A 144,179-nucleotide genomic window follows, 5' to 3' on the forward strand; every position below is an offset into this window, starting at 1 on the left:
ATGATTAAAATCAAAAATATTTGAAAGGCTGTTTGGGAGCCGAGAAGGCTTTTTAGTAAGCTAGGCCAAAAGAGCCGGTTGTCTAAAAAGAGCCGCAAAATCACATCGCTATCACTCAGGCGAGAAGAACAATTCCAGGGGAGAAGCTTCAGATTCACATTTCTAAAGTTAACAAAATAAGAGCTTAAATTAAAACAGTTTAGTTGACCAAATGAAGTATTAAAGAAATCAATACAACGGATCGCCTAGAAAATAAATGAAATGATCTGCATTTATATAGCGCTTTTCAAGTCAATGACTTCCCAAAGCGCTTTACAATGTGCTCCACATTTCCCAATAGCGGCTTTGCAGCCATGTAAGGCGCTAACCTGCTAATTGGGGGTATTAGGGGTTCAGTGTCTTACCCAAGGACACTTCGACATGTAACACGGACGAGCCAGGATTCGAACTGGGATCCCTTGATCTCAAGACGAGCGCTCTACCTCCTGAGCTACTGCCGCCCCTAAGTAAAGACAAACCTGTAGAAAACTCTACACCCATAAAATCCATTTTTCAAAAAAATAAACGCGCAAAAATATTTGAACGAATATATGAGAAAAAAATGCAATTCAAAGAATTTCAGAATGCTGCAAAATTATTATTTCCACAAAAGGTGAGGGTTTTCTATTACTTTAATCAGGCAAAACCATACCAAAACATTAAGAGTAACTTTATGGCTACGGAACATTTATTGTGAAGGTGTTTTGTAGACTTCCTGTTGCTTGAAACCATCATAACGCCACATCCAGTGCGCTTTTCTGGCCTCTCCAAATTCTTTACTCATTGGTACTTAAGTTTTAAGCAGGTGCGTCAAACATGCGGCACGCAGGCCGGACTAAGCCCGACAAAATATTGAATCCGGTCTGCAACACTACGCTGAGAAGCGCAAGAGAAAAACCAGTAGCAGATTTGAATATGTCCACTTGATGTCGCCACTCCGAAAGACACTGTAGCGCTCTCTCTCTCTCCCTCACACTCTCTAGACATTGCATTTTTTAAATACTTCCAGGTTGAAACACTTTTTTTAACATAACACGAAGATCACCTAGACCATCTTGCTGCTACAGGTACCCCCAAAAACCTTGTACAAGAAAATTGGTACAGCTTGGTCACTTCACGTCTCAGGACTGAAGTTTGTATACTTCCTTGTGCTTTTTAGCACATGTTTTTGGCTGCCCTACATACTACAGTGACACCCAATAGTCAAATATTACATGGTGACCCTTTAAGAGTGCCATATTTGAGTCAAAAGTGGTTCTTAGAGAAAAATTAACTGAACATAAAACCTGTTGTTACTCCCAGTGTCCAGCAGATGACAATGATGCACCATAAATAATCAGTTAATGGTCAACATTGTAAATACAAAAATGAGCATTGCTTGAATATGTTTTCTAGTTTCATAATTTTTATAGAATAAGCGTATTGTATTTCGTAATTTTCTATGAACTGGCATACTAAACAACAAAATACTTGGAGTATTTGATAGCACTGTAATACCTACTAGGCTTATGTTCGTATCAAAGTATTTAAAATGTGATTCAACCGTTAAAATAAAATGAAAGTGTATTTTAATTATTTTAATTATTAAAATCAATTTTAATTGAACATTTCACTAAACGTGTAAATTACACCATCTGACAGAAAAAAATATAAAAATAGATTTCAACGTCAAAACTGAATCGAAATAGAGAAGTTCAATTGTAAAATGAATTCACCAAACTCAAACATGGTTAATTGTATGATGTTTTCCTTTATTTCTATATTGCGGTACTATAAAACAGTACATCTTTAATTAATAAAGACTAAGATAGAAAACTAGAAAAAATATTAAAACCACCATTTCTGGCAACATTAAAAAACAAATTATATACAAGCTGTAAATTCACCTTTTCCTTTTTGTGTCTCCTTTTGAGTTAAAATGTTAGCGAGATATAAAATGTCGATAAAAATCATTTTTCAAGAAACATTAAGAATTCCTCGGAAATGACACTTCAAGGGTGGGAAAAAGTGCGCCTGTGCCAAATAGCAGAAATATGATCAGTGGATATGTCGACGTCCTCTTGGTATGGAAGAATTTCCGGAAGAGGGAAACATTTCCATTAGTTCGCAGGCACCACAAAATTGTGAAAACAAATTTAAAAAATTCCCAGTGTGCCGTAATTCCAAATGTGTTGTCCATCTTTCTGAGGTTACAATGTACAAAAGTGGGCTAGAGCGAGGCCACTGGTTCCATCCCCACGTTTCTCTCCAACTGGTGCAGTTCAGCTTTACACACCATGGGGGCGCTGCAGGCTAAGGATGTGACCACCGGGGGCTCCTCATCTCCTGCACAAGACAAAAAGGATGTGTGACTCAGTGTTGGGCACGTTACTTAAAAAAAGGAATTAGTCTAGTTACTCACTACTTCCTCCAAAAAGTAACCGAGTTACTACTCTCTAGTAAAAGTAACTAGTAACCAGGGAAAATATCTATTTTTGTTACTTTAAAAAGTTGTTGTATGTCAAAGAATCAATTGAATAGATAAAAAGAGACAGGTAATTATTTTATATAACCTTCTAATATTTTTTGCACCTAACCAGCAACCGATTTATCCTCCAAATAAAGTGCAACAAAAACAGTAAACTATGTAATAAAATAAGCATGTACGTAAAAATGCACAACATACGTTACCACCCACAAAATTGTTGGAAAACACATAAACGGGCACAGAAACATACGTAAACAAACACAATCAAACAACATAAACACGCACAGAAAAACCTACGTAAACACGCGAAAGATTGTAGGGAAAACACACAAAACGTACGTAAACACTCACATAAAAACGCAAGTTAACATGCACAAAAAAATTACGTAAACACGCTCAGAAACAAACACACACAACAACGTACGTAAACACACACAATGTACCAAAACACATAAAACGTACGTAAATACACACAAAAATGTATGTTATCGCAATCAGGAAAACATACGTTAAACACAAAATAACGTATGTAAAAACGCACAAATAAGTATGCAACAAACTGCTTTTGACCGACAGTAACGATAACGGCATTGTAGCGGCAAAAGAAATAGCTAGTTAGATTACACCATTACTGAAAGATTAACGCCATGACGTAACGGCTAACACTGGTTCAGCCCTTGAACACAATTCCTGGAACACAATTACCATATTATATAGAATATAAGGCGCAACCAAAAACCCTAAATTGGCCAGAAATTCTAAAGTGCAACATACATACCGCACAATATGGCGTATAAGATTGGGAAAGCATACAGTATTTAGAGGTAAGCGTTACTACACAAAGTTTTATGGTAATGATACTTCCATTTTCAAACAATGATTGGTCACTTCATCGTTGGCCCCAATTGCAGTACATTGTACGCAGCAGGATTCTAAACCAGGCCCTAGGGGTGAGAGCGCTGACATTTTACCACTAAACCTTCAGTGGTACAGATGAAATACAAAAGGCTTATCTCATTATCACATTATTTATACTCACGGTCCCAGAAACACATCGTGCACAGTCTCACCACCTCTTCAGTACCAGTAATTAATATATGATTCAATATATATACATACGAAAAAGAAGCTGTATAGTATTTTGTGGACTTTATGTGTTCCGTTCCTGTCTTTTGCAACATTACAAATGAACAGGTGAAGTAAATGTAAATTATGTAAATGGTCTGCATTTGTATAGCTTTATAATACCCATCCACACAAACTCACACCCCGATAGCATTAGGAGATGTTTTGCCCAAGGCCACTTCAACATATAACACAGAGGAGCCGGGAATCTAACCTGCGACCACTTAATCCCAAGACGAGCGCTTTACCTCCTGAGCTACTGCCGCCCTGTAGTCTCTATATCAGGCATCTTTATAGTCCGGTGTGCCTGATGTTTGAAAAACATACTGTATGAAAAGACAATTTTTTGGGGTGTGCGCCTTATAGTGCCAATGCAGATCATTAAAGTGTCCTCCGATTATGGAGCACTCTTGCCTCACCTACGTTGTCACGTACATTCCGTGACCCAGTAAAAACTTCTTGAAAGGTGTTTATATTCATCTACAAAGTGAAACTGAGTAGAGTTTGAGGGCGCGGAAATTCTCCTCATCAAGATATTCTCCCTACTGTATATAATTTAATCAAAGCCATATTTATAGCATCAAGCAAAATACTGCTTATATGTGCATATTTGGTTGTATGCAATGCTGGGACTAATATGTTACAAAGGATTTACATTTCTCAATACTCTAACCTTTTTTCCCCTCAACAGTCGTTACAACACGGTATATTCCTAAGCTACTTATTAAAAGCAGACCATGAATTACAGAGTCCAATAATTACCAAATGTTCCTCCTTCGCTTACAATTTAATTTACAAAGCCCAGTCTGCCAGTAACAAATACATATAGGGTGGCGCCGTCTCAAACACCGTGTATGTGGCTGCTTAATTTTTCGTTATGGAGCTATTCTCCTTTTTGTATATCCTCACATCTAAATCGTATTTGCAACTATAAAATAAAATACTGAAATCAGAGTCAAGATATCTGCGCATAATTTGTTGTGTGTCATCATTCGCAAATGGTAGACAGCGCATAGGTAGGGGTGTGGCTTATACAGGAATAATAAAATTAATAGGGCAAACGTAATCACAGAATTTGTGGTAAAAGTGTGCTGAATTCTTATCTCTTTAATTGTAAAATTATCTTTGCAATACGCCATGCTTGGGAAAGAAAATGTCTTGCACAGTACCCAGAAATGGAGAAGGAGATCTTCAAGTAGTTTGAAACCCAGAGACAAAACGGATATTGAGTGTGTCAACTAAGTGTTCATTTCCAATCTCTCAAGAAAGCCAAATCCAAGAAAAATTAAGGTTCAAGTTTTCTTTCATTTTTTATATTACGTGGCTATTTCAAAGCAGTTTAAGGGGGTCAGCTCTATGCGAGCGTATAAGATAATTGGTAACTCAAGTTCCCTTCAGAGTAATGCGCTATTTTTCGTGTAAGTAATCCGAGGGGTAACTGAAAATTCTAAATGAAGTAACTAGTAACTAACAATTCTTTTCAGCCCAATATTTTAGCGGCACACAAGCAGGGGGGTGACTTTACCCAAACCGGACGAGGACGACTCGCTCTCCGCCAAGGACAAAGAGTCGACATGCTCATGAGACAAGCCGTCCATCAGAGGAATGGACAGCTCAGAAGACGGCACAGAGGACTCGTAGATGCCGGAGTCGCGAGGGGGCGGTAATGGGGGCCCGGGGGAGGCGGGGCAATCCGTCGCTTCAGTGAATGGGGCGTCATCTTCATCTTCAGCCTGGAGGACATCTGGCGAGCTGGACGGTTGCTCCGGGAAAGTTACGGAAGAGGACCTAAAATTGAAACGGCAACATTTACCATTTGACCTTCCTGATGCAAAGTCGCATACTCAAATTCAGGAATGGAACTTAACTGCAGGCTGCTTTCGGATTTATAGTCGCAGGTAAAAACAGCCGTAAAAATGAACTTATTCAGGCCCATTTCTGACTTTTTAAGACCGACGCACACCTGCTGCCAAGCAGGTGCTGAATTTGGCGTCCGCGCCTTTGGCTGCAGTTCACCAACAGCGCCATGCTCCTGCACACCTGGCGCCGTTTTTAGCTGCATCATGTTCTGATCTGCTCTGAGGTTGTTTAAGTCATGTGTTTTGGGATCATGCGACTAGTCAAAATGGTGATTACAAAAATGAGCACATATTTACTACCGCACAGAAAGAAAACCCGAATGAGGGCCGCTTTGCGTAAAATATGAGCCCTAAGTTTTTAGACGACAGCGCCCGGGCAACCGTACTGAGGATGAAAGTGCCAGATTGCAACACAGACGTGTTCTTTTTCGTTGATGTCAATGGCAGTTGATCAAATTGCGTTATTGTTTCTTGAGGATTAAAGGAAACTTCAGCGACCTGACATTGACGACGGTATGGCTGTCACGATTAGGAATTTCTGGAGACGAATATATTGTCCATTTTCCCCCCTGTGCATGTTATGCTACTATGATAATATAACCTTAAGAAGGTAAGTATGAAAAAAAAGACAGTAATCGCTAATATGATATTCGTGATTAGAAGAATAAGTCATATTTGCGACAGCCCTAGGTTTGGGTTGGCATTTAGATTGTATTTGAAACAACCATTTTCTTAATGTTTAAATCTAAGCTTAAAAGACACTTCTATTCTATAACATATTAATAACCTATATTTTATATTGACAATATCTGTGTATTATTTGCCCTCATGTAGGTTTTAGATCAGAGGATGGTGTCATAATAGTCTGTGGTTTGCAATAATCTGTGGTCTGTGCAGCCCTTGTAGACTCTTTGTGATTAAGGCCATACAAAAAACATGACTTGACCTGACTTGACTTAATTTGACCATTTTCATCCTAGAATAAAAAAAACAAACATCGAACTGGAGCCTGTAATCACTCTCCAACCCCCCTCCTCCGTCTCATTCCTTCCACCCAAATGCGTAGGTGGCTGGAACACCTCTGATAAAAGTAAGACAACAGCAGATAGGCGCGGTGGAAACAAATATAAAGGCTCTTTGAACACAGTTGGCCATTTTTAACACATACTTAATAGAACATATTTATTTTTAACCTTTAAGGGACCCCTCAAACCACGAAACCCACTTTTAATGTCCTTCAAAGTCAGATACACTCAAGAGCTTTTTCCCTAGTTGTGATTTTTTGCGTTATATTCTTATAAAAGGATTTATATCTTTTAGGATGACCTTTGTTTTCGCCATTCTCTAACATTAGTCTCTGGTACCATTACTAAAAATAGTGTGATAATTAAATAAAACCTAATGCCTTTTCATATGTCTACCGTAACACTGGTGGTCCAGTGGGTAGGATTCGGCTCTCTCACCACCACGACCCAGGTTTGGTTCCTGGTGCATCCAATATTTTGCAATTGTGGTCAGCGAAATTTTTCAAACATTGCACCAATATGGTAACTACTTGTGTATATCATGCACCCAAACTTTGAATCATTTTTAAGGTAAAAAAAAAACATGAAGAAATATGTTAATGTCATCAACATTTGCTTTTGTGGCATGTATGTAGCGTAATTTGTTTGCAAAATGCTGATTATCTGAAAATAAAAAACAGTTGGTTGCTCAAACTGGACTCAAGAATGTTTTGTGACTTCTGGTTTTCATTGTATTTTTTAAAACCTCAATCAGATCCAGGGGTTGCAAGTATAATATCTACACACCTTGATGACTGCTCCAGCATGGATGGAGATCCCTGCACAAGGACAGGAGCAGGACTGGGAAGGGGACTGGGTAGAGAACCACAAACAGGACCAGGAGTCAGACTGGGGCTGAGGCTGAGCTTGTAGCTGACAGCGGCCGCAGGAGCAAGTGAGAGGGTGTTCTCTTTGGGCGATCCTTCGCCACTTTCAGGTGTCTTTACCATCACCTCGTTCAGAACCAAACTCCCGTCTGGCTGGGACGACGGGATGGAGGGCGGCAAGCAGGGAGCGGCGGGTTTCTGGAACCAGTCCGGGTTTTGGCTGATGTACTGGTGCATGTTGCAAATGGCCACGTAGAGCGAGCGACCCGACTTGCTGCGGAAGTAGTTCCTGCGTGAGATGTTGAGTGGCTGCGAGTCATGCTCCACCAAACCGGAGTTTCCTGAGTGCAGGCAAGCAAACAGCTGTGGCAATTGATCCATTAGTTTGAACCTAAAACGTCACAAAACAGAAAGTTAGTTGAAAACAAGACTCTACTAGAAAAACAGTTGTCCAAAAATACCCCAAATTGGACAAAAAAATGACCAATTCAGTACAATTTGATAAAAGTACCGTATTTTCCGCACTATATGGCGCACCATGTTATAAGGCGCACCTTCAATGAATGATATATTTTAAAACTTATGCCATACATAAGACGCACCCCATTATAAGGCGCTATAAGTGCATGCTGGTTTAAGATCAGGTAATTGTGCAATTTTGTAATTGTAATCCTGTGCAGTCCTTCGAGACATTTTTGGGATTAAGGGCTATTTACGGTAAATAAATGTGACGACTTGACTACAGTAGAGAATGTAGTTACTTTATGCAACCTCTAGATGTTGCCACGCTCAAGGGAATGTCAACAAAGCATTCAAAAAGGTCAAACTTTATTAACAAACAAGCTTTCCACAACTCCATTCACTCCCAAAATAAATAAACAGCCGTTTTATTATTTTCTCTGAGGTAAAGCATTTTCGTGACACATCTTTAACATCTTTGAACAACATCGGCATAACATTTTATTTTTTGTCCATTTAGTCAACACGCAAAGAAAAAAACGTCTGATACTGTTATTTTAAATGAAACGTTAGTGCAATCGCAATAAAGTGACACTCGTAATGTGCAAAAACAACGAGTGCAAAGCAATAACATAATAACTGTAAAATGTAAAACGTAAACACACAAAAGAAAAACAAAGATCACTCTATAAGCTCCTCATCGACGAATCCCTCGAATTCTTCTTCTGCTGTGTTCGAATTGACCATATCTCAGTGAATGGGCCATCCAACACGTCCGGTGTTTTTGTGTCAGCGCTGTTGCCTTCATACGTATAGTTATCGTACTGACACTTCTGCTTGCCGCTCTTTGTTGAACAACCCACTGTTCAAGTGTCTCCTCTAACTCTGGCCATCTTGCTTTATTGTCACGGAAACTTTGTTGAGTTTTCCTTACTTGGCGGAGCTTATCTTCATCCTTTCTCCACTTCCGTACCATCGATTCATTTAAGTTTAACTCTCTCGCTGCCGCTCTATTGCCGTGTTGTGCTGCGTGACTGATCGCTTTGAGTTTAAACTCGGCGTTGTACGCGTGTCTCTTAACAGGAGCCATTTTCTTATACAAATGCACGTATGAAAGATAATCTCGCTCTCTCTCTCTCTCTCGCTCTCTCTCTCTCTCAAACGTGACATTCTGAATAATTCTGCATTTGTTTAAGGTAAATTGTGCTTTACATCTTCACCAGTCATAACCCTGGATTCAGACAAATACTGTATTTGTTGAATATGAATTAAGCAGTTTAATGGAGTAGCCATTTTGCCACTTAGTAAACAAATACAACACGAGCCCCGGCAACTACCAATCGTTTAATATTTCCCAGTATGCACAGCGCGAAAAATGGAGTCGGCGGCTGTTTCTCGTAGTTGCGAGACCTTGCGAATTTAATATTGAGCCATATATAAGGCGCACTGTGTTATAAGGCGCATGGTCAGCTTTTGAAAAAAAATAAGACTTTTAGGTGCGCCTTATAGTGCGGAAAATACGGTAAGTTGTTTTGGATGACATCGCCTATTTTGGGGTTGTTCTAGACCAGTTCCCAGGGCCTTAGGCTTTTTAATCTGTCCCACCAAACGAAAATGGTAAAAATATAAAGATGACATCTAATAATAAATCAAGTACAGTGGTACCGCTTCTTACGAGCTTAATTTATTCCAAGATCGTGCTCATAGTTCGAATTGCTCATGTAACATGCAAATGTTCCCGATTAGAAATAATTAAAAAAGAATTGGCCGTTCCTGACCTCGCAAAAGCATCCACGTAAACCCTAAATAGCTTTAAAAAACACGTTGCTGATTACACTTGTTTTTTAAGTTTTGAACAAAGTACTGGATATTTTTGGAATACAGTAATCCCTCGTTTTTCACAGGGGTTGCGTCCAAGAAAGGTTCCGCAATAGTCAAAAGCCGCAAAATAGATACCCTTTTTTCATTTAATAATAAATTAGATCAGTATTCTACATGAACACCAAAGAAAAACCCAATTTACAGGCTCAAGCATTTGTTTAACAAATAAAAGTACTGTACTTCATGAACTTTTATTTTTTTTTTCACAAATGACTTCTGCAATGTCGGTAACCCAAAATGTTAAATGAGCCATATTGGAACAAAATACATTAAGAAAATATGTCTGGGGCTGCAAAAACTTAAAAGCCTTACATAAGACCTATAACAAAGGAAACATACTGTAACTATCTATATTCATTGGAAAACAGTGAGAATGATTCCTGTTTGTCCTATGGAAAGCAAATATTTTTCCATTATCCAACATTTTTGAAAAAGCGAGAACCACAAACGGGACCAGGAGTCAGACTGGGTCTGAGGCTAAGGTTTTAGAGTGGCATGCAGCCTCAGGGCAAGTTTAGCGGGTTGAGAAGTCCATGTTTTTGGAGATAGAAACGGCCTTTCTAATTCTTTTGGTGCTTTTTTTGGTCCAGAGTGTTTTGTTGACATGATCGCGTTTAGAGAAACTTAAAATTGAAAAATATTTGTTCATACGTAATGTATGTTAGTCAAGCGATTTTATGTTTGTGTACAACTCAAACCGCAACATGCAGACACAAAGAGAAAAGGGGTGGGGTGGCTGTTAAGACAATCAGAATGCAGAACACAATGCATGATGAAAATCCACAAAGAAGCGAAACTGCAAAAGGAAAACCGCGAGACAGCAAGGGAATACTGTACATAAGGTTTTCAACCATTATTCGTTTTTATATAGTATACCTGGGAGCCAAATTGAGGACAGTCGGGATGTCATTCTCGGTGGAATAGTCAAAGTAGACGGCCATGTAGCAATGGAGCTCACGGGCTTCAGTGTTCTCCTGGCTTTCCTTTAGCGTGGTTTGGCGCAACTTCTCCGCGATCATGGCCACAGCCACCACAAAAAGGTCGTTGCCGGAGCCCCCCGAAGGACAATCGCTTTCGCTGGCGCTACCGTTGCCGCGGCGACCCACCGGCGTTTTTCCTCGGCGGCTCTTTCTCTCCACCAAGTAGCTGCATGGATATAGGGGGGAAATGTGCTCCTATTAACTTACGTAGCAATTATACAGTTGTAATTTAAAAACAGTGTCTCAGTTTGGACACGGGATGGCACACACGAGGAACAAAATGACATGTGACAGGGGTGAGCAATTCATTTGAGTGTCGGACCGCACAGGGTTAAAAAATTCAGCATTGGGACCAGCCAAGGAGGGGGAAAAAAGGTTTACTGAATGAGTCGATTTTTTTTTTAATCTACCAATTGTCTCAAATACAATACCTAATACCTAATAATGTAGGGGTGCTCACACTTCTTCGGCATGCGAGCAACTTACAAAATGACCCATTCAAAGAAAAATTCAAGAGAAGTCTAGCATATAGTCTAACTAAAATACATCAAATATTATGAAATAATAAGAAAAAGAATCCAGATAAAAATATTCAATACAATAATAAACGCCATGACTCAATTCCATTTAGTCTTCTTTCAATTACCAATGTTTTTGTTCTTGAAAGTAATATATAAGTAATAGAGTAATGTTGTTGTACAGTTTAATTAATTGGGAAAAAAATACTCTGTACTCAAACTAGGCAAATGGTCTAAATAGTCTAAATGGTCTGCATCTTATATAGCGCTTTTCAAGTCAATGAAGCGCTTTACAATGTGCAACACACTTTTCGCTTTTACAATATAACTAACCGATAGCAGCGTCAGCCATGCAAGGCAACTACCTGCTATCGGGGGCATTAGGCCCAAGGACACTTCGACATACAACACGGAGGAGCCTGGAATCAAACCTGTGACCTCTTGATCCCAAGACAAGCGCTCTACCTCCTGAGCCAATGCCGTCCCAAATACTTAGATATGTGGTAAATGATCAAAGTTCCAACATATAAGTAAATAGTAATTTCATTAACAGCAGTTTTTCTTTATTTGTATAGCATATAGATAAACTGCAAATACATTTTACGATATATTCATGTAAATGCAAATCCATCCATCCATTATCTGCTTTGCTTATCCTCAGTAGGGTCGCGGGGATGCTGGAGCCCATCCCAGCTATCTTAGGGCAGTGGGCATAGGGCACCCTGAACTGGTTGTCAGCCAGTCACAAGGCACACAGGGACAGACATCTCACTTGCTCATTCACACTTAGGGACAATCTTTATAATTTGCATTTGTGAGAATGTATGCAGAAATACATGTAGAAATCGAATTGTCTTTATTGTTGTCGATAACAACGTAGTGAACATAGTTTACAATGAGATTAAACATGACACACCAGGAAAAACATGTAATAAAATAAGAAAATACGGTACAGGAAAAAATATCTCATCTCATATCATTAGCTACACCGCTTATCCTCAGTAGGGTCGCGGGGGTGCTGGAGCCCATCCCAGGAATCAGTGGGCAGGGGACACCCTGAACTGGTTGCCAGCCAATCACAGGGCACTCAGGGACAGACAACTCGCTCGCTCATTCACACCTAGGGACAATTTGGACCGGCGAATCCACCTGAAATGCATGTCTTTGGAATGTGGGAGGAAACCGGAGTGCCCGGAGGAAACCCACGCAGGCACGGGGAGAACATACAAACTCAGCACAGGAAGTCCGGTAGCTGGATTTGAACCCACACAGGAAGTTCCCAAGACCTTACAACTGTGCCGCACACGCACTAACCACTGCGCCGCCGTGCTGCCCCCAGCAAAAATATTTCCAAGGTAAAAATGTATTAATTCTTTTATATTTGTTCAGAAATAGATTATAAAATTGGTAGTAACTCAGGAGGTAGAGCGCTCGTCTTGGGATCAAGAAATCCCAGTTCGAATCCCGGCTCGTCCGTGTTACATGTCAGCTCGGTGGCCTTGGGGGTATGGCGCCCGCCCCGAGACTGGGAGGTAGTGGTTCAAGCCCCGACCGAGTCATACCTAAGACTTAAACATTGGTACCCATTGCCTCCCTGCTTGGGGTTGGAATTGGGGGGTTTGGTCACCTAATGACTCCCAACACCTCAGTTGGGTTGAGCGAGGGGGCTGGGAATCCCCTCCTCTGAATCAATCTCCCAAAAATATGGCTGTGGTATATATAGTAGCAGCAAAATGGCAAACTATCATGTCAGCTCCCTCTAGGTGAGGCTCATGGGGGAGGCAGTAGCTCAGGAGGTAGAGCGCTTGTCTTGGGATCAAGGGATCCCAGTTCGAATCCCGGCTCGTCTGTGTTACATGTCGAAGTGTCCTTCCCCTAATACCCCCAATAAGCAGGTTAGCGCCTTAAATGGCTGCAAGGCCGCTATTGGGAAATGTGGAGCACATTGTAAAGCGCTTTGGGAAGTCATTGACTTGAAAAGCACTAAATAAATGCAGATCATTTCATTTCATTTTACAATTTTGGATAGGCAGAATGGATTAAAAATCCTGACAGGCTGCATGTTGCCTGCAGGCCGTAGTTTGCCCACCCTTGTCAGGACAAAGGCGGCAAAAAAAAAGTCATTTAAGAATAAATACAAAAATACTGTTGAATGAGAATAAATACTATGAATGTCTGGTACAACACCAGAAGGACACTCCTGGTATAATGTCTCCACACATAGCATTGAAGTTGAGGTAGAATAAGAATAAGAAGAGGGGCAAATAAAAGAGGACATACCGAAGTCCTTTGGAGCAGACGATTATTATAAAGTTTGCTTCATCTAGCTGTCGGCTGAGCCAGGACATCTGACCTTCTTTGCACATTTCCAGATGCTCCCACAAGTCCAGCACAACCTAATAGCAAACTATTTTCAATAGGGCAGATAACCACCTCAATCCCGCCTCCACCCTGTTGTCTTTTTTCACCTCGCAGCAACAGAAGTCCTGCAGGAAGTAGGCGAAGCTCTGGATGACTCCAGAGTGTTTGGCTCCGTCACGGTTTGAGTAGCAGATGAAAACTTTAGGGCGGGGCCACTGCCTTTCGGCAGTTAAAGCCGCGCTTTGATTAGACGATTCGCTGCTCTCCTCGTCGAGTTGGCTGTAGATGTTTTCTAACGGGGTGGCATCAGATGATCAGACAAAATTTCAAATGAACATTACTGTATTTCCTGGAATATAAAGAGCATCAAAAAGCCCAAAATTGGCCCAAAATTTTAAAGTGCACTTTATAATCTGATGTGTCTCATATACCCGGAAACACGGCGGATAAAATTGTAATTGCATAGTTAACATCAAATGATATTGCGTACGGTAATTGTTCTGCCTTTAGAAAAGAACATTTGGCGTGGGCTTTGCGTGCGCTCACCGGTTTCACGTGTTAATTATTTGATTCGAAAAAGAAGCAAAAGAGAAGCGTAGAACCTTGTTGGCATTTCGGACGCCAACTTTCAAACACTCATTGCAAATCCTCTTTTATTGTTGCTTCAGACAAAAAATTGTCCTTAAGTATTGTGTGTGTAATGTATTGCAATTACTTGAATGAAAAGTTTGTTATCTGGTAACGTTTTGTATCAAATTACGTATTGTTATTTAAATTGCTTTTAAGTAAAACGTCATACGATACCTGTTCCGCCTTTGAGAAACGTATAGAGTGGTCTTCCAGGTGCCCTTTTGCGGTTTACATGTTAAGTGTTTGTTGCTAAATGTATTATCAGTGGTGAAACCAGATGCCATGATGTTAATTTATGTTGTATGAAATTAATTATTTTAATTTAAATTTATTTTTTTATTTTTAACTGCAACCCTAGCCATGACAGTAGTTTTCATTCCATTTAGTCCACTGCGCCTAACATATGAAAAATATATCACAAAAAACAAATTTTGAGGGGTGCGCCTTATAATGCAATGCACCTTATAGTGCAAAAAAGACAGTAATCGTTTTTTTTTGTGACGGCATAAATGTAATGAAAAGACATCCTGTTGCCCCGCCATTAAGTATTCCCATGGGGTGATCATTTCGTTAGTTCCCATTTCTGCATAATTTTCATTGTTTGCTTGTTATAATTTATAAAATGGTGTCTCCTTTTTGTGGGCTCAATCTCGACGAAATTTTATCTTAGTTGTGATTAGTAAGAAACAAAAGATGGTCACAAATGTGAAAGTTAGTCTTTTTTTTAACCAAAATCTTGATTTATATTTTCTCCATCACCAATCCCTATTGTGTACCAGTTCTAGCTGTAACTAGCTCTGCCTTGCAATGACTAAACTGCAATAAGAAAAGGTAACGTAATTTTGTTGTAGTCATTTGAATTTAATTTTTCAAAAGGGCAGTGTGCATTATTCAGCACCACTTCGTATTAAAAATACTTTTATTATTACTGATTGAAATAACAAGCAAAAATATATCAACTATGATATAAACATGGATTTTTTTTAAACACTCGTAAGTCAAGGAATTTGTTGTTAAGGTCTGTTAAGGGTACCACAAAAACTAAAAAAGGCTAGGCAAAAAAAAGAAAAGAAAAATGGTGTAGTTTGGTCACAGTGAGGCTCCACAGTTTGTATTATTTCTGTTGCTTATTAGCACTCGTTAGGGTTGCATTGTACCATACAGCAACACCTAGGGGTCAAATAATACACCCTGTCCATGTTATAATTATAAAACGTAAAAGTAAGTAAAGCTTCGTCTCACCTTGCTGTTTCTTACGGCACATGACAGTGAAAAGCGTGGCAAACGCTGACATGATGACAAGCGGCACTGTGATGGCCATGGCGCGGATGGGCCCTGCCCATTGCGAGTGCACTGTACCAAAACAAAAAATAAATGAAATAAAATAGTCTATACATAGTTATAAATGGAGTTGTCAACATGATCAACATGATATCATTGGTCTTAATATAAAGCAGGGGTTGAGAACCTCTGGCAGGCGGGCCAGATATGGCTCTTTTTATGAGTACATATGTCTCAGAGATCAAATAAATCCTTCATTACTTTCCTGAATAATTTAAAATGTGGACGGACCAATGACGACGGTAAACCACGCGAAGCAAAAGCAACACTACTACTAAAAATGGGTTCAGTCCAGTATATATAGGATACAATTTCAACTACAGTTAACAATCACATTGTCGCACCAACATACCCCGTTTTGGTTGTACATCACTACGGAAGCCTTTTTATGAAAGCTCCTTAAACAATCAAAAAATCTGCTGAGTCACTTTATGATAAAAACCCACATAACAAACTAAACCCCTGTACACATAAAAACCAGCAAAGCACCCAGAGCAATTTGATTGGCTGAGAGGTAAAGATGGGCTGAGCTATTCACACATAGCACAAGCACTTGCTTCTCTCTAAATATGTTGGTATCCTTCTCGTTTGCAGTATTATGTGACATTTTTACGACAGAACTTTGCTCGAACTGTGTTTTAAAACTATTACCGTAATTAGGACAAAAATGAGCCTCAACACTCCTAAGTTTTTGCAGAAGGAAGACACTTTTTACATGGTACATTTATATTGATATGTTTTGGTATTATCGCTATTTATTAGATTTGATCATATCATCAAACATCGCGGAGTGAAATAAAATGCACTGAATTAGCTCGACTCTGGAGACCTTGGTTTGGCAGTTTTGTTGAATTTGGTCTCAAAATAAATGGTGTGGCTCTCTCGACAACAAAAAAATCAAATATTTATTTTTTATGGCTCTTTGGATCAAAAATGCCCTTCCCACCATCAGATGCCTGATCCCGCTTTTTTTGTTCATACTATTCAGCAAGTGTGTTTTGATCCTTTTTGTGGCTTTTTGTGACTTTTGTGAAAAAACGAAGCTGGAAATAATAGTTTGAGAAGCAGGAAATAATAGTGTTCGTGCGAGTGACTTAGATAAGGAGTACGACCAGTTAACATCCCCTGTTCCTACGTTATTGAAACAGAAAGATATCAGCAGGGCTATACAACCGACCAGCAGTGTGACTGTTCTTTCAAAATTACGAACAGATATTCATGACGAGATAGAGAAACTTGCGATTATGGATACGCAACAAGGAGCTGTTGGGAGATAGCAACACTGAGAGCAGAAGTCGCTGTCTAAATACAAGGACCAAAAAATGGAGGCAGCATCAATAAATGGGGACTCATCGTCGGGTACAACCAGAATGGCTTAAGAAATTTAAGAAGAGGTCTGGCATACACTCTGCAGAGTGCAGATAAAAAAGCTGCCAAAGAGTTAATGCAGTATCTCGCTTCATTAGAATAAGAGAAAGGAAATTAAAACATTATGCTGTAAAGAATTGACCTCTGTCAGTAGTCAACTTAAAGGGATACCCAAATTCTAAAACATACAAAATATAGGGAGAATTTTTGTACATGTTTTTTTAATAATATCTATATCTATGTCATTGGTATATCCCATTTATTTTCCGAGATAATGCATTTTCTCGTCTTTGACTTCCTCAACTCTGACGTCAGGTGAAGAACACTAGTGCCCTAGCAAGCCGGGCACCTTTTTGGTTTACATGTGAATTATTCGAAAAGGTTTTGAATGTTTTAGGCCAAGTTTTTAGTTTTTGTGGAGAATGCCTAGGCGTTGTGTCGCAGGTGGGTGCAGCAATGGTACAACTAACGGCGAGCAGCCAAAATGGGGCTAACTGGCAAAAATAACATCCAGAGAGCAAACAGGGGCTAAACCAGCCAGGACACGACGGACTAGCCGGTTGCTAAAACAAGGCTAACTGGGACTGATCAGCGGAAAAACTGGACGGTGGCCGACCAAAAGCATGCAGTAGGAAGCCAGGATAACAGTGAACCGTCAACAAAAAACTACCACGGCAACCAATACGAACGCAGCCATTAATATACCAAATAATCACAGCAGGCTAGCCAGGTGCCAAAGAGGACGAACCGGGAACGATCAGCGGAACAAAACGGGAAGATGGCTGAGCGAAAACATGCAGTGAGCAGTCAGGATAACCGCGAACAAACAAAAAAAAAAAAACCCAAGGCAACAAGCACGAACCCAGCCAACAATGAGCCAACAGGCAAGCCAGCTAGCCGACTGCTACCTAACAGGTGAAAGAAAAAGTCACAATCATGTACCTAAAAGTATTGGGCCGTAGGTAAACTTGGCCAAAACAGCTTTATTTGATCAAAGCACGCAACTCGGACGAATCAGTCAGTCCCCTAGCGACACGGTCAGCCAAGTTCCAATTACTCTGAGCTGAAATGAGTGCTATGCATTCGCTGATTACTACAATCGCTGCAAAGTGCCATTATTTTAGATCTCGTTGTCATCCGGTGATGTCACAGCTCTAGGAGATATGATGTCCAACTGTCTACTTTGAAAATTAATTTCTCGAGATCCCTGGCATGTGGAATATTTTGGAACATATCAACATAATTGTGAAGAGAAACACTACATATTCTGTGCCTAATTTAAAAAAAGGGCCGAATCATGCCCACTAAGGGATTGAATCTAATCTACTAGTCCGGCCTCCGGGAGAACATTTGTGTGGCCCCTGAGTTAAAATTAGTTTGACACCTCTGCTTTAGAGGTTTAGTAAACGAATGAGTGTCTCACCTTGGCTGACATAAAACTGCGACTGCTTCCTGGTGGTGTTGCTTTCGTCCCGTAACTGTCACCCCAGAAACAAACTTGTGTTACTAAAGTGACCTGCCACACTCAAGATATGCAGTATTTGTGTGTACCTCAATGGTGTATGTTCCCGGGGTGACGTCCTGCAGGATGCAGGTGGTTTTCAGCTGCTTCGCGTCCTAAAAACACATTTATTCCACATCAAGTCAACATTGTACCTTTAACACAAGTACATCGAGATTCCGCGTGATCGTACGGGCTTGCAGCGCTGCTTTCTGAAGGGTCCATCCTGGCGCAGCTTGTAGTAAACATAGTAGGAGCTGAATGCGAAGGAAGGAGGGGCTTGCTCAAAGCTGATGTGGAGCTTGGAACCCTGCTGGGATACGTTCAGGGTCTTTGGCTTCCAGACTGTAACAAGAACAACAATCAATGCATCATCCCTTAACTAAAAACCTGCGACATTAAATCCTTGCTTTATCGTGGTTTACTACTTCAAGAATATTGTTCACTGTGTTCTGCATTCTGATTGGCTAAACTGTGACTCCGCCTCTTTTCTGCTTGTGTCTGCATGCACGTCACTGACGTTGCGGTCTGACTTGTAGATTTGTAAAACAGCTTAACGAACCTACATTATGTATGTGCAAATCTTTTTCAAATTCAAGTTTTTTCAAAAAAACGTTCTGGACAGACAAAAGCACCAAAATGCAGAGAATGATGCTTTCTATCGACAAAAAAGTTAGATTTCTTGACCAGCTAAATTTGCTCCGGAGCCACATGTGGCTCTTTGATGCCCCCAAGTGGCATCCTGGTGCTTTTTCAAAATGTTTGATAATGGAAAAAATATGGTTTCTGTAAAATGGAAACTGGACACATTCTTAACGTTTTCAAAAGAATATAGATAAATAGATAGAGTATGTGTTTCCTTCCATTTAAGGTTTATACAAGGCCTCTAATTTTTGTTTTGGTCTAATTTGACTAAACATTTTGTGTTGCCAATGAGGAAGTAAATGCTGTTTCACAACGTCCACATTTTGAAGACAGAGTATCATGTAATGTCGATTGTGTCCTGAATCAATACAGTTGTGCAACGGAGCATGAAGATTTTTTTTAAATTACAATTTGACAGTACATAAGTTATTTGTAGGATTTTTTTTTATAAAGTACAGTACTTATATTTGATAAACAAATACTTAAGCTTGAAAATTGTGTTTGTTCTTTGGTTTCAATGTATATTAAAGGATTTCATAAATATACAAATAAATAAATAAAAAAGTGAATACGTAAATAGGTAAATAAATAAATAAACAAGGGGTTCTACTTTTCAGGTTTTGACTATCACAAAACACTTTTGGAACGCAACCCAGCGGAAGACGAGAGATAACTGTATATTTCAGTTAAAGATTCATCAATAATCAGCCTAGGCCGATATTTAAAATATTGGCAGATCTCAGTGTTTGCCTTTATTTGATAATTCAAAGAAGCTGAGCAATCCATTCAAAACACACCGCTCATAGTCTCAAAAATTATGTTAGTTATTTGGACAATGGTCATGAACCGAGATATTTTTAAACATTCAAAACACACACTTAACAATAACACGTGCAGACAAACATTAACAAGCACACATGTTTTTCTTGTTTACAGTTAAGACAAAAACGTCGATGAACTTACATGGTTTACAGACCAGGTTTTCAGAGCCCAGCAAGACTTCACAGGCTGGAACATGACAACACGCACAGTTAACATACACTAACATGCAGCATATTTAATGAGTGCGTTAAACATTAAAACTGCATCACTTACAGTTTGTCCTGAGGAAAGACGGCGGGAAGAAACTGTCATTCATCAGCGTGGGGAAAGGAACAACACGGACCATGTAGTCCGTGTCAAAGCTCAAGCCACCAAAAGGCTGACTGCTCAGCTTCTGCAACAAATATATTGAAAAATATGTAGGCGTTCACTACAATAATCCTCAAAAAGGCTCCACATGATAAATAGGCTGAAATGTCCACGGTGTTAAATGCAGATTTACTGTTTAACTTGATTGGATGATCTTATCAGTCAAACTGAACTATTTTTGCCTTTCCAATTATTTCTTTTTTTATAGAAGCTAGCATTCAGGCAAAAAAGTATGGTAAAGCTTATTGTTTTGAGTTATTTTTTATGACATGATCTAAAGTGCTGATGTTGCCGAGCAGATGAGGAGACATTATTGCCCAGAGTGATTATAAAAAAGCTGTATAGAGGAATACAATTTGTGGCCCCTTTAATTACAACATTTGCTCATGCTTTGCGATGACGGAAGACAGAGCCACTCGTTAACGGTATTTATAAAACTACAGGCTGAATGCCACGGACTCCCGGTGAAAGGGACGATTGCAATATTCAAATTACAGTTGTGATTATGTATAGCTGCTTGATTTAGCACCGTGTATCTATTGCATCTTTTAAAAACTTGGATTTATTAAATATTGCAATTAGACATTAAAAAAGCTTCAAGGTATGACTACTACAATGGCAGATCCAGATCTGCCTACCTCTTGCAAGTTACCCTTGCAGATCCACCAAGGGCTCTTACAAAAGCTAAACTACAAAAAAAACAGAAAAAATGAATTTCACTGAAGCTTAACATAAATTTTGAATTCATTTTTAAATATTTTACATCAAGAATGACTACCTTCACTAAGTTTACGCATGATTTCTTTTGAAGGCATCCGATCGGTAAACCAGTACTAATTAAAAAGACCAGCCCCTACTGTGGTATATTGCCTAATGGATTCACTAAAAGTGTGGCACAATTCTAAATTGAAAAACTTTAACTAGAGTGTCCTAGGTCTATCCAATGATAAAAATGTCAGACGTCAACCTTGATAGCTTTCTGTGACCCTTCAAATCACTCTTGTACCATTTAAAGCTCAATAAAGCTCAATAACCTCAAAAAATAAGTGCATGTTTGTCTTACTGTGCTCTTGAAAGAGAAGTTAAGCTGTCGTGGGTCTTTGAGGATGAGATGTTGACATAGTTTGCCATCTGGATTCTTGTCCTCTAGATACACCCGGAAGCCTTTAATATGTTCGATTCCTGCACGCAAACAACAAGAACATCCAGAATTCTAAGTTTCCATCTACCATCATTTATTGCTCAGCAGAATTTCAATACAGACTAAAACTGACTTTTAAAAAAAATCTTCATATTACTTTTATATATATTTATTTATTTATAACTTTTGTATCACTGGCTGGACATACTACAGTAATCCCTCGCTGTATCACAGTTTCGATATTTTTCAGATTTTCATTGTGCATAGTGTTGTGCAGCAGGCAACACTATGCAAATGCTATCACAGGGCAGGTTGCAGAAGGTTTTTTGGGTGGCTGTGTGCTGTGTGTGTGCGCACAACTGTGATAGGGTAGTGTATGCTGTCAGTCAAACTGCCGGGCGTGTGCACATGTCAATGTGTCCACCCAAAACAAATTACAGGGCACGGGGACAACTAGCATTTTAGCGGCTCATTACATTGAAAAAAATGTATTCTTTAAATTGTACTCTGAGGAAAGTCGGAAGAGCACAACAAAATGCTGATCACCACCAGGTGCTCCGTGGATTGTTATGGGGTCCAGGAGGAGATGGAGGCGGCGGCAGGAGATGAAGTAAAAGCGGGGCTGCTGCAGCTACGTAACAACTCTCACAAGCCACCCCTGCCAAGCCAGTACCTCACACTAGATCCATTACCCATTATACAAATGACCTGGAGCTAAAACTTGTGGGAAACCGCTACATACATGAAGTTTTTATTTTAATCATCACAGACATCTTGTTTGAACTGGGGATTCTTTAAGAGCGTTCATTCAACTGCATTTCTGTGTTCTGTCCGCAAAAACCAGGAGTCACTGTACTGCGTAACCATACAGATTGAAAAGTAAATGGTTGCTCTTCAGTAAGATGTATTATTGTATATGACGATAATAGCTCTTCTCAGGGGATCAAACATAATCGCCTGTGCATTTTTTTTTATCTGTCTACATGTGGTGCCATACTTTTCGTGGACTGTTGTATATAAATGACAATTTTGCAAAATTGAAGGTGTCGTTATCCTGCATTTTTAGGGATTTGGAAGAGGTTGGTTTATATCTTTTATTCACTGTGTTCTAGTGTAAAAGGTGAGAGCTCTAAAGCTGAATTTTGTGAAAATGGCTCACTCCTTGTTTTTGTGATTGACATGCTTTCCTCTCCCTTCTGTCCAACTGGGCTCTACCCCCTCAGCTCCATCTTGTTGTCCACACTAAGCCCACCTGTGTCCTTTCTGCCCTTATCCGCCCCATTCTCTTTCATGATCCCCCCTCAAAGCAACTTTGACTCTTGTAATGAGAGCTTTCCATGCAAGGAGCATGTTGTTCTCATTAGCCTGACAGCAGAACAGGTTTTTCCCGTTTCCGGGCAGATTCCTGAGCACCTTTCCCCAATTTCTTTCTTCCTTTCATCAGTCGTTTCTTCACTCCTTAATGGCTTCGTTTCTCTGGCTTTCACTTGAGCCAAAGTTACTTAACAATTGGGTAAAGATTAAAATATTGATATCAGTTGCGTATCATGTTCTATTCCTGAAGGAAATTGTTGCCGGTAATCCTGACAATAATTAAGTCACATAGTGAGGTTGAACAGATGGAAGTCACATATGAGGGATATCACTGACTCAGTGAATAGTATCACATATAATTGAAATTAAGCCAGCATGATGTATTTTATAGATTGTAAATAGAATTGACAAAATAATTGTTTACTGACATTTTTATGACACATGCAGTGAGGTCTATGTTGCTTTATATGTTTTAACCCCTTTACGTTGATAAACAAATACGTGTCTGTACAATGTCACCAGTCACTGAAATACGTCATGCAACATATCATTGGAAAGCTTAAACTCTTGAGATTCAAGATATGATGACCAAAATGTACTCATCACAGAAACATCACGATCAGTCTGAAACAAGATAGCCGATAAGTATAAAGCAGAGATAGCTAACCCCATGGTAATGGAATCATTGAGATGATTATCTTCAAACATGCAGTCGTTACACTCAAGAACGACCAGTAAATCCAACAATGTAAAAAATTTGCAACAAAACATATGATAATGCCGACAGATTAAAAAAAATGCGCCTGAAAGCATTTCAGCATTGTTGGACGTTCCTTAATGTAATCCATTCGTTTCGCCACATATTTTCCATTTACAAATAAACAGACTCCTACATTTTTTTTCAATATGGCTGTTACCCTCTGACTTTTGAGTGACACCACTCTCGGCTAATGGCTTTGTTTATTTTAACGGTCAACAGCCCCTACTAGCCTATAAGGGCTTGTATTGATAAAACCGAATATGCTCCCAATATGTTTAGGCAGTGGTAAGCAATTCAAATAATGATTGACACATTGGTTAGCCAATAAAATTCTCAAAAGAACGATACGCATATGTTCAGTAGCTATTCAAATAAGACCCCAAAATAAACATATGTAATGCCACTCATGATTCGTTTTCACGCACCATTATTACGCGCAAGTGTTACTTCTGGAAAGAGAAGTCAAACATTGGCTACTATTTCAAAATGTCTAAAAAGATGGCCAAAGTTAAATACACAGTTGCAAAGATTTAAGGGCTATAAACTGGTCGTCCCCAAATGGCCTCTTTCGGTAACGCTTTGACATACCATTAGAAAAATGTGTAAAATACAATGTTTAGTTTTTCAGATTGTGGTCAAATTTGACAAGGTATTAGGTAAGGTTTCAAGCTATTGTCTCAACTGCAGGCATTTGATTAAAAAAAAGAAGAAATTCAGGCGACAATAAAAACATTCTGTTTCTGTGTGTTCCAACTCCGATTCTTCAATGTTAGTAGCACTTGCAGTGATTATTTTAGTTAGGGACTAAAGTTCAGAGTGTTACCTTTAAAAACCAAAACAAAACAGTCCATAGTCTACAGATGGTTGAACAACAGCATTCAATTTACTTTGGGTACGTCTTGGATTGGGATTTTAGGCAAATTTTACATGAAAGTTAGGGGGTTAAGCCCAATTTAAAATACTGTATTTTCCCTGTTCCTGAAAGAATAACGCCTATCGTAATGGCCAACACTGGTTAAGACTAACGCATTATAAAGAATTGAGTTCATGGAACACAATTATTTAAAAGTGCGCCTTATAAGCCTGGCGCACCTTATATACCGCCTTATATAAGCGCACCAGTTTATAAGGCGAACTTTCCCATTTCCGGCAAATTGGGGGATTTTGGGTGCACGTTGTATAGTACAAAGTACAGTGATTAAGATTGGAAATGCATATAGTATTTATAGGTGTGCATTACTACACAAGGTTTTGTGGTATACTTTGGTATTTGAGCATTGATTGCTGGCCCGAATCACATAATATTGTATGCAAGCAAATCCTGGGTCATGTCGATGAGGACGCTGACACTTCACCAACAGACCACCATTAGTACAGAAAACATATGAAATGGCATTGGAACCTATCTCATTATCACAGTATTTTTACTCACGTTGCCAGAAACACTGATGCGCAATTTTTTCTATAGGTTAAATAGTCCCTCCGCTTTTTCTCCTGTGCGTCAATAACGTTGAAAAAGACAGAAAGTCTTTCAACAAAACTCTATAAAATCTCTTTTATTTACGTATACATATTAAACAGAGAGGTTATTGACGCACAGATAAAGAAGTAGAGAGACGCCTTAACCCATTGGAATGCATTATGCAAATCAGTGTTTCTGGCACAGTGTGTAAAATAGTGTGATATGAGATAAGCTATAATGCCTTTTCATAAGTCACATGTACCACTAGTGGTAGAATATTGCAATCTGGGTTTGATCACCGTTGCAAACAATGTTTTGCGATTTTATCATTGCACTGTTATATGCCAGTGTATAATAGGGGTTGGACGATTATCAGGCAGGTTGATTTTTTTTTTTAACTATATCGGTATAGGCATTTTTATTCATTTGACGATTATTTAGGATCTCTGATGCAGTCAAGCTCTCTCTCTGTCGCTGTTACTTGTTTAAGTGAAAGATTACACATGTTAGTTGTGTTGAAATTCTAATTTATTTACCGTAAAAAGTTTCAAGGAGCTATTTAGGTTTTTATGTACCTTGACACAAGATGCTGCTAAGCCTAAATTTTATTTCCTGCATTGTTAATTTTTGGTCCGAGTGAAAGATTAATCATATTTGCTGTGTTGAAATTCTAGTATTTTTACTATAAAAGGTATTAAAATTTCATTCAAATTCATAACAAATATCATTTGTTTCTTTTTCCATGATTACAGAATTCTCACGCTAATTTTAATCTTTAAGAGAAAATAAATATCGGCTCCTAATTTCAGCCTCCTCTTAATAATCTGTATCGACCTTGAAAAACCCATATCAGTCGATCTCTAATGAAAAATATATGACTTTTTGGCAGGGTGCACCTTATAATCCGGTAAGCCTTATAGTGTGGAAAGTATGGTATGCAATATTCACTATTTTCTCCTTTACAACTGGAGTTAGTCAAAATAAAACATTTTTTTTAACCTGAAGAGTTGCTTTTAGCTAGGCGGGATTCCGATATCAGTAAAATACTACTTGAAGATAAATAGGATTTCAACAAATGTTAGTAGGATATTTTTTGCTGGTAAGATTTTAAAACACAAAAATTACAATTTTCCTGGCTTCCTGTTGCTAGGCGTTAGCTCGAGTTAAAATAACAAGAACATTGCACTCTTTTTAGCCTAACCAAAATTCATAACATTTCATCAAGTTCAAATTCAAGTGCTATTTAACATTAGACTTGTTTGGTTTAACTTGCACAGGGATAAAACGCAAACTAAATTCCTGACTCATAATATAAAGCACTCCTTTTTTTAGGGGACTGTCCTCCTTGACCCTTAGGCAAAATCTTTTGAAGTGCCCGTAAAAGTAGAATGATGAGTGAGTTGGAAGACCGAAGCAGGATGAGGAGAGTTGTCCCGTTGTTCAGCCATCGCCAGGACGGCAAATACTTTTGTAGGACTTTTGGGTCTTTACGTGAAAAAACAACAGGCTGCTTTGTCAAAGCGGAGAGATTCAAGTTACACACACGCACACCTTGGCCATCGAATGGAGAGGAGTGCCGATCACAGCATCATATTCGCATTTGATCCATCTTTTGAGCAGAAAAAATAGACCTCAAATGCTCAAAGTTAGCTACAATTTTCGATACATTATCGTTTACTGCAGTAAGTTTTTTTGTGAAATTCAAGAGTTGCCCCTTTAAATTGATTTTATTTTTAACTGGGGTTTCGAAGCATATGTTTGATAATTTAAAGCGCATGTCAAACTAATGGCTCGCTGGCCAAATGTGGCATGCCACATTATTTTATGTGGCCCGTGAGACAATGCAAAGAAGCACAAGGGAAAAATAAGCTGCATCACGTCAAACAATGACTTGAAGCTTTGAAGCACTGGACTTACTGGCTAAAAACAGACATGATTTTCTCATTAGCTCAGCACCATTGTTTGCACATGAGCAGTGGTCTCAAAGTTTAGTTATCATCTGAGTGGTTCCCTGTATGCCGATCAAGTAACGAGGTTGATGACAGGTTGACATATGTACTGCTGCAATTACCGCCATTTTTTGCACTTCATTTGTGAGCTGAACATCAAATTCAGTTGTCATTTAACCATCTGCCCTGTATATCAATCCAGTGAGAGGATGATATTTTTAGTGTCAATCTGCAATTGATGAGTATTACCTCCGAGTAGACTGCGGTTGAAGTAATGACAACCGCTGGTTTAGGTACTTGGGACAAGGGATTAAGAATAAAGGTTTCAAGACAGGCTAGTTTTTGACAGTCATTAAGAGGATTTGCAAGTAACACAAAAACTGTGGCTTAAACAGAAACCCATATAGATAGTGCACCTAGCGGACTGGCAGACCAGTGGACCACAACTCCAGCATGTTGGTCACAGGCAAGGTGTGTGAAGGAGACGTTGGCCACCTCGTGGATTACGTGTTTGCCCAGCGGGGAGTTCAATGAGCAGTCTGAAAAGGCACAAATAAACAATCATTAGTTTACTGTGTGCAACAAGCTATTCCAAATCTTTATTCACTGCTTACTTGACAATTGAAGTGCTGAAACACTTGTGGTGCTTGGGCACAGCAGTCTTATGAAACACTAATTTAGTCCAGAATAAATAAGTCTCTTTCTCAACTACAGGTTACAGGTATCACAGCAACATACCCCCATTTGGCAGTAGGTCGCCAAGAAATCCTTTAAATGTAAGCTCATTAAACTATGTATGCTCACTGTTGAGATACTTTTTGATGAAAACCCAAACAATCAACTGTAAACACCCCAAAACACCAGCAAACTTCTCAGAGCCATTTGATTGGGTGAGCGCTAGAGTTTGTTGGATCTCGGCACACAGCCTTTGCTCTCGTTCAGTGTAATCTGCGCCGAAGGTAAATACGACGATATAGTCATTGTTTGCATTCGTTTGGGACATTTTTACAAGCGAGCTTTCCTTTCACCTTGTTTGCCATAGCCTTGACACAAAACTAGCTTAGGACATGCCCAGACGCCAAAAGTATAACTGTGTATATTATCACGAAAATTAATCAGCCATTTCGGAGCTAATCAGTCAGGCACGCACGGACGCAACAACCAATGGGGTCATTTTTTACCCCACTTTTGCATCTAAGGGTTAAGAGGTTTGTCTGTTCAACCTCGGCCCACAACTTTGTTCAATTTTAAAAAATTGGCCCACGGTGAAATTTATTTTGACACCCCCCCTGCCTTAACCCTGACTTAAAATCTTTTTTCAAATTTCTTGGGGTTTGGGTTGGCATTTGGACTCCACTTGGAGCTTGCCTATTCTTACTTGAACTGCTACACTACCACATAAAAACAAAACAGAAACCTGTGGGGACGAGCATGAGGTCCCCCTCAAGCACCCCTCCCATTCCTGGAACGTAATGTGTTCCGTCCCGAACAGTTGCTAAAAGTAAGATAAAATCAGATAGGCGTAGTAGAAAATAAAGGATAAGGTCTCTTTGAACGCAGTTGGCCACTGATAACACATATTTAATAGCGAAAATATTTAACTTTCAGCTACCTCAAACGACGCACCCCACTATCCCCTTTTGAAAACTATCTTAATCTTGAAACCCTGATTCTCCCAAAATGTTCTAGCCTGATATTTGAATTCCAAATTGTTACTCTAATTAGTAAAACATTCAAATGAACAACACACTTAAACCCTAATTCAAATTTAACAGAAACTGACATTTACCCTGATTTGAAAACCTAACCGTGTCTTCAAATCCTAATTTGAAATACTTTCCACTCACGATGCTTTGAAACCTCAACTTGAGAGCTCACCTTTTTTTTTTAAATCCACATCATGAACAAACGAAGTCTTTGTGTGGTTCAAGACAAAGCATGGCGAGAAGAGAGGAAGAGGAGCAGGAGCTCAGACACGATTCGCTGCTCTTGTTTGACAAGAATGAAGAAGAGGAGGAGGAGATGAAGGCGGAAGAGGGGGAGAAAGGAGAGGGGTGCGCCTCATAGCTTATAAGTAAGATGGGGGAACTCTTTTAGGTAGGCGGATGCGACACGAGTCACTGATCTGCTTCCTAAAAAGAGGGTGAGGGTCATGTTCAGGCTTGAAGGAGAAGGTCAAACAGATGCTAAGCTAGTTAGCGTAACTGTTAGCCAATAGTGGGAAAATAACCAACTACGCAAAATATTTTTTTTACATTTAAAAAAAAAAAACTGACTAAAAGTTTTTAATTTTTTAAAATATTTAACTGCTTTTTTGTTCTTCCTTGCTAACACACACTTCCTCTGAGGGAAGAAAATGCAGTGTGCTGTATACGCACACACCTACACACACATGAGTAGCCTGGCACAAAGAGTTATTGTCATGTAAAATCACCTCTGAGCTGCACGCTGTGGAGTAAACTTCCTTCCTAACAAAGTTTTTCAATCACGTTTGATTCTTTATTTCATAGGTGGCCGACCTTTGAACTCTGACCTTCACTCTATTGACAGTGTGCGATCATGACCTCTTCTAACACTACCTGGAAGCCTCAACAGTAATGTCAAAAGCCCCACATCTTCCTACCTACAAAGATGTTATACAACGAAATTGTGAATACGCTTGATTGCTATTAAGATTTTAGAGAAGGGTTGTTCAAACCTCACATTGTGTTTGCTGTTAAACGTCATATTGAAATATAATATTGTGAATGTGCTTGATTGCTGTTGAGATTGACAAGATTGTTTTCTGTTATTAGTGTCAATGAATTTGTTCAAACCATTAATTGCTGTTAAAAATGTTGAAAAATTTGTTAAAATGTCATATTGTCAGATATAACGAAATTGTGAATATGGTTAATTGCTGCTAAAATTATCGAGAAAAATTGTTCAAACCTCACATTGTTTATTTGCTGTTAATAGTGTCAATAAAATTGTTCAAACCAAAAACTTATTATAAGAGGATTAATTTGTGCTATATGTATTTGATGTTTTTACTGCTTTAAACGTGTACATTATACGTGTATATACATTGCTTGCTAAAAATGTCTTCTTCTGTGACAGGTTTCAATTGACCACAAGTGATAGGGCGCTAGTAGCTCATGAGGTAGAGCGCTCATCTTGGGATCAAGAGATCCCAGTTCGAATCCCGGCTTGTCCGTGTTACATGTCGAAGTGTCCTTGGGTAAGACACTGAACCCCTAACACCCCCAATAAGCAGGTTAGCGCCTTACATGGCTGCAAGGCCGTTATTGGGAAATGTGGAGCACATTGTAAAGCGCTTTGGGAAGTCATTGACTTGAAAAGCGCTATATAAATGCAGATAATTTCATTTCATTTCATTTATCATGCTGTTTCATCAATTATTCCCAAAAGAATCATTGGTAAATCTAATTTGAAATCTCAACCTGAAGTGAATCCCTTTTTCTTTTAAACTATTCTTTAACATATTAAGGAACCACATGTATTCTATTTCTCTACTTTTAGTTTGCAAACATGTTGCTGCTAATGCCATTTCACTGTTTTGGTTATACTATTGTTGTCATGCACTTACCAAACTTAGGCCTGTCTACAAGCACTACTTTGTAAATATTTCCCCATTTTTCTTAACATTATTTATGTTATTTTTATTTTTTAAGTCTTATTACATATTTATCCTGGGGTTTCAGGTCTTATCACTTTTTAAACAGTGTTCAGTATGCTGTTATCAATGACAATCACGGACAATTCTATTCTGTATCTATGAATTCACAGCTTTTACCATGAATCTCAAAATTTTTCTCAGGTGAATATTGTTTCGATTGATCATTTGTGATATGTTTCTACATGGTAATTTATAGTCCAACTAGGGTAAAATTCAGTTGTTAGGACATGATTTTGAAAGGCAAACACCAGTCTATACAAAGGTCCCACAGTTGACAGTGCAAGTCAGCGCTTAAACCAAGCATAAAGTCAAAGAAATTATCTGCAAACCTTCGCAATCGGATTGTCTCAAAGCACCAGTCTGAGAAAAGTTTAAAAAAAAATGTAGCTTTGAAGGTCCCAATAAGCACAATGGCCATCCATAAATGAAACCAGGATGAACTTTTCAAGAGTTAGTTGGCCATCTGAACTGAGCGGTTAGGGAAGAAGGGTCTGTCAGTTTGTTTAACAAGAACCTGATCGTCACACTGCGGAAAGAGGAAAACCTTCCAGAAAGAGCACAAACAGAACTGTTTGATAAAGTGACCATACAGAAGCCATTTATTTGTAAAAGGCACATGGGATTCCACCTGGAGTTTGCCAAAAGGCACCTGGAAAAGCTTTAGACCACAAGGAACCAAATTCTCTGGTCTGATTAGACAAAGACTGAACTCTTTGACGTAATTGACAGGCCCCATGTTTGAAACTAGGCACCGCTAATAACCATGCCATTATCATCCCCACAGTGGAGCACGGTGGTGGCACATCATCCTCTGGGGATGTTTTTCTAGTGACAGGAACTGGAAGACTAGTTAGGAAGAAGGAATGATGAATGAAGCAACGTAGAGACATCCTGGAAGAAAACTTTTTCCAGAGGTCTTGAACTCAGATTTGAGCAACGCTTGTTCAGCAGGACATCTACCCTGAGCACAGAGACAAGATATCCAATTCTGTAATTGTCCTAGAGGGGCCTAGCCATAGACCAGACCTGAATCTAATTTACCGGATTTGTACACCTTTTTCATGACAAATTTCAAGCACTTATTAAGGACTTTCAAAGCCAATTTTCAAAGATTTCCAGTACTATTAAAGGAAGAAATCCAGTGCCAATCAAATCGTTTTTGTTGACTTTGATCACTCAAGTACATCTACCGTCTTACTGCCTTCACATACTTGTCAACCTGTCATATAAATTCTGCCATTCATCCTTTAACAATTCGCTCGCAGCTCTGCTTTGCCACATATCTTTACAAACACGCGATTTTTAACAATGCACGTGCATTTATCAAGACATATGATTTGTATTTGTGGAGCTGAACAATACATGTTTAAACAGTTTTTAGATATACGAGGAGAGGTTTAGGTGTTGGGTAAAAATGACGTTGACATTTAACCAACATTTTCTGTTGCAGGAAGTTCTTCCTATTACAATTTATCACTGGGAAACACTACCTTAATTTTTTTACATGGCCCATATAAAATGTCAATAATTGATAAGTAATTCTTGAACTAATATACATTTCATCATTTCGCAGTGCCCTATTCAGGTGTAGCATGTAGCAAACCAAGATAGTCGTCTCCCTGAATTACCTTTCAAATGACAAGAATTAGCCGACTCTCCCATTTGGAAGAATTTTCTCTTTTTTTTTTTTTTTTTTTTTTACACATTGCAGCGTAATGTACATGGATTTGTTCAACATTTCAGTCATTGTTTGTAATGTCCATTCATGTAACGGCAAAAAAATGTTATTAGCTAAAACACACGCGCACACACACAGACATTCAAAAAAATATTCAAGAGGGGAAAGGGGGTACGTAAGTGTGCGATTTGCTCATGGTCACGGACAAAGGGGCAGCCAGGCAGGAATCGGACACAGCTCAGGAACTTGACTTGTACTCCAAAAGGACAAAAGAGGAGAATGTTGGGGTCTTTGTGTGGGCGTGTGTGCCTGCATGCGTGGGTTAGAAGCATTGAAGGGAACTATGGTAACCTCATGTTATACTTTACTTTTTATTTTATTTTAAGTGTACAGGGTGTTCAGTAAATATTTAAATAGGCTACATAAAGAGAGCGACTTAAAGTTATAGAGCTTTGTTTGCTGTTTAGCTGTTAATTCTCATGTCTAACAGTTTGGATATACAGTGTGAGCGAAAGTGTGCTTTTGTTTACTTTAAATTTAAAAAAAAAAAAGTAAAACTCACTGTCGCTTCTGAGCGTGACAGACAACTTCTGACCGCCAGTGGCCCCGGACTGCACCTGGGTGTGTGAAACGAACGATAACATTGGTTAAAATACAATACACATTCAAAAAAATGTCCAAAATCATTTTCATATCATATTCTGAGAATTCCATCTTAGCAAAGTAGGCCCCAGTCAAAAGCCTATTCGACACAGCCTGTCACAAGAGACAGCTTTCCTTTTTGTAAATGTGGTAAATTCAATATTGTTGTAATCTGTGCAAAATAGGCGCAATGCTTTTGAAACAAGAATTTTGCAGTGAAATGGTACTAGGTGTGGTATTTCAGAGCAGTGTTTCTCAAATGGTCAGGACGTGACATCTCATCCTAATTCAGTGGTTCTCAATCATTTTTTTAGTGTCCTAGAAAAAAAGTGTGATTTCATCTCCACTACACTAGGGGCCAGTGGCGCTCTAAATGGCATCCGCTGATGACGTAGAAATGACGACATATCTATGCTGCAATAAGCTCGAGCGCATAATATCAGAGTTTGAGTCTAATATGTAGACACAAAAAGTGGCAGACCATCAAGTCACCCAGAGAAAAGGTATTTAACACGAGGAGATAAGCTGAGGGAGCGAGGTTTTCTTTTTCCTAGAGGGGGCATGACAGAAAATAATTGAGAAGCACTGCCCTAATAACAAGCCGTGACACAAATCAAGAGAATAAGTTCCACTTCTTAAATGTATTAAATGAAGAGAGTGTGCAGTTTGAAACAGCAATAATATAATATATTCAAGTTTGTTTGTTTTTTTTTAAATAAAATGACCAGCCATACCCAAAATGACTTTGAGTAAAAGTATTCAAAAGGATTTAAAAGGACGGCGTGTAATATTTAGTGACTTCGTGAGGTGGGAAAAAACCTAATTTGAAAAAAAAAACATTGATTCAGATAATACGCAAAAATACATGTAACACCTGTAACCATGCAGTTTTTAAAATATTCGTAAGTTGAGAATTTGCATTTATTTGACATAAAATGAGCCTCACCATGATTTTCGGCCATCTTGCTGCCAAGGGTACTCGAAAAAAAAAAGCCTGTCAAATACTTTGCAAAAAAATTAGAAAAGGGTGCGGTTTGGTCATTTTGAGTCTCTGTAGTTAGTAATCCACCTTGTGTTTTTAACTCTCTTTTTTTGGTTTCACTATACAATATAGCGACATCTAGTCCCTTTAAAGACACAAAGTGGGAATCCAACAATATTTTACTTGAGGCTTCCTTTACAATCATTTTCTATTCATTTTCAACCTATTTTCTGAACTGTTGAAAAACATGTTTGGAATGTTTTATGAGTAAATGTACATTCAATGTGTGCATATAAAAATTAAGCAGAAATGATATTAACCCCTTTAAAAGGAAATCGCATGCATCCACATAAACTACCCTGATTGCTTGTGCATGCCACCAATGAGAGGAGATACTGTTTGTGTGATAAACAATGTTTCTTAAAACGCTGCAGTTCCTAAATGGGAAAAGAATGCCTAACTTTAAATCAAAATGTATGGCCATGTTTAAAGCATTTTCTTTATAACCTGTGCAAATGTCACATTTTAATGCAACGTTCTTGGCAAGCAGATGTTTTTCCTCGAGCAAGCAAGCAAACATAGTTCAAGCGCCTCGATTAGCTGCATTTACAATGAAATACAAAATGCTTCACTTCAGTAGCTTTGTCTTCAATATAATAAAATCCGTGTTTGCGTTCGCCCATGCTCAACATGTGTAAACAAACATTACCATTTTTTTATGGTGTTTAATGTGTGTGGGAAAACTCGAATTTGCACGGCATTATCACCATCTACTTTAAAGGAGTCTAGTTGACCCAAAAGTTAGTTTTTTTCCCCTGCATTATTATTAATGCCTTTTTTGTATGTCTGGTGCCCAATGGTAAGGATTCGGCAGTGAGACCTGGGTTTGATTCCTATTGCATCCGATGTTTTGCGATTGTTAGCAATATTTTCGACTGATTGCAAAAATTCTGTAAAATACTAACATAAAACCTTGTGTATAACACGCAACTGAACTTCTTTCTTGGGTAAAAAAAATCCACGAATAAAAACGATACACAGAGATCCCTCGCTACTTCGCGCTTTGGTTATCGCTGGTTCACTCCTTCGCGGATTATAAATTAAATTGATTTAGTCTTTATTGTAATTTGTATCAACGTATCCTGCATTGGGTTCATTTAGACTGCACAGAGCCGGTGAGGGAGGGCGCTCTGTGTTGAGTGGGTGTGGCAGTGTGTGCGACTGTGTTACTTGGTGTTTGCTGTCAGTTAAACGGCAGGCGGGCAAAAGAATGGTTGCCTCCCAAAAATAACTGTAGCACAGTAACATTTAAAAGAAATTCCTCCATTAAATCCAACTCTGAGGAAAGTCATAAAAGCGCCATGAGATGGTAATCACCACCGAGTGCTCTGTGGATTATTATCGGGCTCCAGAAATTACTTGGGTGGCGTCGGGGTGAAGGCGAGAGCAGTGCTGCTGGCCTGGCCCAGTGCTACAGCTAGAATGACAACTCTCTTAAGCCACCGCTACGGACCCTGTATCTTGCCAACGCCAGGTCCATTAGCCATGAAATGGATGACCTGAAGCTACAACTCGTGGGAAACTGCTTTATTAAGGACTGTTTTATTCTAATCATCGCAGACATCTGGCTCAATTCAAGGACGTCCGAGGCTAGAACGCAGCTAGCCAGTCGCTCTCTAAATTGGTTTCTTACACTGAAAAGATAACCCATATAATTTAGTTTTACTTTTGTATAATGACAATAAAAACATTCATTCAACTGCAATTATGTGTTGTGTGTTTTATTATTTGTAATGGTTATTTTGTTACAGTCGTATACTCCCAGTCAGCGATGACGTAATCTCGAGGTACCTCAGAAGGTAGAGCATGCGTCCTGGGATCAAGAGGTCGCAGGTTCGATTCCCGACTCCTCCGTGTTATATGTCAAAGTGTCCTTGGGCAAGACACTGAATCGCTAATGCCCTCAATAAGCAGGTAGGCACCTTGCATGGTTGACTCCCTATTGGTGTGTGCGTGTGAATGGGTACGTGTGAAGCGCTTTGGGAGGTCTTCATTGACTTGGAAAACGCTATGTAAATGCAGACCATTTACCAAGTTTAACCCTCTGGGGCTTGTATGAAGGTGTGATGCTACTTCCTGGATCTTCACTTTTCGCGGGTGGTTCTGTTTTCCATTACCTGCGAAAACCAAGGGATCTCTGTATTGTGTTGCTGCGCTTTTAACGCCCCCCCCCCCCACTACCTTATATGGTAACCCTAGAAGCACTAACTCGTAACGCAAGGGACGCAACACTTTTGTGGCACTTTTACAACTATGACCTGCTTTTTGTGTCAAGCACACACAGGCAAACACACAAACCATTCGCCTTGCTAGAAGTGTCTGACAATTTTAACATATACACAACAAGCACACACAACCATCTGAAAGCAATCAGACAGATGTCCCACTGGGTGTTGTGTGTGTATTAGTGTGTTTGTGCACTTGTGTGTGTGCTGCCTATTAGAAGCCACCGTAATTAAACCTTTGGCGCAAGCATATGTTTGACGTTATGAAGTTGTGAAGACCTTCATTGCCCTCAAACCAAACTCACAAATGCTAGAATACAACCATCAAACAAGCCTTTGATGCACATACAAGCACTCATAAACACCCCCACACACAAGCACACACACACACACACACAATAAAAGTTGGTTCACAAAGGTTGCAACACATTAGACATGAACACAAACAGATAAATGAAAAAGTCTACAAAGGAAATCTGATTCTATCCAACCGAAACTTAAGTCCAATAAACCAGATTGAATTTACATTTATGATAATCCAGGTAATAATTTGGTCCCTACTAAATATACAGAACACAAAGTCCTTTATCAAACTGAGCCTTTAGTACAGGGGTGGCCAACCATTCAGCGACTAAGAGCCAATTTTTCGTCTGTGTTACTACAAAGAGCCACATCATAGTTGTTAACGGGGGCGAGTTGATTATTTTTTTTCTTTGTTACTAAAAATGCCACATTATACACATAAACATCTTTTAATCATGTACGCACGCATACACAAATCTCTACTTGACTAGATCTGATGAAAATAACCACACCAACATGATAATATCAATAATTTTCAACAGTTAACATTGTGAGCACTGTTCCATTATCGACTTGAGGTCTGAGAGCTTGGGATAGTCCTTGTCCTTCTCTTCCATGAACAGTTTCACTGGATCCAAAAGCTCAAAGAAGCGAGATAGTACCTGGCTTTTTGACAGCCACCTCACAGTGCAGTGCAGCGGCAGGTCACCTGGAAGTCCTTGGTCCAGTTCAGCGATGATATTCCTGAATATCCTCCGGTTAAGCGCATGTGTGCAGATGAAGTTGACGATTTTCATCACAGGTTTCATGACGTTGTCAAATTTGAGTGATTTAGACACGAGTTGCTCCCTGTGGATGATGCAGTGGAAATCCCAAAAGTCTGGAAATGTTTGATCAGCTTTGTACAGTCCCACAAGCCCGTTCATTGATCCGATGATGGCTGGCGCTCCATCCGTAGCTCTTGCAGTTAGTTTGTTTGCAGGTCAGTGTGCAACTGTTATTCAACAGCTGCATTAATATCGGATATTCTTCGTTCCATACTGTGGCGAGACAGTTGAACATCTGATTTGCTCTGTTTTAGTTTGTTGTCTACAGGAGCCAAGATTTCAAAGGCGTCAATGACGCATTTTTAATGAATTCTCTTTCGTTGTATAGCTTTTTAGCCCGTGCTATGTTCCAAGCTAACTGATACGAAGCAAGCGTTACGGTCTCAGAGTGTTTCATAATTTTTTTGAAAGAAATGCAACTGTTTTTCTGCTTTGCTTTTCGTAGTCAACAACTTTTTCTTACTAAGTTCAGTCCCTTTTGGAAATTCCTGTTCGATGTTAGGGTGGAGTGAGCTGAATTGACGCTGAAGATTTGAAGCTTTGAATGTGCTAATGCCGCGTTACGTATAAGGCAGATAGGCTTGCCATTACGTTCAATAAAATAATATAAACTATCCCATTCTGGCAAAAACGTCCTGTGTTCTTCTTCATATTTTAGTTTGGCTGTGCCTTTTTACCTGCCATTTCAAGAGGTAATTTCACATAAATTGACTACAATACATTTTGTCAAACAAAACAACGGCGACCAGCTGATGAAAGTGCTGTATCTGAGTCAGATCAGGAGGCTTTCTTATGTTACTGGTAACGATGGAAACAAGTACTATAAGTTTCGTCTGGGGGGGGAAAATCCCCCTACCCCAAAAACCGGCCTGGAGAGGGTTTGGGTGCCCCTAGGCTGTACTTGCCCCAGACACACCACAGCAAGTGGTGCCGACTTAGGTGTTCAAGGGATCCGGGAACCGTACACATAAAAACAGAATGTTAAGGACTGACAAACAAAAATTAACTATTGTAAAATTCAGACTATAGAACTCACATGATTATAAGACAAACCCATTACATTTTTAAAGTAAGAAACATTTTGTACATACATATGCCGCACCTGACTATAAGCCGCAAGTGCCCACATTGAAACATGAGATATTTACAAAAAAGTCGGTACATAGAAAGAGTTCTAATAATATACGGTACCCTAACCTTTAACATTCCGACGGCCCGTCAGTGAGCCGCCGGACTTCTGATATACAAATACGTGTCTGTATGATGACAGCAGTCACTGAAATACATAATGCCACATATTATTGGAAAGCTTAAAGCCTTGGGATTCAAAATATGATGACCATTCCAAAATACACTCATCCGAGAAACATCACGATCAGCCTGGAACAAGATACCCGAAAACTATGTCAAGGTGACTCAGCACTATGTCCCCTGGCTGTCTTTAACTTCTTTGAATGACCGCAAATATGGCTTTGTTACATCAAGGACAATCCATAGAATCCAACCATGTAAAATATTAATTCCAAAACACGATGTAGTGCCAACAAATAGAAATCCGCCATGAACATTTCTGCTTCGTTGGACGTTGCTTTTTGTAATCCGTTCATTTCGCCACTTTTTTTTCACATTTACAAATAAACAGACTCGTAAAATGATTCCCAATATGGTAGTTAGACCTCCTCTTTTGATTGAAACCTTTTCCATGATGAGGGTCTGTTCATGCTAGTTTTATTTATGCACAATGCGCGAAGTTATACTAAACTTGGGTCTTCCTCAACACATATATTCTACTTGTCCCACTCTCCTCTTTATTGCTTGGGTGCCCCTGGCGGCCGTTAGGAAAAAATGCATAAATTAGCTGCATCATTGCAGCTGCAGAGTTGAAAAATTGGGTTAAAAAAAGCTTATGGTTCAAATTTTACGGTTACTTGTGGATTTTGTGATTTGAGGGACAACCTTGAAAGCAGCACACATTTTTTTCCAATCATGGAACAAAAGAAAGGGCAAGCAACTTGAATGAAGGGAGGAAATGGTCTTGCCTCAAGGGGGCTTCTAAAACAGCCCAACTTCTTTGTAATGCTTTCACCTTAAGCCACAAGAAAACATCCACCCTTGTCGCCGCAGAGATTTCAAGAGAGACTTTTTGGGGGATGTTCTAAGAACTTTTTTTTTTTTAAAGAGAGGTGATTCGTATTTCCAGGTGTTTCTCTCAAATTATAACCATTGATGAAAAAAACAGCGCCTCACACTGCCACTAATGTTGACGTAACGCAACTGATGAAACTACCAATAAAAAAGCTGAAATAATATCCGAATTACATGGCCTCATTTAGACTTAAATTGTTCTCAGGCATCATTGGACTAAACAAAGGATGGTCAACATTTTAGAAGTCCACGGGATCCAGACCTTAGGCAATCATTGCCTGCAAATGATTTCTAAGAAATATATTGAAAATAACTATTTTATTTTACTGTAAATGTATTTGTGTAATTACTTGCGGGACACATTAACATAAGAATAACTAAAAGATTCTATATGATTTATCAGATTGTTTTCTTTTAACCCCACAACATGAAATTCCACACTTCAATGGAGTTGTAGTTTTCAAATCCTTTTAACATGATCATCTGCAGAACTATGTTCATTAAGAATCTGTCACTGTCCAAATATTTTGGGCCTAACTGTATGATGCATGGGTTAATGCAACACAATGGGACTTATGTTGGATTTATTTATCAGAACAACAAAAATTGTATTAGTGTCAGCAATTTTTACGGGTTTACTTTCACCCAAACGCTTTGTGATAAAAACCTCATTATTACAAATACAAAAAAAACTCAACTTCCCACCTTCCTCAAATGCAGTCTAATTTTGAGATTATTTTTTTTTGCGCATCATGCAATGATTTTTTTTTTACCTAGAGCCATGTCATGAACCATATTTGTTTTTAAACCTTTAAAGATGGGCAAAAGAGTGAATGACTTCTGGTGGTTTTCAGGCATTGTTCCTTGTGTGAGAACCTTTACAACAGAGGTGTTAAATTAATTTTGTGTGGATCGCATAGGGGATTACATTGAAGATTTTTCCCAAAAAAAGCAGTAAGAAAACCTTCAATGTGTGATTAAAATGTCAAGCCATTTGTTTTAAAACAAATATTTTGAAGTTATTTTATATGTGTGTGTAAAATATTATTATTATTATTATTATTATTAAAATGGGCCAAAAAGCTTAAGTCAATTCCAATAAACATTACCAAAAGGGGCAAAAGCTGAAGCTAAAGATGGCTAAAGCTAAGCGTAGTATTCCTTAGAGATTCCCCAAACAACTCCCTGAGCTAATTAGCCAACTATTTGCAGCTCGAACTTGCGGAAGACGCAATGATTAATCACTGCTATGTTGAGAGGAAAGACGTCCGGGAAAGTAGGGGGAGAAAAAAAAGATTGTTGGAGGAAGAAAGTAAAGAAGGAGGGAGTGAGGGATGATGGAAGAGGTTACAATCAGCAGGCCTTATGAGAAAGAAAGAGCAGGAGGAGGAATCTGATTATACAGGAAATGGTTCAATTAGGTTCGCCGAGCTCCATTTTGTTTCGAGGCTGACTTCCAGATGTGCGTGTTCAAGCCTAACGATACTTTTTTAAAGTATTTCTCTTACTTATTTGCTTTTTGCTCTGAGTTTGATCATTTAGTTGGCATAAACACTGGAGAGCAACAATTTACAAGCAACACAGACAACTTGTTGGCTATTAGATCATCAGTAATCTGTCTCGGATGCCTGTACAAGATTGAGGCACATTTTGGAGAATTATCTTATAAGAGTTTGTCATAATAAAGGGTCTTGTTGAAAATGTCAGTCTTTCTGTGTAAATCTAAACATGACACATGGAATTTTTTCTGTGCCCTCATAGGATAGACTGGGGGTCAGCAAACTGTGGCTCTAGAGCTGCATGTGGCTCTTTAGCGCTGCACTAGTGGCTCTATGGAGCTTTTTCAGAAATGTATGAAATTTGATTGTTTTGTGATGATTTTCTGTACGAGGACGAACATGACACAAACATTCTTAATGTTTTGCAATGCTTTAAATAGACAAAGTGGCCCAAAAGTCCTGGGCATATTTGAAGTACCTATATCTCCGTACCTATGAATGGTAGTAAGATTAAAGTTGTACCATTTTAAAACTAATCACATTAGGTTTTTTTGTAGGGCTGTTTTTTTATTTCCTTTGAGACCCAATAAAGGCATTCACTCAAGCAGAAAAGGCTTTTTGTGTGCTTAAATTTGCAAAAAAAAAAAAAAAAAAACGGAATCATTGACTGTTGTTCAACATACATTTGGCAGAAAATTCAGAAAAGAGCAAACAGAGGAAGTCCATAAGAACGGGAAACCCCTCAACTTCAGACGATGTGATTGAACAAGTTCGAACTAATATCAAAACAACAAAGGAGCCAGTAGGAAACGTCAGTGTGCCACAACAACGGATCGTCTTGAGAAGACAACTGCCCATGAAAACTTAGTTAGTCCAACAGTTGAAGGACACTAAAAAAAATTTGTTGTGGCTTTTGCGTTGCAATGCAACAAAGGATGGAAGATAACAGATTTTTACATCCGTCTTATTTCAGGGGATGAGGCGATATATCCTTGATAGTTCCTGAGATATTCAGTCAAAATGTCCCCAAGACTTTTAAAACCAATGCAATTAGAATAATAACTATTAAATGACTAACTTTTATTTAGGAACCCCCTTTTTTATTTTAAAAAATAGGTCTATATGAGGCTTTTATTTTTTTGTGGCTCCAATCATTTGTTTTTGTGTCCATTATGGCTCCTTAAAAATGTTGGGTTGCGGACCCCTGGGATAGACACACCCATCAAATGGTCTACGAAACTGATTTATTTTCCAACTTTACAAGCAGGGATGGCTGGTGAGTAATAAAGCTTTAAACCACAATGGTCATCTTCTTGTTCTGTTTCCTGCACTTCCATGTCCATTGAGAAAACTTGTCTGCTGGCAGGGCTGATCAAAAATGTTCATGTCCATAAATTCCTTATTGGAAAAACATGATTGTGTTCTACTATTTGAATCTTCTTTTTTGACAGTAATCCAAGTGCATTTTGCATTCTAGGCGGAGGGGGGTTCAAATAGACTGGAATATAGGACCTATGTTCTTCCTGGAATTTATTTTCCAGCCACATCTGGAGTTGTCATGTAGCCAGACGGAAATCTTTTCCCTTAAGCGTGTCTGTGTAAATGTGTTTATTCCTGTGTAAGTTAGAGTTCATGTGTATTTTTGTAAAAAAAAAAAAAAAGGAATACTTTTCAATGTAAAGCTACAATCAGCAGCTGTGCAGAAGGAATTAGTCGGTATAAAAGTTACGTGCAACAATGCAACCTGAAGAAAAAAGTGTGCGTGTGCGCGTGTGTGTATGTTCAGTCGAGCAGAAATTTCCCACCAACAGGAACAAACCCTGGAGCTTCCACCTACTGCATGACTGCCCCACAATAACCCCCCATCAGTGTCACTCCTGCTGAGATTGTGACTCCTTTATCCCCAAAACTGCCATACAAATTCATTCTACATCAACCACACGCAAAGAGTAAACTTAATTTAAAGAAACTACTTTCCAAATAACCAAAGTGGCACAGGAGTACATCTCAAAATCAATGGCATCCATAAACAGTAGTTTGGGATTCCCCAAAATAAAATTACACAAAAAAGTTGCTATTGATTTCATTATTTTAACGATCGGATGAACGAGACAATTGAAAAAAATAAAAAATAAACAAAATAAAACTTTGTTTATTTGTGGCCCACATAAAAGCTATATGATTGTGTTGACATCCCTGTGTAGATTTTCTTTTAAAGAAAAGGTATGAAAAAAGCCCCACATTTTACAAAAAATTACCAATGGTACATTATTTTTTGGCAACTGTACAGTGATATTTTTTGAAGAAAATAAAATACAACTTCATTAAATTATATAAGTTCACTGCCATACAACTGTTTTTTAACTCCCCTTTCTCACATGGACAGCTGGATTTTGCCTCAAGTAATTGTCAAATTTGGAAAGAAAACAAACACGTCATTGACACAGTTGGTCCACAAATGTTTTTGAAAAAAAATCCTATCCTACAAACAAGGCAAAAAATGAAAAATCCCCCGGCCGAAAGAAAAAACAAAACTGATAAAAGGGTGCCGAAAAAAAAAATTGTGATCACTTCACGTCAAACATGAGGCGAGTCTCGTGAAGCTGGGTCCAACAAGGGAAAAGTTTGTGGATAACATGGCTGCTTTTTATTTTGCACATGAGAAGGTACGAGAAAGAGTGCCTTCAAATCAAGAGTTCCGCCAAAAGTTTGTTTTCCTTTTCTTCCACGATATTGTCAGCTGTGAGCCGGATTTTGGGTGATTCTTAGAAGCTAACGCTACAGACCAAATTAAGAGTCATACCTCTATATATGAGCACAAGGAGCAAGCCGGAGATGCAATCAAAGAGAGCAGAAGTTGCCGTCAATCTTTAAGGACCTACAACTTGAGACAACCGGAATGGATTTCAAGGCCAGCCCTGGCTGGTTTGAGAAATTTAGGAGGACTGGCATACACTGTGGTTTAGCATTAGGAAGCAGTGAGTGCAGGCTACAAAGCCGCAGGAGTTCTTGCAGTGATTTGCTTAATTTTTAAAAAAAAATTAAAACGGTATGCTGTAAAAAAAGGTTTGTGTGTCGGTTAATTCAAAGTTACATTAACTTTAATTCTCAGTGTACATTAGGTGCTTAAATACCATCAACAGTCTCTCACTCCTCCCGGATCCCACATGCACCACCGTTACGTCGAATCCCTCAATGGTAAGTGCTCAGATTAAACTCACATTTCATTTGGTTATCTCATCAATCATATTACTGTATTTTTATGTTTAATACCATTTGAATGTGTTTTTAGTGATCATGAAGATGTGTTGTATGGTTATTTAGGGTTATCTTTCCTTTGGGAGGCTGGAACAGGTGAATTAGTTTTCAACTATTCCATATCGGGAAAATTTGCTCATTACACCAAATTCAAGATTGGAGCACGATCCTGGAACAAATTAGGCTTGTATGTAAAGGTTCCACTGTATACAGTACAGCAGTTTTAATTTGTGAACAAGTACTTCTTCATGTGTAATGTTCAATCCATTTGTCTCCAAAGTCAATTGGCTGACAATAGGTTAAGATAAGATGCTTTAATTTATTATAAGTAAAATAGCTAAGTTTGAAGATCTATTTAGGTGTTTCTGTTTTGTTTCACATATTCAGTTTTCATTTTCGACCACAAGTTAATTTTATTTCGGTGCATCTCTGCTGCAAACTCATTATTTCTGAAATACATGAATATGTATTTAACCTTTATCTGATAACAACTCCCGTGTTAGGGTATAAGTTTGTTTTAGTGACCCAGATTTGGTTTTAGTGGCACTGATAGTTGAGATCTTTGAGCTAAATCAGTCCATTTTCCACATTACTTTTCAACAAAATCACACTGGAGGATAACATCCTAACAGCGAAGCCCACCCAAATATTTTAGACAAGTTTCACATGGAAAGGACTCAGACGCTCTAATGTCAAAAACATACAAACCCCTGCGGCACAGAGAGCAGGACAGGGAAGGACACAGCGTAGGACCTGTCTGGAAAGTTGCAATTCCAACCAGGATGAACCTTACTGATTTTCCCTGTGCGTCCCCCTGCAGATGTTTGTCACACATGTGGAGGAGAAAAGGGGAGAAAAAGAAAAACCAAAGGATCATCCGGCTTTGTGAAACACAAAGGGATGTTTTTGCAAAGGTGGGTGTTACAGGTACAAGTGAAAGCAGGGAATACTATCCAGGAAGTAGGATATCCAAGCTGGGATCAAAGCGGGGGTGGAGTAGCCCTGTTCGCAGAAGATGAGAACATGATTTATAGGAAACAATTCTTCAAACATGAGCCAAGTGTTTTGGTTTACGTTTTCTTTTTTGCATTTCAAGTTTAAGCCTCCTAAAAACAAACATACATTTATTTAGTGATAAACTACAATTGTTTTTTGGCAATAGGAAATGTAAAAGCCCATCAAAGCTAGCAGTGGTATGGTAATTATAAAAAAATATCTACAACAGAGTGACATGAAAAAATATATATGAAAATAAAAATACAACTATACTCGAATGCCTTCCGTACTCTACACAAAAAGATTACGGTATTACTGCAGCTCAAGAAAGTTGGGACTATCCCCATGTATTGCATAACAAAACGTCAAGTAAGCTGCAACATAGTTGTCAAGGTATACACTAGAGGTCGACCAGTTATTGGCCGAGCTGATTATTGCCACCAATATTTGGAAATTTCACAGATATTGATATTGGCTTTTTTGTTTAATAAATCATTCGATTAATTAGATTTAAAACTGGGTAAGAGGAGCAGGCAGGAGCTTTGCTTTGAAGCAGAGTTGTTCTCTCACTCGCTTCTCCCCTCCCGCGATTCTAAAACCCATATTGGACGACCCCTAGTTCACACACCAAAATTAGCACAAGCCAATAGACTATAAGACAAAAAAAACGATTTTTGAGGGGGGATTTTTTCCCAAGTTGACTTGATGCATTCGTATAAAATGTTACTTAACGGCTATCAAGATTACATTAAAATTCAAGACATACAATGGAATGAAGTTCCCATAACTGTTTATAAAGTAACATACTAACAAAGATGATGTAAGTAAAGGTGAACGCCACACAAACAGTGCTAACATCAGCAAATAATTTCAAGATTACCCTATTTTCCCCACTATAAGGCCCACCGGATTATAAGGCGCAACATCCCAAAAACTGTTATTGAGATTTTTTTTCCATATGAAAGGCGCACCGGAATATAAGGCGCATGGAATTGAAGCTACTTTAAGCGCTAGAGTTGCATTAATAATAAAAATAAGAAGTGCGGTATAACTGATCACATTTGCATGTGATTAACATAACAATGGATGCATCTGGAATTAAACCAAGATCACGGCGTGAAGTGGGCTGGATCTTATTCAGTAGACCACTAGGGATACAGACAACACATGAAAAGACATGTTTTATCTCTTCATCACACTGTTCCGTGGTACAGCTAGCAGTAAGCACGCAAAGTTATTGCGAAGCGCAAGAAATTCAGAAGTGAATGACGATAAAGACATTGTGGAGAGTAATTTGGACGTCCTGAAAGATATAAATGTATGCATGGCCATACACATTCAAAACGTTTGCCACTTGCAATGCTTAGTTTGAGCTTGAGAAAAGTGAAACAACATTCTCTCTACTCCAGTGTATCTGGTACCTTGACTAAAAATAATAAGAAAAGACCCCAAAATTTTTCATGTGCCATCTGTATCCTTGGTGGTCTAATTGGAAGGATCTGGCGCTTTCCCCACCGCAATCCGGGTTCTAGTCCCGTTGCATTAATGTTATGCTGTTGCGAACAACCATTCTTGCTCCTAGTGACCTAGTGGTTAGGATTCAGTTAACTTACCCGGACTATCTGGTTTGATCCCCATTGCCACCATTGTTATGCAATTGTGGTCAGTGATAAAATGTATTGACTGATCAATAATTGCACAAATATGGGAACGCATTTCAAATTTTGCAAATGAAGGTGCACCCGATTATAAGGCGCACATAAACAATTTGAGGTTTTTGAGTGTGGCTTGTAGTCCGAAAAATGTGGTAGCTTTAAATGTATAAACAGTTGTTATGCGACATGTATTGTTTAAAAATCGGTCTTTACTGACAGCTGATACGCCTGAAACAAATTTGCGTTAGGACACAATTCCAATTGTTCAGCAACATTTTCTTTAACTTTTGTTGAATTCTACTCAAAGAATGCTGTAATTTTGCTGGGAAGTAGAGTGATTCAAAATGGCCCATTGACATTTCTTTCAACGTAAACGGATAGCGTCTGGGAGCACTTGGATGTTAATGAGCAGATAAGAAAATGCACATCACCAAAGGTCTGTAATGCAAATAACTGCATTCCTGTTATTTATCAGGCAGTTTCTTAAAAACCTTTTTAAAAAACTGAACCACACAAGCACCCCTAACAACTTCTCACCTGCCATAGTGCAAAGCCTTAAACTTCCACATTCAGCAGCCTTTGATGTGTGTACAAGTATGAATGCACGTGAGTGTGTGTTGTGTATTCCTGTGCTTGTGTTTAGGGGTTTGAGTGAGACGGTGAGTAAAGGGTGAGGGGGTGATGCAGGAAGGAATGTTTCAGTAGGTAAACAGTGTGAGACTTCCTGTAAGCACTTCAAAGGCTAAATGGGGAAATACAGATAACGCAAACACAAACTCCCAAAAAAAACTGCACTCACCTTAGAAAGCAGTTACTCTTTGATAAGCAGAGAATTGGCCACAATACAGATTAAATGCTGTCATAAGTTGCAAAAGTGATTATGTTTTATGAACACAATTTATAAAAATCTGCTAAGTTGATTGCATTCCTTCTCTATAACCAATAGGGTACTACTACTGCATCTTAAACTTTTTCAGCATACTCGAACTACAAGTCCAAATAGTAACAGAGATTAAAGTAATTGATTAATGCAACAGAATTTGACTGTGAAATTACTTCCCTGCTCCGATACATTATCATAAACTAAACTTGTAAGCTTATATAAGGTACCAGTAGCATATTGTATGATACTAGTAACATCCAAATGTTTGCTTACTATTTAGTTTTCCACTACTAACAACTTGTAGTAATCCAACTCAAAAGCCAAATGTATTCTTCAAGTACGCAGAAATCAAATCAACAGCAAATTTACAGTATTCCCTTGCTGTCATCGTGCTTAACTTTGAGTAGTTTTCAGATTTTCATCATGCATTGTGTTCTGCATTCTGAATGGTTAAACAGTCACCCTGCAGTTTTTCTGCCTGTGTCTAATTGTGCGTCAATAATGTAGCAGTCTAAGTTGTACACAAAAAGCTTGAGAAACCAACATTTAATAAGAGCGAATCTCTTTCAATTTTGAGTTCCTCTGAAAGCCGTCATGTCACCAAAAAGGTCTAGACCCACAAAAGCACCAAAATATAATTTCTATTGCCAATAAAGTTTGACCTCTCGAAATGCTAAAGTTATGTAAACATTTTTATGACACATTTTTATTTTACAATAATGTCCACAGGATGGCAAAAAAAATTAGCATCAAGGATAGTGTCCTGAAACAATTTAACGCTATAGTGCAATACAGTATAGCAGCAAGTTTATATCTAAAATTATACAGTACAAACGTTTTTTGTAAAAATAAAAATATAATACAAAAAATAATAATTTTTAAAAATATACAAAGTAAAGTAACTTTATTTGTTAAACACTTGAGCCAGTAAATAGGGTTTGTTCTTTGGTTTCGATGTAGATAGAAAATTTGAATTTTCTTTACTGTCATTGACATCAATGTAGTGAAACATTGTATACAATGAGATTAGACATGGCACTACAGAGTAAACATGTAATAAAGATTTCAAAGAGAAAACCAGGTAAAAACACTATTTGATAAATAAATACAATTTTCTACTCTGAGGGTTTAATAATCGCGGGTCCTTTTTGGCACGCAAACCCAACAAAAAACGATGGATTACTGTATTTGAAAAGCACTTTTCACACAATGGAATACAACTTACGGCATATTGCTGATATTACAATTGATAAAAATCAAAAAAGGACACCAAATATGCTCACCATCCAATATTCCAGACAGTGATATACACAAAGGTTGTGGTGGAAAAACATGGCATAGCACAGATTAACCATGTGAGGAAAGGGATCTAGTAAATGCTAAAAGCCGAAGGACAGAGGTATATACCTTTCTCCTGTCAATCAACCAACAACCCGTGATTTGAGAACTTAAGAGAGACACATAAAAAGACGTGAACTAAAAATAAAAATACAATACAATAAAACATTGAGAACACTAACGTAATTTCGCCATGCTAAAAAGTGTCTAGAGCGCCCTTGTAAAAAAAAAAAAAAACCAAGGGGCAGCACAGTCCGGCAGAAGAAGATAAACACAATACAAACAATGCTGTAATATTCTCAACATCCTTGAAATACCACTTAAAGGTGCTGTAGAGAATTTGGAACTTTTCTACTTGCTGATTCCATCTTCTGGTTTGTGTCATTATTGCAGCCTCTGTCAAGCTCCTTGTTGTGCGTGCAAGTACGTGCATTACTTACACATGCTACAAATAAACTATTTTTTCTAATCTTTATTAAGGTTCGTTTTGGGGTTTGGACTGAACGGGCCTTTTCCTACTTTCACCATTTTATTGCTACATTAATGAATAACCAAAACTGATGAGCATCACTGTCAAACCCCCCACTTCCCTTTTTCCTCCTACCTAATGTGCTCTGCGGCCAGAGCAGCTTAGCTAAAAGCTATAAACCAGATAGGCTCGATGGGGAACAAATATTAAGAGGCTCGATGGGGGAAAAAATAACGAGGCTCTTTGTTGACACATACTTGATAGAGAAAATATTCTACTTTCAACTATTCAGGGACATTTCAAACAAAGCACCTCATTTTAAAATAAAAGAAAATACTTTTTTTTTTTAAAAACACACTCAACTTCCAGCTTGATAATATTAGCATACACAATGTATGCACACTCAGGTGTGCATGTCACGTCAAGTTTATTTGTCTAGCCCTTAATCACAACAATCTTAATGGGCTGCACAAAATACTACAAAAAATATTAAAGAAATACTAGAAAACTGAAAAGTCAAATTAAGAGCTAATAATGCACCAAAACACTATCAATTTACTTTTATTCTGAAAAGAAAAAAATACTACAGAAACAGTACAAATACCGGACACAGAAAAATACTACTACTGAAATACTAGACATACATCTACAGTAATACTACAAAAATCCATCTACAAATATACTACTACAGTAATACTATAATACAGAAATACTATCACAGAAATACGTGTTTAGAGATCATATAACATTTGGACAAGAATGGCGAAAATGCAATAAATCCTATTCTATGTACAACAAAAATGTTCTTCTGCAAAAAAAATCAAAAGTGTAAATGCACTCAAGTGAAATATAACAAAAAGACTGACAAGAACAGAGAAACGTACAAACACACACCATTTAATCCCCAGAGCACTAAAATTTAAAGTAGATATAAAGAAAACCAAAATCAAATCAGATGTGGACTTTATTTGTAATAAAAACAAAACAAATGTTTTCTTCAATTTTGGATTAGAGTGAAGGCTAAACATGTTTTCAACAAGTGGAGCTGCTGGCGGCACATGTCAGAGGGGGACATTGTGATCCTTTTGAGACTCCTGAAATGGCAGGAAGTCTTTAAAAAGGGAAAAAAAGGCAAATAACCTAAAGCCACAAAACCATAGGTGGGCGAAATCCCTTCTGATTACCCACTCCAATCTGGAACATATACAAGTTGACTTCCAACAAGGTGAAAGAAAATAAGCAACCACCACATTCTGTTCAGTCGCAAAATTCAGACCTGGAATTTAAAATGAAATTCGGAAGTTCTTAACCACAGGGTTAAAATAGATTTACTGGATTGTAACGCTTTGCTGAGACAAATCAAGAAACAAAAAGCAAAACCCATACTCGCAGGCAAAGTTTTAAGAACCTATTATCTTATGTATAGAATAGAATATACCTTTATTGTCCTTGTTACAAAATGGGTTAACATATTGTGACAACGAAATTGGGCATGACACTCCAGTCTCACACAATTACAGTGAGGTAAAAAGCCAAGAAGATAAAGGAACAGAAGATAAGGTTATAAAACAAGGAGGATAAGGCTAGTTATAATTTAAATGATATTTACACAAGAAATGTCGGCATGTAGAATGTTACATACGGTTGGTATCAAGAATACAGTTGGTATTGTAAGGGTTGTGTGATTTTGCATTTGGTGCAAAAGTCATCATAGTGCAAAAAAAATAGTCAACATATGCATTGGTGCAAATATAGTCATATATAGTGCAGTCAACATGTGCAAGAACATATGTCATAGTAATGATGCAGCAATATCCCCAAGTCTGCATTACAACAGTACTTATTTTCTGATATATTTTTTCTGTACTTCTGTTCATTGAAAAGTGTTATTTTTGTTTCATGACAATTGTATTTGTAATGCCAATGCATTCATTCAATCATCAATTCCAGTCAAGTCAAGTCATGTTTATTTGTATAGCCCTTAATCACAAAAAGTCTCAAAAGGCTGCACAGACCAGAGATTCTATTGATTAGTTGTTGTAGCCCTACTTTATATTAGACGTGAACACTTTATATTGTATTTCTCAGTCTTAATATTGCACATTCTTGACAACTAGAGGTAAACTGTAATGTCATTGTAGAAATCCAACAATAATAACGGTGATTTTGATTCTGAAAGTCACTTTCCAAACCCCCACCCCTTTCCTTCTATTAAATGTGTTGCGCATCCCGGAACAGCGTTGCTAAAAGTAAGATAAAAGCTGATAGGTGCAGTGGAAATAATGTATTAAAAATATAAACTCAGTTGGGCATTGTTAACAGATAGTTAACAGAGAAAATATTATATTTTCAATTTTGGGGGGAAACCCTCAAACGACGCAGCCCATTTTTAAGTGACTGGAAGGTGAGCATCAGTGTCATTGTTTAGTTTCATCCCCAAGATAAGTGACTGAACATTCACCAAATTGAAAAAAATGAAATTATGCAAAATAAAAGTTTGATAATTAAATAGCAATCATTTCCACGGGTTTTCATGTCGTCAAGCGGACATTAAATCGTGACTTTTAGAGCGCAGAGCTCGACATGAAAGGTAATTAAGCAACGGGCTCCGACAGGTAAGTTGATTCGTGTCGTAAAAAAGTAATTTTAGGGAAATAAATGGGATTTACCTTACTCATATTTTCCCCCATAATACCAAGCATTACGTAAATACACGAAGTAAAACAAATGTATCCAAGGAAGTTGGAAAGGAGGCGACACCTGAACGTGTAGAGACTCGCTAGGTGACAACAACAAAACTAAGTGTGGTTATCATTTCAATGTTGTATGTTTTATTTTGTTTTACCTCAAATCCGCAGAGGTCCAGGTTGCTCCTCCTGTTTCCCGAAAGCGTGGCCCCATTAGAAACATTCCACATGAGGAGAAAAGCAGGGAGACACACGAAGAGAGTGGAGGAGTCAGCCATTCCTCTCCGAAGTCCCAGTCACTTCTGGTGACCTAGCGCGAGCACACCGCAGTTGCGCCGGAGTTTTCTCAATGCGCATGCGCGTCTTCACGCTGCGGGTGTCACAAGACTTGAAAAGAACCATTATCTCTTTTTTAAATTGCAGACCTGTCAACCTCAGCCAATTGCTCCTCTTATCAATGATTCCAAAACCGAACTAACACAACGAAGCACCTATTTACTCACAGCAAAACCGACTTTATCGTAGAACAGAGGCCGGGAACCATAAGGCTCGCTAGCCATACAGTATACAGCATGGGTCTTTTCATGAGTGCGTATGACTCGGAGATAAAAAAATATATATATACCATGCCACCCTGTATTTGTGTGATCAAAGCCAGTACCTACAATGTTTCACTGAGAGGTACAGTCCAGTATATACGGGGCACATTGTAACTACAGTTTACAGCAGGTGTGTCAAACTCATTTTAACTCGGGGGCCACACGATAGAAGAAACATTCTCTCGGGGGCCGGGATTAGAGGGAAAGAAAAATAGAGAGGGAGAGAAAAAGAGAGAGGGGGCAAAGACAGAGAGAAAGGGAGAAATAGAGAGGTAGAAAGAGAGAAAAGAGCGAGAAAGAGAACGTGAGAAACAAGAGAGATAAAGAGAAATAGTGAGAGGTGGGAAAGAAAGAGAAAGAAAGAAATCCAAAGAGAATTTGAAAGAGAGAAGGAGAGAAAAGAGGAGAAAAAGGGAGAGAGAAAGAAATACAAGTACAGCGTTTGTGAGAGGCACCTGGCTAGGGCAACATCAAGTGAGCATATTTCAACCTGCAGCTCGTTTTTCTCAGCGTTTTCTCCTGGGCCGGATTCAACCCCTTAGTGGGCCTGATCCGGCCCGCTGGCCGTCTGTTTGACATCACTGGTTTACAATCAAGGTGTCAAACAAAACAAAAAACTTTTTGGGGGGTTACATCGCTAAAGAATCCTTTGTATGGAGGAACATAAATTAATCCATGCTCACTGTTGCGACACTTTATGATGAAAATCCGCAGAAAAAAAACGAAATACGCCAAAACGCCATAAGAGCATCCAAAGTCAGCTCAAGTCATGTTTATTTGTATAGCCCTTAATCAAAAGAAGTCTCATAGGGCTGCACATACCACAGACAACGGATTACAGGTTTATCCTTAGCTGGTTTGACTATTTCAGGCCCTTTTTGAAACATGTTTAAAGTGGTGTATTTGTTGATATTTGTGACACAGGCTCTGGCTTTTTATTTTATTTAATAATTTCATCAAATCATCAAAGGTCACTGAGTGAAATAAAATGTGCTGAACAATAAGCTTTTGCCTGGAGAGCGGTTTTAGCGTTTACTTTGAAATTTGTCTCAAAAAATATGGTGTGGTCTCTAATGCAGGGAAGCCGGAATGGATGCAGGTGTGCTAAACAAAATAAGGTCCTGGATTTTGTTAACTAAAACTTTGTCGTCAACCATACTATATGCACAGATGAAATTGCTTCCTTTTCCATACTTGCAAACATGCACCATACAAATGACAGCAAGAACAAATAGCGAGTTTTGTATTTTTTTGTCACGAAAAAATCATCCATATAAAAATGAAAAAGAATGCATATAAAAAAAAAAAAAATCAAATATATGGGTTTCGAATAAAAAATGTGTTTAGTATAGCCCGACTCATTAATGGCAGTACACAGTGTAGGCGTCCTGACCAGTGATGCTGGTCAAGATGCTCTCAATTGAGCCTTTGTAGAACGAAAGCATTAAAAAAATACAAACAAAAACAAACCAGATCTCAAAACAACTAAGAATGTGTGCAAACTATAAACATAAAACCAACCATACATGGAAACAGAAGACAGGTTGGAAGTGGCATGGCTATAGCAAGAGCATTCGATTTTCTGTTTTCCATCTCAAGTATGTTTTTTGTTTCTGGTTTGGACATTGTTTTTTGTTAGTTTTTTTTTAATTATGACCTCAGTTGTTTGTGTTTGCTCCTGGTTTTTGTTAATAAATACCATCCTTTGTTAAGCACACCTGCCCCATTCCGGCTTCCCTGCTTTGGGGTCCACCTCCGCGAGCATGACAGAATGACCTAACCACCAAAGGACCCTGCAGGAAGATTTCACATCCCTGTCCCGACGGGGAGGGAAGGGTCACCTTGGCCGCTTCTGTATCCTGCCCCGGTGCCATGGCCGCTTCTGGTCCCTTTCCTAGCGGAAAAAAGGGTCCCTCGGCTGCTTCTGGTCTCTGTCCTGATGGCATGAAAGCCACTCAGCCATCTTCTGTTCCGGTTTCCCTTCTTTTGGCTCCACCTCCCCAAATGTGACACAATCACTTATGAGAAATTTTTAGAAGTTGTCCATGGGCTAGTCATGTGTTCTAAGGAGGCTACCTGGTGCCCAGGGGCACCACATTGTAGACCCCTGATATAGAATAATAGAATACAGCTATCTACTAAGTCATTGTCATCGGCGGCCAGTAACCGAAACGGGCCAAAATTGTCGAGACGCGATCGGTCCAACGAAGTTTGAGTTCTTTAATCTCCGTATAAAATTTTTATACAGCATAGATCATTTGAAATGGTAAAAAAAACGTAATAAATACTGAGAAGACGTTTAAGTTGACAGGTATGTTACTATATCACACACTTAGTGGAAAACATTTTACACATACGTATAAAACACATATTGCACAAATTTAAAGCCAAAAATATCTAAAACTGTTTAATGCGGGAACAGTGTATCGAAGTTTTTTTTTTTACGTCTAAATCACATTATATTTTTTTGTATGTATTGAATGTATGTATTCATTTTATACTTTGTGTCAAAATGGGCAAGTCTAAAACTGTGTCGAAGTCAAATGGACACAGGGCCAAACAAAAGATTGGCTTCAACATAACTGTCAACATCAGTCATTTCCCCCCCTTATTAAAATTGTAATTCCCTTTTTTAAGCAAAAACAAACCTTACAACAGGACACTTATTTACCCACGGCGAAACAGACTATGTAGAATTACAATAAAGATCATTTGTAGGAGGGCGGCACGGCGGGTGAGTGGTTAGCGCGTTCGCGGCACAGTTTTGAGGTCATGTGATCAAATCCAGCTACAAGCCTTCCTGTGCGGAGTTTGCATGTTCTCCCTGTGCTTGCGTGGGTTTCCTCCCACATTCCCTAAACATGCATGACAGGTTAATTGGCCGGTCCAAATTGTCTTTAGGTGTGAATGAGCTAGTCGTCTGTCTCTGTGTGCCCTGCGACTGGTCGGCAACAGGTTAAGGGTGTCCCCTGCCCACTGCCCGAAAATAGCTGAGATGGGCTCCAGCACCCCCGCGACCCTACTGAAGATAAGCGGTTCAGATAATGGATGGAGAGATCTGAGTAAACAAGTGTATTCTATTTACCAAATAGACAACACAATTATTTCAGCATCTGTCTTAATTCTTTCCTCATTTTAGAAAATTTAGTGTTGCTTAATGTACGTAGCAGTGCAGGATTTTGCAGACTTAGTATTCATTATTAATCTGCGATGAATTTGCAAAATGGGAAGGACGAGATTTGTCTGACGAAAAAAGTTTGTTACTCCTGTCTGCCCGGTCAGGAGGACATTTTCTGCTCGCAAAACCACGACAGAGCAAACATTAAAAAGGACTCCTCTTACTCTGGCCACAATCTCTTTGACGTGACATTTGATTTAATTTCTCGACTCATTTTGGAAATATGGTGCAGCCGAATGTCATTGTACTGTTTTTCATTCCAATATTGTCCTGATGCAGTTACAATTCAGGCGAATCTCCAACAACTATCTTGTAAAAAGTTGTTTATGTATCCGGACATTGAAACCAAGTTGGAAGGATTATGTTGAAAAAGGGCGTATATGGGCTACTTTTGCCAAGATAAGAATACGCTCCACTTTATTAAAAGGGACGGTGTGTATTATTTGACCACTCGATGTTGCTGTATGGTGTGGTGCAACCAAAACCAGTGTTTAGAAGCACAAGAATACAAACTTAGAAGCCATTAAGTGACATAAACGCACCATTTTACTTATTTTTTTTTTTTTACCAGTGTTTGAGTTTTTATGGTACCTGTAGCAGCAAGATGGTCGATAATTATGTCAGCTCCCTTTACGGGGAGGCTCAGGCTATGTAAAACAATTGCCAATTTCTCGACCCACAAGTACTTTGAAAAAATACATGTTTATGATACGTTATGAATTTTTGCTTATTATGTAAATCAATATTAATTTGTTTTTTGATGAATTCAGTTTTTACTCCAGGGAGGCGCTAAATGATACACACTGTCCCTTTGACAAATATAGCAGTACTACTGTCTATGCAAGAAAACATCAAATGCCCAGTCTAGCGCTGACCAAATGTTGGCATGTGTCATACTCACCTGGTCTTCAGAATTTGATGTTTATAGATTTATGTGTGCGTCATTCAGTTCAGAAAAAATATCTTATGAAGGTTTTGGTTCATCTTTGTACAGTTCACCCAAAAATGTTTTCAGTGCATGTATGCAGAATGTTTGATATTGTTTTTATTGTATTATTTTACAAAGTACGGAAAAATTTGCGAACAACACTCAATCCTGTGTTATGGCATTTGTGCTTTTCTTTATTCTGTTAAATGAAACAAACTTAAAACATTGATCACAAGGCTATATGTATATTGCAACAATATGTTTTCAATAAAGTGCCCAATGGTTCAAAATAACATAGAAACTCACAACAAAATAAACACTCGCCCAGACGATCATCAGCAAACATTCCACTCCATTCATTTTCCAGAACACTAACTTAACATTCTTGATTTCTAGCTGTTTTGGTTGTTGTATATGTAGCTTTTTCAACTAGGGTGTCACCACATTCTCTCGCTTGCCTTAATGGTAATGCAAACAAATATGTTCAATCGTATGAAAAACATTTCCCTCATTTTTTTTCAATAAAAACGGGCCACATTTGTGAATGATTTCCAATTACTTGTGGTCGTTTTAAATTTTACCTAATGAGAATGGAAAACTTCATAGACCCTTTCCTCCAAAATTATCTTCATTTATGAATTTATGTCAGTAACAAAAATGACACTAAAAAGGATACAATACACCTTTACACTAGTTTGCAAAATGTATATTATCAGTAACATGTAATACCATTCATACAACATGAAGTCATGATTCCATCAATTGGTGGGTAATTAGAGCTAGCAGTGCATTATGTCTGTTACCAAGGAATTGTTTTCCAAACACTCAGAAGCTCTTTCTTTGAATATTTGAAAGTTTGAATTGCGTGTCTGGTCATTGAATGCACCGCAATTTCAGTGAGTGCTTCATTTAAGAGAGGCGTGGTTTTGATGAACAAGCCGTCCTACTTCCAGGCGTCCATTTCAAAGAAGAGATTCTATAAATCCAAAATCTAACCCTGAAGATTGAATTCTCGAGTGAGATAACGCAGATTTTTTTCTGTTCCAGGACCACAGATTTGGACGAGTTAACATCAACCAGTGTAGTTTCTCCTAGCTCAACGGCACTCTAAGATAACAGATTTATAGAGCCCAGATTTGACGTGTCACCGTGGCAACAGGAGAGCAGTGCCTGGCGTTTTTGACTCCTGACCTACAAAACCATTGTGTGCATTATATACGTTTACATACGCACAACATTACAACGTTTATACAGTTTTTTTTTTTCTTAATTTCCTTTAGGAAAACAAATCTCCGTTCCAGTCTCAGGTCTTCTGCAGACTCGAACAGGTTTTCTTCCGGAATCCATCAATCCATTATCTTCCACTTATCCGGGTTCGGGTGACAGGGGTAGCTGCCTCAGCAGGGAAGCCCTATTCCCCAGTCACTCAGTCCAGCTCGCCCAACAGGAACCAGAGGTGTCCTCAGGTAAGCCTAGGGTCATAGTCTCTCTAGAGTGCCCTGGATCGTCCTAGGGGCCTCCTGCCGGTAAGACATGCCCGGAACAAAGCATCCAGGAGGCATAGCCACCTCTGCAGGCTCCTCTCAATGCGAAGGGGCAGAGGCACTGCACTAAGTCCCTCCCGGATGATTGAGCTTTTCACCCAATCTCTAAGGGAGCATCGAAACTTATTTCAGCCAGTTGTATCCGGGATCTTGTTCTTTCAGTCATGACCCACAGTTCGTGACAATAAGTAAGGATACGAACGTAGAACAACCAGTAAATCGATAGTTTGTAATTTCGGCTCAGCTCCTTCTTCACCACAACAGACCGCTGGCAATTTTGCATGACAGCAAACGCTGCACCAATCTGTCAATCTCCCGTTCAGTCCTACCCTCGCTCCTTAACATGACCCAGAGATATTTGCACTTTTCCACTTAGGGTGGAATCCCATCCCCAACCCGGAAAGAGCATGCCGACCTTTTCCAGCTGGTCTCGGACTTTGAGGTGCTTATTTTCATCTCAGCTTCTTCACACTCAGCTATGAATGGCTCCAGTGAGAGCTGAAGCTCACGACTTAAGGAAGCCAACAGCACTACATCATCTGCCAAAAGCAGAGATGCAATGCTTAGGCCTCCGAACCAGAGTCATACAACACAACGGCTGCGCCTAGAAATTCTGCCCATAAAAGTTATGAACAGAATCAAAAGGCAGACTTGGCAGAGCCCAACTCCCACTGGAAACGAATCAGACTTACCACTTGCAATGCAGACTAAACTCTTGCACCGGTTTTCTTCTAGAATGATTACTGTATTTGCCTCAATTCATGCTCCAAACATTTTTATAAATCCCCTGTGAGTCTGCAGAAGAAAAGCAGGCTAAAACCATGAGGCTGCCACCAATGTGTTTAACAACAGGTAGGTATGTTTGGAGTGATGAGCTGTGTTATGCCAAACAGTTTTTTGCATTGTGGGAAAAAAGTTCATTTTTTGTTCAATCTAAACAGAGAACCTTCTTTTACATGTTTAAACTGTATTTCAGAGGTCCCTTAGTAAACATGAAACGAGACTTGGATATCTTCGAGAAATGGCTTTCTTTTTGCCACTCTTCCATAAAAGCCAGATTTCAGCAGTTTAAAACTGTTGTCCTCTGAACAGTCTCTCCTACCTTATCTGCAGATATGAGCAGTTAATTAAAAGTGATCATGGGTCTTTTGGCTGCATTTCTCATCCGTCTTCTTGTTTGTATTAAAAGTTAAGGCTGGGCCTTGGGAGATTTTGCAGTGATCTGATACTCCTAATTCATTATCAGACATTTAGAACAACAATCATTCAGAGATCATCACTAAACCTCTGTAATAGTGTTGCAACACTGAAAATAATGGGGCCGAAAAATATTTCCCGCCCCTCTTTGCAGTTTTTGATTTGATGAAAAAGTATAGAATATCTAATTTTGTTCCACTTCACAATTGTGTGTCACCTGTTGATGATTCTTGGTGAAAAAAATATGTATATCTTTGATGCCTGAAACGCAGCGAAAGGTTAAACAAATTCAAGGGGGGCAAATACTTTCACAAGGTACTGTAGTTCCCCTTTTTCTCATGTTCGAGTTTACTCTTATTTGTGTTATTTTCAGGGTTGAAACACTCCGTGTCAAAGCTGCCCTGTGAAATGGACCCCTGGTTTGAAACGTCTCCACAAAACCAACTTTTATTTTTAAAGAATAGGAAACTGCATTGTTTCAAAATTAATATAGTGATATAAATGCCTATGACTCATTGTAAAAGGCTTTGTAATCAGAGGATATTTCTAATTTAATCGTTTGAATTAATGTTCAAGGATGCGGGAGAGGGAAAATTATTTCAGAAGACATTTAAATGAATTTTTCGAAATCAGTCTTCCCACCTTTCATTGAGCCAAGGTACATAAGGAATTCTCACAGCACGCTGTTTAACTAAATGTATTGCGAGGACAACTCACAATTTAAATATGGACACACTGCAACATTCTGTCTGCTGTTAATATTAAGGGCATAGACAGGAGAGCACATTTATTTTTATTGTGATTTTGTTCATTTTATTTCCATTTTCCATAAGGGATTGAGGGCGGTTACGGATCCGTCAACCGTTAAGATAAGGGATGCTCATTACACAGGTTACGATTTACCAGTAGATCACAGAGGTACAACTGGTTTTCACGGAAAAGTGTATTCAGTGCTTTGTATTTGTTGGGACACGCTGCCGTCTAGCATGTCAGCATGAGCATGGATTTAATCAAACTACATGTACCTTACTAATGCAAACATTCAAAAATATGTTAATTGAATTAATTAATATCTAAATATATGTTCGAATCTCAATTATTGACCACAAATACATGCATTTGCATTTAATCTTTTTCTATTCACTGAACTACAGTACGTGAGCAGCATTGGACAGAAACATTGGCAATGAAAAAAAGAATTAACCTGTACAATTTGAGAAATATTATCAGGATTAATTTACACAAATTACAAAGTAGTTTTCAAACGCTTGAGTAACCTAGAATAGTAATTCTTTTGAGTTACTTAATGGTTTAATGAAAAATAAATCAATACAATGAAAATAACTAGACGTTTTGTATTTTTTGTGGCGAGTAAATCATTATGACTACGTTATTATGTAAGTAACATCTTTTTTGTAAGCAAATACGTTTACATTCAAATGATACTCTTTCTTTTTGCAGTACACCAACTTATCACTGCACCCGAATATGTTCCAAGGCCAACGAGGCACGAGCAGATCGTGTTTTAAATGGCAGATTGTATCAGGTCTGGACTAGAATTTGTCCAAATAATCAAGGCTTCGCTGTTTACAGGACCAGCCAGCCAATATATATATATATATATATATATATATATATATATATATATATATATATATATATATATATATATGTTTTCAATTAACATTATAACCAATACTCCTCCCAAAAATGATTTACTCTGATTGTTTGAAGGCACCACAAGAAGCTGTAATAGATTCATTTAATCACAATGAAATCCCACAAAATTAGCACCAAAGAAACACCCAGAAAAAAAATGTCAGTATTGCCTGGAGAGGCATGGGCGCCACCAGGCTGTACTTGCCCAAGACACACCACAGGAAATGGTGCCCCTACGACCCTCATGGTTAAGGGATCCAATCAACCAACCAATTATCTAAAAGCCAAGCTCCAAATGGAAGGCTTCTCTCCAATTCATTTGTGTAACACTATTTGGCAGTGAGCTCCCATGGTCTTTTTCCACACCTAAACTATGTGCCTTGGCTCAATATACATGAATTCTGCCTTAATAGTGCAACAAAGTAAACAAACCATTTTCCCAATGGTGCACCAAAACATAATCTACGAGAACTTTTTAAAATTAGTCTGACTCACCTGTGAAGAAAAAAAAAATGTTTATGATGAGCAGAAACTAATAGTTGTTGCTTGAAAAGGGTATTTAAAAAAGCTTTAAAAAAAAATAGACAAAAGAGTCTGTGATAAAAGTATTTTCATCCCCAGGCAGCCTGGATGGGTGGGTGTTCCTGAGCGTGGGGCGGTGGTGCATCGGCTTCGTACCCGTTTTTAGGCGTGTAGCTACGCATCAGATTCGTCCTTCTTCTTGCCTTCATCCCCACCGGCATCACTGTCCTCCGATTGGCTGTTGTTCAATACCACAAAGTGTCCGTCAGCGCTGGCCGAGTTGGGGGGACGGCTGGAAGCGGCGATTAGGCGGCTTTGCTCCTCCAGGTCCTGGACAACAGCATCAAAAGGCTTTTTGTGTGATTGCATGTAACAAGTAAAAGGTTTACATGTATGCGTCGGGAACCTTTTTGACTCAAAGAGCCATAAAAGCAAAATATTTAGTTTTTTTTTTGAGAGAGCCACAAAATATTGTATAAAACAAAATTCGACAAAACCGCTAAACCTGCTCTGCAGACGAGGGCTTATTCTACAGCACATATTATTAAAAATCTACGAAATAATAGATGAAGAATGCCAGAGTCTGGGTCCCATAAAAATGTTCCACTTAAAATTTGTCTCACTCTGCATTTACTTTAAAGTGTTAAGGCTCATTTTGACTGTCATTTTTGTCTTAAAAATGGTTTCAAGATGCAAACAAAGTTATTTTGTGACAATGTCACAAAATTCTGCAAACGTGGATACTGATGTATTTACTTCCGGCGCATAAAGCACTGTGCAAGAGACAAAAGGGAGTGATTGCGCTCTGTGCATAGCTCCGCTCATCCTTAATGCTCACACAATATAATTGCTTAAGTTGTTTATAGTTTGTTGTGTGGGTTTTCACCATAAAGTGTCTCAACAATAAACATGGATGAGCTACTAAATAAAGGATTCCCTAGCGATGTACAGCCAAAACGGGGCCTGTTGGTGCAACACCTCGACTTTAACTGGAGTTAAAAAATGTGCCCTATATATACTAGACCACACCCTCATTATTTCACCATTGTTTCAGCTTCGAGTGCACTACAATAAGCTTGCTCACGCCAAAAATGAAAGAACATAGAGAATAGTTTTACATGTACTCATGAAGACATATGGCCTGCAAGCCATAGGTTCCCGACTCCTGATGTTTTTCCCCAGTGATTTCGGATGTAGAATCTGTATTGGCACACGCAAGTTCGATTCCCGGCTCCTCGGTGTTTTATGTCGAAATGTGCTTGGGCAAGACGCTGAATCCCTAATGACCCCAATAAGCAGGTAGGCGCCTTGCATGGCTGACTCCCTATTAGTGTGTGAGTGTGTGAAATAGTAAGTGTGAACCACATTGTAAAGCGCTTTGGGAGGTCTTCATTGACTTGAAAAGTGCTATATAAATGCAGACCATGACCATTTACATACGTCGCAGCCACTTAATGCCAAGATCTGTCTCTTTGAAGAACAGGTAAATACTTTACATCCAAAAACAATGTCGTGCATATAGCATATTTGACCATAAAGTTGAAGGTGTTGTATCAGAGTCAGATCAGGAGGCTTCTTCTGCTACTGGTAACCATAAAATCAGTACTAATCAGTTTCATGTTGGGAAGCAAACCCCTACCCAAAAAAATGGCCCAGAGAGGGATGGACACTGCCGAGCTGTTTTTGTCCAAGACACACTACAGGTCAGTGGTGCCCCGACCACCCAGGTGGTTAACGCCAACAGTGTGCGACGACACTTGCAGTCAGCATTTCTCTTCTGGTGTCAGGTGTACGCACGCAGGGACTTTTTGGAGGAAAACAGCGCTCTATAATCAGAGGATATTTCTAATCTTTTTGTAACTATCTGCCTAAACATATCAAGCAAGTAATGAACCACTTAATTTGTTTTAATTATTGTGTTGCCAGTCACTATGTAAAAGAAATACAAATTTCTGGACCTATATATATAATTAACATTGGTATGGTAGTTATTCAAATCATTTTTTTACTGAATGAAGGTTTTTTTGATCACCTTCTCTATCTGTTTCTGCTTGCTGAGTTCCTCTTGCCGTTTCTCTTTAGCTTTGTGTTGCTCCTTACGCTTCTCTTCTGCCTTGCGATCCTAAAATAAGCAGAATCTGTGAATGTTACAAATAAAAATAAAATCATACCAAAGTAAACAAGGCTCACCAACACGGAGTGGAGGGCAATCTGCTTGGCTAGGCCAATGCTGTCACATATCTGAAAGACAAGAGGTATTCATAGTGTCGTTATTAATAAATTGGTTGTTCTTTTTAAGATGATTAGTTCAGATTTGTATGTAAAATATGTATTTTGTGTTTTTAGAACTTAAGCGAATTGTGCATATAATCTTAAATATGCTTTAATGTTTGGGCAGTAAAAACACAATTTGTGGACAAAGGGAAGTGGGGTATTAATACTCACGCAATATTGCAGTTATTTTAAAATAAATTTTGAATAGATCTCGCTGTATTGAATAGTGCAAACAAAAACGAGTGCAACAAAAGAGAATACAAACTAATGAGACTCAATGTGATCAAACTGCACAATTTTTCTCCTCATTGTGCATAAAAGAAATGTATATCAGTGTATTTTTTCGACTGTAAGGCACACTTAAAAACCCCTAACTGGCGAGAAATATGAAAGTGCGCCTTTCTAATACGGGAGGGGGGGGGGGCTGTATTTCATTTAGAAGAAAAACATGTTAATTCCTCCAGTGGTGTGACTTGCTTTACAGAACTAGCGCTAAACCTTCTCGCCGTCGTCATTGGACTCCAAGATGTAGCAAACAGCTCTGCCGTCCGAATGCCCGCTGGCCGAGTGCAGAATGAATCCAAAAAGCCTTTTGTTGTCCTGATGGGATGAAGACTGGACTACACTAGACAATGGAAACTGATGGCGAAAACAAATACATAGCAATAAGCAGTCCAGACAATGGCTGTTGAAGTGTGACATACAGTGCATCCGGAAAGTATTCACAGCGCTTCACTTTTTCCACATTTTGTTATGTTACAGCCTCATTCCAAATTGTATTAATTTAATCTCTTAACTCAAAATTCTACACAAAATACTCCATTATGACAATGTGAAAAAGTTTTTTTTGAATTTATTAAAAATAGAAAACTAAGAAATCACATTTACATAAGTATTCACAGCCTTTGCTTAATACTTTGTTGATCCACCTTTGGCAGCAAATACAGCATCAAGTCTTTTTGAATATGATCCCACAAGTTTAGCACACCTATCTTTAGGCAGTTTTGCCCATTCTTCTTTGCAATAAGTCTCAAGCTCAATCAGGTTGGATGGGAGACGTTTGTGCACAGCCATTTTCAGATCTCTCCAGAGATGTTCGATCGGATTCAAGTCTGGACTCTGGCTGGGTCACTCCAGGACATTCACGGAGTGGTTCTGAAGCCAATCTTTTGAGATCTTGGCTGTGTGCTTTGGGTTGTTGTCCTGCTGAGAAATGAACCTTCACCCCAGCCTGAGGTCAAGAGCGCTCTGGAGCAGGTTTTCATCCAGGATATCTCTATATATTGCTGCATTCATTTTTCCTTCTATGCTGACTAGTCTGCCAGTTCCTGCTGCTGAAAAACATGATGCTGCCACCACCATGCTTCACTGGAGGGATGGTATTGGCCTGGTGATGAGCGGTGCCTGGTTTCCTCCAAACATGGCGCCTGGCATTCACACCAAAGAGTTCAATCTTTGTCTCATCAGACCAGAGAATTTTGTTTCTCACGGTCTGAGAGTCATTCAGGTGCTTTTTGGCAAATTCCAGACAGGCTTCCATGTTCCTTTTACTAAGGAGTGGCTTTTGTCTGGCCACTCTACCATACAGGCCTGATTGGTGGATTGCTGCAGAGATGGTTGTCCTTCTGGGAGGCTCTCCTCTCTCCACAGAGGAACGCTGGAGCTCTGACAGAGTGACCATCGGGTTCTTGGTCACCACCCTGACTAAGGCCCTTCTTCCCCGATCGCTCAGTTTAGAAGGCCGGCCAGCTCTAGGAGGAGTCCTGGTGGTTCCAATTGTCTTCCATTTACGAATAATGGAGGCCACTGTGCTTATTGGGACCTTCAAAGCAGCAGAAATTTTTTCTGTATCCTTCCCCAGATTTGTGCCTCAAGACAATCCTGTCTCGCAGGTCTACAGACAGTTCTTTTGTCTACATGCTTGGTGTTTGTGCTCTGACATGCACACTCAACTGTGGGACCTTATATAGACAGGTGTGTGCCTTTCCAAATCATGTCCAATCAACTGAATTTACTGCAGGTGGACTCCAATTAAGCTGTAGAAAGATCTCAAGGATGATCAGTGGAAAAAAGATGCACCTGAGCTCAATTTTGAGCTTCATGGCAAAGGCTGTGAATACTTATGTAAATGTGATTTCTTAGTTTTCTATTTTTAATAAATTCAAAAAAAGTAAAAAAAAAAAACTTTTTCACATTGTCATAATGGAGTATTTTGTGTAGAATTTTGAGATAAGAGATTAAATTAATACAATTTGGAATGAGGCTGTAACATAACAAAATGTGGAAAAGGTGAAGCGCTGTGAATACTTTCCGGATGCACTGTACACCAGAGTGGACTTTCTTACCCTAAGGCGAGTCACTTGTGTCTGTGGGTCGATAAGCCTGAGGAGAAAGTTGGGTATTGTTTTTTACAAATAAAGTTGTATCCACAATAAAGTTTGTGACTGCATGTAGACAACAAAAGATGGCAAAAAAGCTTTTACAAATGGAAAAGCTAATATTTTCAAAACAAGGCAACTAGCATGACCTTGATTAAGAATCAATGGCTCAGAATCAACATTCCTAACGTTTTTATTCCCATCTTTCATCAAACAAGCAAAAATAAAACTTAATGTGGGGTTCCGGTTTCAAGATGTTAAAGAAAAAGCTAAACATTTGGAATAAAGCATTCATCAAGGAAGGTGTAGAAAATACTTAAAGTGTATTACTTGAGGCAGTCACAGGTGACCAGCAAGTGCGACTCGGTCATCCTAAAAATATTGTGAATGGCTCTTGCTGCTAGTATCTGCCTCATGGTCTCTGGAATGACATCCAGCGATTCTGTGCTCTTCACTTCCATGCAGCCCAGGAAGCGAACAATGAAGAGCTGGTGCAGGATGGAATCTGGAATACCCAAGACAACAGATAGACTGTATAAATTCGTAGGGGATCTCTACAGGCCACAAGGTTCAATTTTGAGCTAACATATGAACATACACATACAATTAAAAATAATAAAAATCTATATGAGGGAGAGGATATAAATTGATTACAGATCATGCACATTGAGCTACTTAAGGAGAAGAAAAACGGATAATAATGGAGCCCTTGGAGTGTAGCATACCTTCACTTTCCTCTAATGTTTTGTCACCTGACTCCCCAAAAGGATTACTTCGCCTGTTGGTACACATACAAGAAACACACACACACACACAAAAATAAATGTTCAAACTGCCTTTAAATAAAGGTGCTGTCAGCAACTTGAAATTTAGTTACTCTCTGCTGTCATCCCATGGCTTGAGTCATGATAGCAGCCCTAAACTACTAATAAACTCTTCTTTTTTAAAATCTTTTTGGGTTGGCGCTTGGACTGTATTTCAAACAGGACTTTTTTTACTTTTACCTTCAGGCTACGCTAACAAAAAAGGAAAAGCATGAATTTACTCTCCAACACCCTGCTCCACCCTCCCTCTTTTCCTGCTTGTCCCGAGTCCCGGAACAGCGGTGCTAGAAGATAAAAACCAAATAGGCACCACCATCATCATAGTTTTCTTGTTACCAATGTTCCCTCTAAATTTCCACGGGTCTGAGCGTTCACACAAAGTCGGTGAGCAGCGCTTGAAACAACAGTGAGCAACCATAATCCCAAGTGTGGCAAGATAATTAATTATCAAACATGTGCGAAACTTGACATCCGGCAATGCAAAATTATTTTTCTCTTTTGAATGAATTGACTCATGTGCTATTGCAAAGGTTGTACGGCCTACAAACGTCGTTTGTTCTTACAATTCTTTCACAAGATATCCATTTATTTTTATTTCCTGATATATTTTGTCGCATAATACTAACATTTTTGGGGGCTTATTTAGTCGGTTGCACGATACAGAACTGTACTTAATCACATTTTTTAGTGGAAGTACAATGTTGGCAACAAGATTCACTTGATATAATTGGAAATTATTTGAATGCAACACAATCTTTTTCTTCTTTTTTCCGTTGTTTTTTTTCAACTTTTTTTAAATTCCTTTAAAAAAATCTCATTGTTTTTTTTTTCCGAGCTGTTAATTTTTTCTTTTTTTTCTCCATTTACTTTTTTCCTACATTTCTTTCTTTTCTTTTTTTCTGGCTTTTTTTCTAATTTTTTTCCTTCTTTTTGTTTCTTTTTTTCTCAGCTTTTCACTACTTTTTCATTTTGGTATTTTTTTCTTTTTTGTTCTATTCCCCCCCTTCCTTTAAGTCATTTTGTGCATAATTTTACATAATATTTGGTCATGTTGGGATTAAAGAAGCAAAAACAACCCGAAGAGCCGTTTAGGACCCGGGCAGAGAGTATAAAAGTTCCTTTTAGTAAGCCGAGCCGAAGAAGCCGGTTCCCCGACAAACTCTACTAACTTTACTCAACTTCGTTCACCTTCGACTCAACTTCAAAGTACCGCATTTAGGACACAACGTCAGGGAAACCCGTGTATTTTTACCTTCATGCACTGTAACTTTGACTTCTTAATTAGTAATTTTGAGCCCTCATTTTTGTGCGCTGGCTAGATTTTCTTGTGCGCTGAGAATGTGCTAACAGTGCGAAATTGCGAACGCGCGCAGCTTAGAGGGAACACTGCTCGTTACTATTCACTTTCCTGTCCATTAAAACCCTAAATGTCTCGGATAGAAGTACCTTAAAAAACACTTTTTTTCATTACCTGTCACTTGATTTAAAGTAGAATCTATCTGCCTGTGCTATTTGCATATACTGTAATATTTTTCAGCAGATTTACTTCTTTATTACTTTGTTGTCGGACAGATGTTTTTGAGCACTAAGCTTCGGCTTTAGCCTACTTCCTTTGGGCACATATTGACGCATTGTATAATTGTATTGTACAGCCGTTTTTGTGCAAATGATGTATTCTTGAGTTCATTTATGATGGATGTTTTTTGTGCTATGCCTAAATAAGAAGCCACAAACAAACAAACACCTGAATGCCATTTTATGACAATTTAATAAATTAGCAACTAATGCTAACCCAGTCGGGTGCTTAAAATTTTATACTGTAACCTGGTCAGTTCAAAATGTTTTTTTTCAGAACTGTTTAATTTTCCATTTTGGTGTTTCAGTTTCGTTTTTTTTCGGTTAAACATTTCAAGTTTTCCGTTTTCACTTCAGCATTTTCATTCCGGTGCATCCCAGGTTGTTGGCAAAAACATGTTATAATTAAAATGAATGCAAACCGTGAACATGGTCAGTTCTGTAAATATGACTTCAATAATCGTTAATGGTAGTGAACGGGCAAAAAGTGATTAAGCTTTGCAATCAACACAAATACCAGAGCTTTTTAACAGCATTTTTTTAAAATATTGCAATTATAATTCAAAGATAATAACTACAACAATAACCATAAAACCACCAGAAATTATCCGAATAGTTTTTGTGGGAGCAAAATAGTACCTGGCAGCCTGGAATGCGGTTTTGCCATTTCCAGCGTTTTCCTCACTGACGGGTGAGATGATGTCAAACTGGATTGGCGTTTCTGGGGCAACCAGTGCGTCCAATGAGAGGGCGGAGAGGGCAGGCGACGGTTCGGATCCCACAGAACTAATGCTGCCAGTTCGGGCCACTCGAGGTTTGCTGTCATAATGAAAGAGTTCCAGTTAAAAATGTGCATGCAATATGATCTCACACACAAATAAATAGAGAGAAACTGCACAACAGTACAACTTACCTGGCCGGCCGCATACTGTCATGTCGCTGTTGGAAAGATGGAGATGGGGTAACTGCCTCAATAGCTGATTGGTTGACTCTTGCTGCGACTTCCTGTAAGTAAAATCTGATTATGCAGTGAATGTATTTTTTTTTTCTCACACACTTGTGTGCATTCTTTTTTATTTACACAAGGACATATTCTTAGTTCCTTACACACACACTCATACAGAATCAGTCCATCTCCCACACACGTACCGACCTAAAAAAAATAATTTACCTCTGCATTCTCGCTTAGGTAGATACGTCTGGAAATGTTGTTGATCGTGGCGATCCACTGGTGAGCAAAAAACATCAACAATACTCAATGAGAGAAACAGCTTTAACAGGAGAGAGTAAAGACATTTCTTACCTCTTCACAGTCCTTCCTGCTTTCCGCCTGCAGAGTCACGACTCTGATGACGTAACAGGAAAACATTTTTTGATAAAATTTCTCACAAATCTTTTTTTTTTTTATTATGATTGAAGCATGGGGGGATACAAAATAGCAAAAATATGTAAGCAATTAAATTACATTATTAAAGGCGAGGTGCGTCGTTTCAGAGGCATCCTATAAAAGGTTGAAAATATTTTCCCTATAAAGTATGTGTTAAAAATGTCCAACTGCGTTTAAAGAGCCCTTATGCTTCATTTTCCACTGCGCCTATCTGCTTTTATCTCACTTTTAGTAAAGCTGTTCAGGGCGGAACACATTAGGAAGGAGGTATGGGGGGGAGGTAATGCGGAAGAACGACGTTATTCTCGTCCCCACATTTTTTGTTCTTCTTAGTTAGGGTAGTATTAACATGGTGAAAGTAAAAAAAAGACTGCTTTAAGTAGAGTCCAAACGCCAACCCAAATCCCAAGAAAGATGAAAAAAGTGTTTATTCGAGCGTGTCTAAGAAATGCACATATTTGCGCACGCATCATGAACGAGCAGACTGTGACTACAATGATGACAAAAGCCAGGAGACGAGGGGAGCGAGTATAACAGTTCCAAATTCCGTACACATCCTTTTTATGTTGTAATGTATTTTCTTCTGAGATATTTTGGTAATTGTTATGTCATTTCCTTTTAATATGAATAATTACACTGAAAAAACAAAATTATTGCCAGTCAACGGGTCCTTACTTCTTTCCGTCGAAGGATGTGACCTGGAAACAGAAACGCCGGTCGTCGCAGTCCACCGCCATGATGGAGGCATTGTCTAGGTCAGTTACCAGACCTCCGGCCACTTCAGCACGACCCTGATGCATTAGGTTGCCCCCTTGTGTGAAGAAGTATTGACGTTCCCATGAGGAAGACACCAAACCGGTCTTACTGTAAAAGATCAGATACCGACTTAACTGTGCATGTATTATAGGTGGAAAATATTTTCCCTTAAAATTAAACCGTTCAATTTTTTTCCCAAACATAAAATGTGTTATTTTAAATGATTTTCAACAGAAAGGTAAATATGTGAAAATGATCCCAGTAAGGTTGCTTCTTTCTAAGCAGGTGTTCATGTTGGTAGTAGTTAGAAAACTATAGCAGGTCAAAAATGATCTAATTAGAAAAAGCATTTGAAAACGACTGTTGCTAATGTAAGCAGTATTTGCATAATGTCAAGCTAGATAGGTCTTATTAGCATTTAAGTATATGCATCACAAAAACAAACACTTAAACAAGTTTTGCATTAAGTATATGCTGTTTTTTTGTTCAATCATAGGATATTTTATAAAATGAAGGTATTTTTAATGTTCATTGATAAAGAACATAACATCTTTTTTCGGGATTTCTTTTGTTTCGTCTTTGGTGGCAAGGTCCCCCAATTTTAAGCCATTTCAATTTAAACTATTCATTGAAAAATGGCGGGGTCTTTTTTTTTGGGATAAAATAGAAATTATTTAGATGGAGATGATTCTCAGTTGTAAGAAAGGCAAAAACCACAGCACAGAGTCAAACCAACATTTTGCACTGGACTTGCGGTGCGTTCAAAGACCAGACAACAACTTTTAAATACTAAAAGAAATTAATTTTTTCTCTGTACTATTTCACAAAAGTTTGAGGTCTAGGTTGGTTGGATCCCTTAAACACTAGTGTAGTACAGGAACAATTTCCTGTCGTGAGTCTTGGGCAAGTACAGTACGGTGGCGTCCATCGCTCTCCAGAACCAACAAATATTTCCACCCGGTCTTGAACCGGGGACCTTTCGCGTACTAGGCGAATGTCCTCACCACTGCACTACTGAAACAGGGTACTTCTTCACAATGAAATCCTTTAAGTCAGTTTCAGCTTGCGCAGTTGTACATACTCAGCATATAGGGGGCACTGGTTGGAGCTTAAGATTTTGCTGGAATACTTCAAGACTTGAAAACTAAAAAAAATACTACTTCGACTGCATTTTTACAAGGAATTGGCATTTCAAAACACCAAGAGTTTCAAAAAGCTGATTCAGCAGGAAATTCCAAGCACACTTTAAGAGTGCCTTAACGTACCCTAGGTTTACATTTTCCTAATGGAGAATTACTGATTTAAAAGACTTGACGATTTTCGAATAAGGAAAAAAACGTGTTACAGAGGAATGCAATTACTTTTCTTGGTAAGGAGTACAGGGGAGGGTGTAATAATAGTCTGTGGTTTGCAATAATCTGTGGTCTGTGCAGCCCTTTGAGACTCCTTGTGATTAAGGGCTATACAAATAAACATGACTTGACTTAACTGTAACGTTACAAACATAATTTTGTAACTCAACTGTCATTACATTACTACTGATGCATTACTGCGTTGTCCCAGTATTTTTTTTTAAATGCTGAATACACACGCATCATTCAGGTAGTAACATACAACCCTCGATTCGCCAGCAGCACCACTGAACGGTGTGCATATTTATATCTGCCTACAAAGTACCACTAAATACAGTTACGGGAGGTGCGGTCTCAAGCATATAGTATGGGGACGCTGAATTTCTTCTCATGGTGATATTCTAAGCAGAATTTACATCTACAAAATAAAATACTGATATCAGGTGCTCAGCTTAAATGCGCGCATTTGGTTATGTGTCAACAGTAGAAAATGGTAAGCAGTGCTTGGGCAGGAGGTCGTAGGTTATACAGAAACAACCAATAAACGGGAAAATTGATAGGGAAAACGTGAGTACAGAATTTAGGGTAAAAAGTGTGCTAAATTTTGGTCTTTTTATTTTTACAATTATTTTTGCAATACACATCTTGGACGCAACCCAGAAATGAAGAAGGAGATCTTCGAAAGGTTTGAAACCTAGTGACAGAATGAATATGGAGTGTGTTAGCGAATTGTTTGCAAGTGTTTAAGATTGCACAAGCCTAATAATGTAAAGTGTTCACTGCTTCCAGAGGTTGGTGCACATGTTTTCCTTGTATTTATTTCATTACAAGTATATGGCTTTTTAAAAGAGGTTTATGGGGTCAGCTTCTATGTGAGTATATATGGTGATTTGTAACTATATAGTTACTTTCAGAGTAACGTGCTACTTTTTGGTGTTTGTAATCTCTGGGCGTAACTAAATTTTACATTAAGTAAATAGTAACTGTAACTAATTCCTGTTTTTTCAGTAACACACCCAGCACTGCTTTTAAGTCACTACGCACACACCAGTCTTGCTTGCATTTGGGTCCTTACTTGCGAACATAGAGGTATCCCTGCTTTTGGGTGAGGGTACGACACACAGGCGAGTGGAGCGGGTCCGGGTCGCAGGGCGCATAAAGCGGGTCACAAGATCTCTCCATCTCTTCAATGGTCATTTGCATGTGGCCCACTTCTTCCTCCATCTCACGACGCACACTGTTGCAAACACATGTATATTTCAATCATCCCGACTAACGTTTTAGCATTTTGATTGACTAAACAGTCCTTAATAGCGTAGGTATTGGTAGTAAATAAATGTTTCCAGCATAAAGTGATTGTATATGTTAAAAGAATAGTTGGGTCCATGAAAAGGGTTCCTTCATTAATTTCAATGTTTAATACAATATGTTTAATCGTATAATAGTTCAAAATGAGGAACGGTTTTTATCTCTTGGATTTTTAGACCGCTATCCTCGCAATAATCAGTTGTTTACTGTTTATGTATGTGTACAAACACGCACATATAATGTTTCCATTCTTAATATCTTAAGTATTGTGTTCAGAATTGTAACCCTAACCTTAAGTCTAACCAAGTATGAATTGATGTGCGACATTCCCTTGAGCAAATGTCCTCATATATATTGGGACAAAACCAACTGGAGAAGTTACTTACTTCTGGACGCTGGTCCCAATGGTGGCCAGGAAGTCCTCCCACTGCTGGCTGAGATTTTCCGAGCCCAGCTTAAAGAAGCTGATCTGCAGATGAACAGTGACAAAATAGCAATGAGCAACTAAACCATTTATAGCATTTGCCTGCCAACATGTCTGTCCTGCACACTTGAGCCTGCATGTATCCGAGCAAAGGTTCCAGCAGTGCTGTTTTCTTCTTGTACTGCAAGGTGTTAAGGGAGCAGAAGTAATGCATCATGGTTTGGTGCTGTTTTTTGCGGGATGTGTACACGTCTTCCACTGCCTCAGCGCGCATCTGCAACACATTGTAAAAATACCTTCAAATCCACCATGGTATGGCCTTTGAGTATTTTATGAGCTTACCTTATCATTGTCCTTCCTCTTGGACAGGCGGCTGTATCTGTTGATGGCAGTGTCATGATCTGAAAATTCAACAGGTTAAAACTATCAAGGTTTTGCGGACATCTATTAAAACAAATTTGTGCCGAAAATTTTTACAGATGTTTTTGGTCCTTGTGAACTACTTAACTTGACTACTATTTCTTGGCTGAAAGCGTAAGGCACACGGTATTAAAAAGCGCGCACCAAAAAAATAGTCTTGTCGTATGTTTTTCACACATTAGCCGCACCGGAATATAAGGCGCAGTCAATTGAGCTATTGTAATAGGTACCTTGTTTATTTGTGTATAGCCATTATTTATACACTTATGGTATATATTAGTGCAATGTTTGATCTGTCGATAAGAGACCGTGGTTAATGTTGCCCGCAAGACATTGTATGCAATGAGCTTCAAAACTGAATCGCCGCGGTGAGGTGAAGGCACTGACATTTTAAAACTAGACCATCAGTAAAACAGATGACATACAAAAAGGCATTAGCGCTTCTCTTGTCAAACCTTTTAAACTGGCGGTCCCAGAAACACTGATTTGCACAGTGCATTTTGTTGTGCATTCCGATAGGTTAAAAAGCCTCCAATTTCCTCACCTGTATATCGATAAAGTTGCCATTTAATACTTATACGTACGAAAAAAGCTATTTTACATACGTACACATATTCAAAATGAGGAGACTGTTTAACCAGAATGCAGGAAAATGTGCATTATGCAAAGTGTTTCTGGCACAGTGTGCAAAAATAGTGAGATAATGAGAAGTTCTACTGCCTATTCCTCTGCTATTTGTACCACTAGTGGTCTGGAGGTAAAGTGTTGGCACCTTTACCGCCACTACTCGGGTTTTGAATCCTGTTGCATACAATGTATTGTGATTTGGGTCAGCGATACGGTGGTGGACCGTAAAACCTGAAGTAGTAACACACACATATAAATACTGTATGGGTTTATGTCTTGTATATTGGTTGCATTTCCAGTCTTATTGACCGTGTACTGTGGTGTATACGGCACACAGGGTTATAAGGCACACGTTTAACTTTTTGTACTTTGGGGTTCTTAGGTGCACATTATAGTCTGGAAAATACAGTACTTTTAAAAAGTTTGAAATTGTTTCAATATTTCTTTTGTCAATTTCTAACATCCATCCATTATCTGCACCGCTTATCCTCAGTAGAGGGCGGGGTTGTAAAAGCCCATCCCAGCCAACTTTGGGCAGTGGGCTGGGCACACCCTGAACTGGTTGCTCTTTTTAACATGGGATTATTATTTGTGGTATAATTGCAAATGTAAAGTTTTTTTAATTTGTTAAAAACTTACCATCACTGGATATTTGGAAAACTTCCTTCAGAGTTAGGATCTCTGCAGGCACACACACCCACAACAATACAATGTTTTATGTCTTACTTGTGAAACTTTGTGTTTAAACATGAAAATACCTTTGAGGTCTCTCTCTTTAAACTGGGAAATAGGGAACATCATGGCATCTGCTAGTTGAGTCGACAAGACAGCGTGGCAGGAGCTCAGCTGTTTAAAAAAAAAAACATCAGCAAAAATTAAGCTTAGTCGTGATAAGAATCAAGAATTGACAAAAAAAACTGTTCACATTCACCTCATCAATGACTTTTGCAAACTGCTGGAGGGTAGAGCTCATTACTTCATCATCGCGCCCTAGAGGAAATCGCTACAAAGTCCAAACTGGGTTATTGCTTTCGGAGAGAGCAAACCACATGCTGCTTCAGCGAGATTAACCCAAAAATGGTTTGCTTCAATTGATACCAACACTTTGACTCTTTTTGGATACAGTGGGTCATTTTGTAAAGCCAAAATGTGATAGAGATATAATGTGGAATAAAATTAGTGTTACAAACCTGTTTATCATACTCTCTTAGTAGTTTTGAGGTGAGATGTGTTGCAGCGCTGAGCTCATTCTGGAAAAAAATAAAAAAGGATTTTCATTTTCATTAGTCCCTGTATATTTCTTAAATGGGCACTTTTGTGTCCATGTGAATGTTTGCACCTGGGCATCATATATCCGGTTCATGGCCTGATAAAGCTTTGTGCAGTAGTTGGACATGACTGCTGTGTCTTCTTCAAAAACTCCCAGCAGAGACCGCGTCTGAAAAATTGAATAGTTTGTTTATTTCAAGAAGTACATAAAGTTGTTATTTCAAACAAAATCTTTGCACCCATCCTATTAATAATGTATTATTTCCTTGTAACAACATCCAAACACCATCCATTTTATACGACAGACCTCTTTTTGTGTTCGTAGCCTAGCTGCACGTGTATTGTTAAGGCACATCGTCGGAATACATGTCAGTTTATACCAGCTGATTGACAGAAAAAGATCGGGAATCGTCGATAGTTACATTTCAAATGAGCACAAAGTATGTGCAAGCAGCATGATAGCGACTTTATTTCAGTGATCAAAGTAAAAAAACAAACAAAAAAAAACAAGTTATTCTGATCAGCACTACAAGATTGTACGAGCCACTTTGAGGAGCTTTTGTGTGTGTGACTTATTCGCCTCGAATACAATGCAGGTCAAAATTGCGTAATTAACAGGTAAAACACCTTTTTATGTCCTCAAGTTAAACGGATGAAAAAAGGTGGGTCAGATAACCAGTTCATATTTACAATAGCTTAGTATACACACAAGTTAAACTTTAGAAGAATTGACTTTCCTTGGCTTGCACCCACTGTAAATATATTGTTTTGGTAGAATCGATTATAACAATGATAACAACATCAAATGTATGATTGAATTACTAATAATAGTGTTATAATTGTTGTCGTTATTATTATTGTTATTATTAATGTTATAAAATAATTACAAACTAGCACCAGTAGTAGCAAAATTAGTTTATAGTAGACATTGGCAGCACACACCAATAATTTCCCTGACAGTTATATTACTTACACTTACTGAGGCATTCCGCATTTAAGGAAAATGTAAACGAGATCACCACGATAGCTTACCAGCTATAAAATGGACAATGCAAAATCAGACATGGCTAATGTCCTCGGTCCAGTCAGTTATTTTAATGGCTTGTAGCCACAGGCTCCTACTTTGCTGATGAAAAAGCCCGTTTCTCTGGGAATTCTAAAAAATTGTGTTCCTTAAAATTGTGATTTGTGCACACGTACGCACAAGAGCTGGGCATGTTGTTTTTGTAAATTGTGACTCTAAAACGCAACTCAACATTCAAATCTTCTCTCGCTCCATTTAAACTCGTACTGCTACACTCGCCGTTTTGGGTCAACAATGCGCGCTCTTCCTGTGGTAATCCGATGCTGAAGTAGACTCGAAAGTGGTATATACAGCATGGACCATAGGGTGCACATCAAATAATCGGTAAAAAATAACTTTACACAAATTAGTGAAAATTCAAAGCAGGAAGTGTTCGTCCTGTGACGCCAGACAAGGTAATTCAGGACATCGCCGAGTAGCCACGTCCTGTACTTTAGATGTTCGTCTGTCAACGGTTTCCTGTTTAACAACAACAATAAGAACGGGGTGATCTTCCCATTAAAACACGATGACGGCAATAAGCTAATAACTGCTGGGCAAAACAGAATAAAGCAATTAGGCTCGATGTCCAAAGGAGACGCCTCCCCCAAAACACACTGGAAAACATCCATCAGCTGATGTGTCAGTTGGGCCAATTTTGATTCAGCCTTATATCTCACTACAGTCGACCAGAGTTTCAGTTAGCATGCGGCTAGCTGTTGACAAACATTTTTGATAGCATAGGATATCAGCGAGCGAGCAGCTAATGCTAGCTTATTGGAACAATTATTCTCAAGACAGAACTGCTTTATTTGTCATAACCTGTGGGCTGTCTTCTAGCGTTTCTTCGATCGGTAGCTTCTCTATTCCAGGCATAGCTGCACGTTCAGTATAGACAACTATAAACAAGATAAAGTACAAAAACAAAACGAGCTGTCAACTCCCACTTTGACGAGTTTTTTTCCCAACCCGGAATCCACTGCGACCAGAGAAATCTCCGCCTTGTTCCAACAGGATTTTGATTGGGCACATGAAAAGATCCTGTGTTTTGATTGGAGTTACAAAAACAGTCAAGCGTTTAATTGGCTCTCTGGTGAAAAAGGAAACTGTGCCATTGTGGCTCTAAGCAGGATCGCCCTTGTTGCGTTTAGTTCGACGACACAGCGCCAAAATGGCGCCGAACGAATCTTAAAGGGATACCCAAATCCCAAAAACAAACAAAATGTGAGAAAACAGTACTTTTTTTCATATTATCTATATACATTCCACTGGTACATCCCAATCACACCCCCATCCGACCAAAGTACGCAGGGAAAGATTCTACAACAAACTATCTTGGTGCTGAGTATAGATATCCATCTGACACACTATGAAGTACTTTGTGATCATTTGAAATGAGTAGCCACCTTAAAACAAGAGGCGTGTTCAGGAGAGTGAGTGATTGCTATCGCGAGCTATCGCTAGCTTCTGAACGGCCAGTGATTATTGAGCGCTCGCGTGCCCGAGTAATCACGGGAGAAAGACCGCTTACTTTGATTTCCAACATGGCGTCGACAGTGCAGAAGATGGAGGATCTCACCCTGACGAGTGCTGTTGGAGATGTAATATATCGTCTTACATTGCCTGGTAATGTTTGTGAACAATGCAAGACAGGTATGACCCTTCCACTGCGTTTAGGATAACCTTAACTGTGTCAATATGCGAACTGTCGCTCATATAAGCCAACTCGCTCAAAGCAAGCTGTAGAACGAAATCCATTGTACTGTCGTCGGCCATTTTGGATCAGTAAGGCAATCACAGTGAGCGATTACAAAACGTTCAGCAGTGCGCGGCAAGCGATTAACAAGCGACTACATGTCTGATTACTCTCCTGAACACGCCTCAGGTTTATTGGTTCGACACCGGGTGGAAACATATGTTGGCCTTGAGAGGGATGGGCGCCACCTCGCTGTACTTACCCAAGACACACCACAGGAATTGGTGCCCCTACGAAACCTAGTGGTTAAGGGATCCAAACACCCACCAACCCCACTTCCAATCACATACCTGTCAACCTCCACGGTTCCATGCCTGTACAAACTGTCGTATTTTCCCTTACAAATACAAAATAATCTTACACCATATTATTTTTTTCGGAATGGTGCATGATTGGAAATCCCCAGGTGGCAGATGCATGCGCACAGTAGCATCAAACCAACGAAAATGAAAAAAAAAAACGATACAGAGATAGAGGCTACCGCGGCGAACTTGTTTGACTTGATTTATTTGCCGTTTCGTGATAGTCGGTGTTTACCGGATGGTACCCATAATTGACAAATTTGCGTTTTTCCGTACAGATTTTCTTGTACGTTGTACACGTCTTAAAATGCATAATAAACGTACTTTGTACGGCAAAAACATACCGGTTATCAGGTATGCAATCGCTACTACTCCCCTTTCCTCTTCCCTAACACTGGGTCTCCGTTGGTTGCAATTTTCTCTTGTCAACAATTTTCTTTGTTCTTTCTTTTGAATTCTGATTTACCTTGCCATGCAAAGTAAATAAGTTTGTTAGAATCAAACCAAGTGGCATTATTTATTTGTGTGTCTATATACTGTTCTTTTGGATTGATCAATCATTATCAATAGCAATGAACTGCAAAATCGATCATTTTACGCTAAAACACAATGTGAATGAATGAATGAAAACTTTATTTTGAACATAAAAATAAAAACAGGACAAAAACATTGAGTCAACAACGAAATAATGTCACACAACATGTTCGAAAAGGGGTAGTCAGAAGCAGATGCTTATTTTTCCTACCCCTTTATCTTCCCTATTAAATACATTTTATAGATAGCTCCTCTTGTGTCCAATACAACAAAATCTCATGGATATACTTATTACGCCCGCTTTGAGACTGGGAGGTCGGTGGTTCGCGCCCCGGCCGAGTCATTCCTAAGACTTAAAAAGTGGTCGGCGGCGCCCTCTGTTGGCTGCGGCTGCATCGGCTCGCTACAACGGGTCAGGTGCAATCGACATTTCGTTCTGTGTACATTGTTACACAGAATGACAATACAAGGAAATTATTATTATTATTATTATTACATAGGTCAGATATCAATAATTATAATAGTTACAATAATCACATATTTTATACACTAATCTTCGCAATACCCATCCCTCAACGTCATAATGCGCATAATGTCACTGCGGCACCAGTGATAATATCAATAAAAATAAACACAATACTTATAACAGTTCTGATGTGATAATAGCACAATAACAACAAGTTAGCCATAGTTTAAAGTGCAGTATTTCCAGTCTCCCTCATATCCCATTTTCTTCATCTCTGTATTTCGCCAGTAATGCTTTTTTGTATTTAAATTTGAACACATGGATATTTGGACATTGTTTGATTTCATTTTGCAAATTATTCCAAAGTCTGACTCCACACACAGACACACACATACTTCTCCTGGTGGTTCTCACCTTTGGGATTTTGAATTCACCACAGCCCCTCAAGTTATAATTTCCCTCTTTCCGAGTGAATAATCTTTGTATGTTTTCTGGCACTATGTTTTTGTTGACCTTAAATAACAGTTGTGAAGTGAAAAATTTTATTAAATCATCCAATTTCAGTAAATTGGACTGCATGAATAAAATATTGGTATGATCCCGATATCCTACCCTGTGTATGGTTCTTATTGCACGTTTTTGAAGGATACAAAGGGGCTGTAGTGAACTTTTGTAATTATTGCCCCAGACTTCTGCACCATATGTTAAATATGACAGAACGAGAGAACAATATAATAAATACAATGCATTATAATGTAAAAGAACTTTGGTTTTATTAATTATTGAAATGCTTTTAGATACCTTTGTTTGTATGTGTCTGATGTGTGTTTTCCAACTTAATTTATTGTCTATTATGACCCCTAAAAACTTAATTTCTGATACAATGTCTATTGTGACACCATCCATTTTTACTTCTAAATCTTGATTTACCTTACGATTACCAAAGAATATTACTTTGGTTTTATTTAAATTTAAAGATAATTTATTTATATCCATCCATACTTTTAGGTTAATTAGTTCTCGATTAATACAGGTTACCAAATCCATATAGTTATCATTTGAATAGAAAATGTTAGTGTCGTCTGCAAATACTACTATTTTCAATAGTTTTGAAACATTAAAAATATCGTTAATATATGAATTAAATAGCTTTGGTCCCAGGATAGAACCCTGTGGTACTCCACAACAGATGTCCAAATATTCAGATAAAAACTCTCCCATTTTTACATATTGCTTCCTCCCCGTCAAATAACTTTGAATCTATTTCAAAGCCACTCCCCTGATGCCATATCTTTCCAGTTTTTTTATTAGTATATTATGATTAATGGTATCAAATGCTTTTTTTAAGTCAATAAATACCCCGACTGCGTATCTCTTCTTTTCTATACTGTGGGTGAATTTCCTCCTTGATCTGCTACCTTATCGTGGTGGAGGAGTTTGTGTGTCCCAATGATCCTAGGAGCTATGTTGTCGGGGGCTTTAAGCCCCTGGTAGGGTCACCCATGGCAAACAGGTCCTAGGTGAGTGGCCAGACAAAACGCAGATCAGAAGACCCCTAATGATGAGAGAAAACTTTGGTCCTCGATTTCCCTCGCCCGGACGCGGGTTACCGGGGCCCCCTTCTGGAGCCAGGCCTGGAGGTGGGGTCCGCTGGCGAGCGCCTGGTGGCCGGACCCTTACCCACGGGGGCCGGCCGGGCACAGCCCGAAGGGACGACGTGGGACCCTCTTCCCATGGGCTCACCACCTGTAGGAGGGGCCAAAGGGGTCGGGTGCGCAGAGAGCTGGGTAGCAGCCAAGGGAGGGGTCCTTGGCGCGACGATCCCCGGCTACAGAAACTGGCTTTTGGGACATGGAACGTTACCTCTCTGGCAGGGAAGGAGCCCGAGTTGGTGCGTGAGGTTGAGAAATTCCGACTAGATATAGTCGGACTCACCTCTACGCACGGCTTGGGCTCTGGTACCAGTCCTCTCGAGAGGGGTTGGACTCTCTTCCACTCTGGAGTTGCCCGTGGTGAGAGGCGCAGAGCCGGTGTGGGCATATTAATTGCTCCACGGCTCGGCGCCTGTACGTTGGGGTTCACCCCGGTAGACGAGAGGGTAGCCTCCCTCCGCCTTCGGGTGGGGGGACGGGTCCTGACTGTTGTTTGTGCTTATGCACCAAATAGCAGTTCGGAGTACCCAACCTTCTTGGGGTCCTTAGAGGGTGTGCTTGAGAGCGCGCCCCCTGGGGACTCCCTCGTACTGCTGGGAGACTTCAACGCTCACGTGGGCAATGACAGTGAGACCTGGAAGGGCGTGATTGGGAAGAACGGCCCCCCTGACCTGAACCCGAGTGGTGTTTCGTTATTGGACTTCTGTGCTCGTCATGGTCTGTCCATAATGAACACCATTTTCAGACATAAGGGTGTCCATATGTGCACTTGGCACCAGGACACCCTAGGCCGTAGTTCGATGATCGACTTTGTCATCGTTTCGTCGGACCTGCGGCCGCATGTTCTGGACACTCGGGTGAAGAGAGGGGCGGAGCTGTCAACTGATCACCACCTGGTGGTGAGTTGGCTTCGATGGTGGGGGAAGATGCCGGCCCGACCCGGCAGACCCAAGCGTGTTGTGAGGGTCTGTTGGGAACGGCTGGCAGAATCTCCTGTCAGAAGAAGTTTCAATTCACACCTCTGGCAGAACTTCGCCCATGTCCCGAGGGAGGCGGGGGACATTGAGTCCGAGTGGACCATGTTCCGCGCCTCCATTGTCGAGGCGGCTGATCGGAGCTGTGGCCGCAAGGTAGTCGGTGCCTGCCGCGGTGGCAACCCTCAGACCCGTTGGTGGTCACCGGCGGTGAGGGATGCCGTCAAGCTGAAGAAGGAGTCTTATCGGGCCTTCCTGGCCTGTGGGACTCTGGAAGCAGCTGGCAGGTATCGGCTGGCCAAGCGGAATGCGGCTTTGGCGGTTGCCGAGGCAAAAACTCGGGCATGGGAGGAGTTTGGCGAGGCCATGGAAGCCGACTTCCGAACGGCTTCGAGGAAATTCTGGTCCACCATCCGACGTCTTAGGGGGAGGAAGCGGTGTGCCATCGACACTGTGTATAGTGCCGATGGGGCGCTGCTGACCTCGACCCGGGACGTTGTGAATCGGTGGGCGGAGTACTTCGAAGACCTCCTCAATTCCACCGGCACGTCTTCCTCTGGGGAAGCAGAGCCTGAGGACTCTGGGTTGGGCTCTCGTATCACTGGGGTTGAAGTCACCGAGGTTGTCAAAAAACTCCTCGGTGGCAGGGCCCCGGGGGTCGATGAGATCCGCCCAGACTTCATTAAGGCTCTGGATGTTGTGGGCGTGTCATGGTTGACGCGCCTCTGCAACATCGCGTGGACATCGGGGACAGTGCCTCTGGACTGGCAGACTGGGGTGGTGGTTCCCGTCTTTAAGAAGGGGGACCGGAGAGTGTGTTCCAACTACAGGGGAATCACACTTCTCAGCCTCCCTGGTAAGGTCTATTCAGGGGTACTGGAGAGGAGGGTCCGCCAGGAAGTCGAATCTCGGATTCAGGAGGAACAGTGTGGTTTTCGTCCTGGCCGTGGAACACTGGACCAGCTCTATACACTCTTCAGGGTCTTTGAGGGTGCATGGGAATTTGCCTGTCCGGTCTACATGTGTTTTGTGGACTTGGAGAAGGCATTCGACCGTGTTCCTCGGGAGGCCCTGTGGGGGGTGCTTCGGGAGTATGGGGTACCGCACAGTCTTATCCGGGCTGTGCGGTCCCTGTATGCCCGGTGCCAGAGTCTGGTCCGCATTGCCGGCAATAAGTCGGATTCGTTCCCGGTGAGGGTTGGGCTCCGCCAGGGCTGCCCTTTGTCACCGATTCTGTTCATAACTTTTATGGACAGAATTTCTAGGCGCAGCCTTGGCGGGGATGGAGTCCGGTTTGGGGGCCTCAGCATTGCGTCACTGCTTTTTGCAGATGACGTGGTGCTGTTGGCTTCCTCAGCCCGTGATCTTCAGCTCTCGCTGGAGCGATTCGCAACCGAGTGTGAAGCGGCCGGGATGGGGATCAGCACCTCCAAGTCCGAGGCCATGGTTCTCAGTCGGAAAAGGGTGGTATGCTCCCTCCGTGTCGGGGAGGAGGTCTTGCCCCAAGTGGAGGAGTTCAAGTATCTTGGGGTCTTGTTCACGAGTGAGGGTAGGATGGAACGGGAGATCGACAGACGGGTCGGTGCAGCGTCTGCCGTCATTCGGACCCTGTACCGGTCTGTCGTGGTGAAGAGGGAGCTGAGCCGAAAGGCAAAGCTCTCGATCTACCAGTCCATCTACGTTCCTACCCTCACCTATGGTCATGAACTTTGGGTCATGACCGAAAGAACTCGATCCCGGATACAAGCGGCCGAAATGAGTTTCCTCCGCAGGGTGGCTGGGTTCTCCCTTAGAGATAGGGTGAGAAGCTCAGTCATCCGGGAGGGACTCGGAGTAGAGCCACTGCTCCTCCGCGTTGAGAGGAGCCAGTTGAGGTGGCTCGGGCATCTAATAAGGATGCCTCCTGGACGCCTCCCTCGGGAGGTGTTCCGGGCATGTCCCACCGGCAGGAGGCCCCGGGGGCGGCCCAGGACACGTTGGAGAGACTATGTCTCTCGGCTGGCTTGGGAACGCCTCGGGGTCCCGTCGGATGAGCTGGAAGAAGTGGCTGGGGATAGGGACGTCTGGGCTTCCCTTTTAACGCTGCTGCCCCCGCGACCCGACCTCGGATAAGCGGAAGACAATGGATGGATGGATGGATGGGTGATTTCTTCTACTGCATCAATAATTGCCATTGTTGCTGATCTGTTTGCTCTAAAACCATATTGACTTTCATTAATCAATTTATGTTTATCTACAAATTGTTCTAGTCTATTATTGTAAAGTCTCTCTAATATTTTAGAGAACTGAGGAAGCAGAGATACCGGTCTATAGTTTGTAAAAATGTGCTTGTTCCCATTTTTGTATATTGGTATAACTTTTGCTATTTTCATTTGATTTGGAAATGTGCCTGTTAGAAATGATAGATTACAGATGTAGGTCAATGGTTTCACAATGCTGTTTATAATTTGCTTAATTAGTACCATATCGATGTCAAAACAATCCATAGACGTTTTGTTTTTACAGTTGTTAACCACGTCTAAGATTTCTGATTCCGTAACCCCAGATAAAAACATGGTCTTGGAGTTCATTTTTATTAATGACTCAAATTGTTTACCACTGCACTCTGGGATATTTGTAGCGAGCTCTGGTCCAACATTTACAAAATAACTATTGAAATTCTCCACAACTTGATTTAAATTATAATTTTCACTGTTCTTATCAATAAAATAGTTTGGATATGCATTGCTTACATTCTTTCCTTTTATTATACTATTTAATATATCCCAAATACCTTTGATATTACTTTTGTTATGATGTAATAAATTGGTATAGTATAATTTCTTGCTTGCTCTTAATATTCCTGTCAATTTGTTTTTATACGTTTTATACCGGGTTTCGGCTTCCTTAGTTCTTAGTTTAATAAATTTTCTATATAAGTAGTTTTTTTTCTTACAAGCATTATGTAAACCCTTAGTTATCCATGGATGGTTTACAGATTTATTCTTAATATTAATTTGTCTCATTGGGCAATTTTTGTTGTACTTGTTGGTGAATATTTCCAAAAATATGTCAAACGCACCATCCACATCATCTGTACCATATATAGCATTCCAGTTTTGTTTAACTAAGTCATCATACAGTGATATAATAGTCGCTTCAGTTCTAACTCGTTTGTAGACATAATCCTTAATTGATTCTTGTCTAGTAACTGTCAAGTCTAATCGTTTTTATTTAATTGTGTATTTCTCTGTCTTCTATGTTACAAATAATCCTGATGTGCTTGACTTATATTACAACTCGTTTTCTGCTTTGTAACTATTTTTGAACCGAAGGATATGACGTCGTTTGTCATTACTACGCATGTGCGAACTTTCAAACGTAAACGTATGTGTGACGTCATCGATACTTTCTGCGCATGCGCACGTTTTTTTATAAAAGCCGGTTGCACCACGTGAACTGTGTGAGACGCTAAAACTTTTTTGAATTCGTCTACCACTGCGCAGTTAATAAATTCTAAAACTACATTTTGCCTCTCTTATTGATCACTTGGGGTTAACCTACGAAAATATTAACCCTAACATTTTTGATGCCGAGACCCGGATGATACGTAGTATTTTGAAGTTGAAAACGAAAAAAAAAAAAACCAATCCAGTTTACCACGTGGTCTAGAACAAAGGAAACTTTTTTTCTCGAGATCAACTTCAAACTCAGCGGCATCGTCAACGAACCAGGATGAAGTGGTCGGTAAGAGATGCATTTTAATATAAAATTTGGAATAATTTTAAGAACGAAGCCATTTTTATAGAAAGATAAAATAGAATATGACCCAGAAGAGCGATCGTAGTGTTAGACGGGCGCCATATGTGGGCTTTTGAGAAGCCATTACAAACCTTAGCTAAGTAAATACCCATAAGGCATCAGAATAAAATACGAAGTATTTTAAATACTCAAACTTTTTGTTTGAGACGGGTGGATGATTGCCTCGGGACGGGAAATGTCAATGCTAACCCATGTTTGGGACGATATGGAAAAAAGAGAAAAAATAAAAATGTTAAAAAAAAAAAATACGGAGGAGGGGTACAGAAACGACCCTCCAACTTTTTTCCATGGTCGCTTTGTCGGGAAACAAAGGACCAGATCCCTCTGTGGTCATATAAAATAAAGTTTAAGTAAACTGCATGGCTTAATTAAAAAGTGTACACGGTTTAAAATTAAATTAATTTTTTTGTGTGGGCCCACTCTGTCTTGTCAAATGTTTTATGTTTGTTCAATGTGTAAATGTTTGTAGTCTTTCCTGTATTCTTTTTTTTCTTGTTTTATGTTTGTTTGTACTGTTTTTTTAATCAGCCCACGTAACTGAAAAGAAAGAAAAATAGGAAAATACGAAGAAAAGTGCCGCAAACGAGAAAGCGCGCGCATTTTCAAAAGGGAAACGGAAGCGCACATTGCAACGAGAGAAACGTTATTTTTTAACAGTAAGACCGTTTAAAATATGTTGTTTTTGGGTGGAACCGATAGAACATTGCGTTAGGAATCGAAAACGTTCGTTTTTTGGGAAATCGGCGTTTGGCGCTAACGGTGTACAACATAACGCCTGCGGGCCTAAGGGGTTCCAAAAAATATTTTTTTTTCGGTCCGAAATTTTTTTTTTGTTTTTTCAATTGGAAAACGATAAATTTAGGTGTGCTAAGTTTAGAAAACTTATGTTTGAGTTATTTTAGATGCGTTAAAAGAAGTTAATGCCAGAATAACACTTACCAAAGATACAATAACAAAAATAAAGATAGAATATTCCGGTTTTCAGTTCTAAATTAGAAAATTAAGGACTGTAAAGACGGGGGAAGTTATTGCCAAATTAATACAGAACTAAAAAAAAAATTTTTTTTATTCGATGAATTTTTCCTTTTTATAAAACCGGGGTTGTTGTATTTTTGTTTTTCTCTTTTTAGTTAAAGGAAGAAAATGGGTCAGACCAATAGAGATAAAAGGTGTTTTGTACAAAATTATCGAAATAGAGCGAATAATTATTTTCAATGAATATAGAGAGAAAATTCATTGAGGGGAATAAAAATGATAAAATGACTCGTAGATCAATACACGTCATTTTTATCATTTAGGCTGGTAACCTGAAAAGGGTGTTAGAAAGTGCAGAAGAAAAAAGTGTTGTGTAGGGAATGTATTGTTGGCAAAGCATGTAAGGAAGTTGTTAGATGGGGCGGCAGTGGCTCAGGAGGTAGAGCACTCGTCTTGGGATCAAGAGATCGCAGTTCGAATCCTGGCTCCTCCGTGATACATGTCGAAGTGTCTTTGGGTAAGACACTTAACCCCTAATACCCCCAATAAGCAGGTTAGCAGCCTTTCATGGCTGCACGGCCGCTATTGGGAAATGTGAAGCACAATGTAGGGCGCTTTGGGGAGTCTAGACTTGAAAAGCGCTTTATAAATGCATTTCATTTCATTAGATGGACAGTAAAAGTTCGAAGTTCTGAAGAAAGGTTTTAAAGGAAGTAGGCACGAAGATCAGATTGAAGGCTGAATTAGTTCACGAAAGGATGGAGACACAAGATGTGGACTGATCAGAGCGAGAAAAAAAGAAAGGATATTGCAAGTAGATAAGAGTTGGTAAAAGGAAGTGAAAAAAAAGGGTAAAGAAAGTGAATCGTTAAGGAAAAGAGCAAGTGGAATACAAGTAAGAGAAAGAAGGAATGTAAAAGGGAAAAGTTATTTAAAGAAAAAAATAATTCGCTGAAAATTGGATATGAAAAACTTGAGACAAAAGTATGAAAAACATCACATTAGTGTTTTTGGAGTTCCTCATAGTCTTGAAAAACACTATATATATGCAAACCATTTATAATAAGAATATACCTTTACCGATATAGTTAGAAATGGGTTAACATATTGTGACTGACAATGAAAATTGGCATTACAATCCATCTACAAAGTAAGGTAAAGGAGCAGAGAATGTAAGGTTATAGTTATAATTGATACAATATTTGCACAAAAAATTAATTGCATGTAAGACGTTACATGCAATTGAGGTTTGTGTAATATGCATTTGGTGAATAGTCATCATAATTTAAAGTTGTCAGCATTGTGCAAAACATGTGACAGTATTATTATAGATAAGCTATACAAATTAACGGAAAATATTTGAAGGATGAAAATCTATTTGAAGGCAAATGAACATAGATATGCTATCGAACACTACACTATTTCGTTGCCATAATGGGAATTATTATAGACTAGAATATTGTTGGGGAACTATCGTGAAAACACTGCAAAGTATCTAAGGTAAAGTTTGATTTTACAGTAAAAGTGTTGCACTAACAATGTTTTGAGTTCTAGAAGTTTGGTTCTTGTCTCATTTGGACTCAACAACTCGCTGAGGAGAAAATGGGAGGAAGAGCGATCAGCGAAAGGTAGCACTATTAACGATGATGAAGATATTACATGTGATGAGCAATGGTAAGTGAAAAATTTTTATGATATTAAAGGAATATGTCATCAATAAAGGTGTTACAGGTGAGAACCAGAAAAGTTTTGTGTTCATATTCGGCCGGTATGAACCATAACTATGACGCGTAGATCTCATCCCATCAGCTACACCGCTTGTCCTCAATGGGGTATCAAGAATGTTGGAGTCCATCACAGCGACCGTCGAGCAGCGATTGGAGGGCACCCTGAACTGGTTGCAAGCCAATTGCAGGGCACACAAAGATAGACAATTCACTAGCTTATTCACACGTAGGGAAGCTTTGGACCAGCCAGTCCACATGAAATGCATGTTTTTGAATGAGGTAAGTAATCCGGATAGCCGGACTGAAATAATGAGATCATGCAGGCTCCACACCAGAGCCCTGTGGCTGACTTGGAACACACACACCTGTTCCCAGGTCCTTAGTAATGCAGCACACGTGCTGGCCAATGCGCCACCGTGCTACACACACATATATTATATATATATGAAACAATTTTAATACTGAACTATCAATAATGATAATATAATAGGGATTTTGAATTCCCTGTACTAGCTTGTTAAAAGATTTATAGATCTTGGGAGAGATCTAATAACCCTGAAATTTAGTGATACGAAGATCGAACTTATGAATCGGTGACAACAGGGGTCAGCAATAAATGATTGGTGAAAAATTAATGCCATTGATTGCGAAAAACTAATGGAATGGTAGCTGTACGTACGTAGTGTGGTTGCACAGCAGCTTTTTATTGGTCGGGACAAAATCGGGCTTGTTGATTGGCTCGCGTTTTGCCTCAAGCACGTACGTCGTGGATGAACATACGCACACGTTGTACACCACTACTACTACGCTGTATTGATTGTAATCTTCGCACGGTTATGGGACCGAAGGAAAAAAAAATGGTTAGATTAGATTAGAGGGATCAGTTTGTTCGGCCATATTGACACGGCTAGTATGCCATTAAATTACTAATTAATGGCTAGAAATCCAATAAATACCCATTAATTGGCCTTGCCGAAAAAGAAAAAAAAAACCAAAAAATTAATTTTAATTTTTTTGCACTTGGATATTGATTTTTTTCCAAAAATCAATTACTGATGACCCCTGTGTGACAAATATAGTAGATATCTGCGTATTCTTTCAGTTTTGATCATCGAATTATTAATTTATTTTCTGCATTTGTTGATGGTAATTGTAAATAACAGGCTTGTCTTTTTTTCCACTTTTCTGCTTTCTGTACTCTCTTTAACATCTTAGTAGTACATAATTGGTGACATCAATCATCAAATCAAATGAGCCGTAAAAGCAAGCTCTCTTTGATGCATTGAACAAGGAAAAAAGCAGTTTGTCTAATAAAAAGACTGACCTTCGCGCGACAAGAATTACCAACAACAATGACGTAATCTCGAAGCGATGAGATCTCGTTAGCTAAGATCGGCGTGCAGGAAAATAAAACTCGTATAACAAAAACTCGTACAGAAAATAACGATTAGGTTGTAATGTGATAAATCTTTGTTAAAAAGTAACTAAACTAAATGATAATGACAATTTAAAGGGAAAAAAGGTTGCGTCCCCAGCATAAATGACGTGGGGAATTGAAAACAATGAGTGTATAATACAAGATAACTATACAGAATAGTTTAAAAAGAAAGAATATTTGAGTAACAGAACTAATCATTTTTTGTTGAATATGCAAATAGCAAAAGGGTAATAACTTTAAGACATGTAGTTTTGCTCCTGATAAAGCAGGGACGAAAAAAGCAATGAAGATGAACGGAAAAAACGTCCATAATTTTAGTGTTCATCTTCTCGTTCGTAAATGGACAAATTCAAGAGGCGTAATATGTGAAGGTTATTTCCTTAGTTGTTCTCGTATTCAATAATAGATTACTCTGAATAGGTAATTCGAACCATTTCAAATCAAAATTTTGAAAGAAGTTTGTAAATGACGACAAATTAACACAAAAAAGAATTGGAGACTAGAAATCATTTGGAGACTAGAAATCATAACGTAGCTGAAGCTATTTCAGTCACTGAATCTATTTTTTTTTCTTTTAAACAGGAAAAAGAGAAACAAGTAGCAATAGTTGGACCATATCGTTAATTTGTTTAGCTTTAATCACCTCGAAAGGATACTTAGAACGAAGACTAGTGCGTAGAAACGAAGATTGTTGCGCAAAATAAAAGATAATGAATAAACAAAATAGATACACTCAACAAGATAATTCATAAGGGACAAGTATGTATGGCTCTATATTGGATCAATAACAAAAGATTGATTATGATTACAGAGAGAACAAAATACAATTAGAAAACTTATGACATTAAGTTCGATTTGGCATTTTTGAGAAATTTTTTTTTTTTTCAGATCTTTTGAGATTTTTGATATTTAGTGTGAGAATTTGGAATTTTGACAAATTTAGCCCAAAGGAAATTGGGAGGACAATTGATTACACACTGAATTTTTTTAGAATGAGTATTACAATTGACAAATGTGTAACAAATGCTGACTTTTGGTTAAGTTAAAAGGAAACGGTTTCTATGGAAGAGCATTTTTAGAACACAATGAGAAACTGATCAATTTTGAAGAGGATAACGGATTAGTTGATTTCGAGACAATTCGGGCTAAATTAAGAATAATTGCATGGGAAATAAATGGATAGAAATTAATTAAACCAAGATAATGTCTACGAGTACTTAAATTTAGAGAAAAATTTAAGACATTGAATAATGCGGCCAATTTATTAAAAAATCCCACTACATAAGCACAATGGAATTAACGAGACTCTTAAGTGTCTGAATTCCACCAAAAGACTCTTTTTGAAAGTCCATTTACTCTTCAAAGGACATACCACCCTGTCAAAAAGAAATCATGGACAAAAATCATTTGCTGAAAGAGCCAAAGACATCAGTCATGCATTATCTGCGCCGCTTATCAACAGCGAGGCCAAGGGAGTGAGATGGAGCACATCCCAACTACGCTCAACAACGACATCATGGGAGTGTTGGGGGCACATCCCAGCTGCTTTTCAGACAGCTAACAGGAGATTCCTGCAGTCGTTGCCAGTGGAACTGACAGAAAAGTCAATAAAGTCATTTTGTGTTTGACATGGACACATTTTTGAAAAACTATTTTTGATGGGCCAAAAGCAACATTCAACTGGTGAATGAAATGTGGAATAAGCAAATCAAAAGACTGAAAGACAACAACATTCAAGAACACGTCTGCTTGAAGTTTTATAGAGTCTTGTTAATACAAAGTGTAAATGTATTTGAGGAAGATTGATAAATTAATCTTGCAAATTTATAAATTTGTCTGATTTCACTACTATTCAAAGATTGTGAACTTAGGTTTTAACTCAGGGGGGAAGAATTGAGAAAAAATAAGTTAAAACCTCGTTTTTTCCGAAATTGATGAAAAATTGTCTTCTGAATATGCTCTCCATATAACGTTTTTTTGAGATTCAAATTACAAAATTTGGATGGATAGAAAATTTTTCCAGAAGAAATGTTGTAATATAACGAATTTACAATGTTTATCAAATTGATCAACAAAAATCGATTTAAATAACTATTCACCATTAGAAAATCGCCCACATTGAGAATATTTTGGGATGGTATTTTTCATTTTGGGCAAAATCATTCACTTTGAGTGTGAATTACCTGCTTTCTTTGCAAAATACTGTTATTTTGAACCAATTTACTTACTGAAAAGATAATACATAGGTTATGATTTTTACAAAAGGCAAAACAAAGAGTGAATCATAACAATAAAAACGTCTTTTCTTGGGTTAAATTGATAATTTAACAATCTATCCTGGTCATCTGCCTCGAGGGGAATGGCCAACAGCAAAATAACACATTGAAAATCAAAAGAAAATGCAAATAAAAGGTGCATACAAATTTTTTTCTCAAATGTGATCAATCTACAAAAGAGAACACTCAAATCAAGGTAAATGATTCTGACAAGGATGATGGTTAGACTGATTCAGTGACTAGATTTAGTGAAAAAGCAAAATTTGAAATTTAGACCTGACAATTTAAAAAATAAATTGTTTATCTTCGAGTTAGCATTTTGGGATAGAACGCTCAAAATGGATAGGGCATCTTATAGTGGGGATTTTGATTTCACTTAAAATAAATATAAAGACAACTTGAGAAAATATACAAATCTATAAATGAATTTTTTTTAATTAGCTTTGAGCCATGAAGTCTCAAGAGGGGGGGGGAAGAAATAAGAATAGTACATTCTATTAATAAAAAATTTTTTAATTAAGTCCTGACTATCCTTTTTCCTATCTATAGCTTTCCCGGAATATTCAGTTCTATGATATTCATTATGCTTCTCTCATCCATACAGGGGATGGTGACCCCTGCTGAACAGATGACTGAGTTCTGTCTGCCCAGGGAGCTTCGAACCTAACTTTTCTTCCCAAGGGCAGCTGTCAGGACTCTGGGGAGTGTTCCAGCACTCGCGCCATCAACTGTGTCTCCACACACGTCCGCCTCGACGCAGGAGGCTGTTGTCATCTCAGGGAAGAAGCTAACTTGCCAGATCCGAAAAGAGGAGCAATCCAATGTGGACAACTGGATGGTGTCATCTCATCTACAAGCGACACATCATCACGCCAGGAGGTCATCACCATGACGACGGAACTCTGAGGACCCGGCGCTCAAAGGACAGAGAAAATGCCCCCCGTGCCAAAGCCCCCCTCGGGTCCCATCCCCCTTCACAGACCCCTCCAAGCAGGGTCCACTCGAGCGCCTGAGCCAGCAGGCCTTCGTCATCGAGTTCTTCAACGATAACCCTCACCAAACCGGAGCGACGCAAAGGTGGTGATCGCCCGGCGTCTATTCATGGCCATGTGGCCCCGACCCAGCAGGTCACCGTGCCGCTCAAAGGCCCCGGGGGCCATGGAGTCATCCAGAGATCCAGTTCTCTAAAATGGGAACATGCTGGTGCTGAGACCTCTCGCTCAACTTCAGCCATCTATGTTCGTCATTTCGGCAGTGTAGGAAAGAAGTCCTACCGTTAAAGACCATATACATTTTGCTAGTAATAAAAGGCGTGGGGATCATTACGGTGCCCATGCTCATGAAAAACTGCATCAAAAGCTGCCAATAGTGCCCTAATCTATTCTTCCGAAAGAATAGGCATTAGATTCTACAATGATATCTAGAGAAATGGTCGTAAAAGTACCAAAATGAGAATTCTAACATCTAAGGGAGGAAATAAGATAAGGTTCAATTTCTTCTTGCGTAACGTTGAAAATTTTGGACTTTGCGGACTGCTTTGTTTTATTGGTATCAATTCCCATACACCAAATTTAAATGGACTTAGACAGCATTGTCTAAAAGAACTTATCCCTACCAACAAAGGGAAACCTCTCTATTGCACACGCGAAGATCTGAGTGGGTAAGCTAATCGAGTCCCGCTCACCAAGTCATTCAGGCCCTGTGAAGACCAACGCACAGGCAGGGTTTTTTGTTTTGTGTTTTTTGTATTATGGTTTTTGTTCGTTTTATCTGTGATTCTTATAGTTAACTATCGCGCATTACTACAACGTTTTCTAGCATAAGAAACACTCTCGACCTCACGAAAATGAGGTGGGGGGAGGGGAATTTTTCTCCTTTACGAAGGTTTTTCGCCCCTCCACGAAACTACTAACCTGTTGTTTTTCTTAATGATGTGTTAACTTGAAAATCTATGGTATTATCACTGATATCCTTCGAAATCCACAACAGGGGGGAAATGTCAAGTCTAATCGTTTTTATTTAATTGTGTATTTCTCTGTCTTCTATGTTACAAATAATCCTGATGTGCTTGACTTATATTACAACTCGTTTTCTGCTTTGTAACTATTTTTGAACCGAAGGATATGACGTCGTTTGTCATTACTACGCATGTGCGAACTTTCAAACGTAAACGTATGTGTGACGTCATCGATACTTTCTGCGCATGCGCACGTTTTTTTATAAAAGCCGGTTGCACCACGTGAACTGTGTGAGACGCTAAAACTTTTTTGAATTCGTCTACCACTGCGCAGTTAATAAATTCTAAAACTACATTTTGCCTCTCTTATTGATCACTTGGGGTTAACCTACGAAAATATTAACCCTAACAGTAACCTTTTCATCATACACTGTAAATACTGGTAGGTGATCAGAAATATCACAAACCAGTAACCCGCTGACGTTTGTAAATTCCATATTATTTGTAAATATATTGTCAATGAGTGTTGCACTGTGTGAAGTGAATCTACTAGGCCTTAATATAGTTGGGTACAAACTCATACTGTACATCATATTAATATAGTCATCAATGTTTTTATGTTTGTTTGGATTCATTAGATCGATGTTGAAATCTCCACAAATGAATAGTGTTTTGGCGCTTATTGTTTAATATGTTTTTTCAGCCCAGTTTGTGAAGGTTTCCAGATTTGAGCCCGGTGATCTATACACACAACTGACTATAATATTTTTCCTTTTTTCATTTATAATTTCTATTGTAATACATTCAAGTACAAAACTCAATTCCAATGAAGTTGGGAAAGTGTGTTAATTGCAAATAAAAATTGATCCAAGTAAATTGCAAATTCTTTTCAACCCATATTTAAATGAATGCACAGCAAAGACAACATATTTATTGTCTTCACTCATAAACTTTATTGTTTTGGGAGAAAATCATCAACTCTGTAATTTGATGACAGCAACACGTGCCAAAATAGTTGGGACAGGTGTCAATAACTACTCAGAAAGTGGATGAATGGAAATCAACCAACTATTTGCAGGTGAACAGATGAATTAGCAACAGGTGAGAGTTGTTACTGGGTATAAAAAAGGGAGACCCGAACAAGCTAAGTCATTCACATGCAAGGATGGGGCGAGGTTCACCTCTTTGTGAACAACTGCGTGAGCAAATTGTTGAACAGTTTAAAAACAACATTCCTCAAAGTACAATTGCAAGGAATTTAGGGATATCATCATCTACAGTCCATAATATTGTGAAAAGGTTCAGGGAATCTGGAGAAATCACTGTGCGTAAACGGCATGGCCGTAAACCATTATTGAATGCCCGTGACCTCCGAGCCCTCAAGCGGTACTGCATTAAGAACCGACATCAATGTGTAAAGGACATCACCACATGGGCTCAGGAACACTTTGGAAAACCACTGTCAGTCAATACAGTTCGACGCTATATCCGTAAGTGTGGGTTAAAACTTTATGTTGCAAAGCGTAAGCCATTCATCAACAACATCCAGAAACGCCGCAGGGTTCTCTGGGCCCGAGCCCATCTAAAATGGACTGATACAAAGTGGAAAAGTGTTCTGTGGTCTGATGAGTCAGTTTTCCAAATTGTGTTTGGAAATTGTGGACGTCGTGTCCTCCGGTCCAAAGAAGAACAGAACCACCCAGACTGTTATGCACGCAAAGTGCAAAAGCCAGCATCTGTGATGGTATGGGGGTGCATGAGTGGCCAAGGAATGGGTAACCTGCACATCTGTGAAGGCACCATTAATGCAGAAAAGTACATTCAGGTTTTGGAACAAAGTATGTTGCCATCCAAACAGAATCTTTACCATGGGCGCCCTTGCTTCTTCCAGCAGGATAATGCCAAGCCACACACTGCACGTCTCACGACAGCGTGGCTTCGTAGTAAGAGGGTGCGGGTGCTTGACTGGCCTGCCTGCAGTCCTGACCTGTCTCCCATTGAAAATGTGTGGCGCATTATAAAGCGCAGAATAAGACAAAGGAGACCCCGGACTGTTGAACAGCTGAAGCTGTACATAAAGCAAGAATGGGAAAGGATTCCACTATCAACGATTCAACAACTAGTCTCCTCACTTCCTAAACGTTTATTGAGTGTTATTAAAAGGAAAGGTGATGTAACACAATGGTGAAGAAGCCCCTTTCCCAACTACTTTGGCACTTGTTGCAATTATAAAATTCTAAGTTTATCATTATTTGCTTATGGAAATAAAGTTTATGAGTTTGAACATGGATAATCTTGTCTTTGTGGTGTATTCATTTAAATATGGGTTAGAAAAGGTTTGCAAGTCATTCTATTCTAATTTTACTGACATTTTAAACTTTTTCCCAACTTCAATGGAATTGACTTTTGTAAATCGTCAATGACAAATGACATGTTTTGTAATATTTTCGATTTTAATCTTTTGTGCACATATATAGCTACTCCACCTCCTATTTTGTTTGTTCTATTTACATAGTTCAGATTATAGTTGTTTAATTCAAAATTTACACCCCTTCCCTCACTGAACCACGTTTCAGAAACTGCAATAACACTAAACGGGTTCTCAAATTGTTGTAAGTATTCAGTGATGTCATCAAAATTTGTGTACATACTTCTACTGTTAAAGTGTATTATTGAGAATTTGTTTTCAGATTTAACAAAGGTATTGTATTCATTTCCAGTATAATATTTGCAATTGTCTGAGCTAGCTGATATGAATTTGTGGTCAGGATCGAAGTCATCTCATCTTGAATTATTGGAGTCAGTGTGATTAACAATGCTCAGTTCCGGTAAATCATGGCCTAATATATTATGATGGATTTTTTTTATTGTGATTTGTAATAAAGGTGTCCATATTGTCAGTCCAGGATGCCATTGTTACACTTCAGGCAAATCTGTCCAGCTCCTGCATTTCTCGAACCCATAATATTTTTGCTTCTTCCGGAGTGCCGTTTAACTTTATGTATACTCTGCAGTTTGAAGTCCATGTTCCTTGTATTTTGTTCGTTTTCCTCAAAAATCGAGCCTGTCTTGCAATGTCAGAGTTTTTTTTGCTTAAGTGTTCATTTAAATAAACATTAGTCCCTTTTAGTTTTTTTCCTTGCTTAAGGATTTCATGTTTCCGTTTTCTGTTAACAAACCTTACGATGGTCGCCTTGGGTCGGTTGTCACCTCTTGTTAATTGGTGGCATGCTTCTATGTCCTCAGCATTGATGGATATGCCCTTTTTACTCATAAAAGCAATGACCTGTTGCTCAGCAGAATCATCATCAGCATCTGTTGCAATATTTGTATTTGCCACAGCCTTGGCATAGGTCCGAGGTTTGATGTCCAGACCGGTGATAGTGATGTCATTTATCCTGGTATACTGTTCCAGATCTGCAACGCGTCCTTCTAGCGCAATAATCCTCTTTTCTTTCTCCATGTTTTCGTTTTTTAGGTCTTTCATTTCAGCCACCAAACTCAAAATTGTGTCTTGTTGTCTGGTGACGATATCCATTTTATCCATTAAGAAGCCGAGTGACTTTTTAATTTCCTCGAGTTCTTTATCTCTGCTCGGCATCTTGAAAACTTCACGTTCCTCTTACGGCACCGTCCGCTGATCGCATCACCCGATCGCCCTCTGAGTCTGAAGTTGTTATTTTCGCCGGACTTAGTTTCCCCGACTGTTGGTCGCTATACAAGTAGCGCCGCCATGTTTGTGAAGATTCCTTCTTTCTTGATACTACCGAGACAAAAGAGGGTAATTTGGACTATTTGTGATGGTGAGTGGTCAGCCCCACCCGCTGGCCAACTTGGTGACCACCGAGTTTGATTCTGAACCAAATATATAGATAGATAGATAGATAGATAGATACTTTATTCATCCCCGAAGGGAAATTCACTTTTCGCAATTTTTCCTGCAAGCCCATGGAATATTTTGAAACATATCTGAATGGTTGTGGGGAGGAACACTACAGGTTCTGTGCCTAATTGAAAAAAACATAGTATTTTAAAATCCATTTAATTCTTGAAAAAAATACACCTTTGTCAAGATCAATCATTTTGTGTGTAATGTAGTCTATGTGAGATTATTACATTTAAATGTTATGAAGGAGTACATGTAATGTTTCAATTTTTACTGCTACACAAAGTACTGTTAAGTTTTTTTCCCTCATTTTTGTTTACGGTGATTCAGTCGGTGGTAGGCTGTCACAGCCTGCAAGGCCTTTTCTGCTAGCCTAAAAATATGTAAATCATTTGATCTTTATTTGGCTGAACTGCACTGGCTCCATGTCAGTTTAAGATCTGATTTTAAGGTTCTGTTGGTGTTGTACAAAATTATGCATTCACTTGCCCTCTCGTATCTTTCAGATTTGATTTCCCTCTATGTTCCTGTTCAGAGCCTGCGCTCGGAAAATGCTGGTCTACTAGTAATCCCAAGAGCGAAGAAGAAAACTGCAGGTTCAAGAGCGTTTTCTATTCGGGCTCCAGTGCTGGAAGAGGCTCTGCCCTCTGAGATTTGATCTGTAACCTCAGTAAAGGTGTTCAGATCTTGGCTTGAAATGCACTTACTGTATATTCAATAGCTTGTAAAGGATGTTGACCTCAGGAAGCTGTCAACTTGACATTCTCTTATTACCTATATCTCATGTTGATGATGTCTGTGTGTTGTCTGTTGATGGCTTTGTAGCATCCATTGTGGCCTGGTCATCCTGGATTGGGGATTGCCTTACGTGCTGCCCCTTTTCAGGGTTTTTTCATTTTCTTATGTTTTTTGAGTTTTTTCTTTGCCCCCATAATGGTTTTAGATCAGGGGATGGTGTAATCTGTAAAGCCCTTTGAGACTTCTTGTGATTGAGTGCGTCACAAATAAACATGACTTGAGCTGACTTTATTATATTTTACAAGTTAAACGTGATCGCTTGGGTGGATTACCGCCCCCTGGCCTATCATAGTTTTTGAAACCGGTGACGTTTCTCAAAACCCTCTAGAGGGCTCTAAGATGTCAACTCGTATCTGATTGCCAAAGCCAATGGTTTTATTGAACACTGATGTTACAGTGCATGGCCTTCAGGATATTTTTTTGAAGGCCAGGTAGATTTCTGAGCCTAGCAATAAGTATGGCTAAAATGTGATTTTTTTAAATTCTTAAACATAAAAACACACATCTGGAAGAAGTCCAACCAGCGAGATACAATGAAAGGAAGCTGACAGAAAATTTAAAATTATTTATTAAGTATTGATGGACAAAATATATTTACATGAATCACAAGATTTTGTTATTTTTCTAGGCCAATAAAGAAGGCTTTGCTGGCCTCGAAGGCCTACCACTGAGAACATGTAAATTTAAAAAAGCAAATACACACTAATCAGCTTTGCTCTATAGCCCCTTTATTAAAGAAAATAGGAAATATGTACCGAAATATATACAGTGTTTAAATGCTGATCAAACAGTTTTCACAATTGGAATAAAAAAGCATATGATTAAACTAGAAAGAACCCTTTGGTGACACACAATACTTCATCTATCCATCCTTTCATTCTCTGCGCCGCTTATCCTCAGTAGAAGCACGGGGGTGCTAGAGCCCATCCCGGCTATCTTTGGGGAGTGGGCAGGGACACCATCATAGTAAGTAAAAATATGTGTTTTTCCTCCGTCTTTGTGCATTGGCATGCAAGCGAGCCATGACCTCAGTTTAAGGCAGATTTGCTAAAACTGTTTCAGAATCTGTTTTGAGAGCCAATCCAATCCCTCAACCAGACCTGATCCACTCACTGCACAGGACGCCTGTATATAATACTGCAAGCACAAGGAAACACAGAGGGGTTAAGTTTTTATTTATTTTTTTACACTTGAAAGGCTCAGAACAAGAACAAATTGAAAGTCATTGAGGATTATTGGGATGGGCAAGATTGCACTGCTTACTATAACAATATGTAAAATTGTCAGTATATTAAATGAAGCTTCGACTGCTTCAGTATGTTGGTAATGAAAAGTAAGAAAATACCTATTTAAATCAGCAATCTCTCTTTGTCTCTATTTTTATCTCTCACCTTCTCTCGTTTTCTCTTTCTCTCTCTCTCTCTTCCTTTTCCCCTTCTCTATTTCTTTCCCTCTTTCCTCTCTTCTTTTCCTCCACTCTATTTGTATTTCTTTATTGTTCTATTTCTTCCTTTTCAGTCTCTTTTTCTCCCTTTCTCTCTTTCCTCTCTTCTTTTCCTCCACTCTATTTGTATTTCTTTATTGTTCTATTTCTTCCTTTTCAGTCTCTTTTTCTCCCTTTCCTCTCTTCTTTTCCTCCACTCTATTTGTATTTCTTTATTGTTCTATTTCTTCCTTTTCAGTCTCTTTTTCTCCCTTTCCTCTCTTCTTTTCCTCCACTCTATTTGTATTTCTTTATTGTTCTATTTCTTCCTTTTCAGTCTCTTTTTCTCCCTTTCTCCCTTTCCTCTCTTCTTTTCCTCCACTCTATTTGTATTTCTTTATTGTTCTATTTCTTCCTTTTCAGTCTCTTTTTCTCCCTTTCTTTCTTTCTTTCTTTCTTTCTTTCAGTCTCTTTTTCTCCCTTTCTTTCTTTCTTTCTTTCTTTCTTTCAGTCTCTTTTTCTCCCTTTCTTTCTTTCTTTCTTTCTTTCTTTCTTTCTTTCTTTCTTTCTTTCTTTCTTTCTTTCTTTCTTTCTTTCTTTCTTTCTTTCTTTCTTTCTTTGAACTACTTGTTCAGCCCCCATGAGGGTTTTTTTCTACTATCTGGCCCCTAACTAAAATGATTTTGACACCGGTGACCTAAAGACTCGCTTCTTTTTTTGACATACTCAGAAAAATATGGTGGGCAGAATTAAATCGTCAAACCAGCAGTCCGTATATCTAACATGCTCGGTTTAAAGTGGCACCTACCGGCTGTGTGATCCCCGACAGGCGCAACCCCTCGCTGACCTGGCTGACACTCATAGCTTGGGGGAGATCCTGCTTATTGGCGAACACCAGCAGTGACACATTTCTTAGCTCGTCCTCTTCCAGCTGTCAAACGACAACGCTTATTTAGGAAGAAATATGTCACGGTGGATGATTGATTGTCAGATGACTTACGATTCTGTGCAGCTCTTCTGCAGCCTCTTTGAGCCTCTGGGGGTCGTTACTGTCCACCACAAAGATCACACCCTAAACATCGATTTTCAAAATTGAAAATAATATTTAACAGATTTATTGTTGTTATTTTACAGAGTTACATGTATCATTGTGGACACTGGGTGTTTGTGTCATATTCTGTACTTAAAATGGTGTTTGTGTAATAGTATATGACAATATTGTTTTTGCAGCCGTGTGTTTACCGTAGTTTTCGTACAATAAAGTGCACCGGATTATAAGGCACATAAAATTGAGACCAGAGTAAGAGCTACCATGCAACCGTTGGGCTACACTTGCAGCATATAATGTTGCCATGATTAATCAGTTGATTTTAAATCGCAAAATATTTTTTGTGGGAATCAAACCTGGACTGCGGCGGTGAGGGCACGAACACTAACACCAGTGGTACGGATATAATATGAAAAGGCACGAGAGTCTATTTCATAATCACATATTTTACAGTGCCAGAGAGACTGATTTACATAGTTAAATTTGATAGGTTAAATATGCTCTGAACTTCTTCGCCTGTGCATCAATAACCTCTGGGTTTAATATGTACATGTACGTAAAAGAGCTTGAATAGTATTTCGTTCAAACACTTTCTGGGTTTTGTTTCTGTCTTTCGCAACGTCATTGATGCACAGGTGAAGAAGTGGAGATACTGTTTAACCTATCAGACTGCACTATGCAGAGTTTCTGGCACCGTGAGTAAAAATAGTGTGGTAATGAGATCAGTTCTAATGGCTTTTCTCATCTTATGTATATCACTGATAATCTAATAACAAGGTTTTGATGACCTTAATGCCACGGTTATGGTTTGAGGCTGTTTAATACAATGTATTGTGATTTGGGCCAGTAATGGTTGTGATTGATCTATTAATGCTAAAATACAGAAGTACTGTATACCATAAAACTGCATGTGAAAATGCACACCTTTAATACTGTATGCATTTTTAATATTCACCGAATTCTGCAATATATATAAGGTGAACCAGGTTGTAAGGCGCACTCTCCGGTAATTATATTAGAGATGTATACCAAATGTTTCCAGACCAATACCAGGTACTAAATTATGAGCGGTTATCGATACGGTACTGATACCTTTAAAGCCTTAAATTCCCTTCCCTCCATGAAATATGACTGATATTTTTCAATAATGCTATATAATAGTTTATAGTCCTAATATTGCATTTCTTTAAAGGCAACTTGCCATTTTTTAATATCAGGTTTGTGATTGTCAAATGGCTACTGAAAGGGAGCCAATATTGATAACAGCTATATTGTTGGGGAAAAAATTGCCAAGGGCGTTTCGAAAAGGGTTTTTTTTGTAAACACTGTAGTTTACAACTAATTTTGTTTTCTAGTGATGTGTTGTGTATATATGTTTTATTGAGTCACAATGGAAAGTGTTCATAAATTGTGTTTGTGTGCATGTAATAAAAACATGGTGTTTGTGTATCAGTGTGTACTTAACGTTATGGGTTTTTGTTTAGTGTGTACTTACATTAGTGTTTGTGTAGTAGTGTCTCCATAGCGGTCGGATGACAGATTGCCCGCCGACGTCCCAAACCGTGAAGGATATGTTTTTGTAGTCAACCGTTTCCACATTGAAGCCTGCACATGAAACAATACCACTTGCTGTTTTTGTATGAACACAACTTGCAAAAGCTGTCCTTTTCAATGTGGTTTTCTTGGACTGACCTACAGTAGGGATGGTGGTGACTACCTCAGCGAGCTTCATTCTGTACAGCAAAGTCGTTTTCCCTGCAGCATCCAGACCCACTGCAGGAATCCAAACAACAGCATTACAGTGTTTCCCATACCATAGAATGATTCTGGCGGGCCACCAGTGATGAATTGGTCCCGCCTGCTTGATACCAGCGGGGTATGGGTAGATTTTATACATTCCATCCATCCATTATCTGCACCGCTTATTCTCAGTAGGGTCGCGGGGGTGCTGGACTGCCTGAACTGGTTGCCAGCCAGTCGCAGGGCACACAGAGACAACTTGGTAATTCACACCTATGGACCGGTCAATTAACCTGAGATGCATTTTTTTGGAATGTTGGAGTGCCCAGAGGAAACCTACTCAAGCACAGGGAGAACATGCAAACTCCATATATATATAATATTTTTGGGCATTTATCAAATTATTACAATGTAAACATTGCTAAAATGCTAGAAAAAAATTCAGATACCGAATAACGATTTTCTTTTTGATCATCAGTTTTATAATTCCAAGTAATGAAATTTGAGCAACATATTTAATAATGAATATATCAGATGGATACGTTCATCCGTTATCAGTGTCGCTTATCCTCACCAGGCTAAATTCAGACAATGAGCAAGGGGGCACCCTGAATTGCATGTATGCCAGTTGCAGGGCACACAGAGAACAATCAATCCCATACACACACTTCAGGAAAATTCAGATTCGCCAATAAACCTGCCATGCATGTTTTTGGTACGTGGAAGGAAACCAGAGTGGCTGGAGGAAACTCACGCAGGCACGGTAAGAGCATGCAAACTTCTCCGATTTAAACAAGGGACTTCAAAACTATCAGGCCGATGTGCTAATCTCTCATCTTCCGTGCCGCCCCAAATACATATAATAGATAATTAATGCATCCCATATTTAGTGCCTCCTCGTCGCTGGAGGAAACCCATGCAGGAACAGCAAGAGCATGCAAACTCCTCCGACTTAACCCGAGACCTCAGAACATTTAGGCGAATGTGCTAATCACTCATCTTCCGTGCCCTCCCAAATACATACAACAGATAATAAATACTGTCATGATTACCCAAGTGGAGCCACCTGGGGCAATCATCTGGCGCGCTGGAATGTGCCTTCTGATTGGGTTATGTTCCCTATTTAAGCATTCTACACCGAGACATGGGGGTCGGAGGATTAATCCTGTAATTCTGTACATCTGTACCCCGTATGACGCTCCCGATTACCTGTGCCTTGTTTACCTGATTCTGTCTGCCTGCCTCCGATCCGACCTGCTTCCGTCCCAAGCTACGATCATCTCTTCAGTCCCGGTAACTCAACCTGCTTCCGTCCCACGCTACGATTGGCTACGTCGTCCGAAGTTTCCCGCTAACCCTTGTGCTTCCCCAAATAAAAGTATTGTACGAACGCTCTGGGGTCTCCTGCTCTGTTCTGGTAATCCTCGTGACAAATACATTGCATAAAATTAATACTTTTTTATCTGCTACCCGGAAAAAGATTCTGAGGTTACGAGTACTTCGCTGGAAGAAATATTTAACAATGTCACAAAAAATAAACACATTTTGAGATTTTTAACTACAAGTGCAACTATTGGCAGCATAATCATACCTGTCAACCTCCACAGCTCCAAGCCCTTATAAACTGTTGTATTTTCTCTTACAAAATACAAAATAATCTTACACCATATTTTTTTTTCAAACGTGTTTAAGATGTTATATTGTACATGTGTTTCGTTATATCATATATATTGTTAATTAACATTTTTTGTGAGATACTGAGTTGCTCGACATGAATGAGGTTTATTATAAAAAAGTTCAAAAATTAAGTAGCTTGGACGTTCACTGTAGAAGGAAATAAATGCATGCAAATATAATTAGGTAGAATAACACATTTTCTTATTCAAATTTTTAATCAATTTTCTGCATTAAATAATTGTTGGTAATATACTGATTAAATGGATAACCACAAACCTGTCTTTTTTCATTTTCTCCTTTTATACTTCCTTTTTTTCTGAACTTCTTTATACAGCAATAAAGATTTGAAATAATGCATCAAAGCTAATGAGCCGTTTGAGAGCCGGCTCTCTTTAATGAGTTGAGCCAAAAAAGCCGGTTCTCTAAAAAGAAGAGAGAAGAAGAATAGAATAGAATTTACTTTTATTGTCATTCTTTGTAACAATGCACACAGAACGAAATGTCAATACACCTGACCGGGACAGTTAAACTGTAGCGAGCCGATGCAGCCGCAGCCAAACAGGGCGCAGCCATTTTAGTCATTAGGTGACCAAACCCCCGAATTCCAACCCTTAATGCTGAGCGCCAAGCTGGGAGGCAATGAGTGCCAATGTTGTAAGTCTTAGGTATGACTCGGCCGGGGCTTGAACCAGCGACCTCCCAGTCTCAGAGCGGGTGCCCTACCATCTAGGCTACAGAGCTGGTACAGAGAGACGGACTTCCTTTCACTACACAACTACCACATGAAATCCGAGGCGGCAGATGCATGCACACAGTAGCATCAAACCGCTCGCTTCGTTTGCAACGAAAAAAAACGATACCGAGATAGAGGCTACAGCGGCGAACTCCTTTGACTTGATTGATTTGCCGTTTCGTCATAGTCGGTGTATACTGGATGGTACCCATAATTGACAAATTTGCGTTTTTCCGTACAGATTTTCTTGTACGTCATACACGGCTTAAAATGCATTATAAACAAACTTTGTACGACAAAAACCTATTGGTTGACAGGTATGCATAATACTTGAACTTACCCATTAGAATCCTGGCGGGCCTTTTGGCAGTAAACATGGCAAAAAGTCGTGAAATATAGACACCCATCTTAATAGTAAAGTGTGTCCTTTTCTGTGCGATCTGTTGAAGGTGTCAACATCCAATAAGATTTTGGCTTTAGAGTGTGCGGCTTTATAGTCGTTCGCAATACGCGTGCGCGTGTGCGCGCGTGTCCGTGTTGCGTGTCATGCGTGTCCATGTCAGAAAAGTACACGGTGACACTTGTGACAGAAATCAATGGCGACTTCCATTTTTTAAAAAAGATGCCTCAAACCGGAAATTAGACTTTTTCCAAATGCTTTCTTTTATTGAAAATTTCGTCATTACAAACAAAACTCGCATTAAACAGCCAAACAATGTTAACTTTTTCCAAGGGAACAGAAAGTGCTGCAGGAACACAGAGAAAAAACAGGACGTAAATAAAGTTGACCGAAAAAAATAATAATTATGACGATTCCAAAGGGGAGGTTCTTAAGTATATTATATATCTATTGCACATTGGGAATGTGTAGCATATTTAAAAAATAAACCCCTAAAACAAATTTTGGACAACATTTTAAAAAGTGGGTTTACATCTTGATGAATAAATAAATTAAGGTTAAAAAAAGAATGACATTTTTGAAGGGACAGTGTGTAATATCTAGTGCCTATCGTGATACAAAAAAAAACTTCATCCATTAAAAAAAAAACATTGATTTGAATAATAGGCAAAAATATGTGAACTATCGCACCAATGGTAATTATATGGAAAATAATAGGTCAAGAAATTTGTATTACATTAACAACGTGGAATCCACACTTAGGTCGGCGTCATGCTTGTCCAGCATCCTGCTGCCACTCCGTGCCGTGTATCACTGGTCCTCACTCGTACCAAACAAAATATTGTTATTTAGATGTCAAATATTGCTTATTGGGGCTTTACGTAGATTATATATCACTCACACTTACACAAATTAGTGATGTGTTGTTCCCGAACGAACCGGCTCTTGAAAGGGAAATTTCCTATTTCATTTGTGAGGGCTCTGGTAGAGAGGTGATGTTGGCAGACCCCGGCCCCCGCCGCGCTCCTGGTTCTCTGCCGGCAAGAGAGGGAGGATAATATGTGATGCTCTACACATAAAGCTTGTCTTTTGTAACGAAATCTAGGTTAGACAAGACCGTATGAAAAGAGAAAATAGAAAATGGTCATTGTCAGAACCAGAATTGGAGGAGGACCCAGATGTGTAACATTTTCACACAAGCTTTATTTTATGGGAATGGGGCAGTCATGTGCATGACCACAAACGCCAGTGATTCGGCGATCGCTGGGCGGAAGAAGTAAGACAGAAGTCCGGCGTGGAAAAACAGGAAGCTGACGAGATCGATAGCAGATACACAAGCAGATACCGGACAGACGGGATCGATACTGGACAGGACGGCACAGACAGGATCGATACCAGATACTGGAGACTGAAGTCAGATATCAGACAGGACGAGACAGACAGGATCGATACCAGATACTGGAGACTAGTGTCAGATATCAGTCAGGACGAGACTGACGGGATCGATACTGGGTACTGGAGACTGTAGCAAGATATCAGACAGGACGAGACAGATGGGATCGACACCAGACACTGGAGACTGGAGTCAGATATCAAACAGGACGAGATAGACGGGATCAATACCCGATACTGGAGACTGAAGTCAGATATCAAACAGGACGAGATAGACGGAATCGATACCGGACAGGATTCACAAGCACGATACAGAGTCAAAAAACACGTCTTGCGGGTGCAGAGATTTGTTGACAGACTGACAAGGGGTGAGTGAGAGCACTGAGCTTAAATAGGAAGGAAGCCAATCAGGCAACGAGCTGCAGCGGGCGCCAGACAGGCAGGCCAAGTGAGGGCAATAGGCACCGGTGACAGGTAACGATGATAATAATTTTTTTTTAAAAAGCGAGAGCGAACCTCAGCCTGACCCCAATGTAACAACCCTGCCCAGAATTTGGGTTGGGTCAGGCTTGGGCTCAGGCTTAAAATCCTACCTCTTGGCTTAAAGTAGCGGACAAAACAATTTCCTCAATGCCTAGCTCGCTTTAGAAATTTGGGTATTGAATAAACACAACAATATATTTCTGTGTGGAGCTTGGTCCCAACAATTTCAACGGCTGTTGGCGTGATCGGTTTTAGTGGATTACCTCCCAAGTCCTACTAGCTCGGAATATGATTTGTTAAACCAACAGCATTCTTGAACACTGATGTTAAGGTACACTGCCTTAAGGGTGCTTGAATAAAATCACATGTCTGGAAGCAGCGCAATCAGGGAGAAACAGTGAAAGGAAGCTGACAGACAACCATATGATTCTGATATGTTCTAGGCCAGCAGAGAAGGCCTTGCAGGTCCTGACAGACCCACACTTTCTCTGGATAGGGTGATAGGAGTTTATTTGTTCTGAACCTGAACTGCTTTTTACTTTGTTTGTCATACGTTTTCCTTCCTTTCGTTCTTTTTTATTTTATACTTGTCTTCTTTTGTTTCTTTATTCCAAGCCTTTTTGTTATTTTCTTCGGTTTTTGCCTTTTTCCTCTCTTTTTGTCTCTTTCTCACTTTGTTCTTTTCTTTTTATCGTCTTTAGTTTCTTTTTTCCTTTTTGTCCCTTTTTTATCTGTTGATTCTTTTTTTTCATTCTGTGAAATCATTTTGTGCATAAGGTTGCATAATAATTTGCACTATATGTATCGACGCATGTGGCAGGGCAGCTGGGGTGTTAGTACGTAGCCCCATGGTTCAGAGTTCCAGGGTTCAATTCCAGCTACCGCGGTATTCCTGTGCCTGCGTGGGTTTCCTCCAGACACTCAGCTTTATTCCTGCTTTCCAAACAAACCATACAAGCAGAGGTGGTCCCACACTAAGTTATTCCCTGGGCGAGACCAACTCCAAAAATAGACCTATATTCTTATAAAGCAAATCACACAATTACACAAAGAAATGTAGTTGGAAAACCAAAAGAAAACAAACTAAAAGCTGATATGTCTTGCTCTCCCCGATGCAAAATCATAAAAAAGGTCGTAGGAAATCTGCTTCCCTATTTTGTGATCTATGCTGATGAATGCAAAAAAAAAATTGACCATGGCCAACTCAAATGCCCAAACACCCGAACAAGTTAAGCACCTCGGCACCCAAGTTGGTCATGCTTACGTCCCTCCAGGTGAAACGGGACACAAGAAAGCGGCCATGTCACTCGGGTCAGGGTGACACAACACACTCTTCTGTTCAACAGCAGGGCCCGACAGCTTTCCCTGGTTTACCCTTGCCGTATCTTACAGGTTCCCTGCCTATCCCTTAGAACGCATCCAAACATCCCACAATACTTTCACAACACCTCTTTACTCATTCCTATCCCGAACAAGAGCTCTAGCTTCCATTAGATTTAGACCTGTTTTCCTGCAGTGCATTCATGACATCATCCATCCACGTTAATCGCGGCCTTCCTCTTGGTCTCCTTCTATTTACTTCTGCTCTGTAGATCCTCTTCAACATTCACTCCTCATCCATCCTCTCCATGTGCCCAAACCAACCGAGTACTGTCTTATCCACACGCTTGCTTAGTTCCACTACGACTCTAGTTCTGTCTCTTACAATTTAATTTCTCAATCTATCCAATCTTGTCACTGCTAACATACTCCTCAAACACTTCATCTCAAAAACATTTAATTTCCTTCCCAAATTTGGGTTCAGGCACCAAGTCTCTGCACCATACAACACAGTCGGCACAATCACACTCTCATACAGTCCTCTCATAACATCGATACTCATACTCTTGTTGCTCATCACTCTCCTCAGAGCACCCAAAACCTTGCTTCCTTGATTCACTCTGTGCAATACCTCGCACTCCATTCCACCAACTGCAGCCACATCACAACCCAAGTACCTAAAGCTTTCAACTTCTTCCAGCACCTGTCCATGCAACCTTATTTCCAACGCCATGCCCACTCCATCACGTGAACACTTCATCAACTTACTCTTCCCGACATTCACACATAACTTACGCCTAACACACACTCTTCCAAACTCCATTAGCAACCTTCTCAATGTTTCCTCAGAATCAGCCACAAGCGCTATCTCATCTGCAAATAACAACTGACTTACCTGTCACACCGTTCCACTGTTATAGATCATCCCTACACCTCTGCCAAATATTCTTGCATTTAACTCTCTCACCACACCATCGATGTACACATTAAACAGCCATGGCGACATCACACACCCTTGCCTCACACCAGTCAATACAGGGAACCACTCACTTGTCTCACTCCCTACTCTTACATAGGCTCTGCTGTTCACATAAAAACTCTTCAATACAACACGCAGCAGACCACGGTGGGAGAATTTTCACACCTTCCAGAGGGAGAGTGCCTCTCACCACAGGACCAGTAGTAATGTAAAGTAGTAATACAGAGAATGTACTCTGTACTCTACACCTGTCAAAGGTGAAGTGTCCCCCACGCCACACCTCCACTATGCTTTTTCTCGTCACATCCTCAGTCTCTCCGCACACCTTCCCAGCAAGCAACGCAAAACTGCAACGAATGGGTGCCCATTTGACAATAAGCCAAGTCATATGTTGATAGATAATACAAAACCACTTTTCGGCGCACATCTATTGTAATTGTTTTAAATTTTTGGGAAGATCTCGTGCTGCCCCTTGAGTCATGGTAAAAAAGCTGCCCTTGGCGGCTGCCCCCTCGCCCGTGCCAAAAACCGCCACATGCAGGTGAGGCTAATCGACTGGTCCAAATTGTCCCTCGGCGTGAATAAGTGAGTTATCAGACATTGTGTGCCGTTTGACTGGCTGGCAACCATTTCAGGGTGTCCCCTGCCCACTCCCCGAAGATTCCCGGGCCACAACTCAGGTGAGGATAAGCAGTGCAGAAAAAGGATGGATGGATTAAAGCAACCTAAAAAATCTGAAGAGCTGTTTGGGAGCCGAAAGAGCCGGCAGTTTTTAGTGAGCCGAGTCAGAAAAGCCGCTTCTCGGAAAAAAAGCCGGAATTCCCAAAAGTGTTTCATCGTCACGTGACTTCACACCCGTGGAGCCGTCACATCTGCGGATCTGGTTTGCTCCACGTGGAGAGAATAACACACCCCATGCTTGACATTTTTACTTCCAACTTTTAAAAAAGAAGCCAAAACATTTCTTGCTTGCTTTTGTTTTTTTATGTGGGAGTACTATAATAGTACCCTTTTTGGTAGTAATATTTTTTAAAAATGTAGTTAAACAAATCAAATAATTTTAAATTAAAACATCTTGGAAAGTTGGTCCAAATCAATGATAAGAATTAATTTTAGGAAAATTGAAAAATAAATAATACAGATGAGTTATTTCCCCAAAATATATTTTTAAATTGTCAATTTTAAGATTGTATTCAATCAAATGGAAAAATACAGCTTTGGATTCCTGAGTCAGATTCCCCCAAATCTTAAGTAGGTTATTATTGTTATTATTTTCATTGTTATGGTTAGTAGTAGTAGTAGTATTGTTATTATTATTATTATTATTATTATTGTAGTTGTTTTCTTTTAAATAGTAAGAAATACAATTGGCAGAATCAAAAAAAAAACAGTAAAATCAATTTATTATTTTTTATAACAAATTTCTCTTGCCTTCAGAGTTAATTTAGAACAGGGGTGTCAAAGTCATTTGAACTCGGGGGCCACACGATAGAACAAACATTCTGTCGGGGGCCGGACTAGTGGATTCAAGAGAAATAAAAAGAGATAAAGAAATAAGAGAAAGAGGGAGGGAAAAGGAGAGAGGGCAGGACAAAGAAAGAAAAAGAGAGAGATGGAGAGAGCATGAGAAACAAAAGAGATAAAAAGTCATGAGAGAGGGGGGAAAAAGGGAGAGGAAGAAAGAAATCCAAAGAGAAATAGAAAGACAGAGGGAGAGATAAGAGAAAATAAAGTTTGATGGGTAGGAAGAGAGAAAGAGAAAAGAGAGAAAAGGAAAAAAGGAAGTTAGAGCAAAAGTAGTTAAAAAGACACAGAGAAAGAAACAAAGAGCAACAAAGGAAGAGAAAAATAGAGACACAGAGAGTGAAAGAGACGGAGACAAAGAGTGGGAGAAAAGGGGTGGGGAGAGAGAGAGAGAGAGAAATAAATACAAGTACAGTGTCTTTGCGAGAGGCACCTGGCTTTGGCAACATCAAGGTGACATATTTCAACCTGCAGCTTGTTTTTCTCTTGCACTTCTCTGAGTGTTGTCCCGCGGGCCGGATTCAATCCTTTAGCGGGCCTGATCTGGCCCGCGGGCCGCCTCTTTGACACCTGTGATTTAGAAGAATTTCCCCCTTATTTCCTGTTTACTCATGTATGCCACCCTCATAAACACATGCATTCCGGTCTTGATGTCTCAATAGTTGAGCTGGTTTGCTCCACGTGGCGAAAAACAACATGATTTCTTTTGTTACTCTGATTCAATGAGTTTCCTGAAATGTTATAAACACATACATTTCGGCCTAAATATATGTGTTACACTGAGGGGTGAAGGGAGGCGGATTTGTTGGATGTGTTGTATACGTATGTATATTGACTCGGCTTCAAGTATTCATGGTCAAAATATAATTTACTTAAGGTTTCAGATATTTTTAGGCTAGCAGAGAAGGCTTTGAAGGTTCTGATGGCCCACCGCTGCTCAGACATTAACACAGTCTGTGATGCACAAAAGTTAGAGTGCAGGTATTAAACTGTTCTGTTTTTATCTACATATTTTCTGTCTGTCCATAGCCCCGTCTGTCTCATTTATGGTATTTTGAAAGTTTTGGTGTTTGACAACAACAGCAATGTTAAGAGTATACAAGACAAAAATTTGGAAGCCTGAATGTGATTGCAACACCCCCACTTAACAGATGCACACACTTGTGTAAACAGTTTATTTTACATGTTTAGTTTTACTTCCCCTATTCAAAATGTTTTCGTGATTCAGATGTGCCTGTTTAAGGCAATAATTAAAGTGGAACATTTTTTTAAATTATTTTTCTGGTCCAAACTTGTTTCAACAACAAAAAAAATGGCACATGAACAGGACAGGTAAAATTGTGCATTTTTGAAGGTAGAACCTCCAGCAAAAAGTATGGAATCACCAGTCTTAGGCAAGCCCTCAAAAAAAAAAAAAAACTCAAATCACAAACATGAAAAAATTGTTTGGTCATTCCAAAGTACATCATATTGGCATTCATTAACACCAAAATAAATCAAGAAAAACATTGCAATGGTCTGTAAATGTTACTTTTATAGAGCAAGTGCCGGGAAACATGGAATCACCCATTTCTGAGGAAAAAAATATAGATTCAGTGCTCTTGAGTAGAAAATAAGGACACACCCAATCTATATCCTTTCCTTAATTGGGCACCTGGATTAAATTAAGTCTGATCGTTAGTCAGCAGTTAAAATAAGTGCAGTTATCACACCCTGGAGGGAACCTGGACTAAGAAGCATGGCTCCAACAAGAAACATGTTAATTGAGACCAAAGACAGGATCACCACACTTCTTGAAGAAAGTAACGCTAATCGTATGGTTGCCAAAGATGTGGGCTGTTCACGGTCAGCTGTATCGAAGATTAGGGCCAAGTAAAAACAGCATGGGAAGGTTGGGGAAGTCGAACGTACCAGTAGGCCAATGAAGACATGTAGGCGTCAAGACGATCAACTAAAGGCCATATGTCTTAAAAACAGTATATGCACAACAAGACAAATGAAGAGGAAGTTGGAGTCAATGTATGTGACAGAATGTGCAAAAATGCCTGAAGGAAATGGGATTTTCATGTAGGAAAGCTTAAAGGAAACCATTATTGACACTTAAACAGAAAAGAACAAGACTGCGATGGGCCGAGGAGAGGCAATCACGGACTTTGGATGAAGGTTATCTTCGTTGATGAGTCACGAATCTGCATTGGACAATTGGTGATGATGCTATAACTTTTGTTTTGTGCCTTTCCGGTGAGATTTACAAAGAGGACTGCCTAAAGAAACCATCAAAATTCCGACGGTCCTTATTGATATAGGGCTGCATGTCAGGCAAAGGTACATACTGGAGAGGTGGATGTGGTCAAGTTTACATTTTGGACACCTTTCTTATTCCTTCAATTGAAAAAAGATGTTTGGGGATGATTAATTCATTTTCTAGGATGACAATGGATCATGCTAGAGAAAACTGAAAGTATTTCTTGGAGAAAGACTCATCCACTCAATGTCATGGCCTGCAAATAGCCCAGACCTCAACCCAATTGAAAACATGTGGTGGAAATTGAGAACAATTGTCCACAGCACGGCTCCGACCGTTAAGATGATCTGGCAACTGCAATCAAAGAGAGTTGCCACCAGATTGCTGAAGAATATGTCACGACCAGAACAGAAGTAGGAGCCAGATGCATAATGTTACTCACAAGTTTATTGAAAAATACAGGAAAGGCACCGCCAGCGATCCGGTGATCAATGGACGCGGGAAGCAAGCCGCTCACGGGATCGAAGCGTGTTCCGAATGCGGGGTGGATCTTCTGGAGCGGGAGATCGTAGTGTAGTTAGACAGAAAAACAGGTAGTTAGTCGGGACGGTAGATCAGAACGTGGTCTGGGTTTAAAAAAATGGGTCGTTAGCCAGGACGGGAGATCAGAACGTGGTCGGGGTCAAAAAACGGGTCATTAACCGGGACGGGAGACCAAAACGTGGTCGGGGTCAAAAACCGGGTCGTAGCAGAGAAATCAGCGGGGAAATCAGAAACAGACGAGTGGAAAATGGGTGACAAAACAGGACTGACAGGAGTCGGAATCAAAAATGCTTGCATTGTGAAAACAGAAGTTCGCTGATGGACTGACAACAGGTGAGTGAAAGGACTGAGCTTAAGTAGGACGGGGAACCAATCAGATAACCAGCAGCAGCTGGCGCCAAACGAGCGAGCAGGTGAGTGTAATGAGTACGGTAATCATGACAGAATAGTGTTTTTCACTCAAGTCCATGCCTTAGAGACTGCAAGTTGTCATAAAAGCCAAAGGTGGTGCAACTAAATATTAGTAAAATGTTTGATTGTTATTTCTTGTCTGTGTTTTATGATTCCATATTTTCTTCCTTTAGAATGGACTGATTCCATATTTATTTCTCTGCGGTTGCTCTATAAAAGTAACATTTACTGACCATTGCAATGTTTTTCTTGATTTATTTTGGTGTTAATGAATGCCAATATGATGCACTTTGGATTATTAATATGATTGTTTTATGCTTTTGAGTTTTTTTTCTTCAAAATAAAATGTCGGAGTGAGTACCGGGTACTTGTCCAAGACTGGTGATTCCATACTTTTTGCGAAGGGTTGTGAAGCTTTGACGATTTGTTCATCCAGCCATCTAAGGCGTGTGTGCCTGTGTCCAGTAAAGAGGAAACCGGAATTACGCAGAAACGAAACTTGAAGTGTGTCTGGACAATCTACGCACAGTACCCAGCCTCTCTCACTCTTATCCAAATCCACGGTACGGACGTTACGCAGATCCATCGCGTGTTTTTTTGCCTTCTGTATGAAAATGAAGACTGTCAAAATGAAGGGAAGTCCTGAATTCATTTGCCTAATGATGATGATAGTGACCGTCACTGGAAAGTCTGCCATTCCCCAAAGAAAAGAAAAAATGGACATCTGGACCACAGGTGCATTTTTTTTCTACATTCTTTACATTTAGTGAACTATAAATCTACAGTGATAACATTCTAAAAAGTTAATTTAATTTATCGGTATTTGCCCATAAAAAAGGAAAATATGCAATAACAATTTATTTGAACAGAAAATTAAAAATTCACTTTTGTTTTACTCTAAGCCCCAGTGTGTAATATTTGACCAGTAGCTGGCAATGTATTGTCTAGTTCTAGTACGAGCTCGGGCTAGTGCCACATGGCAAATCATGGTGGCAGGATACTACGTAGACTAACATCGCGGCAACCTAAGAGTTGATTCCACTGTGTAAAAGAAATACAAATTTCTCGACCTATGATTCTTTTATAAAAATTAATACTCATATGCATTAATGTATCTTTGCTTCGAATTCAAATCTATGTTTTTCTTTTTTTTACTAAATGAAGGTTTTTGTACCACTAGGAGGCACTAAATACTGACACAGTCACTTTAAACTTAAATTATATCGTGCTGCTCAACTTGATGTATGTAAAAGACAAATGTACAATACAATATAAGTCGGAGTATGTTGCAGTTATTTTAGCTAAAAATGGAGGACTAATCCTGCTATTTGTAAGATTGTAAGTCTAAACTACATTATAAATCCCGATTTGTGTCTCTGTGTATTTGTATGTGACTTATAGGCTCTAAAACAGATGAACGGATTTTCGTGAAAATTCACACAGTTGTACTTTAGGCCTCCATGAGTGTCTTTAGCTAGGTCTTGTGTCGCATGTGCTTTTTGTGTGGTCTGCTTTTGCCCCCAGGCGGCCAAATTGGGTACATGACAAAAACAAATTGAGAAGCACTGGGGTATACAAACATAAAACAAACAAGTGACCATACAGTCTTTCCAGTACAATCTTCATATTTTGTGTATCAATATTAAATCAAACAAGCATTCATTCAAATAAAGTGTTCCACGCACAGTGGTAAAAAGTCACAGTGATACAATATTACAATACTACAATGTTTCAACAAAATAATTGAGAAGCGCAGCCATACGTACAATCCTTACAACGTCACATATCAACCACTTTAAAACACATAAGCCAATACAAAATCAAGCATCATTTAATACATTTTTTCCTCATGAAGAGTAACAATATATATTCAATGTTGACAGATTTAGGAAATGATACGCAATGACAACTCAGAATTGCTGGAAGCAATTTTGGGAGGTGGTGGACCAATTCAATGTGGTTGTGTTATGGTAAGTAAATTCCTAGAGAGTAAGCTGTGGAAAAAGGGAAGTCACTGAAGCCAGTGTGAGAGGTGGTTGCAGGGAAGACGAGAAAGAATAACAAGAGTAAGGCGCAATACTCGTCTGTTTATTCCTTGGGCAAGTTAAACACTACAGGTTATTGTGGTACCAGTTTCAATTTTACTGAAAAAGAGAGAAAAAAGGAACGGACAATTATAGGATATGTTGCTTGGTTGGTTGGATCCCTTAACCACTAGGATCACAGGGGCACCATTTCCTGTTGTGCATCTCGTGCAAGTACAGTCTGGTGGTGCCCACCCTTCTCCAAGCCAACATATGTTTCCACCAGGTCTCGAACCGGGGACCTTTTACATGTTAGGCGAATGTGCGAAAACTGCAAAAAAATCGTTTCCTGAGGCCATCTGCTGCCATCCATATAAGTGTGGTTGAGCCACCATTAGGTCCCTTTCCTTACATGGTTTGTCTGTGCCTCGATGATTTTGTTTTAATTTCCATTGTCACATATTTATTTTGTTTTTATTTTATTTGAACGCTTGTGGGTGTTTGAGTATTAGGTGTTTCGGGTTGTTGGGTGGGAAAAGAGAAGGCCATTTTATTGTGTTATTGTACACTAATGTTTTATACAGTGTTTCAACTGGCAATTAATTCATTGGCTGAAAAGTGTTATGCAAATAAAATTTAAATTTGATATTTGTTACTAAAATGGAATATAAATCAAATGGAGATTAGGTAGTTTTACTGAAACAAAAATAAAGACTAGTGTGGCCCTTTACATACATTTATGTCATATATTTAGGTATTGTGTGATTTATTTGTATTTATATTTTTCATATGGAATACATGTTGTAGATATTTATTTCTACATATGGCAGGATCGGTCCTTCATAGTCAAAAAGGCTAAACACTTTACATCTGTTCACATTATTATAAAATCTGTCTTCAAAAATCGCTCCAGTGCTACAATACACGTGCAGACATTGGGTCTTTCAAGAAATATTTTCTTGTTTGTTGGTGTTTAGCTGAAATGAAGAGGTATCCTAAGCTAGTTTACGGTATAAGGATGCTTCTAATACATTGGTGATTGTTTTTTGGTTCTAGCTTCAGTTTTGTCTGACTGTAATCTGCAATTGTTGAAAAGCCACTGAATTAAAAGACAGGATGTTGAGGAAGTGGAAAGTTTCATAATATTTACATCACCATGCCTAAACACATCAACAAGTGGGAAAAGATGTGATAAAAATTTGGAAGTGTTTTTAATCTTTGTTTGACTTGTGCTCTTTGCTGTGAAGCTGCACCAACCAATTTGAACGGAAAGATGATCACTTTATCTTCAAACTCTGGGCAAAGACAAGCAGGAGTATCTTTCTACCCACCTTACTACTCTTTCAACCCTAGCAACACTGGTTTTGACCTGACCAGAGCCTACCCAACCAAGATTTATCGCTCCTGGGGCTACAGGAACCGGGCGAACCCAACCAGGGCTTATCGCTACTGGGCTTCCCAGAAAAGGGCTTACCCATCCAACCCCTATGACTTCTGGGCTGATCCAGTCAGGATGTACCCAACCAGGGCTTATCATCCCTGGGATTTCCCAAAGAGGTCCAAGCCAACCAGCGTTTCCAACTTCAGGGCCGTCCAATTCAGGGCCTACCCCACAAGAGCCTATCGCTCATGGTCGTACCGGAAAAGGGGATACCCGACTAAGGCCAATAACACCTGGGACTACCCGATCCAGGCCCACCCAACCAGGGCCTATCCTTCCTTGGACTACACAACTCAGCCCTACCCTACAAGAGCCAATCCAACCACAACTTACGCAGGATTTTACTGGACAACAGGGGGCCCCACAACAGGTGAGGAAATCAGTCAATCTGATTTATTTTTTTAATTTAATCAGCAACCCTTTGTTTTAATTCTATGTGTCTAAATTCCAGTGCACATTATATGTGAAAAATATATCACCAAAGATTATTTTTTTAGGGTTGCGCCGTACAGTCCGGAAAACACAGTACTTTATCCTCGCTACCTGCAACTCACACTGACCGACTAATTCTCAGGTCTCACTGTGTGTCTGCGCTACCTGTTGGAACCCGAGGCGTCGTCTCGCCAAATTTTCACCCTCAGCCCGTCAAGCATGGCTCCATTGACGCTGGGCTTGGACTACGACGGCAGCTACCTGCTAGCCTGGAGTTCCACCTACTGGAGCATAAAGCTGAAGGCCAACATACGAATGTGGCCTATGATCAGGGATGATCTGTGGACCAGAATGTGTCTCACCATGGATGCCGTCAAAGGAGTCGTGCAGGTCTTCAGTGGAGCCTACATGAGCATCAGGAAGATACCACCAAGCAAGGTGTCCTCCATTTGTCCTTCAATCCATCTGTTTATCCGCTAAACATGTCCAATGTGTCTCAGAAGCCAAGAGGTTTAATCTAACAAAGTAAAGTTTTGAATTGTTTAACAGTTTTGCGAAAAAATGTGAATTTTTTTTCGTTATGGAGCCACAACCATCAGTGTCTCTTAGAGGTAGAGGTGGGTGATACTTGGAATCTTTAAGTATCGATTCATACTGATCCATTTTGCTTGGAAAGATCATGTTCATTGCATAATAGAACTCTTTTCCCCTTGAGATACTCTAGAATTACAGTAACACCATCTCAATTCTCGGCACTGAAATGAAATAACTAAATAACTAGTATATAAAATGAAATATTTCTATTATACGTGTTTCAGAACAAAAGGCAGCAGAGGCAAAGCAAAAAGACAAACCAAAAAAAGTGGCAGTTACGAAAATACAAATACTGTGTAACCATATCAACAAGACAACTAAAGTAACTTCCATTGTGATTTTTTTTGAAAATAAAGTCATTAAGAAGCCCTTCTGGTTTTGTTGCCACAGTGACAACAGATTAACAGGTTTACATTTTTGGTTGCAGCTCGATGGTCTCTGCATGGTGAACTTTTTTTATGTGTTCATGTAAACTTGTGGGGTTGCCAAAGTAGCAGACCGCTTCACCACACAAATGACACCTGGTATTGTAATTCAGTCCACACCACGCTTTGTTCTGCCTCTGTCATTTTTAGCGTCTAGTAAGGGTAGGCGGGTCGAGCTGGCTGTCTAAAACTCTCCCTTGCCCTCGCTGCCTGGCAGGCTGGATGTAGCAAGCCAGACAATGGCAAGGTAGAGATGGGCTAGTCAAGTAGTCATGAAAGAGAGAGAGAGGGCAAAGTATCCATCCCAGAACCATTTTATCGATTTAATCCATGTACTTGCTGAGCACATGAATTATTCAGCTGTTTATCGATACTGGTATCTCTTTAAAAACTTGAATATTTTAAAGGCAGACCTGGGCCCCCCTGTCCTCAAGGGTAGCATGTCCTGCATGATTTTTGACTAATTACCATTTTAATAGTAGACTAGTCAGCCACTATTGAAACGATTAGTCAAATAATCTTATAATTATTATTTTTTTCTTGAATTTAGTATGACGTGGATTTAGTGATGTGGTATCTGATAATCAACATAAGCAAAATGGTTCCAATTGAAAAATACATATTTTGTTGAACATACTGCGGATTTGTACAAAAATGAAATACAAATACAAAAACAATAAGACTTGTCATGCATGTTTCCAGTATGTGTGGTCAGGTGAGCCTGTGATTTCCATCTTTGGGTTGGATGGTCAGGTAACGGACCTGCAAATGTGGGATTACCCGCTTTCGTACAACAGCATCATCAACTACATGAACCCTTCTGCCTACGGGTAAGATCTGTGTCATGAAAGTTTGGTTCATCGATTGACAAAATATAATTCACACTAATAGATCATTACATTTCTCATCTTCATAATTTCTTTCCTGTAATATCCAATTGAAAGCTTCCAGGAATTCACAGTTCACGGATCCCCTAACCACCTGGGTTCGGGGGCAAGCTCAGCTCTCACTAGGCCATTTTTTTTTTGATAGGGTTAGAGATGAGCCAGATTTTTGCATTGACATAAATCACTGGGGAAAAACATTTTTGTTCTGAAATAAAGAAATGTAGAATGTTTTGTTCATCATACAATACGCATTGGACCGAAAGAAAAAAAAAAGACCCAATTACTGTCCACGGCATGTGAGACCTTAAGCATTGTAGCACTTGAATACTGTTTAGAAATTACATATTTTTCACATCATGAAAACACCCAAGATCATATTTACTTTCTGCAATATCTGGATTTCGTCATCTTGTCATTAAAGTTACTGTAATCCCTCATCTATCGCTGTTAGTGGAGATTTGCTACCCCCTTCCATCTTCGCTCTCTCCTGGTCCCAGCTCAAAGCAATACTTGACTGGGGATAATGGATTACAGTCAAAACAGCGCAGTTTATTATAGGCGGCCACGAATGCAAGTTTAAGCGGTCGCAACCATAAAAAAAATGCGCTCTCCTCTTTCCTGCTCTTAGCAGTAGTTGTCTGTGGACAATGGATCGTGCCCACAACCATGAATTAGTCATATATATCTCATCTCATTAGCCGTACCGCTTATCCTCATTAGGGTCGCGGGAGGGCTGGAGCCCATCCCAGCCATCTCCGGGCAGTGGGCAGGGGACACCCTGAACTGGTTGCCAGCCAATCACAGGGCACACGGGGACAGACAACTCATTCGCTCATTCACACCTAGGGACAATTTGGACCGGACAATTCACCTGAAATGCATGTTTTTGGAATGTGGGAGGAAACCGGGGTGCCCGGAGGAAACCCACGCAAGCACGGGGAGAACATACAAACTCCGCACAGGAAGTCTGGAGCTGGATTTGAACCCACGACAGGTTCCCATGACATGAACTGTGCCGCACTAGTCATATATATATATATATATATATATATATATATAATATAGCTAAATAGCTCGATTTATATATAGACATAGATAGATATAGCTATAGATCTATGTATATACATTTACAGCTATACCTACTATGTATGTATATATATATATATATATATATATATATATATATATATATATATATATATTTATTTTTTATTTTTTTTTTTTTATTTTTTTTTTATGTATATCATTATATATTACATTTTATATAATACAAAGAAAAGAATGCAGTGCATTTTAAAATGTCATAGGTTCATCCTTTCAACCTCCTTAGAATTGGCTACTACATATGTTTCTTGTAATTTCAGACAACTGAATTTCCCAATGACCGTGTCCTACGTATTGAGTGTGAAGGTTTGTATACAGTGCAGTAATTAATGTATTTTTCTTGCAAGATGGTCCAGCGGTTCAGTGCTGAAGTGGTCCGACATTCGGTACTCACTGACCGGGGGCAGCCTGCTGGAGGACGCCTATGAGCTCAGGCATGTGGCCAAGAACCTCAAAAAGGAGAAGACCAACAAGAAAAAAAAAAAAAGTTCACAAAAGCTTACATCTATAATTTGAAAGCTTTTTGTTTTATGCTCTTGATTGCATTTTTTATGGAGGGCCTATCCTGCCATATGTAAATCTGAATGTATAATACAAAAATACCTGCAAATCTATGTCATATCAATAAATAGATGAATAAATCATGTAATACCCAAATATATGACACTGTAGCGAATTTAGAAAGTCAAAAAATTATTTAGATACATAATGGACAAAGTGAAAAGACGAGTTTTCTAGGAACTTCCTAAGAGCGCCACATTCACCTTTAGATAGTTTTATCAGGTAAACGGATGAACAACCTCGAAAATAATTTGAAGGTTGGCTACACGACAGTTTAAAGTGGATTCTTTTGACTGTTTTTGTACGTCAGCATTCTTTGATCAAATGCTATATACTGTATATATACGTATATATACATATACATATATATATATAGATATATATATATATATATATATATACAATGGGACCTCCGGGCACTCCGGTTTCCTCCCACATTCCAAAGACATGCATTTCAGGTGAATTGGCCGGTCCAAATTGTCCCTAGGTGTGACTGAGCGAGTGAGTTGTCTGTCCCTGTGTGCCCTGCGATTGGCCGGCAACCAGTTCAGGGTGTCCCCTGCCCACTGCCCGATGATTGCTGGGATGGGCTCCAGCACCCCCGCGACCCTATTGAGGATAAGCGGTGCAGCTGATGAGATGAGATGAGACCTCGGTTATCGCGGTTAACGGGGACCAAAACCACCCGCGATATGTGAAAATCCGCGAAGTAGCGGTGCACCTAAATTTTTTTTTTTTTAATTATTATTTTTTTTAGACCCGGTTAATGGGGACCAAAACCACCCGCAAAAAGTGAAAATCCGCGAAGTAGCGACGCCCCTTTAAAAAAAAAAAAAATTGAACCCACGCAGGAGGTTCCTACGACCTCAGAACTGTGCCGCACACGCGCTAACCACTGCGCTGCCGTGCTGCCCGGCCTCAGCGCTGATCCTGCGACCTACCCGGCGACTCCGGTCGCCGAGGCGAAGGCCCTCGCGGCCCGAGTAAGAGACGCCGGGCGCCGGCCTCAGCGCCGAGCGCCCGACCTACCGGGCCGAGTTGGCCCTCGGGTGCCATCGCGGCCCGAGCGGGAGACGCCGGGCGCCGGTCTCCGCACCAAGCGCCCGACCCGCTCGGCTTGTCGCGGTGTCGTGCATATCGCGCCCGAAAGTACCCACGCCGGGGGTTAGGGGCTCGCTCGCGGGAGCGACCGAACGGCACCCGCGGTGCGGCGCAAGTAAAACATTTTGTTATTATTATTATTATTATTTTTTTAATTATTATTTTTTAGACCCGCTTAATGGGGACCAAAACCACCCGCTAAAAGTGAAAATCTGCGAAGTAGCGACGCCCTTCCAAAAAAAAATAATTAAAAAAAAATTTTTTTTTATTTTTATTTCTATTTTTTTAACTATTACAGGCCACGAAGCTCTGAAGCCGCGAACGTCAAAGCGCGAAGTAGCGAGGTCCCACTGTATATATATATGTGTATATATATATATATATATATAATATATATATGCTCATGTCATTCATTTTGACATTTATTTATTTTGGTATTTATTTTGCCATGTATTTTTTTTATATTTTGTCTCAGCAAAATGTTATTCAAATGAGCAGGCGACCTAGTTGCTTTAGGTTTTCACCGTTTGGTTGATTAGTGATGAACAAAATTACTATAGGTGAAAAGTTGATGACATGCCCCGCCATTTGAATAATGTTTTGTTGTGACAAAAATACACGACAGAATACATGATGAAAAAAACACAACAAGATCAGTACAAAAATAAATGAATAAATGCATTATACTATCCATAAATATGTGAATAAATTGCATACAGTATATGTTGGCAAGTTTATAGATCAGTAGAAACTCAAAATAAGGAGAGAAGACATCAATGGATTTTGAACCTGCAGGGAGAACATGGCAGCTTAAACCTCCGATAAGAAATTCCAATTTGTTTTAAAGCCCCTGCCATAAGCCCTTTCTTTTTATCAAATCTCCTAGGTTATAAAAGCAGATCCGCCTTTAAGGGAGTAGGAATCAAAGAGCAGCAACATGATTAGAGAATAGTGACATTGATGTAAAAAGGTCATAACAGTTAAAACAGAGAACAGCAGTGAAGACTAATAGTCAAAATAACCATCTGGCATCCTATGCGTTCTTTGCAGGTATCCAATCTTAAAAACAGAATAAATGTATGAGTCTTATATTTTGGTATTACATGATTTATTCATGTGTTCATTTATTTACATGGTATATAGTTATATGTATTTATACATCTATTTCAAAATATGGAAAATTGGCCCTCCATAATTAATAGCCTCTAGGTATCTAAATACACAACTTTTTGCTTTGTTACTCCAGCACCAATGTTCCCTCTAAGCTGCGCGCGTGTGCAATCGCGCACTGTCCGCACATTCTCAGCACACAAGAAAATCTATCCAGCCTGCTCACAAAAATCAGGGCTCAAAATTGCTAATTAAGAAGCAAATTAAGTCAAAGTTACCGTGCATGAAGGTAAAAATACAAGGGTTCCCCTGACGTTGTGTTCTAAATGCGGTATTCTGAAGTCGTTGTCGAAGTAGAACGAAGTTGAGTAAAGTCAGTAGAGTTTTTCGAGAATCGGCTTCTTCGGCTCGGGTCCTAAACGGCTCTTCAGGTTATTTTTGCTTCTTTCATCCCTATATGACCAAATATTATGTAAAATTATGCACAAAAAGACTTAAAGGAAGGGGAATAGAACAAAAAAGAAAAAAATACCAAAATGAAAAAGTATGAAAAGCTGGGAAAAAAATGAAACAAGAGGAAGAGAAAAACGAAGGAAAAATTCCGAAAAAAGCCAGAAAAAAAGAAAAGAAGGAAACAAAGGAAAAGGGTAAATAGAGAACAAAAACAAAAAAGTAACAGCTAGTAAAAAATAAACACAATGAGATTTTTTTTATGGGAATTTAAAAAGAATTGAAAAAAACAGGGAAAAAGAAGAAAAAGTGTGTTGCATTCAAATAATTTCCAATTATACCAAGTCAATCTTGTTGCCAACATTGTACATCCAATAAAGAATGTGGTTAAGTACAGTTGTGTATCGTGCAACCGACTAAAAAAGCCCCCAAAAATGTTAGTATTATGCGACAAATGATACCAGGGAAAAAAAGAAATGGAAATCTTGTGAAAGAATTGTAAAAACAAATGACGTTTGTAGGCCCTACAACCTTTGCAATAGTACATTTGTCTATTCATTCAAAAGTGAAAAATAATTTTGCATTGCCGGAAACCCAGCAAAATGTAAGTTTTGGACATGTTTGATAATGGATTAGTTGCCACACTTGGGATTGCTGTTGCTCACTATTGTTTCAAGCGTTGCTCACCGACTGTGTGAAAGCTCAGACCCGTTGAAAATTAGAGGGAACATTTTCCAGCACTTACACTTTTTTAAACACTTTTTACAATCTTTTATACGTTTGTAATCAGCTCATAGCAGAAAATAAATTTTTAGCATCAACTATTGTCAAATGTTTGTTTTTTTATGTCTATACAGGAGATTCATCATCATTAAAATTAACAAACATTAAAGTATATTTAACATTCAAACAACAAAATATTAAGTTACTTGTTTCGTGTTTTCTTGACAATTGTAATAAAAACATTTCTCTTAACCACAGCAAATATAAGTTAAGATTTTATAGAGTGTAAAAAAGAAAACATATTGAGATATTTCCCATATTTTTTTTCACATTACATTTATCCTGGAGTGCAATCGCGTCTAATCTCCCACTGTTCAATATGTTGTAATTGGTCGCATCCCTTAGCCGAGGGATAGGGAAAAGGAGAACCAGGGTATGGTTTTGCTCTGCTTCCTGTCTGGATATACGACACTGTGGCAAGGCCTTTCCCTCATTTCGAGCATGTGTAAAGGCAGCAAGAAGAAGAGCAAGTTCGGAGCTTTGCTCCTTCATTTTATAGGTGTGGGAAGTCCTGGTCAAGAGGTGGGGTCTTAGTCACCAGTGAGTTCCTCTTAATGCTTTCCAAATAAAGTTCTCAAACTGGTTGATTAAAATTCTTATAATAACTATAATTGTTGATAATAGGTAAAATTTCACTGACACGCGGTATGAACATGAAACACAGATAGAGATCATTAATCTTTTGTCAACATATGAACACATTGCAAACCTTCCTCTGTGAAGTTTGCATGTTCTCCCCGTGCTTGAGTGGGTTTGCCCCAGGCACACCGGTTTCCTCCCACATTCCTAAAACATGCATGTCAGGTTAATTGGCCGGTCCAAATTGTCCCTAGGTGTGAATGAGCAATTGACTTGTCTGTATCTGTGTGCCCTGCGACTGGCTAGCAACCAATTCAGGGTGTCCCCTGCCCACTGCCCAAAGATAGCTGGGATGGGCTCCAGCTCCCCCGCGACCCTACTGAGGATAAGCGGTGCAGATAATGGATGGATGGATGAACACTTTGGAGTTTCAAATCTTCATTATACAGCTGGAGAGTCTGGTCACTTCCTGTGCATGGCTGTTTATAGTCGGTAGAGTCGGCTGGAGGCATAGTCACTTCTCACGTCTAATCTCATAAAGAATGTTTAATATGTTAATGACACTGAAATCAGTTCTAATTCATTTTAGTGCAAATGTAACATTTATTCAAGGTCAACAAGAAAATAATTTAACAAAGTCTTGAATATTTGTGCTAAAACAAAAATGCAAAAAAGGGGGAAAAAAAAGCTAGATAGGTCTTATCACAACCAAAGACTTAAAATATACAGCCGGTTGAACATTTTATTAGATCAATAACTGAAGCACGATAATTACTATCTTTGGTAAATTCAAGATATATTTTTTAAGAACACTCAAATTAGGAATGAAATGATAATGTCACCTTATCACATCAGAAAACTATTCAAGTGATTTCACACAGTGGTTGAATGGTAGCCAACCTTAAACATGGGCATTTATAGCTTGTGCGCCATAAGCAAAAAACCTAGTATATATGTACACTTTTGATAACATCAATTCATACAAAAAAAACCTTAAACTCTCTGATAAACATAACAAAAATATTTCTTAAAATACAGTTTAATACTGCTCCAATTGCGCATTACCATAAAATAACACAAGTATTTCGTTAACGGAGTTGAAAAAAAGGGAAAAAAAGATGCAGTAAATTTTAGATTTCTTCAGAAAGGATCCTAGCATATTGCAGTAAAATATGTTATGGAAACTTTCAGATTTGAAACATTGCCTGAAAATGTGTGTGTGATCGCAGATTTAATTAAGATTGATTGCTCGTTGAAGCTTGGCAACTGCCCAACCAAGTTCACAAATGAGTATCTCAATCACGCCATGTGATATTTTCGTACTACACGTATTTTAGTGTTTTGTACTTCTTTAGCAAATCAACGTTCCCATCAATTTGTTTCACCTGACCTCTACAGCCGCAATTGGCCAAACATTACATTTGCCAATGTACAGTAGTTATCCCTCAATGCAACAGCATTACTATATTTATTTTGATTTATTATAGCTACGACAGTGCCTTGAAAAAAAGTATTGCTAACACCTCAGAACATTTTGATATCTTGATGAATTTCAGGGTTCAAACTAAAGGATTTTATACATTTGACTATAAAGGATTTTATACGATTGACTCCGTTTAATGCAATAAAGATATTCACTGACTGGGCTTTAGTTCAATGCCAGGGCACTCTTGTCGAAATGCATAATATTTTGTCTAGGAAATTTTGATACAAGTACTAGTGGATTTGTTGACACAAAACGAAAGGCGCTGTTGTGGGAGAACCAAACCTCAAGGCGCGCAAACAACTGCTTGGCACGCCCATAGGAGGAGCCGAGACACCATCTTGCGGGGAGACGTGAGCCAATAAGAGAAAGCTAAAGGACTTCAGAAGGGGGCTTCACACAGACTCCAACGTCACTACTTCAGACATCTCCGATGGAGTTCACTTAGTTCTTCTGTTAGGAAAAATAAACATCCGCTCCCGTGGGAAAGGCCTTCCTGGTCGTTTTTTCTCTCAAGAAACGAGCGATTGTTGGATGAATGTAGGTTGCGTTTGGTTAATGGAGTCAGAAAACTAATTCGAATAATTTGGTAAACGGTACATTTTGATAGTTAAATTCCAACAAAACTTACAGAAAAAAAACTTAAAATTAAATTAAATCTAAGAATCAACAACATGTGAAACACAATTACGAAACGCAACTAAATATTTTCAAATTGTGCTAACGAGTATATGATTGAAAAGAAGGAGTTGCAATACTTTTGCGATGGTGTTCTCAGGGCGAGGTGCAGTGGTCTACACAGGCATACTACGATGTTGGTCTTTTTAATCCGGCCCGCCAAACATCTCCCAGTTATATCAAAACATACCGGCAAACCATGTTCATTTACTTTCCCCTGTAATGCCCACATTTCCCCAATAGATGGCACGTTTGAGCATTTGTCCCCTTTTCTTTGCGGTTAAGCTTTTATTCCTAGTGCTGAAACGAGGCAGCATTTACTTTGCTACTCCAAAGCACTGCCTGGGTCGACTTGGCGGTGTGGTTTGGTTACTGTCGTTTTATTCAGTTTATTCACCTTCTCGGTTTCCGCAGTAAAGCTTTCCCTCTTCTTAAAACAAACATGAGTTTATCAAAGAAAAGAAAAGCCGATAGTGAGTGCCAAGTGTTTAAAACAGAATAGACAACAAAACATTTTTTCAAAGAAGTCCGATCAAAGGCTGTATGCTTGATATGTCAAGAAAGTGTTGCGGTTTTTAAGATAGATAGATAGATAGATAGATAGATACTTTATTCATCCCCACAGGGAAATTCACACTCGAGTACAATATTAGCAGTCACTTTGATACGAAGCATTCCAATTATGCCATCAAGCTGTTGGCGCAAGAACGGGCAGCAGAGTCAACTACCAAGGCAAGCTTTTTGCTGGCATTCAAATTAGCAGCAGCTAGCAAGTCTTTCTCCGAAGGTAAGTTTTTGAAAGACTGAATGGGGGAGACTGCAGGTGTTCTGTGTCCGAAAAGTCAAGGCAAGTTCGAAAAAAATCAGTTTGTCACGTCGGACTGTGACTCGCCGTGTGGAACTAATTGATGAACATATAGCTAGCCAGCTAAACAAAAAGGCAGAGTTATTTGAGTTATATTCACTTGCACTGGATGAAAGTAATTACATCAAAGACACAGCACAGCTCCGAATTTTTATAAGAGGAATAAATGACAGCTTTGAGATAATGGAGGAGTTTTTGACCATGGAGTCCCTGAAGGGAACAACGCGGGGAGAGGATTTGTATGAAAAGGTGTCTGCTGCAATCGAGAAACATAAACTACCTTGGAGTAAACTTGCCAATGTCACGACGGATGGATCACCAAATTTAACAGGAAAAAAACGTTGGGCTGCTAAAACGAATCCAGGATAAGTAAATCTAGGAAAACCGTGAACAGGATGTTATTTTCCTTCACTGTATCATCCATCAGGAATCACTTTGCAAGTCTGAATTGCAGCATAACCATGTAGTGAATCCAGTTGTAAAACTTGTGAACTTTATACGCGCAAGGGGACTCCAGCATCGTCAGTTCATCACGTTCCTGGAGGAAATTGATGCGGATCATCAGGACTTACTTTGCCACTCTCGTGTTAGGTGGTTAAGTTTGGGCAAAGTGTTTCAACGCATTTGGGACCTGAAAGAGGAGATCGGCGCATTTTTAGAGTTCAATGAGAAATCTGACGAATTTCCTGAGCTACGAGACCAGAACTGGCTTTGTGATTTTGCGTTTGCTGTGGAAGTATTTTCACACTTGAATGAATCTAAGTACATTTTATTTCCCAGACAAGTTGCGAACACATCCTTCACTCATTTCGCCACACTTGACACTCAGAAAGAGGCGAGGCGATCTGCAAAGAAATACAGCAAATCACTGGATGACCTGCACAGAGAATTCAGTCGCCGGTTCTCTGATTTTGAAAACATTGATGAGTCACTCCAGCTCGTGTCTTGTCCCTTCTAACAAGACCCTGAAACAGTACCACATGAGGTGCAACTGGAACTGATCGATCTTTAGTCTGACGCCACCTTGAAGGAAAAGTTCAAGACTCTTAAACTTAACGACTTTTATGCTTCACTGAACGAAGCCATCTTTCCAAACCTACGGAGGACGGCACAAGATGCTGGCCTTGTTTGGCTCGACCTATGTATGTGAGCAGACATTCAGTGTTATGAACATGAACAAAGCCGGTCACAGATCCAGGATAACTGACCAACACTTCGGATCTATTCTGAGAATCACCACAACAAAACTTACTCCAGACTTTGATGCACTGACAAAACAGGGAGATCAACAACACTATTCCCACTGAAACTGATGGTGAGTTTTCCTGCTGTGGTTATTCAACTGAAATGTAATTAAATCAATCATTAATCATTAATAGGTCAAATCCTGTATGTAATTTATATAACACTCAATCCATCTGTTCTTGGCTCGGCCCCTCTGTCAAATTTTAGAACTCATTGTGGCCCTCGAGTCAAAATGTTTGCCCACCCATTTTACTGTAGGAACGAAATTTGAAACCTTTTTTTTAACTCGCTGACGCCATCTTCTGGCTTGTGTCATCATTGCAGTCTCTGTCAAGCTTTCTTTCACCATTTTCATGCTACACTAACAAAAAACTGTGGTAACGAGCATAAAATAACTCACTGAATCAACCCCTTTCCGCCTACCTAATGTGTCTCACAAACCAAACAGCTTTGTTGAAAGTAAGATAAAAGCAGAATAGTCGTGGTGGAAAAACATATCAAATGGCTTTTTAACTCAGTTGGGCATTTTTAACACATACTTAATAGAGACAATATTCTACTTATAACTTTTTAAGGACACCTCAACGCATAATCAAATGCCTTTGTTTCAATATCTATGACGATTATTATGGTAATCATAACAATATCTTGTCATTAAACTTATTTCTGACTAAGTATTTATCGACTGATTAAATTAAGCATAGCCTCTCAAATGCGACTTTTTTTTCTAATGGTGAGTGTTCATGTAAACAAAAATAAATACACACATAGAAATTAGTGATCATTTTCCAGAAAGAGAATTTTATCGGTTATTAGTCGGAAACACATCTTGCATCCCTACTTACATATATACAGTATATGTTTATAAATATATATGTATGGGCGGCACAGTCGCAGAATGGTTAGCACGTCTAACAGTATCCTACAGTACGGACTCGTGTTTCTCAACTGGTGGGTCAGAACCTAAAAATGGGTCACGGACCTGTTTTCAGTGGGTCATTGGCCTTTTCCTTGGCAAAATAATGCTAAGAAGAAAAAAGGGTGGGTCAATTACATTCCTTAAGAGTAGATGGCGATAATGCCCTGCTTCATCTCTTCTACCTATATGCTCAATAGGCTTATTTCATAGGGACCACATTATTTTTTTAAATTTTGTTGGTTTTATTTCCATTTTCTACCCATAATATGGGTCCCAAGAAAGTTGGTAGCCCATCCCGTACATTGGGCCGGTGGGCAGGGGACACCCTGGACTGCTTGCCAGCAAACCACAGGGAAGACTGAGACAGACAACCATTCCCTCTCACATTAATTGCTAGGGACAATATTGACCCACGAATAAAATGCTCCATACATGTTTTAGATACAAGGGGGGAAACCAGTGTCTAGAGATAACCCTCTCAGACACAGAGAGAGAATGCAAATTCCGCACAGAAGCCTATAGCTAGAATAGAACCTGAAACCTCTGAACTCTGAGGTAGACGTGCTAACCAGTCAGCCAATGCACCACCTACTTTAGACTGTTTTGAGAACATTTCTACCACATGAAAAGAGCACATTTTCAGAGGTTCTCTCAAATATACTGAAATGTTACTGGATCTTTTTTTAGGAAATTTCAGGAACTTACATTTACTCTTAAAGGAACTTTTGAGGTAAAATTGATTGAGGAAGTCTAAAGTAATTCCTATAGAACTATATAAATAACATATTCCTTAAAAAAGTCCTGACTTTGTGCAGAATGTCAGAAATGTACAGAAAATTTTCAGTCAAATTTCCATCAGAACATTTCTAGGAATTAACACACAAAAAAAGAAGAAAAATGTGTTTAAAATTTTCAACATTCATGATACAGTATTTTAATAAAAACAAACAAAAACCCATCTTTGTAGTTGTATTACAAACTGAACCGTTTTTTGTTCACATTTCCAAAGGAATGTCTCATGTAGCTTCTTAGATTGGGTCACATGACCCGGATGCAGACACCTGATTGGTTGCTGCTGAAATGAGGGTGTTGCTGGTGTTATATTGTTGATATTGTGCAGTTTACTGGATATAAGTTCAGATGAAAATAAAAAGCCCCAATAATGGCAGCTTGAATACGTACGTAAGTGTGTTTGTGTGTGTGTTGTTAAAAAGTACACAATGGGAAAAAGTGCACTTCAAAAGCAAGTCTTAAAAAAGGATTCAAAGTTAACAATCTGTTTGAAGTGGTGATTAAAAATCCCTCCGGACTTTGAGAAATGATCAGAAACACACTACTTTCATGTGTTTGGTAGCCATACATCCCAAAAATAGAAGTTCAGGGCGTGGTGGGCTTGTGGAGAATACCCTGAAGGTCTTCGGGTAAGGCTAGGATGACGCCGTCAATGTGAGCTCTCAGTTTGGCTATTGTACCAGCACGCACAGGTAAACGTTCCCTTTCTGCTTGACTCTGGCGGATGAGGAAAAACAAAAACACTCGATTCAATATAATCTTTTAAACCTTGAGATTTAATTTTGTCTGTACTTGCCAGTTTGTCTTTTAATTTGAGAACCAAATCCACTGTCTCCACCTCAGAGTGTCTCTGGACTCGTTGCTGCAGGTCCTTACAAGGACAAAAAAATAATAAGGGTCTACAACAAATGATGTGAAAAACAGTGTAATATTAATGATGATAATAATAATGATAATCAACATTTTCATTGCAGTTCAATGGTCCTGTTTTTTAATCAATTGAGCCAATCCCACAAACTGATCAGTGCCAACGCTGTCCGCTAACGTTACCAGTCAGGTTTGCTATGCAAGCCATGTGTCACGAATGAGACAGTCCTGGTTAAGGTATCCAATGATCTTCTACTAGCAATAGATTCCAGCCCTTCATCACTGTTGCTGCTGCTGGACCTTAGAGCGGCCTTTGACGGTGTGGCCCATATTTTCTGACTATATCGGCCGGAAAAATGGATTGGTTTCTCAGGAAACGTCCTCTTATGGTTCAGATCCCAAATCTCAGATAGAATGCATTGTGTTGAATATGGTGAAATGACATCTGAGCCCTTTAGTGTTTTCATTTGACCGCAATCTGTCCTTTCAAACACACATTAAAAATACTACTAGATCGGCTTTTTCCATCTTAGCAACATTGCTAAAATCGCCCTATGCTGTTTTAGTCTGATGCGGGGATTATAATTCATGCTCTGAAAATGCTGGTCTACTAGTGATCCCAAGAGCCAAGAAGAGATCCGCAGGTTGAAGAGCGTTTTTTTTTTGGGCCCTGGTGCTGTCGAATGCTCTGCCCCCTGATATTCGATCTGCAACCTCAGTGGAACTGTTTAAATGTAGGCTTAAAACACATTTATATATATATGAATGACTTATACTTCAATATCTGTGTATTGTTTGTTATTCCAACATCTATTGCAACTTGGACATCCTGGAAGGGGGATTACCTCACGTGCGGTCCCTTCCCAAGGTTTCTCATTTTTCTCATGTTGAGGTTTTGGAGTTTTTCCTTGCCCTCGTGTATGTTTTAGATCAGGGGATGGTGTAATGATAGTCTGTAGTTTGCAATAATCTGTGGTCTGTGCAGCCCTTTGAGTCTCCTTGTGATTTTAAGGGCTATACAAATAAACATGACTTGACTAGTTTCCACGATGCTAGTCGCTACTCCTAATGGTAGAGTCTACGTTAAGATTTACTAATGCTAGCGTGAGCGATGCTGCGACCTAATTAAAAAATATTGGTTAAATTTAAGCCAGTGACTCTTGGAAACTAAATAACCAATCAACAATTAAAAAGTTAGTTATTATTGGATGAGTGCAGAAGATTTAATGGAATGCAAGTTCCTTATTTTAACTTACTGTTGGTTGTAGTTATACTATTGCTCTATTGTCGCTATCGGCCAATCATGTCGCTATTCTTGGATTCCCACACCCGTTAGGCCTAAAAGACTTTTTTGTAACCTTGGGAGGATTTAATAAAAAGAGGGGGTCAGATGGAATTTTCTTTTCTGAGGCCCTGTCCCAGTCTTCCTTGCAAGTATAAAATCAATCTATATATTATTGCCTTAATTTGAGTGTCTACTCAATTTTAAACTAAAAAAATAAAAGGGAAGAATCTCTGGAAACTCACAAGGGAAAGCTACAAAAACCAACAAAGCCAAAAAAAAAGCAAAGGAGGGGTCCATGATATGTAAAATAGAACATTTCAAATTTAAAAAATATTAAATTGAATAACCTAGTGGGGTCAAAACTTTAGAGAGTTGGTGCTATTTGGTAAGTGGGAAACTTATTCATTTTCCTCACCTCTTCACAGAGCGCTTCAAGATGGAGGGCCTCCAGCTTTTGTGTCATCTCCTTCCTTCTGTTGCGGAACCAGCCATCAAAGTTGGGAGATTTTAGGAAGTGCCTACAAGTACGCAAATGGATAATTAGAATAATAAGTAAGGATAATGAGAGAATGGTGTATGTAAATAACTATAAAATGGGGGAAACTTTAAACATTAGGAGTGAGAACATTTGACGAACCTAAAGAAAAAACAGAAAGCATTTGAGAAACGTTCAGTAAACAATGCTTGACATATGTGAGGAATATGTAGACAGCACGAGAAGGGAAGGAGCTGAGGAACAAGGGGAAGATGTGTGGGATACATGAAGAGCATTGATAAACACATTTCACGATACTAAGGTATGTGGTTGTTAGAAATAGGCCGGAGCTGATAGGATGCTTGCTCGGCACTTTCCTATCTAAAAGCATTCTTGCGCACATTTTCCAGTTTGAACCAGCTAAGACCATTGTGTCACACTATGGCACATTATTGAGGCTTAGTCCCCTTACCCTGCTTGACAGTAAAAGACTAAGGGACTATTTTAGACTTCTTCCATGTGATGCTGAAAAGCTGTGTATTCAATCTTTCTTGCATCAAGTAACGTAAACTCCGCACTATATGTTGCAGTTTTTTTCCATTGTTTGGCCGTGGTTGCAACTTATACTCCGGATATACATATATGTGAAATGATTAAAACATTATTAGATAATTTAGGTTTCAATTTTATTTACGGTATGTTACTTAAAATGTTATTTTCACACTTGACCGCAAGAGAGAGCTCTAGACCTGTGTTGATAATGTCAACACTGACAGCAACGTAAAAGCGGAAGGAGGAAGAAAGCGCATGGATTTACCGGTTTACCGGTCCAAGAGACACCGAGGCTGAAGATCTGATTGGAGTGGTGAAGACAGTTTGGTAAACATGTTCTTTATGCCTGAGTCATCTGAATACCTCTTAATGTTACGTCGTTACTGACGAGTATCTCTAACATATGCATGTACCGTATTTTCTGGACTATAAGAAGCACAGTATTATAAGGCGCACCCCCGAAAAAAGGCAGCACGGCGGCGCAGTGGTTAGCGCTTGTGCGGCACAGTTCATGTCATGGGAACCTGTCGTGGGTTCAAATCCAGCTCCAGACTTCCTATGGGAGTTTGTATGTTCTCCCTGTGCTTGCGTGGGTTTCCTCCGGGCACTCCGGTTTCCTCCCACATTCCAAAAACATGCATTTCAGGTGAATTGGCCGGTCCAAATTGTCCCTAGGTGTGAATGAGCGAGTGAGTTGTCTGTCCCCGTGTGCCCTGCGATTGGTTGGCAACCAGTTCAGGGTGTCCCCTGCCCACTGCCTGGAGATGGCTGGGATGGGCTCCAGCCCCCCCGCGACCCTAATGAGGATAAGCGGTACGGCTAATGAGATGAGATGAGGAGACCCCCAAAAATAGTCTTTTGTCATATATTTTCCAAACATAATGTGCACCGGACTATAAGGCGCTACAGTAGGAAGGTCAGTCAAACTTTATTAACCCCTTAACGAGGCGGGCCATCGGACTGTTGAAAAGCAAATACCGTAAATTCTGGACTATAAGCCGCTACTTTTCCCCCCAAACTTTCAACCCTGCGGCTTATTCAGTGATGCGGCCAATTTATGTAATTTTTCTAACGGCCGCCAGCAGCCCTCGAGTACCAAAGGTAAGATTTAGACCGGTGGAATATATGCGCAGAGGAAGACTCCAACTTCTTGGCTTGACTAGCGGTGAGAAATCTTTCACTAAAACTGTCCGCATGCGAAAGGCAACTTTTTCGCAAGTCTGCCAGTGGATCCTGACAGCGTGGGGCAGCATCAAAAAATCCACCATCACCAACGGGTTCCAAAAAGCCGTGACGGAGAGGAGGGCACACCAGCGACAGTGACCGCGCGAGTGAGGCTGCGGGAGCGTGGGACGACGTCTATATGACACCATTTCTTTATGACTTTGATGGCTTCAGTTGTAAGGAGGAAGATGAGGAAGGTTTACTGTGACTTTTACAAGTATGGTATGTTTTTTTAACAGACCCGTTTACTGTGTTGCGAGCGTGTTGCTACCATTAACTGCCCTGTCAGGCACCGTTTGGGATGAAAGTTATATTATTATTATTATTAAAGCTTTGAAAACTCAGTGTACCGTCTTTCTTTGTAAATATGTGTAACCCATGTATAATATGTATTTGCACCTGTATATTTTTGTAATGTATTTATTTGAGACACTTATTCTGATATGTTTTGCGAATTAAAAAAGAGGGGCGGAGCAGACGCGGGCTGACGGGAAGTGGGGTAAAGGTGAGTGAGACCTGTTGTCGCGGCGGACAATAGTGGATATATATTTTTCCCACCCTTACCTTTGGAAATATAGACTTTTTTTCCTTGGATTAGTTTCAACGGGTACCCGGACTCTGCAGGTCTGCATCAAACCTTAAGTATCGGTATCATTTTCCGTTCATTTTGCCGGCTGTGATTTTTGGACTGTGTACTTCAATGAAGGACATTGAGTTTCAACCGCGAGACTTGAAGTCGGGTCTGGATAAATTTAACGTTTGTGTTACAATTTTTTAACGGGTGCGCATGCGGCTTATATACAGGTGCGGCTTGTGTATGTACGAAATCGGTTTTCCTCTGAAAATGTGGTGGGTGCGGCTTATAATCAGGTGCGCTCTATAGTCCGGAATTTACGGTACATGTCTCAGACACGTCAACACACGCTGTCCGTACGATGTCACCAGTCACTTTATTATGTCATGCCACGTATCCCTGGAAAGCTTAAACTCTTGGGATTCGAGATATGAATATCATTTAAAAATATACTCATCACAAAAAAAAATATACCTAAAAAATATAAAGACGTAGTCTTGTAGCCATCACATTTTATAATGCGCAGCCGTGGGCTCCTTAAATCCGTAAATACAGAAAATCCAACCATATAAAATCTTTACATACTCCAATAATGGTGACAAAAAAAAAGCCTAAAAGCATCCCTGCATCGATGGACGTTTCTTGTTGCTACCTGTCTGTTGAGCCCCACCATAATTCCCATTTACAAATACAGACAAGTAAAATATTTTTTTCTAAGCCGTAAACCAAACTAACTTATAATTCACATCTTTTTCAGCCAATTGCAGGCTTTGTTTTACCTTGCTTTAGCCTATATGAGCCCGTATATGCTAAAAAGGGCCCACCTCCTTTAACCCCGAATAACTTTAGCCAATAGAGACAGATTCAAATGATGATTGACACATTGGTTCGGAAATGAAACACCGATATATACACATACATATATATGCATATCCCAGCATGCACCGCACACCACTTCTACGGGGAAAATTAAGTCAGCGGCTGCTTACCGTAGTTGTGAGACCTGTTGCGGATCAATATTGATCCATATGTAAAAAGATGCACCATATTCTAAGGCGCATTGTCAGCGTTTGCTTTAGGTGTGCCTCATATAGCAGAAAATATGGTATATGTAATGTTGGTAAACCATGTTCTATATTTTATATATTTTTTTAAATTTTCTTTCAAGATGTCATGTATGTTTTTGGTGTTGGATTTTATTGAATAGATTACCCCAAAAATGTGACTTGTACTGCGAGTGCGACTTATACATGTTTGTCCTTCATAACAATGCATTTTTGGGTTGGTGTGACTTATACTCGCGAGAGACATAATGGTCCGAAAAATACTGTAGTATGCAGTCTCCTGGTTTTTATTTCAAGTATGATGAGCATTGAGGAAAAAAAGAACCGGGCTGAGGTCCAGGCCGAATTTTACACGATGAATACACAAGAGGTATGGGGGAAATTTGATGATGCCTACCAATATGTAAAGAGCAAAGAGAAAAATGTGAGCACTTGCCTGTAAAGTCCAATCCAGTCTCCCTTGAGCCGCGAGGTGAGCTGAGGGCCGGCCTTTTCCAGCGTCTTCATGAAGTCCTGCTGAACAAATGGTCGCAGAAGAGGAGGACTCTTCCATGGGCTAATGGACCTCTGCAGAGGCATAAGACTAGCCACGTAACGCTCCTAAATACATGACAGACAAATATAACAAAACACTAACTTCTAGATCTTGTTCTTATTACTGATGATGACTGATCACAATATAGGGGACTACCAGAGGTATTATGAAGCTCTGTGTCAGCTCCAGAAAGTATCGCCTCAAAATTGCATTCTGAGCTGCAGAGGGCCTCTTTTGCTGAACACCCTGACCATGAAAAATATAAAATAAATATAAATTGTAATACAAGGGAATGCAGAGATGCTTTAACTAACCTTCTGGAGCTGCTTGATGATTTCATCATCTTTGTTGAGATATGGCTTGTATGCAGTGTATACACCTGAAAAACAAACACAGACAAGTAAATGAGTGTGTTAACTTGAGTCAGTCACATGAGTCAAACTAAGGGGTCTGTCGACTTTATAAAAGAACTTTGTTGAGTTTCCTATGTTTCTTCCTAGCCCATAAACCATCAATGTCAAATTCAGTTGGGTGATCCAGCCTTTGTGTTCTGAGGCGGGCCGGATCAGTAAAAGAATGTCAACTACAGCTTTGCTTTGTTTTTCAATAGTATCCTTTATCACTCAGCCTATATTAATTAGTAAACTACCTTACATATTATGATCACATACGAAAAGGGATCTTTTTTAAACAAAACAAATTTGTTCACAAACAATGGGGGAAATAGATTTTTATGTTTGGTACTGAATGTGTTAACTGATTTATTTTAACAGTTGAGTAATTGCAGTTTTAAACCTGAACCAACTCACCACCTTATACAAACTCAACACTGCCCTCTAGCAGCCTGAGAGAGCATTTGGTTTTCGTTTATTTAAAAAGTCGTAACTTTTGATAGAAATGACCTACAAACTCGCTTCTTCTTTTGACATACTCGGATATTTATGGCAAGATGGATTAACTAACCCAACAGGCCCAATCCAGCCCGCGGGACATATGTTTGTTAAGTATGCCATAATCTATTCAAGTGAGTCACCTGAGTTCTATGTGATCTTAATGATTCCTAATAATTCTTGTCTATTACTGAGGACAACTTAACTGACACTTCCTGATTTACCCTAGGGCAGGGGCCTAAAACCTGCAGCCTGGGGGCCAATTAATACTGGGAGGCATTGATTAATACACACTGACCCTTTAAGTGCAGCAGTAGCAAATCATTGATGACCTCATTACAGATTGATTGAATTCTTTTCATATCACTTTGTAAAATATATATTTTTAAATCTTATTTTGTGTGGGTCGGTGGTTTCCATAGACCACTATCGTTGCAGGAACACCATTTCCTGTGGTGTGAATTGGGCAAGTATAGGTGGCGATTTAAAAATTATATTTGGGAACAGTGAAATGTTCTTGTCAGAACTTATTGGTGGAAAACCCGACCCTAGCTGCGGCAGCCCCCAAGTAAATTGGGTTTGAAGCCCTTACTCTAAAGATACAAAGCTCTGGTCCTCTTTGTGATACTTTTTCCCAAAACAGAGAGAGCAAAAACCTTTACCGGGTTTAGAGTCGAGAGTTTTCAGATTCTTGAGTTTCTTCACTTTCATCTGCTTGGCCATCTCACCTATGGGGGAGTCATATTTATTATGATTGTTGCAATAAAGAAAAAAAAAAAGAAAAAGGATTAATATACTATATGTTCAATACCTGCTTGCTTCATGTCGCCGATGCGGATGATGTGAGGCCAGTGCTGCAGAGTCTTAGCAAAAAAGGGGTTGGTCACTCCAAGGATGACTGACGGACTGAGAGGAAGTTTGAAATGAAATCATCGTGAGCACTAAAAATTTGTATTCTGCCACAATATTCAGTAATCCACCGCTGAATCGTTAAATTGTCATTGATATCTTTGTATCGTGCATTGTGTTATGTAGCAGAGAGCACACCACAAATCTATCACAGGGTCAGGTTGAGGAGGGCTGTGTGTGTGTGTGTGTGTTGGGTGGATGTGAATGTGTGTGCCGGACTGTAATAGGCTGGTGTACGCCGTCGGAAAACTTGTCCAACAAAACATACTGCAAAGAACTGTGACAGCTAGTATTTTTGCGGCTTGTTACAATGAAAAGAAAATTAATAAATTGAATCAGACTATGAACAAAGTCAGAAGAGCGTCAAGAAATACTGATAACCACCAAGTGGATGGTTATCGGGTCAGGGAAGAGACTGAGGCGGAGAGAAATAAATGGCGGTGCAACCGGCCTGGCTTACTGCTCTGGATAGGTTACGTAAAAACTCTCACAAGCTACCCCTGCCGAGCCTGTGTCTCACGAACATCGGATCCATTACCCATGAAACAAATGACCTGGATCTACAACTCGTGGGAAACAGCTACATTCGGGACTTTTGTGTTTTAATCTTCACAGAGACCTGAGGCAGCCGAGGATCCCCGATGCTAGCATGCAGCAAGCCAGCTGCTGTGTACATCGCTTTCTTACACTGAAAGGAGAAGCATTCCAATTATGGGATGCTACTATTTTGCGGGCTTTGACTTCTTTTGGAAAGCTACCCCCGCAAAAACAAGGGATTACTGTATTAAAGTGTGCGTTTTCCCACGTGCGCTGTTGTGTGTGCATCCTGTGACGCATTTTGACTTACGGAGCCTGCGTCCTGGTGGTGTACTCTCTAAATTCGCTGTCGTGGATGGTAAAATATGGCCGGAAGTCACTACAGTAGCGCAGAGGAGACACACAGCTGTATAGAAAGAGGGACATTAAATGGTATATATTTTGCCTTCAAACCCCAAAATGTCAGCAAAAGGATAAAAGTTAAATGAAACGGTCAAATAAGACAATACAAGACAAAGGCGAGCCGTGTATTTCACACCTAAGCCTTCAGTAGTGCTTCATTTGAATCAATCCAACCCTCAATAACCATTTCATGGCCATAAAACATTTACTGCAGCTACAGCAGCGACAAATATTAAACATCAATAATAACCTCATAAATTGAACAATTATTTAGGAATATAGCTACACATTACTTACTAAAAATCGCTTTTTTGGGCAGAAAATCCACCCAACTTTCTTTCCCCAAGAAAATTTGAATCACTCTGTCATACAGATTTTCCATGCATTTCTGTTCCATCAAGAAGTTTTTTATTGCCATCAAAGCTAATGCTTAAATCAAGCTGTTCCTGTTGTATTTCTGGCGTAGGTTTTTATTCGATTTAGGGATTAAAACGTCCATTTGACAGAAGCAGTGGACACAGCGATATTTTTCTTCAGTTTTGTGTTGTGATTTTTAATTACCACCCCCAAGCCAATCATACTTTGCAAAATCGATGACGTATCCATATTTCTGCTGGAAGGCTCTGGCCTGCCAACTGAAAATCCGATCGGCTGAACCAACAACTTTATTCACCCTTATGTTATGCCTCAGGGCCTGCATAATTGATTGTAAAGGCCCCTGAGTCTGGCAACAAGTAATTCCTGAAATGTGATTGGTTAAATAATTAAATATGAAAGCACATATCTGAAAGCAGCACAACCAGGGCAAAGTCAATGAAAGGAGGCTGACAGACTCTTTGGAATTATTTATCATTTAAGTATACATGGACAAACTCTAATCAACATCAAATGATTCAGATATTTAGAAGCCAGCAGAGAAGGACTTGCAGGCCCCAAAAGCCCACCACTGGCAGATGATTTATACTTTGAAATGCAAGGAGAGGAATTGTTTGTAGCTCCAGCCACAACAGTTGTGATGAACCATAAATGGGCAACAGGCACAGCATGACTTTCTGTTATTCATTTAGAATTATTTTAACAATATTTTTAGCATTATTTTATGGTGTAATAATTCTTCACCTTCATGTCTGCATAGTTGTGCTCTTTTCTCTAATATTTATGTATTTTTAATGTGAATATTAACCCCATATTTGTGCATTTTCATTGAATACCACATTTGTGTCTTTACATAAACACCTTTTCAAAATTTTGTGTTTTCAAATTATTTTTAAATTTGATGTTTTAGTGCAAACTTAAGTGTGATTTTTCCTTTAGTGACCTTTAGTAAAGAGGTTTGTGGTAAAGTAAAAATGTTTTACTTGGAAAAAATGAATGGAATGGCATGAACAGAATCTGGTACTCACTTGACTAGCGCCAAAACTGTGTCCGACGATTCGGCAG

The 144,179-nt window shown here is 39.3% G+C and overlaps 5 protein-coding genes, 1 long non-coding RNA gene and 1 other non-coding gene across 9 annotated transcripts in view; 2 read left to right on the plus strand and 5 right to left on the minus strand.

Annotated features, from left to right (window-relative positions):
* Window positions 1–1,769: 1,769 nt before the first annotated feature.
* On the minus strand, window positions 1,770–52,512 carry il17rd (interleukin 17 receptor D). Its single transcript, XM_088337626.1, has 16 exons — window positions 52,367–52,512; window positions 32,802–32,856; window positions 27,299–27,421; window positions 21,320–21,438; window positions 20,161–20,281; window positions 20,029–20,073; window positions 18,614–18,765; window positions 18,471–18,536; window positions 18,343–18,397; window positions 15,453–15,563; window positions 13,688–13,872; window positions 13,500–13,615; window positions 10,598–10,867; window positions 7,302–7,772; window positions 5,157–5,419; window positions 1,770–2,364 (listed from the first exon to the last, which is right to left on the minus strand). The coding sequence occupies exons 1-16, from the start codon at window positions 52,484–52,486 to the stop codon at window positions 2,249–2,251; spliced, it is 2,388 nt and encodes a 795-aa protein (XP_088193752.1). The 5' UTR covers window positions 52,487–52,512; the 3' UTR covers window positions 1,770–2,248.
* A 4,567-nt stretch (window positions 52,513–57,079) lies between these two features.
* Window positions 57,080–78,567, minus strand: appl1 (adaptor protein, phosphotyrosine interacting with PH domain and leucine zipper 1). Its single transcript, XM_088337627.1, has 22 exons — window positions 78,315–78,567; window positions 76,500–76,598; window positions 76,351–76,410; window positions 76,092–76,163; window positions 75,919–76,006; window positions 75,800–75,841; window positions 74,456–74,514; window positions 74,241–74,387; window positions 74,076–74,158; window positions 73,457–73,618; window positions 70,949–71,137; window positions 70,190–70,232; window positions 70,058–70,114; window positions 69,800–69,891; window positions 69,526–69,705; window positions 67,213–67,265; window positions 66,818–66,992; window positions 66,455–66,491; window positions 64,608–64,748; window positions 64,026–64,076; window positions 63,868–63,957; window positions 57,080–62,165 (listed from the first exon to the last, which is right to left on the minus strand). Exons 1-22 carry the CDS (start codon window positions 78,366–78,368, stop codon window positions 62,010–62,012), a joined length of 2,130 nt encoding a protein of 709 aa, XP_088193753.1. The 5' UTR covers window positions 78,369–78,567; the 3' UTR covers window positions 57,080–62,009.
* trnat-agu (transfer RNA threonine (anticodon AGU)) lies at window positions 71,978–72,050 on the minus strand. The gene has a single exon. It is a non-coding gene; the product is annotated as a tRNA-Thr (tRNA).
* A 22,190-nt stretch (window positions 78,568–100,757) lies between the features above and the next one.
* On the minus strand, window positions 100,758–116,451 carry LOC148363661 (uncharacterized). 2 transcript variants are annotated; one of them, XM_088337631.1, is made up of 6 exons: window positions 116,314–116,451; window positions 104,198–104,278; window positions 104,001–104,110; window positions 102,458–102,529; window positions 102,266–102,388; window positions 100,758–101,171 (listed from the first exon to the last, which is right to left on the minus strand). In XM_088337631.1, the coding sequence occupies exons 2-6, from the start codon at window positions 104,235–104,237 to the stop codon at window positions 101,082–101,084; spliced, it is 435 nt and encodes a 144-aa protein (XP_088193757.1). In that variant the 5' UTR covers window positions 104,238–104,278; window positions 116,314–116,451; the 3' UTR covers window positions 100,758–101,081. The 2 variants fall into 2 exon arrangements, with proteins under 2 accessions (XP_088193757.1, XP_088193756.1); XM_088337630.1 differs by lacking the exon at window positions 116,314–116,451 and adding an exon at window positions 106,996–107,149.
* LOC148363662 (uncharacterized) lies at window positions 116,385–126,903 on the plus strand. Of its 2 annotated transcripts, XR_015850671.1 has the most exons (6): window positions 116,385–116,687; window positions 119,224–119,787; window positions 119,992–120,287; window positions 121,571–121,698; window positions 123,207–123,766; window positions 123,797–126,903. XR_015850671.1 is itself a non-coding variant. In XM_088337628.1 (5 exons), exons 1-5 carry the CDS (start codon window positions 116,561–116,563, stop codon window positions 123,373–123,375), a joined length of 1,284 nt encoding a protein of 427 aa, XP_088193754.1. In that variant the 5' UTR covers window positions 116,385–116,560; the 3' UTR covers window positions 123,376–126,903. The 2 variants fall into 2 exon arrangements, 1 of the variants encoding a protein (XP_088193754.1); XM_088337628.1 differs by having other exon boundaries at window positions 123,207–126,903.
* A 3,511-nt stretch (window positions 126,904–130,414) lies between these two features.
* LOC148363663 (uncharacterized) lies at window positions 130,415–136,724 on the plus strand. The gene is made up of 2 exons (XR_015850672.1): window positions 130,415–131,784; window positions 136,003–136,724. It is a non-coding gene; the product is annotated as an uncharacterized LOC148363663 (long non-coding RNA).
* dennd6a (DENN/MADD domain containing 6A) overlaps window positions 132,489–144,179 on the minus strand; it is a 27,437-nt gene continuing 15,746 nt past the window's right edge. The window contains exons 10-19 of the mRNA XM_088337632.1: window positions 144,143–144,179; window positions 142,648–142,743; window positions 141,703–141,797; window positions 141,554–141,619; window positions 140,316–140,380; window positions 140,158–140,247; window positions 139,903–140,066; window positions 135,993–136,095; window positions 134,222–134,296; window positions 132,489–134,142 (exon numbers count right to left, since the gene is read on the minus strand). The exon at window positions 144,143–144,179 is cut by the window's right edge and continues 86 nt beyond it. Of these exons, the coding sequence (XP_088193758.1) occupies window positions 134,011–134,142; window positions 134,222–134,296; window positions 135,993–136,095; window positions 139,903–140,066; window positions 140,158–140,247; window positions 140,316–140,380; window positions 141,554–141,619; window positions 141,703–141,797; window positions 142,648–142,743; window positions 144,143–144,179 (923 nt within the window). The 3' untranslated portion in view covers window positions 132,489–134,010. The remainder of the gene's footprint in view (window positions 134,143–134,221; window positions 134,297–135,992; window positions 136,096–139,902; window positions 140,067–140,157; window positions 140,248–140,315; window positions 140,381–141,553; window positions 141,620–141,702; window positions 141,798–142,647; window positions 142,744–144,142) is intronic.

Source organism: Urocampus carinirostris, chromosome 6 (assembly GCF_059441175.1).
Source record: "Urocampus carinirostris isolate Australia breed hairy pipefish chromosome 6, RoL_Ucar_1.0, whole genome shotgun sequence".
NCBI classification, from domain to species: domain Eukaryota; kingdom Metazoa; phylum Chordata; class Actinopteri; order Syngnathiformes; family Syngnathidae; genus Urocampus; species Urocampus carinirostris.

What these genes read in the sequence shown, in the direction of transcription:
- LOC148363662 (XM_088337628.1), top strand. Translation starts at nt 116,561, where the DNA reads ATGAAAATGAAGACTGTCAAAATGAAGGGAAGTCCTGAATTCATTTGC. An exon ending in AATGGACATCTGGACCACAG is followed by an intron (nt 116,688 to 119,223) that starts GTGCATTTTTTT and finishes TTTGCTGTGAAG; the next exon opens with CTGCACCAACCAATTTGAAC. An exon ending in ATGAACCCTTCTGCCTACGG is followed by an intron (nt 121,699 to 123,206) that starts GTAAGATCTGTG and finishes TTTTCTTGCAAG; the next exon opens with ATGGTCCAGCGGTTCAGTGC.
- il17rd (XM_088337626.1), bottom strand. Translation starts at nt 52,486, where the DNA reads ATGGCTGACTCCTCCACTCTCTTCGTGTGTCTCCCTGCTTTTCTCCTC. An exon ending in TGTCACGCTCAGAAGCGACA is followed by an intron (nt 27,422 to 32,801) that starts GTGAGTTTTACT and finishes GTGCCTTTTCAG; the next exon opens with ACTGCTCATTGAACTCCCCG. An exon ending in AGGACTTCTGTTGCTGCGAG is followed by an intron (nt 13,616 to 13,687) that starts GTGAAAAAAGAC and finishes GTTTGCTATTAG; the next exon opens with GTTGTGCTGGACTTGTGGGA.
- appl1 (XM_088337627.1), bottom strand. Translation starts at nt 78,368, where the DNA reads ATGCCTGGAATAGAGAAGCTACCGATCGAAGAAACGCTAGAAGACAGC. An exon ending in AACATTAGAGGAAAGTGAAG is followed by an intron (nt 66,993 to 67,212) that starts GTATGCTACACT and finishes TGGGTATTCCAG; the next exon opens with ATTCCATCCTGCACCAGCTC. An exon ending in AGCAGAAACAGATAGAGAAG is followed by an intron (nt 62,166 to 63,867) that starts GTGATCAAAAAA and finishes GCTGTTGTCCAG; the next exon opens with GACCTGGAGGAGCAAAGCCG.
- LOC148363661 (XM_088337630.1), bottom strand. Translation starts at nt 107,062, where the DNA reads ATGGGTGTCTATATTTCACGACTTTTTGCCATGTTTACTGCCAAAAGG. An exon ending in GCCCGCCAGGATTCTAATGG is followed by an intron (nt 104,279 to 106,995) that starts GTAAGTTCAAGT and finishes GGATTCCTGCAG; the next exon opens with TGGGTCTGGATGCTGCAGGG. An exon ending in ACTACTACACAAACACTAAT is followed by an intron (nt 102,530 to 104,000) that starts GTAAGTACACAC and finishes ATCGATGTTTAG; the next exon opens with GGTGTGATCTTTGTGGTGGA.